At 42.3% G+C, this 138,035-nt stretch overlaps 2 protein-coding genes across 6 annotated transcripts; both read right to left on the bottom strand.

The window, feature by feature from the left end:
• Positions 1-17,572: 17,572 nt before the first annotated feature.
• fhdc1 (FH2 domain containing 1) lies at positions 17,573-80,067 on the bottom strand. Its single transcript, XM_042312092.1, has 12 exons — positions 79,912-80,067; positions 51,740-52,659; positions 48,026-48,087; positions 41,149-41,251; positions 40,053-40,138; positions 38,548-38,648; positions 33,931-34,001; positions 33,536-33,643; positions 29,815-29,885; positions 24,621-24,738; positions 24,004-24,168; positions 17,573-23,743 (listed from the first exon to the last, which is right to left on the bottom strand). The coding sequence occupies exons 2-12, from the start codon at positions 52,274-52,276 to the stop codon at positions 21,443-21,445; spliced, it is 3,723 nt and encodes a 1,240-aa protein (XP_042168026.1). The 5' UTR covers positions 52,277-52,659; positions 79,912-80,067; the 3' UTR covers positions 17,573-21,442.
• Positions 80,068-89,329: 9,262 nt separating this feature from the next.
• Positions 89,330-120,530, bottom strand: arfip1 (ADP-ribosylation factor interacting protein 1 (arfaptin 1)). Of its 5 annotated transcripts, none has more exons than XM_024398410.2 (10): positions 120,365-120,530; positions 117,552-117,973; positions 113,530-113,628; positions 104,982-105,081; positions 98,323-98,430; positions 97,374-97,486; positions 96,306-96,527; positions 93,371-93,528; positions 92,833-93,007; positions 89,330-91,465 (listed from the first exon to the last, which is right to left on the bottom strand). In XM_024398410.2, the coding sequence occupies exons 2-10, from the start codon at positions 117,969-117,971 to the stop codon at positions 91,310-91,312; spliced, it is 1,551 nt and encodes a 516-aa protein (XP_024254178.1). In that variant the 5' UTR covers positions 117,972-117,973; positions 120,365-120,530; the 3' UTR covers positions 89,330-91,309. The 5 variants fall into 5 exon arrangements, with proteins under 5 accessions (XP_024254178.1, XP_024254180.1, XP_024254179.1 ...); XM_024398412.2 differs by lacking the exon at positions 120,365-120,530 and adding an exon at positions 118,162-118,254; XM_024398411.2 differs by lacking the exon at positions 98,323-98,430 and having other exon boundaries at positions 120,365-120,529.
• Between the last annotated feature and the right edge of the window lie 17,505 nt (positions 120,531-138,035).

Here is a 138,035-nt window from a genome sequence, read left to right as displayed (position 1 = left end):
ATCTCCTCACACAGCTTTTCCAGTGTTGCATGGATTCCAGCCAGAGCACTAGCCTCTACTTCAATGGTAAGTAAATCGTCTGTGTCTGTAAATGAATCTGCTTTTCTTTTTTTGTCGGGTTAAAGTTCTTTTGCGAGGTAGTTGGATCTTTCCATGATGGAGGATGTCATTCCTCCATGGTGCAAAGCTGTTGGTACTCATCGATTTCCCTCAGGATCTCTTTAGTATCCAGGTTGGCTCTTTACTGCAACCAGTTGATTTATGAAAAGATAACAATGAGTCTTTCCCACGACGACAGGTGTCTGTAGTACAGCCAGCTAGCACTTGCGGAATCCACGTTAAAAAAAGGATCCCAAACTTTAGTTCTAATTAAAATCGATTTAATAAAAAATATTTAATATAAACAACAAACCATGTGTAGACAGTACAAAGATCGCGCGCTCTGATGATGTATGTTGCGTGATGACATCATCTCGTGTTTCTTTGCCCAAGCCTTACTTGTGTTTGTGTCTTAATTCAGAGTCAGGTTTTTGAGTCTAAGAACAATCACTGTTATTTCGTAAATGATGGATCTCTATGGCAAGACTTATCATTCACTCAAGTTTCATCAAAATCGGTCCAGTGGTGTCTGAGATATTGCGTATGTTGGCTAGATTCAAATCCCTGAGCATGTGTGCCAAATTTCAGTGAAACAGATCAAGAGATATAAACATGTGCCTGTTATAGCGCCACCATGAGGTTGATATGTTCTTGCATATGTTAAGTCTTGAAAGTATTTGCAACATGTGTACCAAATATTGTTACAATATATCCTCGACTGATTTATATGCATTTATGTTCCAGACCACGCCCACGTGAATGTTTATTGGTCAATAGCAGCCATGTAGTTTAGGTCCTATTCTGAAAAATATTGTGTTGAGACTACTTTGTCCATAGATGCCACATATCAAGTTTCATACAGATTTGTCTTTCGGTACCTGAAGACTAGCGTTTTAAGACTAGCGTAAAATTCCAAGTGGCAGAAAATCCATCATGACGGACCTTATGGGTTCCTGAGGCAAATGTGTTTATTTTGAGGAGCGGGACCTGTATACTTAATGCCATGACTTTAGGTTAAACGGGAAAATGGGCATGACTTTTCAAAGTTTGTATTTTCAATGGCTTGTTATATTTTGTAAATGTCATTATGTGTGACTAACGGACGGAGACAGATCCACAGACACCTCCCCGATTTCATCATGAGGGACAATAATAATAATGATGACAGAGGCAATACATATGTTTTTGTCTGTTTCATCACAGGATATCTTGGAATTACGCAATCTCACTTTGAGCGCTAATCACTAATTCATATCACAGTGCATCCTCACAGAGTGTCTTAAATGTCACTGCCATGGTAATGAAGACAATAACCTACCTAATATAACCAGACATCAGAGACTAGCGGGCACCCCACCAAGTAGGCTACACAGCTGCTGAGACACCCATTCTGAGAGGCCTTGATAGGATACCCAATGGAACTCACCTGCAGTTCGGCATTAGAGTTGGGTAAGTGCTCCGTCTGATAGGCATCCAGCTTTGCCGCCACCATTGTGTTATGGTGTCATCTCTCTTTCGGACTTGGTCAAGAAACAACGTGCTATTTATAGCCCACTCACCATTGAAACAGTCTGACTCTTAGTCCAACTGTTCCTTCATTGTCTCATTTCAAAAGAACTCACAGGAGAGAATTGGAAAGAATGAATAATTTCATGAACTATTCTTGGTATTCTTGGTATTTACAACCGCGTCCCCACTTCATTTGTGAGGAGATAGTCCCTCGGCAACACAGAGTGAAAGTAAAGACGTCACTCCGCAGGTGTGAGCCGGGGGATAAAGAGGGATTGGGACGGACTGGGAGGGAGGTAATCCTAAACGCATGGGTTGATCTACAGATAAACGTGCCATGTCAACGGCCACCGGTGTCTGTCAAACTGGGGGCCCATCACTAAGACAGTTGGTCTGTAACTGACTGGGATCGAATCTGGGCCTCTGAGCGCTGCAAGACTGCGTTAGCCTGCTGAGCTAAAGCCTTGGCATTAGCCGGTGGAGCTAATGTAACTCTTCAGATAATGTTACTGCCTTGCATGTCACCTCTCCCGCCAGTCCCTCAGATTTAAGACCGGAGGAAACATGGAGTAAACTTGAGGATCACAGGGTGTTTAAGTCACTTTGCAGGTTAAAAACACATTTAGTGGGCCTCATAGGTAGTATAGATTGAGCTAAACTGGATGTTTTTCTAGTTATGTATCACTGACAGTTGGTTTGAGTGCTGGGGTAGCCTTATTCAGTTAAGTTCAATCAGTAAGGCTGATCTGAATGCATCTCCTCACATTAAACTTTGATTCAGTATCCTCTATCATGGGCACAGCTGGAATGTCTATCTGTGGGCTATACAAATGTTCTCAAGAGCACAGTGTCATGTCACTACTATCAATTAGCCATGTGCAGAATGTCAGTCACCTATTATCCTCTAGCTAATGAGCACAGCAGAATAATGTAACGTCACCATGCTTGCTAAATAACCTACGGACATACCTGTGCAATAATCCCCTTGCTCTCTTCTCACCAATAGGGGCATATATCTTGTGATGTATTTCAATGATTGCCTACCCCTTGTCACTTGCTGGCTTGCAGGGGTTGAAGTGTATTAGGTCCAAATGACTGGTCCAGACAATCTGGACCTAATGGCACAGGAGGCTGAGCACTTGCCCTGAAACCCCAGAGTTGCTGGTTCAAGCACTGCTCCAGCTATTCCCTCCTCAATTGCTACAACAACATTTAACCCAGGCAGAATTCATACACTCTTTATTTGAACTGCTTACAGATTAGCTCATATACCTTATGAATGACATGGAGTCAAAGTCACAAGAAGGAAAAGCAGCTGACATTCAGCATCAAAACCCCATTGCCATCTGTTCTCAATAATGCGCTCACTTCACAGTAGGATAAGAGAGAGTGAGTGAAGACCCCTAACTGGATTTTCCAGGTTGAAGGACTTGAGGTCAACCTTACAGACAATGTATTAACCTTGTGTTAGTTATCCCGCTGTATGCATTAGGAGAAATCTGCAGGCATTCATCTCCAACGAGAACCTCAAAAGATATATAGAAGGCCACAGTGCAAAGAAGCAATGGGCTTAATTGTACAAGTATACTGCTATTGTTTGTTACTCGTAACCAGAGTTTTTTCAACGAGGACCCAGAGTTGTCACATGCGTGACATGATGAGGGGAAAAACTCAGGGCCTAAACAGATGGGACAGCCTATAGTGAGGAGGTCAGAGACCTGGCTGTGTGGTGCCAGAATAGCACCCTCTCCCTCAACGTGATCAAGACAAAGGAGTTGATTGTGGACTACAGGAAGAGGATGGCCGAGCACACCTCCATTCTCATCGACAGGGCTGTAGTGGAGCAGGTTGAGAGCTTCAAGTTCCTTGGTGTCCACCTCACCAACAAACTATCATGGTCCAAGACAGTCATGAAGAGGGCACGACAAAGCCTATTCCCCCTCGGGAGACTGAAAAGATTTGGCATGGGTCCTCAGATCCTCAAAAGGTTCTACAGCTGCACCATCGGAAGCATCCGGTGGTTGCATCACTGCCTGGTATGGCATCTGTTCAGCCTCTGACCGCAAGGCACTACAGAGGGTGGTACATCACTGGGGCCAAGATTCCCACTATCCAGGACCTCTATTCCAGGGAGTGTCAGAGGAAGGCACAAAAATCGTCAACGACTCCAGCCCCCCTAGTCATAGACTGTTCTCTCTTTTACCACACGGCAAGCGGTACCGGAGTGCCAAGTCTCGGTCCAAAAGGCTTCTTAACAGCTTCTACCCCCAAGCCAGCCCTGCCCCCCCACTCTTTTACGCTGCTGCTACTCTCTGGTTATTATCTATGCATAGTCCTTTTATCTCTACCTACATGTACATATTACCTCAATTACCTCGACTAACCGGTGCCCCCGCACATTGACTCTGTACCGGTACCCCCTGTATATAGCCTCGCTACTGTTATTTTACTGCTGCTCTTTAACTATTTGTTATTTATTTGTTTGTTTTTTTACTTATCTATTTTTTACTTAACAGTTTGGGCTGGAACATAATTACAAATAATTTGTAGACTGCAAATTGACCGCAAGAAGCCCAAACAGATATAATGTTTGACTAAAACATAATCATTTCAAACCTTTTTACATTTGTATAGAACCACTTGTCTCTCTATTATCCGCGGCAATACTTGGGAACAAATGTATTCAATTAAAATCACTTGGAGCTGATTCACTACAGTCACTACAGCCTGGGGTTTGATCCCAGGCTTTGTCATTACCGGCCGTGACCGGGAGTTCCATAAGGTGGCACACAATTGGCCCAAAGTCATCAGGGTTAAGGGAGGGTTTGGCTGGGGGGGCTTTACTTGGCCCATCACGCTCTAGTGACTCCTTGTGGTGTGCCGGGCACCTGCAGCCTGACCTTGTTGTCAGTTGACCTGTGTTTCCTCCATTGGTGCTCCTGGCTTCTGGGTTAAGTGGGAATGTGTTAAGGAGCGTGGTTTGGCATGTCATGTTTCGGAGGATGCATGACTCGACCTTCGCCTCTCCCAAGCCCGTTGAGGAGGTACAGTAATGAGAATCCCGAAATTGGGGAGAAAAAAAGGGGAGAGTCCAGATACAAACCAACTCTGTTGGAAACAGGACCAGGAATGGATGTGTCATTACAATTGTGAAAATAAAGACAAATATAATCTGTGCAGAACAAACCTGCTATTAAATCAAATTGTGGTGTCAGCATTCTGTAAGGACCGACGCTGGGAGACGAGAAGCAAGTACAGGGAGTGAACATTTAATAGATAACAGACAAGAAACAAACAAGGACAGTGTCTGGACAGGGGAAAACATAACGACGTCAATGCTGACACGGGGAACAAACTGAGGAACAGACAGATATAGAGGGGGCAATCAACAAAGTGAAGGAGTCCAGGCGCTGATGCGCGTAATGATGGTGACAGGTGTGCGTAATGACGGGCAGCCTGGCGCCCTCGAGCGCCAGAGAGGGGGAGTGGGAGCAGGCATGACAATATCCTTACAATTCTGGTTCATTTAGATCTGTGTTCTATGCTTGCAAGTGATTCTGACTACTTATTTTTACTTAATCTGTTTGAGTTCCAAAGATGCAGTGATAACACTTCCTATAAATACTTCTTCATAAAGCATTTATAAGGCCTTGTGATTTATGAAATATACACTATAAAGCATAACGTTGGTGCTAATACCCACTCGTACATTTTCTAAAACAAACCTCCAGAAACATTATGAGTAGGCAGCATAATGTTTTTTATGAGGCAAAGTATAATAACATATATAATAATAAATGCCACTTAGCAGAAGCTTTTATCCAAAGCGACTTACAGTCATGTTTGGTATGCAGTGTGTGTGTGTACTGTGTGTGTCTGTGTGTGTGCGCTCACTGTGCATGAGAGGGTCCACAGGGGATGGCAATATAACACTTGAGTACATATGTTCTATTTCCTAATGAGCTAATAAGGCATTATAACACTTTGCTTAATAATGCATTATGCTGCCTGCTCAGAATGCTTTACAAATGTGGATTTCTTTCTGAGCAGTTATAAGCACATATCATTATTATTAAGTCCCTCCAGGATTTTGCGAGTGCGATCGCAACATATTTAGCTAAACCAACAATTCACTGCATATGATGTGATTACCCACCAATAAAACAGTTAAATCACTGCAATATTACCGAAACTGTACGACCACCACACTACAAAAAGAGGGCTTGCAATTTTAAACTGGAACTGGCAGGGGGTCTGGGGAGGACTTTTTGGGGACATTTCAAGCCATTTCCTGTATTTCTACACAATCCTCCAATAATCTCTATTTAGAATAATTAAAAGTAAGCAAAGAATGCCAACAGTCATCAAGCTAGGTATTTAAAAAGCCCTTTTGTATTATTTATTATTGGGCCTATGCCCTCCCAGGCTGACCAATGGCTGTGTCTCTGCCCAGTCATGTAAAATCCATAGATTAGGGCCTAATGAATTTATTTCAATTGACTTATTTCTTTTCATGAGCTGTACCTCAGCAAAATCTTTGAAATTGTTGCATGTTGCGTTTATAATTCATATCATAGGCCTAATAGTACTGCAGAGCTCTATTTACTTGCACACAATATAGCTGGATTGCCTTGTCCTGCCACAAGGAATCCACCGCCCTGCAGCGCCCCAACCAACACACCACACTCTTCTTTAGGATCTTAGTGAAACATTTATTATTAGTTTTGGGTTGTGTTAGGCCAAGGCCAGAGTAACAACTCACAGAACGGCAGACCCCCAGAGCCAGGACTGAATAGCCCAGCAGTTAAGGACTGCCTAAATAGATATCTCCCCTGATGTGAGCATGTTTTCATTACAGACTCCTTTAGTCATTCTATATTCCATATAAGGCATCCAGACATTATGAAAGTTGCACAGTTTGCCTTTAATCTGGTAATAAATCAAATCTAGTGATATATAACTTGACATTTCTGTCATCCATTGTGACATTGTGGGAGGACAACCAACTTTCCAATTAATGGCAATGCATTTCTTAGCCGCTATAAATGCTAGGTTACACAGTTTCTTCTGATAAGTCTCCAGTATCAACATTTCCAAGCAAACAAAAACAAGGAGAAGGTAGAATCTGTAGACATGCTGAGATAAAAAAAAGAACACACTCTTTGCCAGAATTCAGCCAGCCTTCACAAGATCATAACATATTGAAATATGTCCCCTTTTGTGTTTTACACCTCCAGCAGAGGAATTACATTTCTGAGTGCATGATATTCAGTTTCACTGGCATATAGTACATTTCATGGTGGGTCTTAAACTGCAGTAATTTACGTCTGAGACTATATGAGCATGACTGGACATTCAAACGTATCTGCATCCTGTAACAATCTTAGGCGTAGTGGGTGCGGAGTCAGGTGCAGGAGGCAGAAACTTCTGAATAGCTCTTTATTCAGCCCCGGGCAAAATCGTATATACAACGAAACTGAGCGTCATAAAACAAGTGCCCAAAACAGGAACCAAACCGAGATCGCACTACCACACATACAAAGTGGGAATAAACAAGCCCGCACGAAGAGCAGGCGGGCCTACCGACTTAAATAGCCAAACTAAAAGTCTAATAAACAAGAAACAGGTGAAACAAATCAGACCAAACCAACAGAAAAGGGAAAAAGGGATCGGTGGCAGCTAGTAGGCCGGTGACGACGACCGCCGAGCACCACCCGAACAGGAAGGGGAGCCACCTTCGGTAGGAGTCGTGACACATCCATTCATCATTATCAATAGCTTCTACCAGGTCTTCCTCACATTTTTGTCTGTAACTCAACTTTGGAGATTTGTCCAACTGCCTTAAAATACTTTCAATCTTTGAAGCATCTGGCTTGTCCAGCTGCACAGAGATAATAAAGTGTTCTATCTACAAAAAGTCACCTCAGCTCCATCACAGACTGGTTTTCCCTGGATGCCTGACCCTGCTGAGACCCCTCTCACCATCGGACACTCCTAAGATGAGCCTGACAAAGAATTACCTTGGTATAATTTATACATTGTATTATCCAAGAATATAATTCATGGTTCAATAATTGATCTGATTCCCGAGATCCCAGACTGTAGCTTTAAGCTTAAGCTGTTGTCCTGTAGTTACTGTAGGTCTACTGTACCCATCAACTCAAGATGGAACTTTTGTATCATTCACTGATATTGATAATACACTGCAAAATGAAAGGTCTTCCCTGGCTATCTGACCCTGCTGGGACACCTGTCACCGTCTGACCCTGCTAAGACATGATGAGCATAGTGTTGTTGTACGGACTGTGCACCATGACAGTGAAGCCTGTAGAGCTGTTAATACCGTGTCAGTGTGAAAAGTAGGGAGTTAACTGGGGAAACTGATAGATCAATAACGTTACATTGCTATACCGACTAATAAAAGCTCACATTGCACGGAAGAAACGTCAGAATATTGGTCATCAAACATTTGGCCGCTGGTTTCATTGTTAGATTCAGGTCTAGTGTGATTGAGGCAAAATGAATAGCTAAGGTTTTTGGCCATACAGCGGTCTCTCTAATGGTACATTGCAAACTGGCAAAAGCTAGCCAAGTTCATTTACTTCTGTTGAAATGGGCAAGACAAAGGCTACAAAACATTTCCATACAAACAACAGCTGTTAGATAGTAGTAATAGCCACCTCATACCGCTATCTGACAGATAGCTAGAGGCTAGAGTTGAACTGACTGTGGTAAGACACATTTCTGTTAAAAATAAAAAAAACGATCTGATCCCTACACAGGCTCAAGGTGAACCTGGGAGGGCGAGTCTTCCGATTTAAAATACTGAAGTCCCAAAAACCTTTCTGCCGCAGCCACAATCATTTTGCCACCTCAATCTTCTTCACCCTTACAGGGCACTCCCGGAACTCAGGATCATGATCCCCATCACAATTACAATGCTGTCGTCCTTCTACACAGCATTCTTCGGTAAACTCTGTCCATCTGCACACACTTGAAACATGGCTAAATCCTTTACAATTCTTACTGTAGTGCTTTGGGGACGAAAGCTCTTACAGCGTATCGTACATAACTAAACTTCACATGCTAGGTATTTGCTCTTTATCAAAAAACAAATGCATCCCAACAAGAAGCGATTCATTATCATTCATACACGTATCCTCCACTCCAATTTTAGACAATTTCCTTTTTGTTCCAGTATTCGATACTACTGTTGTCCATTCAGAACATTCATCTTCACCAACTTTGCTCGATGCGCTGCTTGATTCAAACTCAGCATCCACTTACGTCATTTTCTCCACCTACCCGGTCCAGCCAGCCTTCCAGAAATTTTGCCTTTCACACAGCCTGTCTGCCCGCTCTGTGGTGTCCGCATGGTCCTAAATACAGCCAGTTGAACACTCCAAACAGCCTAACCAACCACTCTGAGGTATCCGCATGGTCCTAAAGCACACCCTTGCCGCTTATTTTATAACATTGCAATGATAAAACTGGGAGGGGGGGCAAAAGTGCATTTTCAGAATGTGGGCGGGACATGACCCCCCCCGTCCGTAGTGAAAGTTGCGCCCCTGCTTTTATGTCATAAAATGGTTCAATCAAGCCAGGCGCCATCAGCGAGTTACGTGACAAATTGGAGAGAAAAAAACGTATAAAAATGAATTATTACCTTGTGCAACTAACCCAGAAAGTACTGCAAAATATTGCGAAATACAGGAAGGACTGATAATTGCATTAGATATGCAATATGCATAGCTCATAAGGCACAATCATTTGAAGAACTTACATTTTCTCAGTCCTGATTTCAGCCTGCACTCTCCACAATGAAAAAAATCTACCTCGGCTACCCGGACGATTTGCATTGTGTCGTCCGTCCCCCCAACCCCTCTTTAACGCTGCTGCTACTCTCTGTTGATCATATATGTATAGTCACTTTAACTATACGTTTATAGGGCATTGAGCCAGAAACCGAAAGGTTGCTAGATCGAATCCCAGAGCTGACAAGGTAAAAATCTGTCCTTCTGCCCCTGAACAAGGCAGTTAAGCCACTGTTCCTAGGCCATCATTGTAAATAAGAATTTGTTTTTAACTTCCTGGCATAGTTAAATAAAGGTTAAAAAAATGTTTACATACTACCTCAATTAGCCAGACTAACTGGTGCCACCGCACATTGGTTACCTGGACTATCTGCATTGTGTCCCACCAACCCCTCTCTTTTTATCATATATACATGCATAGTCACTTTAACCATACCTACAAGTACATACTACCTCAATTAGCCCGGCTAACCGGTAAAAATTGAATGTTGGTTAGGCCCTGTAAGTAAGCATTTCACTGTCAGGTCTACACCTGTTGTATTCCGCGCGCGTGACAAATAAACTTTGATTTGATGATCCACTCTAAGAGAAACAACAGTTATTGAACACACAAAGTGTAAACACACTGTGCCAAACGTAATTCCACATACTATCAGGTCTAATATAATCTTTCAATTACTTCAGCAACTTAAGATAATATCTGAGAACCATTAGACTGGCTTAGAGCAGTCCCCCTGCAGAGACTCCTGGGTGATTCCACCTCGACTCCAACTCTCTCAGGTAGGAGGGATTTGACCTCAAAGCTTAAGCAGCACAGCCATCCTTTGTGACTCCATAGGCTGACAGCCTACAGAGAGAGACACACAAAACAGCTATTTATCTAGCCTAACTCACACATAGCACAAAGCTGTTCCTGACACAATTAGGTTTGGGGTTCATTTTCGGGTTAGGTTCAGGGAAAGCATGGCCGGCTCCTGGCATATGTGAAATGAATCTGAACAGTTATCTAAACTTGTAGTAATCATGGCTGAATACTGACCGGGCATGCAGGGCACATGCCGAAGGGCCCTGAACTCCACGGCCCTCCCATTGATTTTGTTCGTCATTCTCATTCAGATATCATTAACATGGAATAAGTCATTGCAAAATGTGTAGAATTGCAGGAAATCAGCTTTAAAACAGCAAAATAATCTCTCCTCCCCATGGAAAAATGTGTAGAATTGCAGGAAGTAGAAAAAAAATCTCTCCACGGGGCATTTTTATGTCTTTGCGCTTTGAAGGTAGTGGAAGGTCATTTCTAGAGCCAACACAGAAGTGTGGCCAGATCTGCACAATAACCCTTCATCAGACCACACTGATCTAGGCTGCCATAGGACGGCAGTTAAAAGAAGCACCTGATAACTCAAGATCATCAAGATAGTTCACACACACAATGGTAATAGCCTTTCCAATAACCCTTTTAATTTGATAACAGTGTTCTGGACATTTCATTTACTTTAAAGCCTATGTGAAATAGTAGATTATGCATCTTCTTTAGAACAACTTTGATTACCAAAGAGCGAGAACAAAAGCCTGCACACACACGCAGTAGCTCTCTGGGACAAGAGTTAGAGAACCATGCAGTAAACGGTTTTGAGAAAAATTATACACGGTACTCTTTTGCCCTCTATTGGTTTATCCTAAACTCCCTCTGAGAAAATAATTTCTTCAACAGAATTCTAAATGCTGTTTTTTTTATCGCCAGTGATAGTAGATAACAATATTTTGTAATATCATCAATCAATCCCACATACCATCAATCTCACGTATGAACCCTGGGTTGTTTTCAGTAGGGTAAACTATATCAAAATGACAAAAATAAAACGCTCAACAGTCATACACCTCTAGGTAGTAAAAGTGATCTATAGACAGAATCCCAAATCAAATCAAATGTTATTTGTCACATACACATGGTTAGCAGATGTTAATGCGAGTGTAGCGAAATGCTTGTGCTTCTAGTTCCGACAATGCAGTAATAACCAACAAGTAATCTAACTAACAATTCCAAAACTACTGTCTTATACACACAAGTGTAGGGGGATAAAGAATATGTACATAAAGATATATGAATGAGTGATGGTACAGAGCGGCATAGGCAAGATACAGTAGATGGTATCGAGTACAGTATATACATATGAGATGAGTATGTAAACAAAGTGGCATAGTTAAAGTGGCTAGTGATACATGTATTACATAAGGATGCAGTAGATGATATAGAGTACAGTATATACGTATACATATGAGATGAATAATGTAGGGTATGTAAACATTATATTAGGTAGCATTGTTTAAAGTGGCTAGTGATATATTTTACATAATTTCCCATCAATTCCCATTATTACAGTGGCTGGAGTTGAGTCAGTGTGTTGGCAGCAGCCACTCAATGTTAGTGGTGGCTGTTTAACAGTCTGATGGCCTTGAGATAGAAGCTGTTTTTCAGACTCTCGGTCCCAGCTTTGATGCACCTGTACTGACCTCGCCTTCTGGATGATAGCAGGCAGTGGCTCAGGTAGTTGTTGTCCTTGATGATCTTTATGGCCTTCCTGTAACATCGGGTGGTGTAGGTGTCCTGGAGGGCAGGTAGTTTTCCCCCCCGGTGATGCGTTGTGCAGACCTCTACCCACAGCCTTACAGTTGTGGGCGGAGCAGTTGCCGTACCAGGCGGTGATACAGCCCGCCAGGATGCTCTCGATTGTGCATCTGTAGAAGTTTGTGAGTGCTTTTGGTGACAAGCCGAATTTCTGCAGCCTCCTGAGGTTGAAGAGGCGCTGCTGCGCCTTCTTCACGATGCTGTCTGTGTGAGTGGACCAATTCAGTTTGTCTGTGATGTGTATGCCGAGGAACTTAAAACCTACTACCCTCTCCACTACTGTTCCATCGATGTGGATAGGGGGGTGTTCCCTCTGCTGTATCCTGAAATCCACAATCATCTCCTTAGTTCTGTTGACGTTGAGTGTGAGGTTATTTTCCTGACACCACACTCCGAGGGCCCTCACCTCCTCCCTGTAGGCCGTCTCGTCGTTGTTGGTAATCAGGCCTACCACTGTTGTGTCGTCCGCAAACTTGATGATTGAGTTGGAGGCGTGCGTGGCCACGCAGTCGTGGGTGAACAGGGAGTACAGGAGAGGGCTTAGAACGCACCCTTGTGGGGCCCCAGTGTTGAGGATCAGCGGGGTGGAGATGTTGTTGCCTACCCTCACCACCTGGGGGCGGCCCGTCAGGAAGTCCAGTACCCAGTTGCACAGGGCGGGGTCGAGACCCAGGGTCTCGAGCTTGATGACGAGCTTGGAGGGTACTATGGTGTTAAATGCCGAGCTGTAGTCGATGAACAGCATTCTCACATAGGTATTCCTCTTGTCCAGATGGGTTAGGGCAGTGTGCAGTGTGGTTGAGATTGCATCGTCTGTGGACCTATTTGGGCGGTAAGCAAATTGGAGTGGGTCTAGGGTGTCAGGTAGGGTGGAGGTGATATGGTCCTTGACTAGTCTCTCAAAGCACTTCATGATGACGGAAGTGAGTGCTACGGGGCGGTAGTCGTTTAGCTCAGTTACCTTAGCTTTCTTGGGAACAGGAACAATGGTGGCCGTCTTGAAGCATGTGGGAACAGCAGACTGGGATAGGGATTGATTGAATATGTCCGTAAACACACCAGCCAGCTGGTCTGCGCATGCTCTGAGGGCGCGGCTGGGGATGCCGTCTGGGCCTGCAGCCTTGAAAGGGTTAACACGTTTAAATGTTTTTACTCACCTCGGCTGCAGTGAAGGAGAGGCCGCATGTTTTGGTTGCAGGCCGTGTCAGTGGCACTGTATTGTCCTCAAAGCGGGCAAAAAAGTTATTTAGTCTGCCTGGGAGCAAGACATCCTGGTCCGTGACGGGGCTGGTTTTCTTTTTGTAATCCGTGATTGAAGAAATAACACGTAAAAAAAACAAAAAACTGCATAGTTTCCTAGGAACGCGAGCGAGGCGGCCATCTCTGTCGGCGCTGTCTGGAGTTGACTGATCTACACTCCTAGAAACAAAGCTCTAGATTTGTTCTTAAATTGGTATTTTGTACCTTTTTAGTTGTAGGTACATACTTGTACTCCAGTTCATACCTCAGATAGGAACTTTCTGACATACAATGCATTCGGAATGTCATGCCCTGACCTATCTCTGTTTTCTTTATATTTTGGTTAGGTCAGGGTGTGACTAGGGTGGGTACGCTAGTTTTGTATTGTCTAGGGGTTTTGTATTGTCTAGGGTTTTTGTATGTCTAGGGTTTTGTAGGTCTAGGGGTTTTTGTAATTCTATGTTGGCCTGATATGGTTCCCAATCAGAGACAGCTGTTTATCGTTGTCTCTGATTGGGGATCATATTTAGGTAGCCATTTCCCTTTGGTGTTTGTGGGATCTTGTCTATGTGTAGTTGCCTGTCAGCACTTGTTTGTATAGCGTCACAGTTCCTTTTGTTAGTTTGTTCAGTGTTCATTTTTTAAATAAATAAGAATGTACTCATACCACGCTGTGACTTGGTCCGATCCTTATAACGAACGTGACACGGAAAGTGTATAGAACGCATGTTTTTCCGCATTTTGTTATGTTGCAGCCTTATTCTTAAATGGATTCAATTGTTTTTTCCCCTCATCAATCTACATACAATACCCCATAATGACAAAGCAAAAAGAGGTTTTCAGAACAAATGAAAAAAGAGAAATATCACATTTACATAAGTATTCAGACACTTTACTCAGTACTTTTTTGAAGCACCTTCGGCAGCAATTACAGCCTCGAGTCTTCTTGGGTATGACACTTTAATCTCTTTGGACCACAGGAAGAGTAGCTGCTGCCTTAGCAGCAGCTAATGGGGATCCCTAATGAATTCAAATACAAGCTTGGCACAGCTGTATTTGGGGAGTTTCTCCCATTCTTCTCTGCAGATCCTCTCAAGCTCTGTCAGGTTGGATGGGAAGTGTCGTTGCACAACTATTTTCAGGTCTCTCCAGAGATGTTCAATCACATTCAAGTTCGGGCTCTGGCTGAGCCACTCAAGGACATGCAGAGACTTGATCCGAAGCCGCTCCCAGGTTGTCTTGGCTGTGTGCTTAGGGTCGTTGTTGGAAGGTGAACCTTCACCCCAGTTTGGAGGTCCTGAACGCTCTGGAGCAGGTTTTCATCAAAGATTTCTCTGTACTTTGCTCCGTTCTTTCCCTCAATCCTGACTAGTCTCCCCGTCCCTGCCGCTGAAAAACATCCCCACAGCATGATGCTTGTCAGCACCATGCTTCACCGTAGGGATGGTGCCAGGTTTCCTCCAGATGCGACGCTTGGCATTCAGGCTAAAGAGTTCAATCTTGTTTTCTTCAAACCAGAGAATCTTGTTTCTCATGGTCAGAGAGTCTTTAGGTGCCTTTTGGCAAACCCCAAGTGGGCTGTCATGTGCCTTTAACTGAGGAGTGGCTTCTGTCTGGCCACTCTACCATAAAGGCCTGATTGGTGGAGTGCTGCAGAGATGGTTGTCCTTCTGGAAGGTTATCCCATCTTCATAGAGGAACTCTGGAGCCCTATCAGAGTGACCATTGGGTTCTTGGTCACCTCCCTGACCAAAGCCCTTCGACCCCGATTGCGCAGTTGGGCTGGGCAACCAGCTCTAGGCAGAGTCTTGGTGGTTCCAAAGCTCTTCCATTTAAGAATGATGGAGGCCACTGTGTTATTGGGGACCTTCAATGCTGCAGAAATGTTTTTGTACCCTTCCCCAGATCTGTGCCTATACACAATCCTGTTTCAGAGCACTATGGGCAATTCCTTCGACCTCATGGCTTGGTTTTTTGCTCTGACATGCACTGTCAACTGTGGAACCTTATATAGACAGGTGTGTTCCTTTCCAAATCATGTCCAACCAATTGAATTTACCACAGGTGGACTCCAATCAAGTTGTAGAAACATCTCAATGATGATCAATGGAAACGGGATGCACCTGAGCTCAATTCTGAGCCTCATAGCAAAGGGTCTGAATACTTATGTAAATACAGTATTTTTTGTTTTTTATTTATAATACATTTGCAAACATTTCTAAAAATCTGTTTTCGCTAAGTCATTATGGGGTATTGTGTGTAGATTGATGATGACAAATATTTAATTTAATGTTTAATTCATAATCCATTTGAGAATAAGGCTGTAACGTAACAAAATGTGTAAAAAGTCAATGGATCTGAATACTTTCTGAATGCACTGTGTAGTCAATAGGTCCAAAGCTGACTTTAGATAAGGTACATGGCACAACACTTCCACTCACTGGTGGCCCAAAGAAATTAACTCAAAGCCACGCCCCCACTAAACCACGCTTCCAATATAATTTCACAGTGTGCCTTGCCTTCATATTCAGTCCTGCGGCCTTCACCAAGTGAGTTCCTAGGCGAATGTTATCATTAAAATGTTACTTTTTATGCCAAGGCCTTATTTTGCAGGCCTGAAAAATTCTGGTAACTACAGATTTCCTGCTTATTCCCTCCCAACCGGGATTCCTCGAAAACCTGGGCATTTTGGGAAAGTTACTTGAATTTTGCCAACCCTACCTGGAAATCACATTCTGCTGGCTTGGAAAGGGATGCATAATTACTATCAGATTCCAGCCAAATTAAGATATCCAGCATTTTCTATTCGCCCACAACCTGTATTCAGAATGAAAACATTATGAGGAGACTAACTAAACCATTGAAACTGGAACAACCATTTCAGTAACGGGTGCAAAAAATCTATCTGATTACATTAGTTTAGAAAAATATGTTATTTATCTTTGTGTAGCATAAGATTACTCAATCAATCTTCGTTAATGAAAAATCACAGATATTCAAAACATTTCGAAAAAATCAATCTGCATTAGAGCATGCTGGGAAATAATTGTATTATAATGATTATAGTACAAATGTGTATTTTAGGGTACTACCACATTGACAAAGTCATTAGTTCCTTTTGAGAATACATTATTGTACCCTGTGGTGGGTATTGAGGGTACACAAAATACAGTATGTTTGTATCTTTGAAAAAACAGAAAAGTAGCTTTACAGTAGAGTGGGATGATTGCATATTTTATATTCAAAATATCGGGTAGAAAAATGTACCATTATACTAGGTTATCTGCACATGTACCCTAAAAGGTACTGAACAGTACCATGTGAGTGTCACGCCCTGGCCATATATATGCTTTTATTCTCTATTTTGGTTAGGCCAGGGTGTGACTAGGGTGGGCATTCTATGTTCATTTTCTATGTTTTGTTTTTCTTTGTTGTTTGGCCGGGTGTGGTTCTCAATCTGAGGCAGCTGTCTATCGTTGTCTCTGATTGAGAACCATACTTAGGTAGCCTTTTCCCACCTGAGTTTTGTGGGTAATTGCTTTCTGTTTTTGTGTCTGCACCAGACAGAACTGTTTCGGTCGTCGTTGTTGTTGTTGTCATTGTTGTCATTGCTGTCGTTGTTGTCGTTGTTGTCGTTGTTGTTGTTGTTGTTTTTTTGTTAATCAGTGGTCAGTTCCATTAATAAAAGGATGAACAGGTACCACGCTGCACTTTGGTCCTCACCTTCTTCCACCAACAGCCGTTAGTGAGATTATTATGTGTACCTCTCTTATTATGTTTATCCCAGTGAACAATTTGTACCCTTATATATCATTGTTTTAGAAGCTAACCCAGACGACGCTGTGTGCGCCACCCCATGACCACCGTGCAACTCCGGAGGCACATCCATAATAATTTTTCCAGAAATGTAAAAGATTGGAACGTTCAGATAGAAATAGTAGAACAAACATGCATCTCTAACATGTAGAATATGGCATCACATCTCTATTCATGACATATCTATCTTCAACGTTCGAGAACGATTGGCAACTGAACATTGCCCAACTGGCCATATTCCACGTCACGATTGGTTACTCTCCCTTTAATTAATACAACAGATGAGAGAAAGGGTGTTAAATGTATAGCACGCTGTAGCGCAGCCCTCAGTGCTTCTGCTTTAGAACAGCCCCCTGTAGAATGCATACAAAAACCAATATGATCCACGCAGTTTCAGATTCACAGAAATGTCCATTGACGGGAAAAGGCTGAGAAGGATGGAGAAAAAAGCTTCACGGCTTCAAAGTGACACAGCATCGGATGATTTTATTGATTTTGTTTAACAATTTTTTAAATTATCAGTGCTGTAGAATAACATTCTAATATTCAGTCTTGTGTAGTTTAGTGATTACAGTAATTTCCTCCATGTAGAAGTTTGAGTTTATTAACATCAAAGACAGTGACTTGGAGAAAGAAGGCGGCAAAGCAGAACCAAGGCAATTAAGTGGAGCAGCTGTATAGAGCGGTGGGAATTCCAGCTAAGACATGCGTAGTCTGGTCCTCATAAAGAATCACATTAAAACAGTAAAAAACACCAAGCCTGGTCCTGGATCTGTTTGTGCCATCAGGCCATGACAACAACCATATTGTTGGCTATAGAGCACAAACAGATCTGGGATCAGGCAAGAAAACATTCCTCCTTGCTTTCAGTTCCACCATCACCTAGGTCCTAAGGAATCCATGCCAATAGCTCACGCTGTAATTTAAGGTTAACATTTGAAAGTGTACATGAACTGTAGCCTACTGTGGATGAAGTCACTATTGTGTGCGTGCAACTTCTCGAGTTGGCTTGAAGAACCACCAACATCAATCAATCAATGGGAAAATATTAATCGCCACCATTTGGTTTGGGCAACATTGGACAAATGTTTCAACATTGTTTTGGGTTGCCAGGCGCCTGCACTGTCATGATTAGGAGTCGGGCCTAAGTTTAGAAAGGCTAAGGCTATTAGTCAGACAGACCACTGCTAGTGTTCAGTCCCACAGCGTGCTGGACTGTGTTGTCATGGTTACCACCCCATAACAAGGAAGTGGCAGCAGAGTGGTGGGGGGATGCAAGGGGAGACATTCCATATTGAAGTCCCACCGTCTTTAGTGGCTCTGACGCAAGACCACCCATTGTCGACATGCCCCTATTAAATGAGCCCGGCAGCAGGAGGCATTGTGCGATAAGATGTGGGAGGCCGCTCTTGTAAAGGGCCATCCTTGTAAATGACTGGACATTGTGTTAAGTCTGGCGGAGAGGAGATCTGTCATACACTCTAACTGTGACTGTAGATGGGAAAAGAGAGGGAGTGAGAGGAGCATTGTGCCTCACTCTTTAGCCATAAGACATGTCGTAGGCCAGCGTCCCAAATATAACACACTACTTTTGATCAGAGCTCTATAGGGTGCCATTTGAGACACAGCCCGTCCGGGCTGACGTATGGCCTCTGGGTCTTTTGTGACATTCACTGCCTCCCTTCATTTGCATTGCAGAGAGCAGGGAGATAAAAATATCCTGGCCTAGTGCAGGGATGTGGCCTGTAGGATTGATTTAGGCTTGCTCTGAGAGTTGCAGACAGAAATGGTACAACAGCTGTATGGAGAGTACAGTAGATTGAACTTGTTGATTCAAGACCAGTTGAATTGAGCGCCTCAGTGTATGGTCTGTGAACAACGATGCTGTTCATTGTGACAATTTCAAGAGAGGAAAAAGTCTGGTTAAGCATTTCCTCTCACCTTCACCTTCACTACTTCCAAGCCTCCATATACAGTTTGCTACATGTAAACATATTACAAGCTCTACGTATAATAAAAAATAGTATGTCTTTACACTATGTACACAGAGTGGACGGCTAATCGGCTAAGCCCGTGATTTGTAGTATCCATTCTAATTCGTTCAGTGCAATGGAATGTAGGGAGGATTTCTACTCTTATTTACAATTCAGGAGACACTACTGATGATGGGGCGGCTACATCAAGCTTCAAGTTAATGCACTCTAGTTGTTGTTATTTAAGTCAATGGCACAATGCTGTTTCAAAGGCAAGTGGTGTGACAAGCTGGCCTAGTTCCAGATCTGTTTGTGCTGGCTTGCCAATGACCATAGGAGTGGACATAGGAGTGGACAGCACAAACGGGTCAGTCTAGTGAGGAGCAATTGCAGGGCTGAAGAATCTACGGTATTACTTGAATCACGACCATTGGCGGTCAAGGAACACAATTACGCAATGTCATGTAGTACAAAAATCAGATGACAACATTCACAGTAGAAAAGTCAAGGATTACAAAGACGATTATTGTGACAAAACACAGAGACAAACAACACCATGTTGGGTGTTACTTCAGTCTGAAGAGCTACATGTTCAATGCTGTTTTTCATAGCATTAGCGTTCGTCTAGGTATAGCATATAGCAGGAAAAACATTTCCTTTGTGTGCACGTCTACTCAATGCTAGAATGGAGGCGTTTTATCGAGAGCATTTAGAAACATTGCTTGTGATTGATACATAAATACAAATGTCAAAAGTACCACAAGTACATGAAAATACATTGCATGACCAAGTACATGTTGTACTGTATTCTAAGAGGTAAAGGTAAAACTTTACAGTGGAATCATACCAAAGGACTAAATGGAGTATCATAAACAGAGGATAATGGCTCAATAACTTTCTGTACTTGCTAATAGTAACAGTTAATGCACTTGATACAGTACACAATAGGATACCTGATTCAATCAAACCCTGACAACCAGGTTTCCAAAACAAGTGAAAAACAACATTCTTTATTGACAATTCAAATTTCGTTCAGTTTCCTAATATCTGACTGCACATATTATTTTGTCCAAGACAATGCAGCACATCAGCAATAATGTCTCTTTAACTTAACCTTGGAAACCTGGATACCCAGTTGGATTGAATAGGGCCTATGGGCATTTCTTTTGTGTCCTTTTTTTTTATACTATATACTATTTCTGCAATGTCAAGTATAACCAAGGTATAACTTCAGTGGAGCAGGAAAGGAACTCAGTGGCCAACTGCTGAGGAGTACAATGACACTGAGAGCAGGGTCTTATTCAGTAGTACAAACGGAAAACCAAAACGGTTGTTTCTTATTGGTTTCTCGTGAATAAGGCCCTGAATAGTTATTTTCACTATTGTCCCACCCATAGTATCTGAGAGAACACTGATTGGACCAGCTCTTTTTTGCCAATCCCAAGTGAACCCTAATGGATCAGATTCACACTAAATCAGTGAAGTGAAGCAATATAAAAACAGAGTGATATTCAGTGTGGACTCCAGGCTACTGTATAGTATAGCTGTGCAAAGGAAAGTAGTGAACCACAGAAATCAAAGAAACAATCACAACAGCAGCAAGGCAGCATCTCACAAAGCTCATACCCTGAATGAAGACACTAACATAGTCCCCAAATTGTCAAAGCTAATTAGCAGCATTCAAACATGTTCAGTAGTGGTTTTTCAGTAACACTTCATTTTACAGTCACTGTTTACCAGGTAGTTACCTAGAAAGTACTTGTTAAAATGGTAATTATCTAATAATTGCATAGTAATCACACTTCAGTTTCTACGAGATTCATTGACACACGTGTCTCTATGTACCATTTGGTAACAGTAAATTACCAATAGTGTTGAATTCTTTGAGGTGAGTACCAGAAAATATTACTACCACATAGTTTTTAAGTAAATACCATGTAAACACCATCTTAAAATGGTCTGTAAAAAAAAAAAGCATTCTAATTTTTCTTCTATTTTGACATGTCATTATACATACATAGAGTTTAAGACCACAAAGCAGGCAAAGAAGGCTCCTAGGAAAAAAGGGGGATTTTGCCATTTGTCAGTTCTGTCTCCCCGTGAAGAATGCTCAAAAACAAACGGGGGCTCACGAAAAAAATAATCTTATCTACAGAGAGGTTACATAGAGTGCATTATATATTTTGCAGTTCATATAATACGTTTTGACAGAGCCCTGTACATTGACTTGATATGGATGAGGTGGGATGTCATAGAGTAGCTAATGAAAGAGGACATAAAATGTCCATCTACAGTACGTGGGGGGAAAAGCATAGTACATTTCTTTTTCTCTGGCTCCAATCGAGCTCCACCATATTTGAGTACTACTTCCAGGTGGGCTTGATGGTCCTACATGACGTAATGGATTGTACAGATTTCTCGGAGAAGCTGCTGCTCTTGCGTGAGCGCTCGCGGGTGGGCGGCGGTGGGGGGGTGTCGCTACGCTGGGTGCTCGCCCGGCTTGACGCCTTAACACTCTGCACCCTCTGCAGACCACCCACTTGGGCCTTCTCCTTCTCCTCCCTCCGGGGTGAATGCTGCCCCCCTTTGGCAGGAGGTGTGGTTGTGGCGGCGGCTGGAGGCCGAGCGGGTGCTTGACTCTGGGAGCTGCTGCGGGACCGGAGAGAGGGGCTCCTGGAGGGGGTCGGAGGGTTGGAGAGGGCGAGAGCGAGTTCCTTCTTGGTGGTCCTAGAGGAGGAGGCCACAGTGTTGCGGGCCCAGCCAGGCAGGGTGGCTGATGGGGTTTTGGAGCTGTGGGTAGGTGTTTCGGGAGCACTAGCCTCAGAGGGTGCCCCAACCTGACCTTGGGCCTGGGCAGCCAGGGCTCTCATGGTGGCGCGGCACATCTTTGCCTCCGGTGGTGGCTTGGGCAGGTTCCTCAGCGGCTTGGCGCTGGGCTTGCGGAAGGAGGGCTTTCGTGGGTTGAGGTCACATGCCCAGCCTGAGAGGCCGGTGCTCCCCTGGGATTTGGTCTCCTCTGGGGGCAAGCTGGAGTGGCGGGGGGGCCTACCAATCTTCTCACCCCGCCCCCTGGCTGGGGTGCTCTTGTCACGGAGAGGCTGCCTGGGTACTGCACCCTCATGGCTCCCGGCTGGTCTCTCCACCCGCCTGGCGTTGCTGCCAGTCCGGCTGAGCTTGGTGATGGGCACCACCTTCCGCATGCCCTGGTTCTCAGTGGTTGTCAACATCCTGACGCTGCGACCCACTCCGCTGTTTTTGGAAACTTTTGACACATTCTTGTTCTTGGAGTGTGTTGGTTTAGGGCTATACGTCTCTACAGCTTTCTCGCCCACCTGCCTACCCTCTGCCGTGTCCCAGCTATCTGTGTCCCCCTCTTCCGTGGTAACGAAGGAGCCGACGGATGGGGCACGTTCGTCTCTGGACTTTGACGCCAACATCTCATTTGTGGAGGCGGAGATGGACTGATCGTTTGTGGATGTGGAATCAAAGTTGGAGTTGGAGGACAGTGAGCTGGGGTCTTGAAGGTTCCCCTGGACGTTGTTGCAGTCAGGGTTTTTTATGTCAGGGACCAATCCTTCCCTCATTAGAGGCGAGCTTTCGATCTCAGAGTAGTCAAGCGCTACGGAGCAGTCAGTTTCTGTGCAGTCTAAGATGTAGAAAACCGGTTTCTTATTGGATACGGAGGGGTCAAGAGGGAGGGTCGTGTCGCAGGTGGTTGAGGAGATGGTGCTGCTGTCTTCTTCTTCTTCCTTCTGAAGTGGGCCCACCACAAACTGAGAGGACGCCATATCACCTTCCCACACCGTGGGCTCTGGCCCTCTTTCCAAACTCTTTGGACAAGGAGGAGGAGTATCCAAAATGAGTGTCTTTGGAGATTCCCTCTCCCTTTCCAAGTCCGTCACCACCACGTTTTCGTGGTCAACAAAGTGCATGTGATTTGTGTTATTGTTCGGACTTGGGGTGTCAAACGGTTGAATTCCCGGAACTAGCGTGTGCCTCTCCACGCTGACGTTCATGTGTGCCGTGATGCTCGCTCCGGGGTTGGGAGTCTTCTGAAAGACGTTACGGTTGTGACATGAGCGAGGCAGATAGCTCCCCTCGGACACGGTCGTGTAGTTGTTATTATTGTTATATGGTTCCTCATTGACATTAAAGCATGTGGAAGAGTACATGGCCAAGGGGCTGATGGGCTCTGTCTCGGCCCGGTGTGACGTGGCCAGCACCTGCCGCCCATTCCCCAGCTCGCGGTTATCGTCCTGGGACACAAGCCAGGGGGCGGTTCTCCGTTGAAGGGTGCGGCCGGAGCGCGGCAGGCTGTTGAACTTGTTGGCATAGTCTGCTGGCAGCACCGCGCCACTGCCGAACAGCTCCAGATAGCCGTGAAGCTCGCGGTCGGCCATGGAGGCCACAGTGTGGCGGTGGCGACGGGCGCTGGCTGAACGACCCAGGGGGCTGTGGGGGCTGGCGGGACGCTGCTGGAGGAAGTCAAGTAGGCCCTCCTTGGTGAGCATGTCCACGTCGTTCTCGCTGCTGCTGCGGCCAAAACCTCCATTACCAGCGACAGCACCCTGCTGCTGGTCAGCATTCCAGGCAAAGCGCTTCTCCTCCAGCTCTCTGAGACGCCGCTGCCTGGCCATCTCCTTCAGCTCCCGCTCCAGGTTATCCTGACAGAGACAGCGAAAGGACGGGCTAATTAATAACATTTTGTGTACAGTGCCTTCAGGAAAGTATTCAGACCCTTTGACTTCTTCCACATTTTGTTCTATGTTTACATACACCTACATCACTATGTTCTTTTAAAGAGTTTATAATTTTTTGTTACTTCAGGAAATGCAATGCAGGATAACGTGAGTTACTTATCTGAAACTACATAGTAGAGTCTTAAAAGATTTGAATAGAAATGTTTAAAGAAATAACACCTCACCTTGACAGCCTTTTTGAACTTGAGACAGAAGTCCTGGAAGATGCGGAAGCACTCGTCCAGCATGAAGGTGTCCTTGTCTTCACAGAAGAAGTCAATAAGCGCATTTCCCTCCTTCCGCAGGTCCAGCCTGCGCCTCTTCAGATCTTGTAGGGTCCTTGTGGAGCTCTGTTGGGAATGACAGACAATGGATGACAGACACATAGATTAGATATATAAAGAACAAAACAAATTTGAACATATTATTACCATCAAAATATACCAAAAACAGGGGGCTTCGTGATACTGTATATCAGAGATGTAGGATAGTATGAATGGTAAGCACTTATCAACATGCAAAATACATATGGACTCATATTGACCCATATTTGTTATGCTTATGGGGTGTTCTTCCAATTGAGATCATGGTGGTAAGTTATCTGATATACATTTATTTGTCTACTATATGTACAGACACACCTCACATGACATTGAAGTTATGTTACAATGTTACAGTCACCCTAGGATCCGTTTTGATATCACAACTGGCTAAGGATGCCTTCACTGTGTGCCGCCCTCATGCGCCGTAATCAGCACAGAGTAGAATTCCCTAATTAGATTCTGACTGAATGTGCTCCCACCTGCAGGAAGGGGTCCAGCTGCTCCAGGAGCTCTGGGTCACTCTGGACCTTCTCCTCCAAGGATCTGGTCCTGACGTAGAGAGACGAGAACTCCAACTCGATGTTTTCCACTGATATTCTGCGGGGATATGCAAATCATCCAAAGCCTGTTAAAATACATTGTGTGGCTCAGTCGGTTGAGCGTGGCGCTCACAACGTCAGGGTTGTGTGTTTGGGACCACCCAAAAAATGGGCTCCCGAGTGGCACAGCGGTCTAAGGCACTGCATCTCAGTGCTAAAGGCGTCACTACAGACACCCTGGTTCAAATCCAGGCTATATCACAACCGCGTGTGATCTGGAGTCCCATAGGGCGGTGCACAATTGGCCCAGCATCGTCCGTGTTTGGCCGGTGTAGGCCATCATTGTAAATAATAACTTGTTCTTAACTGACTTGCCTGGTTAGAAAGAAGAAAAAAAATGTATGTGCTTTAGATAAAAGCATACTTTAAAAGGCGTATATTATATATATATATATATATACAGTGGGGCAAAAAAGTATTTAGTCAGCCACCAATTGTGCAAGTTCTCCCAATTAAAAAGATGAGAGAGGTCTGTAATTTTCATCATAGATACACTTCAACTATGACAGAAAAAATGAGAAAAAAAATCCAGAAAATCACATTGTAGGATTTTTTATGAATTTATTTGCAAATTATGGTGGAAAATAAGTATTTGGTCAATAACAAAAGTTTATCTCAATACTTTGTTATATACCCTTTGTTGGCAATGACAAAGGTCAAACGTTTTCTGTAAGTCTTCACAAGGTTTTCACACACTGTTGCTGGTATTTTGGCCCATTCCTCCATGCAGATCTCCTCTAGAGCAGTGATGTTTTGGGGCTGTTGATGGGCAACACGGACTTTCAACTCCCTCCAAAGATTTTCTATTGGGTTGAGATCTGGAGACTGACTAGGCCACTCCAGGACCTTGAAATGCTTCTTACGAAGCCACTCCTTCGTTGCCCGGGCGGTGTGTTTGGGATCATTGTCATGCTGAAAGACCCAGCCACGTTTCATCTTCAATGCCCTTGCTGATGGAAGGAGGTTTTCACTCAAAATCTCACGATACATGGCCCCATTCATTCTTTCATTTACACGGATCAGTCGTCCTGGTCCCTTTGCAGAAAAACAGCCCCAAAGCATGATGTTTCCACCCCCATGCTTCACAGTAGGTATGGTGTTCTTTGGATGCAACTCAGCATTCTTTGTCCTCCAAACAAGACGAGTTGAGTTTTTACCAAAAAGTTTTATTTTGGTTTCATCTGACCATATGACATTCTCCCAATCTTCTTCTGGATCATCCAAATGCTCTCTAACAAACTTCAGACGGGCCTGGACATGTTCTGGCTTAAGCAGGGGGACACGTCTGGCACTGCAGGATTTGAGTCCCTGGCGGAGTAGTTTGTTACTGATGGTAGGCTTTGTTACTTTGGTCCCAGCTCTCTGCAGGTCATTCACTAGGTCCCCCCGTGTGGTTCTGGGATTTTTGCTCACCGTTCTTGTGATCATTTTGACCCAACGAGGGGAGATCTTGCATGGAGCCCCAGATCGAGGAAGATTATCAGTGGTCTTGTATGTCTTCCATTTCCTAATAATTGCTCCCACAGTTGATTTCTTCAAACCAAGATGCTTACCTATTGCAGATTCAGTCTTCCCAGCCTGGTGCAGGTCTACCATTTTGTTTCTGGTGTCCTTTGACAGCTCTTTGGTCTTGGCCATAGTGGAGTTTGGAGTGTGACTGTTTGAGGTTGTGGACAGGTGTATTTTATACTGATAACAAGTTCAAACAGGTGCCATTAATACAGGTAACGAGTGGAGGACAGAGGAGCCTCTTAAAGAAGAAGTTACAGGTCTGTGAGAGCCAGAAATCTTGCTTGTTTGTAGGTGACCAAATTCTTATTTTCCACCATAATTTGCAAATAAATTCATAAAAAATCCTACAATGTGATTTTCTTGATTTTTTCTGTCATAGTTGAAGTGTACCTATGATGAAAATTACAGGCCTCTCTCATCTTTTTAAGTGGGAGAACTTGCACAATTGGTGGCTGACTAAATACTTTTTTGCCCCACTGTATATATTATAATAAATGTGAATAGTTTAAGATTCTGAAACTTTGTCTACTGCTGTAGCAGATGGCTATGTCAGCATCGTAAAATGTGACTTTGTATTCCTGAGACTTGAAATACTGCTGACCCTGAACCCAGAAATGCCTTGGCTTGTATTAGTCAGTGGTATTGGTGGTGCTTTAGAAATTGCTATGTTGTGGTTCACTGTGGCAGAAATGGACCATGTTACACTGTATGGCACTTGTCTATATCTACAGTGCATTCGATAATGGTGAAGGCACGACAGTTAGAGAGGCTGGAAGTAAGGATGATGTGTTAGCATATCCACAGCGGAGCATGAAGTGTTGGCACACCAAGAGAGAGGGAGAGCTGAACTGTAGCATGCAGAGGTGACCTTGTAAAAGAGCTTGACAGCCACAGGGAAGATAATGCATCCTAAACAGTGCAGTATACTGCCAGAGCCATTGGGAGCTTAAATTAATTTGAAATTCAACTCAAGGTGTTAGTAGGGATCTGTGATTTCATTCAGTGCTGCTGTTATTCTAGCCAATAATCAACCTCTTCATTTGATTGCATTTAAACTATGAACATGTATTGTACCATATATTTTTTCTATTGCGTTAAAGCTGCAGTCTGCGATACATAAAACAGCAAAGTGGTCACCTCGCCAATTGGTAAACAGCTGAGGTAGGCAGCTGGAGAAATGTAACCAGACTTAAAGATGCAGTCTTATTAAAGCCGCAGTCTGCAGTTCAGAAAACAACAAACAGGACACCCCACCACTTGTTTAGGTAAACGGCTAAGGGATTGGGGTGGGGCTGCAGAAATGTTACTAGACTGCAGCATTAAGCACAAATCATCATCCAGTAGTAGTCATATAAAGGCAACATATACAGATATGTCTAATGGAGGGAAATAATCATGCTAATGCTAAGAGCAGTGGCTGAAGCAAGATCCTAAAAGCTACAGTCGTGGCCAAAAGTTTTGAGAACGACACAAATATTAATTTTCCCAAAGTCTGCTGCCTCAGTTTGTATGATGGCAATTTGCATATACTCCAGAATGTTATGAAGAGTGATCAGATGAATTGCAAAGTCCCTCTTTGCAAAGTCCCTCTTTGCAATGAACTGAATCCCCCCAAAACATTTCCACTGCATTTCAGCCCTGCCACAAAAGGACCAGCTGACGTCATGTCAGTGATTCTCTCGTTAACACAGGTGTGAGTGTTGACGAGGACAAGGCTGGAGAATACTCTGTCATGCTGATTGAGTTTGGATAACAGATTGGAAGCTTCAAAAGGAGGGTGGTGCTTGGAATCATTGTTTTTCCTCATTCAACCATGGTTAACTGCAAGGGAACACGTGCCGTCATCATTGCTTTGCACAAAAAGGGATTCACAGACAAGGATATTGCTGCCAGTAAGATTGCCCCTAAATCAACCATTTATCGGATCATCAAAAACTTCAAGGAGAGTGGTTCAATTGTTGTGAAGAAGGCTTCAGGGCGCCCAAGAAAGTCCAGCAAGCGCCAGGACCGTCTCCTAATGTTGATTCAGCTGTGGGATCGGGGCACCACCAGTACAGGGCTTGCTCAGGAATGGCAGCAGGCAGGTGTGAGTGCATCTGCATGCACAGTGAGGGGAAGACTTTAGGAGGATGGCCTGGTGTCAAGAAGGGTAGCAAAGAAGCCACTTCTCTTCAGGAAAAACATCAGGGACAGACTGATATTCTGCAAAAGGTACAGGGATTGGACTGCTGAGGACTGGGGTAAAGTCATTTTCTCTGATGAATCCCCTTACCGATTGTTTGGGGCATCTGGAAAAAAGCTTGTCCGGAGAAGACAAGGTGAGCGCTACCATCAGTCCTGTGTCATGCAAACAGTAAAGCATCCTGAGAACATTCATGTGTGGGTGGGCTCACTCACAATTTTTCCTAAGAACACAGCCATGAATAAAGAATGGTACCAACACATCCTCCGAGAGCAACTTCTCCCAACCATACAGGAACAGTTTGGTGATGAACAATGCCTTTTCCAGCATGATGGAGCACCTTGCCATAAGGCAAAAGTGATAACTAAGTGGCTTGGGGAACAAAACATCGATATTTTGGGTCCATGGCCAGGAAACTCCCCAGACCTTAATCCCATTGAGAACTTGTGGTCAATCCTCAAGAGGCGGGTGGACAAACAAAACCCACAAATTCTGACAAACTCCAAGCATCGATTATGCAAGAATGGCCTGCCATCAGTCTGGATGTGGCCCAGAAGTTTATTGACAGCATGCCAGGGCGGATTGCAGAGATCTTGAAAAAGAAGGGTCAACACTGCAAATATTGACTCTCTGCATCAACTTCATGTAATTGTCAATAAAATCCTTTGACACTTATGAAATGCCTGTAATTATACTTCAGTATTCCATAGTAACATCTGACAAAAATATCTAAAGACACTGAAGCAGCAAACTTTGTGAAAATGTATATTTGTGTCATTCTCAAAACTTTTGGCCACTACTGTACACATACCATTCCAGGAACTGAGTTAGTGATCTTGATTGTGAAAAGAGACACATAAGTCCTTATACAGTATAGGGCATCCATAGATAATGGGTATGAAATTGACTGGGATTCTTCTAGGTGAACTAGTTGTAAGACTCTTGTCAAAGGATAGCAGTGCAAATGCTGCGTTCTTGACATATCAGAGTGTTCGGGAAATAAAACCTGCAAACTCTGAGCATTAAGTTGTATCTATTCACGTGCTTTGAAGTCGTTGAAAATGTCCATTGACTAACAGCTAACTAGGTACGTCAACCATGAACTGCAGTTATTATGCTCACAAACAAATTACAGTGTTCAAAAACAGTATAAATAGATTGATTTTGATAAATAATGTACTGTTGTTGCATTTAACTGCTGAGAATGCTGTAATTTCCTCAATTGTTGACGTCGTAGTTCAGCATGTCGAAGAAGTTGCGGCACATAGTTGACACCCGAGTGTCCTACTTTACAGAAATTATGAGTTGGAGGGCTGTTCAAATGGCTTTTTCCCAGTTTGCAAGTTTCCGACATCATGAAGACCGCAAGGAATTTTTTACCTGGAAGCGCTCTGGATGTCCTGCAGTTTCTCAGGGAACTTCAGCAGCTTCTCGTCCTTCTTCTGTGCCTCCTGAGAAGATAGGAAGGAATTACTATTACATGTTATGTACACCCATATCCCTCTTGTAATTTCCAATCTGTTTAATAAAGCTTGAAAATACATAAGGACTCCTTAAAAAAGAAAAACACACAAACATCTGCCATCCTTCTTGCAATATTCAACATTTCTCTAATTTGGCCTCTGTTTACTCCAACATCAATGTCATGGAATATTTACTAGTGACATCTTCTCTGCTGTTGAAAGGGCATCTGTGGAAAGCCTCTCCGTATTCTGTGTCAAAAAATACATATTTACACATCTCAAATTCTAACAAACGAATTCAAACAAACTACTGAATTCTGACCCACTGGGCACACCACGTCATTTAAACGTGGAAATGTTGGTAATATTTGGATGAGATGTTGATCAATAAGATTTCAACCTTTATTCACCCACTCAAAAAGACAGCCTTAAGTTTGTTTAATTCCTAATGTGTCACTACCTTCTAAAAGCACAACCAAATTCCAATGAAAAAACAATGTTGGATGTTTGGTTTAGTTGTCATCTAAATCAAATCAAATTTTATTTGTCACATACACATGGTTAGCAGATGTTAATGCGAGTGTAGCGAAATGCTTGTGCTTCTAGTTCCGACAATGCAGTAATAACCAACAAGTAATCTAGCTAACAATTCCAAACCTACTGCCTTATAGACACAAGTGTAAGGGGATAAAGAATATGTACATAAAGATATAAACGTGTTATCACTGCAATTTCCATCATAACAAACAAACAAAAAAATTAAACAAAATTAAAATGGGAATGCAATGTCAGACATTTTGTATCCATACACTGAGTATACCAAACCTTAGGAATATCTTCAACCAAGAATGTTTTATATACTCAGTGTTGTACATATACTATATACAACAACTTAATGTGTTCTCACTGTTTCATCTAATACCAAAACCAATATATATATAGCTGTGAGCAGCAATGAACGGTGTTCACAGGATGACAGAAAGGACACAAGATCAGTTGTTTAGCAAAGCAAGCACTCTATCATGTAACTATATTCCTTTATGTGCAATCAGTGAAAGCATTACTATGTTTATCTCTCAATACCACAAGGGTGACTCAAGTGAAGTAAAAACGAGTTGCAGCATTCAAATATGGCCACACTGTACCTATAGGTGTACTATAGCAAATAAGATAATGCTACAAACACTTTTGAAACTATAATTTTTCAAAAGTATTTGTAGCATTAGCATATGTGCTAACATGCATCTATAGGTACAGAACGGCCATATTTGAATGCAGCAACAAACTTTTATCAAAAACCATTAAAGACTGATGTAATGAGTCTAAATACAAAATCTGAAGTGAATCTGACGTATGGTTCATAAGAATAAGATGAAATGCAGATGATTTTGAGCATTAGCGTTACACATGCAAAGAATGAGTTGTTAATAGTTTCCTTGTTTTTTGAAATATAAATACCAAATTCAGTATGGTACATTTTAGGGACGGCCATGATAGCGATGATAAGTTTCAAGTTGACAGGCCACTGTGGTGTCAATTTACATTGGTTTAAATGGACAAGGAAAATCTGAGTTTCGGTTTGTCAATAACTTCGCCATCTTTTGGCCAATCCCTTAGCTTTTCAACTATGTACCATAGGCCTACATTCCACATTTTGTGTGTACTTTCAGAATATTTTAACATATTAGTGTATGTGCTATAGTGTGGCCATCTTTGAATGCATCAACTATTGTGACCAAAGATCAAATTTGGAGTGAATCTGACTTTTATTCCATGACAAGATTCTCAAAATCTTTCAAAACCTGGCTCTGGATGTGTTACTTGTTTTAAAGTTGAATAAATACTGTTACATTAGTTTGTAAAATAGCCTAACTTTAGGCTATTAACTGTATTACAAAAGTTATATTTGTAATACAAATATTAACATTTAAAGGGAATGAATCTAATGCTTGGATAGTTTAATCTGAGCCACTGGCTTAATCCTATTGAATTATATTTTTGGTTTAGTTGGAGACGTGAATACAACATATCATTTGTTAACTTGTGGACAAGTTAATAGGCAAAAGTGCATTGCAAAAGTGTTCTTGAATTGTGTTTACACAAACAAAAATCAACATTTGAAGGAATTGTATCTTTTGTACCACTGACTTAGTCTGACTTTAATTCCAGTTTGTCTACAAATTAATATGTTAAAATAACTCCATCTCCATCTCAACCAAAGATCGAAGTTAAAGAATAGGACTAAATCAAATCAAACTTTAAACACACTTTAAATAAAGGTTGATTTGATTTAGTCCTATTATTTTACTTAGAGATGGAGATGTGAGATGGAGATGTGAGTCCAACATATTAATTATTAACTTTAATATTACATTTAAAATCAAGCTTGAAATCCTAGGGCCATATCCATTGTCTATTTTTAGTTGAAACCTGGGTTGACTTGAGACAATATCTGTTGATGACTTTGCAAATTCTATAATAATAATAAAAGGCCTAATATAGGCCTAAATAGTATCATTGATGATATATGACTTAACATTTGTTCTGTTAAACTCACCCCTTGAAACTACTTCGATAACAATAGTGAATCTATTTAGTTATTAAGCGATCTCTCAAATATCATTCTCACTGTAACAAATTGGTAGTAGTCAGTGACAAATATTAAAGCTAAGCAGAGCTGGGCTTAGTTAAAATCCTGGAAGTACATAGTGCAAGTTATCAATGGTTGGTTCTCTTTGAATGCAGCAAATGGATGGCTGTAGATAGATCAACTCTCCAGTAGGAGCTGCTGCCCAGCTTATAGCTTTTTTCTGATAGTGGACATAACATTGAAGATCTGAAGTTGTTTCAAATGTACAAATTCAACAAGGTATGTCTATGTTGAAAATTGGTTACCATGATGACAGACACTCCCTACTGGTTGAAATTTTACCCTCAAAACAACAGTTGATGACTTTTTGCAAATCCAAATCCAATGTATTTTCCCCCTAGATTCCATGTCTCAATACATTGACAAATAACGTTAAAACAACGTTGATTCAACCAGTTTGTTCCCAGTGGGGAGTGTCTGTACTCAGTTCGAATGCCAAAAGGGTCCACAGGTCAGCACACTGACTCATACACCCAAAAATGGTGACATTTCATTTTAAAGTGAGCATGACCAGAAGAAACCTGAAGATATTCCTGCACACAGCTTGCTTACAAAGTGATTCTCCACTAATCTGTCTCTCTGTGTGTCTCCTCCAGTGTGTATGTGTGTCTTCTCCTGTGTGTGTTGTGCATGTCTTGTTTTTCTCCTCCAGTTTGTCTGTCTCCTCCAATGTGCCTTTCTCCTCCAGTGTGTCTGTCTCCTCCAGTGTGTCTGTCTCCTCCAGTGTGTCTGTCTCCTCTAGTGTGTCTGTCTCCTCTAGTGTGTCTGTCTCCTCTAGTGTGTCTGTCTCCTCTAGTGTGTCTGTCTCCTCCAGTGTCTGTCTCCTCCAGTGTGTCTATCTCCTCTAGTGTGTCTGTCTCCTCTAGTGTGTCAGTCTCCTCCAGTGTGTCTGTCTCCTCCAGTGTGTCTGTCTCCTCTAGTGTGTCTGTCTCCTCCAGTGTGTGTGTCTCCTTCAGTGTCTCCTCCCATTTCTCTCTGTCAGACTCACCAAAGCCACAAAATGCAGCAGGTTCATGCCCGGTTTGTTGGCCTTGGTGTCAGCCAGCGAGAGGAGCGATGACAGCTTGAAGCCCACGGCGTTGCCCGCGTAACCGCCCTGCGGGACGGGGAGGAGGATAAACGAGCAGTGTCATAGTGGTGCCATAAAAGCCATTATCCCACCTTAGCCATGGTCATATCAGACAGATAAGGAGAGAGACGAGATACGGGGGGAGAACTAGACAGATGTCACAGATTGATGGAGAGAGAGACCAAGTGAGTGAGTGAGTGAGTGAGAGAGCGAGAGGGTGAGTGAGTGATTGAGGAGAGAGAAAGAGAGGAAGAGAGAGTGAGGATAGATAAATAGAAAGAGGAAAGTGAGAGATAATGGCATCGTTGGCTTACAGCGTTCATGATGTTTCCAGCCTGCAGAACCAGGTGGAGGATGGCATGTAGTTCCTCACAGGTCATCAGCTCTACAGAGAGAGAGGAGTGAGGGGTCAATACAAACCCATAGCACGCAGAGCATTCAGCAGTAACCTCCATCAGATCTGGGCTTCAAAAAAATAGATTCAAATACTTTATCTGTGCCTAGTTGAGCTTGCCTGGCTTAATAAACTAATAGAAAAGTCCCAAAACTGCAAACCCCGCCCATCTGGCACTCCAGGCGGATTCAAGCAAATGCTCAAAGTATTTGAAAATACTTTTCAAGTATTTCAACCCATGTCTGCCCCCCATCAAACGCCATCACTGGTTGGAATTAACTTCCACCATACACTTCCACTATAACTCAAGCTGGCTTTCAACTGAGATATACAGCTGTATAGAGATGATGTCATAGTTTTAGCATGACTGTAGGCCTATTGATGTTTCAAATACTGTACAATACAGCTAGCTACTCATTAGGAGTAATGTCGGCCCCCACCAAGAGTCTGGTTTCACTAGTAATCACAATCAGGAAGTAGCTTGTCTGTGACTTGCACTTTGTTTAAATAGAAAATGGACAACAGTGTAACAAAATGCATCATATATGTACATGCACATCCTAGATCAAATGCAATTCATGATGAGATGGAGTAAACACAAAAACACACACAAAATAACGACGGCTCAAACCAACTTATCCAATGTTGCAGCAACGTGCAGAGCTGTGGATAACACTCCTGGCACATGCCACATAAGGCCCTGTACTGGAGGTCAGGGTTCAATGCCTTCTTTCTGTGTCTCACTGTCTTCCATCCATCTACACATTCCTAATAAAGCACGCCAAAAAACCTTGCAGCTATAACCTTTTTTATGTAACATAACGCCGCCCAGAGGCCTAATGTTGATGAAACTATTCTTAATTTTGGCCAAGTGCCCTGCCAAACTGACATCTCAATTCAGCATTGCCACAAAGAGGTTGCGGTGCATGGGCTTCCTGAGAGGGAAGCCAATAAAGTGTGGCTGAGGGGTGAGAAGCTGTGACTCAGCTAAAATTACATTGAGCCGCATTCAGCTTAGAGCAGGGGGGGTTGGTGTGTCAAATACAGTGGGGAGAACAAGTATTTGATACACTGCTGATTTTGCAGGTTTTCCTACTTCCAAAGCATGTAGAGGTCTGTAATTTTTATCATAGGTACACTTCAACTGTGAGAGATGGAATCTGAAACAAAAATCCAGAAAATCACATTGTATGATTTTTAAGTAATTCATTTGCATTTTATTGCATGACATAAGTATTTGATCACCTGCCAACCAGTAAGAATTCCGGCTCTCACAGACCTTTTCTTTTTCTTTAAGGATCCCTCCTGTTCTCCACTCATTACCTGTATTAACTGCACCTGTTTGAACTCGTTACCTGTATAAAAGACACCTGTCCACACACTCAATCAAATAGACTCCAACCTCTCCACAATGGCCAAGACCAGAGAGCTGCGTAAGGACATCAGGGATAAGATTGTAGGCCTGCACAAGGCTGCGATGGGCTACAGGACAATAGGCAAGCAGCTTGGTGAGAAGGCAACAACTGTTGGCGCAATTATTAGAAAATGGAAGAAGTTCAAGATGACAGTCAATCACCCTCGGTCTGGGGCTCCATGCAAGATCTCACCTCGTGGGGCATCAATGATCATGAGGAAGGTGAGGGATCAGCCCAGAACTACACGGCAGGACCTGGTCAATGACCTGAAGAGAGCTGGGACCACAGTCTCAAAGAAAACCATTAGTAACACACTACGCCGTCATGGATTAAAATCCTGCAGCACACGCAAGGTCCCCCTGCTCAAGCCAGCGCATGTCCAGGGCCCGTCTGAAGTTTGCCAATGACCATCTGGATGATCCAGAGGAGGAATGGGAGGAGGTCATGTGGTCTGATGAGACAAAAATATAGCTTTTTGGTCTAAACCACTCGCCGTGTTTGGAGGAAGAAGAAGGATGAGTACAACCCCAAGAACACTATCCCAACCGTGAAGCATGGAGGTAGAAACATCATTCTTTGGGGATGCTTTTCTGCAAAGGGGACATGATGACTGCACTGTATTGAGGGGAGGATGGATGGGGCCATGTATCGCGAGATCTTGGCCAACAACCTCCTTGCCTCAGTAAGAGCATTGAATATGGGTCGTGGCCTGGTCTTTCAGCATGACAACGACCCAAAACACACAGCCAGGGCAACTAAGGAGTGGCTCCCTAAGAAGCATCACAGCGTCCTGGAGTGGCCTAGCCAGTCTCCAGACCTGAACCCAATAGAAAATCTTTGGAGGGAGCTGAAAGTCCATATTGTCCAGCGACAGCCCCGAAACCTGAAGGATCTGGAGAAGGTCTGTATGGAGAAGTGGGCCAAAATCCCTGCTGCAGTGTGTGCAAACCTGGTCAAGAACTACAGTAATTGCAAACAAAAGTTTCTGTTCTGCTTTTCTGATGTATCAAATACTTATGTCATGAAATAAAATGCAAATGAATTACTTAAAAATCATACAATGTGATTTTCTGGATTTTTGTTTCAGATTCCGTCTCTCACAGTGGAAGTGTACCTATGATAATACTTACAGACCTCTACATGCTTTGTAAGTATGGAAAACCTGCAAAATAAGCAGTGTATCAAATACTTGTTCTCCCCACTGTATGTGCGACCATTTATTGGACGCTTTGTAAAGCCCCAAATTCGCTGAGAGGTGAAACTCCATGTAAGGACGTTTTACGAATCATTCAAAAACCCTGCGCTATGCCCCAAAAGGCCTCACAATGCAGATTTTACAGCAGTCTACACTCTCAAGACATGTTTAGCTTACTAAATGTATCAGGGCAAATCATTTGCTAAAGTGGTGCTGCTCTTTAGGCAAGCTCATTTGCCAAGCTCATTTGAATGTATTAGCTACAGTAGCTGCATACCAACAAATCATGCATAGGCCCACTGTACTACAATAAATGTCAATGTCAATGTCAATGTGTTGCATATTTCAGAGCCCAAATGACAAAAACAAGTCGACTGTGGATCATATGATTGGTTTCAGACGCTGTGCTTAATATAAGTATAATAACACTGACACACCGCGGCCATACGGCTGGTGTCAACTGTTTGTCATCAAGGCCTGTTTTGTCCTTTGCAATTATTAACCATTAAACAAATGGTGAACCAAATGAGGTCTACTGTCCCTACTCCCGAAAAAATCTCTAGGTGCACTCATCCACGTCTCTATTTATCTGTAAATACAGTTTGTATCTCAGTATCTTTCTATCTCTGTATTTAAATGTCTCTTCATTGCATGAACCTCAATTTCTGTCATTAACCTGAAAACCTCCTCTGCATGAACCCTGCATCCAGGGGTTGGAAACAAAATTATTTTTTAATCATTTAGTTCTGAACAGAAATATAATTTTTTTGGGTTCCATTCCACTTTTCTAAACAGGAAAATAAAGTTTTGAAACGGTTCGAACCCCAAAAAAGTACGGGTTTGTATCGTTCCTCTCTGTTCCTTTTTAAACCTCTAAAATATATATACATTTAGCTCAACATTAATTTACTTCACCAATCAGTGCAAAATAGAGCAACTTGCTGTGGAGCAGGTAAGCAATTTAATAAGTAAAGGAAAGTAGTTAAGAGCCAATTGTATTTTGCCGTAACAGCATAGTAATCATAATGAAAGACAAATACACACACTGTGCTGCCAGTCACAGTGTAGGGCACAAGATGCAACTGACATGTTGAGGGTGAGGAGAGAGCGAGAGAGGGTGGCAAGAAGCATGCTTTGAAGCGCTGGGCATCTTGTTCTGATATGCATTATCTGAATTAGGCCAACAGAATTATACCTACGGAGGAGCGGCTTCTATGGAGGAACTTTGAATATCTTTAGCTAGAATTAAAAACATGTATTGCCTTTTTGTAGCTAATCAATCCAACGTAAAACATGAACAATATAGTATCCTTAACTAGCATTGAAAAAGTCAATCCATTCTTCTCTAATTAAACATCTCTCCCTAATTTCTGAATTATGCTTGTAATGTTGTCAGTAGGCTACAGTAACCTATTCTTCAGAGGGGAGGGGCAGGTAGCCAACATACACACACACACACTGGCAAAGATTTCCAGCTGGCAGGCAGACGCTGGAATAAGTTTCTGAGTGACAGAATGAGGGCTTTGCATAGGCGCTTTGTTATGATTTTTGTCGGACAGGAAGAAAATGCCCAGAACGTAAAATAACGTTACTAACCGGTTCCCATGCTTTTAAAATAATGGTTTTGTTCCGGAACAATATAGATCACTTTTGTTTTCGGTTCGGGTTCTGTTCGTCAAATGATTCTGTTATTTTCCTGTTTTCTGTTCTGTTCTCTGAACCGGTTCCAACCCTTACCTGCATCTACTATATATAGGTCCGAATACAGCGCCAGCTCAGATGACACGCACGCACCCGCGCACACACTGGGTCCTTGTTACACCTCAGTGCTGCGACTCAGATATCTGGGTCTCCAGTCGATGGTGTGTGGCAGCACCAGCGGGCGGCGGTGGCCGCTAGTGGGGCAGTTTTGTCTCAACATCATTACCTTTGGTGGCCACGCGGATTACATCGATCTCACGGCTCATCACAGCGCAGGATGGAAAGAACTCATCACGCAGGACCATGGCCTCGATGCGCAACTCAAACCTGGCAGGGGCGACAGAGAACAGGGGGTGTCAAATTCACTGGCACAGGGAACAGAATAGTACAATTTACTATACAACTCCAGGCCCTCAGTTTCGGGGGCCAAAGCACTGCTGGTTTTCATTCTCTCCTAATCAGGTACTGCCTTGATCAGCCTGTTGCATGATGACGAGGAAACCCATGGCCCGGTCCTAAATGACTTTGTGTGACGAATCACACCTGGTCCTAAATATCAACAAGACCAAAGAGATTTGCTTAGACTTCAGGAAGCGTACAACATTTACCTCTGCAACATTTATCAGAGGTCAGAACATAGAGATTGTAGAAAAATACAAATATATGGGTGTATACTTTCTCAATTTTAATGTTGACTGTTTTATACTGACTCTGTTTTACAAATCTTTCATTGAGAATATTTAAACTTTTTGTATTGTTTGTTGGTTGGGCAATGCCACTGTCAGCCAGAGAACTATGCTGAGAAGGATTATCACCACAGCGCACGCAAGGTACTTGGAGTCAAACAGACAGGCCTGGATGAGATCTTTAACATCAGGGCCCTCCGCAAGGCTCACAAAATCATTTTAGACCCAAGCCACCCCCTGTACTCGGACTTTGAACTACTCCCCTCTGGGTGCAGGTATACGGCACCCCCCGGGATGAAAACCAGAACTAGACAATAATTTGCACTAGCTGTGATATCACTCCTAAATAGCTTGGGCTAATGTTCCTATCGACCCAGTAAGGCCAGCAGGCTAGTCTCTTTTTATTTGTATGTAACTGTTATGGAAGTTGTATTGTCAATTTGTTTTATATTTAAACACCACTTTAAACATGTACATGACCCTGCAACAAAATTTCCCCATGGGGTCAATAAAGTAAGTAAAGTAAAGTATGACTTACACTTGGCCTTGATCAATTAACTACCAGGGAGAAAAACAGTAGTAGCATAGCCCTCGAAGGGCAGTGGAATTGACCTGAGGTACAGCATCAGATACTACACACCCGTTTATTTAATTGAAATAAGTACTCGGTAAATTTCTCAAACCTGCACAGTTTATGCTTTAGTATATAACCATGCATTTTCCTTTGGAGCAAATTAAATTGCAGAATGAACAGTTGTGGGTACTGGAAAAACACTAGCAAGGTAGACTCATGAAGATATGCTTAAAATGGCTGATAAGTGAATCAAGATTTGATTGATTCATGCAGTAACAGGGACAGACTGGCTCCAGAAATCGTCTCAGGCATTTCAAACACACCATTTCAAACACAAACATTTCCTCGAGGCCTGAAAACCAGCCCATTTATTTTGTTGAGGCCCTCATTATTAGGCAAATAATGATCCTTCTGCACAAAGAAAAAAATGATTTAGACCGGTCGTCATTAGGCTAAATGAGTACAGCTTACCGAGGCACCTGGATCAACAGGTACATGAAGGAGTCTGCCAGGGTCAGTTTGCTGGAGTCCCCTTTGAACTCCCTCAGTTTCTTTACCTGTGGATGTGACAATAAACATATGAACACGTTCCTATGTGGCTCAGTTGGTAGAGCATTGTACTTGCAAAGTTGGGATCATGGTTTTGATTCCCAATGGGGCCACCCATATGAAAATGTATACACACATGACTGACTTTAAGTCGCTTTTGATGAAAGCGTCTGCTAAATGCCATTAATATTATATTATATATAGACTCTACTCCAGCCACTTTAATAATGGGAATTGATGGGAAATGATGTAAATATATCACTAGTCACTTTAAACAATGCTACCTTACATAATGTTACTTACCCTACATTATTCATCTCATATGCATACGTAGATACTGTACTCTATATCATCGACTGCATCCTTATGTAATACATGTATCACTAGCCACTTTAACTATGCCACTTGGTTTACATACTCATCTCATATGTATATACTGTACTCGATATCATCTACTGTATCTTGCCTATGCTGCTCTGTACCATCACTCATTCATATATCCTTATGTACATATTCTTTATCCCATTACACTGTGTATAAGACAGTAGTTTTTTGGAATTGTTAGTTAGATTACTTGTTCGTTATTACTGCATTGTCGGAACTAGAAGCACAAGCATTTCGCTACACTCGCATTAACATCTGCTAACCATGTGTATGTGACAAATAAAATTTGATTTGATTTGATTTGATTTGCTGCAATATGTGCAATCCATAAGAACCCAACCTCAACAACACAAATGTACCTTAAACATTGTTTATGTACACAGTAACTTAGACAATGTCTGTCATTAAATCATTTAATTATTGTGCTCCATCCATTTCAGAATGATTTACTGGTATTTATATCATAGATATGGGGGAAACCTATGCTAGCTGGGATGTGCTAGTATCCTATTCAAAAACTGTGGTGCATTGCTTGGCTGGTACATTGTGTTCTCTCTCTCTCTCTCTCTCTCTCTCTCTCTCTCTCTCTCTCTCTCTCTCTCTCTCTCTCTCACACACACACACACACACACACCTCTTCAGACTCGGGCAGGAGTTTGAGCAGGTCTTTGAGGAGATCAGCTCTGTACAGCTTGCCGTCTCCCTGGCGAATGTCCTCCACGATGGACAGATTGGACCTGGATAAGATGAACACAGTGATAACCCTTATAATGCATTATGATGCGGTTATAATGCATGGCAAGATGTTATAAGCATGTACAGTATGACCCCATTATAATATCTTATTATCATCTGAATAAAAACCATTTTGAGTCGGTTGATCATTTGCTGCAGAGAGACTTAACATACTATAAGCCTTGTTATAAGAGGCTCTTACATGCTCATAACAAGTTATAAGCATTATACCCGTACATTAAATAAACACAACATATTATACACCTTATAATAGAACATCTTAAAGGCTCATACAAAACAAGTTATAAAGCCTTATATCCATTGGCTGAAATGGTACTGAAATGAGACAGTCAGTTCAGTTAATTGGTAAACAACACAGGCTCTCACTCTATGTCTGCACAGAGCAGTAAATCCAGCCAATCCTCACACAGGCACCTTGATATGTGAGCCCAATGCCCAGGCCTGATGTGGATTTATGAGCCATGGGACTGGAGAATCCATGAATTGAAAGGGATTCTGGGAGACGCGGTGGGAGCCCGTGCAACTGCAACAACATGCTGCTAATTCAGTAAGAATGCATTCTCTGGAAATTGGGTTGTGTCATATCAAATCGGGAGGAATGACTTAACATATGATATTCTCATTGGTGGTCAACTGTAAGGGGGAGAATGTACAGTGGAAGTTGGGAAGTTTACATACACTTAGGTTGGAGTCATTGAAACTCGTTTTTCAACCACTCCACAAACTATAGTTTTGGCAAGTCGGATAGGACATCTACTTTGTGCATGACACAAGTAATTTTTCCAACAATTGTTTACAGACACATATTTCACTTATATTTCACTGTAGCACAATTCCAGTGGGTCAGAAGTTTACATACACTAAGTGCCTTTAAACAGCTCAAAAAATTCCAGAAAATTATGTAATGGCTTTAGAAGCATCTGATAGACTAATTGATATAATATGAGTCAATTGGAGGTGTACCTGGGGATGTATTTCAAGGCCTACCTTCAAACTCAGTGCCTCTTTGCTTGACATCATAGGAAAATCAAAAGAAATCAGCCAAGACCTCAGATTTGTCTTTTTGTAGACTACAAGTCTGGTTCATCCTTGGGAGCAATTTCCAAACGCCTGGAGGTACCACGTTCATCTGTACAAACAATAGTACGCAAGTATAAACACCATGGGACCACGCAGCCGTCATACCGCTCAGGAAGGAGACACGTTCTGTCTCCTAGAGATGAACGTACTTTGGTGCGAAAAGTGCAAATCAATCGCAGAACAACATCAAAGGACATTGTGAAGATACTGGAGGAAACAGGTACAAAAGTATCTATATGCACAGTAAAATGCGTCCTATATCGACATAACCTGAAAGGCCGCTCAGCAAGGAAGAAGCCACTGCTCCAAAACCGCAATAAAAAAGCCAGACTATGGTTTGCAACTGCACATGGAGACAAAGATCATCCTCTGGTCTGATGAAACAAAATTAGAACTGTTTGGCCATAATGACCATTGTTATGTTTGGAGGAAAAAGGGGGAGGATTGCTAGCCAAAGAACACCATCCAAACCGTGAAGCAAGGGGGTGGCAGCATCATGTTGTGGGGGTGCTTTCTGCATGAGGGACTGGTGCACTTCACAAAATAGATGGCATCATGAGCGAGGAAAATGGCTTAAGGACAACAAAGTCAAGGTATTGGAGTGGCCATCACAAAGCCCTGACCTCAACCCTATAGAAAACTTGTGGGCAGAACTGAAAAAGTGTGTGCGAGCAAGGAGGCCTACAAACCTGACTCAGTTACACCAGCTCTGTCAAGAGGAATGGGCCAAAACGTATTTGTGGGAAGCTTGTGGGAGGCTACCCGAAACATTTGACCCAAGTTAAACAATTTAAAGGCAATGCTACCAAATACTGATTGAGTGTATGTAAACTTCTGACCCACTGGGACTGAGATGAAAGAAATAAAAACGGAAATAAATAATTCTCTCTACTATTATTCTGACATTTCACATTTTTAAAATAAAGTGGTGATCCTAACTGACCTAAAACAGGGAATTTTTACTAGGATTAAATGTCAGGAATTGTGAAAAACTGAGTTTATTAAATGTATTTGGCTTAGGTGTATGTAAACTTCCTACTTCAACTGTATGTTTCAAATGTCTAATTAGCCTTGTTAGCATTATCCACCTGCCTCTTTTCTGCATTCAAGATTCCAATCGACATGAATAACAAATAACATACTGTAAGTAGTTCGAGTTACTGTTAGCAACAAATTTGTCTGTGAGTGACAATATACTATACTGCACTAGCGACTGTGTTACATAAACGAAAGTGTCCAAGTCCAGTGTGGACGAGGCAGTGTTGATAGGTGCTCTTGTGATAAGAGTCAAATGCTATGAAAATACCAGGGAGAGCCATGCAAAACGTCCTATGAGATCAGCCCTCTGGCCCTGTACACACTCAAGTTGTAGAACTGATGTAAAACGCATTTCAAATCAAATCATATCAAATTGTATTTGTCACATGCGACGAATAAAACAGGTACAGTGAAATGCTTACATACAAGTCATTAACCAACAATGTAAAAATAAATAAATAAGAGTAAAAAATCATTAAACAGCAGCAGTAAATTAACAATAGTGAGGCTATATACAGAGGGTACCGGTACAGAGTCAATGTGCAGGGGCACCGGTTTGTCGAGGTAATTGAGGTAATATGTACATGTAGGTAGAGTTAAAGTGACCATGCATAGATGACAAACAGAGTATCAGCAGCATAAAAGAGGGGTCTGGGTAGCCCTTTGATTAACTGTTTAGGAGTCTTATTCCTTGGGGGTAGAAGCTGTTAATAAGCCTTTTGGACCTAGACTTGGCGCTCTGGTACCGCTTGCCGTGCGGTGGCAGAGAGAACAGTCTATGACTAGGGTGGCTGGGGTCATTGACAATGTTTAGGGGCTTCCTCTGACACCGCCTGGTATAGAGGGAATCTTGGCCCCAGTGATGTACTGGGCCATATGCACTACCCTCTGTTGTGTATTGCGGTAGGAGGCCGAGCAGTTGCCATACCAGGCAGTGATGCAACCAGTCTGGATGCTCTCAATGGTGCAGCTGTAGAAACTTTTGAGGATCTGAGGACTTATGCCAAATCTTTTCAGTCTCCTGAGAGGGAATAGGCTTTGTCGTGCCCTCTTCACGACTGTCTTGGTGTGTTTGGACTATGATAGTTTGTTGGTGATGTGGACACCAAGGAACTTGACGTTCTCAACCTGCTCCACTGCAGCCCTGTCAATGAGAATGTGGGCATGCTCAGTCCTCCTTTTCCTATAGTCCACAATCATCTTCTTTGTCTTGATCACGTTGAGGGAGAGGTTGTTGTCCTGGTACCACATGGCCAGGTCTCTGACCTCCCTATAGGCTGTCTCATCGTTGTTGGTGATCAGGCCTACTACTGTTCGGCAAACTTGATGATGGTGTTGGAGTCGTGCCTGGCCATGCAGTCATGAGTGAACAGGGAGTACAGGAGGGTACTGAGCATGCACCCCTGATGGGCCCCTGTATCGAGGATCAGCGTGGTGGATGTGTTGTTACATACCCTTACCACCTGGGGGCGGCCTGTCTGGAAGTCCAGGATCCAGTTGCAGAGGGAGGTGTTTAGTCCCAGGGTCCTTAGCTTAGTGATTAGCTTTGAGGGCACTATGGTGTTGAACGCTGAGCTTTAGTTAATGAATAGCATTCTCACATAGGAGTTCCTTTTGTCAAGGTGGGAAAGGGCAGTGTTGAGTGCAATAGAGATTGCATCATCTGTGGATCTGTTGAGGCGGTATGCAAATTGGAGTGGGCCTAGGATTTTTGGGATAATGGTGTTGATGTGAGCCATGACCAGCCTTTCAAAGCACTTCATGGCTAAGGTAGTCATTTAGGCAGGTTACCTTAGGGACAGGGACTATGGTGGTCTGTTTGAAACATGTTAGTATTACAGACTCAGTCGGGGACAGGTTGAAAATGTCAGTGAAGACACTTGCCAGTTGCCAATCTTAGACCTGTATTGATGCTTTGCCTGTTTGATGGTTCGTCAGAGGGCATAGCAGGATTTCTTATAAGCTTCTGGGTGAGATTGCCGCTCCTTGAAAGCGGCAGCTCTAACCTTTAGCTCAGTACGGATGTTGCCTGTAATCCATGACTTCTGGTTGGTGTAAGTACGTATGGTCATAGTGGGGACGGCGTCATCGATGCACTTATTGATGAAAAACTGGGCACAACCATTGTGATACATGGGAGAGTTTTTCTGGACAAAAATAATTACACAAGCATTGTAACAATTAGTATCACAAAAATATCAGTTGAATCACACCCATTGTGTCAAATGTGTTGTACATCAGTTGTACAAGCTCAGTGTATACAGCACATGCTCTGTGCTGGCATGCAAATCCCGAGCTACAACTCTCTCCCAGTCTACCACACCACAGTGAGTTAGCATTAGCCACTCCAGACTGCTTATGTAATACATAGGACTTATTGCTAGCCAAAGCTATCGCCACCAATTAAACATGAATGAAACAATGTGGACCTTTTCTCCTGGATTATCAACCCAGATAATCTGAGGGTCCGTTTTGTGATATTACTAAAACCTTCTCAGTAACTGTATTTTGTGTGTGACTGTATTTTGTGTGTGCGTGTGTGTGTGAATGTGTATTGTATGTGGTGCCGGTTCCTGAGTAGATATCTTCAGGGTCAATACTGCTATATTCCTCAGTAAATGTAGGAAATGGTCCAAAGAAATGATCATATTTTTAAACATAAAACAACTTTGCGGGGACCTTTGAAGGACACACGCACAGACAGTGATGTGGTAAGGACAGACTATACTTCTTCTGCAGGCCATGTCCCCATGCCATACTTATTAACTGTGTGTGTGAGCTGAGGAGAGCACTGCCAGCAGTCACACACACACTGAATAATACAGTATGTGCCCAGTCAGGCTGGGTAAAGAAATACTTTGATTAAAAAAACAACTCCAGGGGTTTTTCATTAAAACTACTGCTGTATAAAACATGGAGATTTTAGGGTGAGGGACTTCAATATCCCTAGACAGAAACTTTAAAATATCTCAAATGAGTCTAAGCCTTATTTATAATTTACATATGTACGCAACGCAAGAACGCAATGAAATATGAAAAATGCCGATCCTGCGTAATTGCGTTAAGTTACAAAATGGCATTGCTGCACACGTTTGCATATTTTTGCTTTGCAAGAACGCAGGACCTCCAATTTGTGTAGCTAATTCTGTATTTTCGTTGTGTACACGTAAGATATAAATTAGATCTAAGACACTCAAATAGGACAGAAAGCATGGAGCTTGGGGGCTTTCAGACAAGGGACTCTGATCCTTATGTGAGTTTTCAAAAGTCTTAGACAAGAAACTTCATTACGATACCGCTATGTCCTTTGTGGTCAGCCCGGTGATGACGAAGTTTAATACAGAATCGGAAACCTTTATCATCTAGCTTTTCTTGGCATTTAGGGAAATTGTAGCCTGCAGACACGGTTTCTGCATCCAACTGTGCAGCAGTGTCGCCTTGCCAAATAAGACAATGACAAGCATAAAAAGATTGGCAAACAAGTTAGAATTTACCCAAAGGATTTCAGTAGCATTTTGATTTAAACACTATACTGTCATGGCAAGTTGTAGACAATAACGTGTCTTCCTATATAGAGTAGTAGGCATCAGAGAGCACTTCAGTCTGGGCGCATGGTAGATCACCTTGGGAGTTGGGACCATTTAGCATTTGAGCTACGTTGTTTCACGATGGAAAAGTCAGCCAGATAAAATAAGGCCTAAAGCTGTGTCTGATTACTCTAGGGACCAGTGGGAGGAGAGCTGGACTGTTCACTAAGCACCTGGCTGCTATGGAGACAGGTACAGAGAAACAGACAAATGGCGCATGTGGGAGCGTGTGGAAGCATGCATGCATGCACATGCAAGCACACACCTGCACAGAGATATACTCAAAAACACACACACACACAAACACCTGGACAAACACGCAATGCACATACAAACACAGGACACGAGTTCGGTAAACACAAATAAAGGTTATTCATAGGTCACGCTTTGAACAGCAAATGCAACAGGCACAGATAGTTCAAACTAGTTGTAATATAATTGGCCTCGCCCTTCTATGGAAATACCCTAACCCAGTGGTTCTCAAACCGGGTCCTGGAGACCCAAAGCGGTGAAAATGTAGTTTTTTTGCCCAAGCAAAATCAAATCACCATCAAGCTTTGATGATTTAAATCAGGTGTGTAGTGCGAAGAAAAAAACAAAAATGTGTATCCCTTTGTGTCCTCAGGACCAGGAATGAGAACTACTGCCCTAAACCCAATGACAACTATACAGGGGCAGCGGCAGCAGTTAGCCTAGAAGTTAGAGCATTGGGCTGGTAATCATAACGTCGGTGGTTTCAATCCCCAAGCCGACTAGGTGAAAGATGTGCCTTGAGCAAGGCACATAACCCTAATTACTCAGGTAAGTCGCTCTGGATAAGAACGTCTGTTAAATGACTCAAATGTAAATACAGAATTACAGACATCCATGCACACACACGTGACCTTATCCCCAAGTGGTCAACCTAGCGTGCCGGACTAAGGACGCCACCAGTTACACAACGGCGTTGTGTTTTGCACAAGGCGTCTCGTTTCTCTCTCTCAGGCCGATCGGTGGAATTTCATGCACACTTTATGTAAACTAATCTAACAGAACCGGAGGAAGACTTACTTCTTGAATTGCTTGAGGAAAATGCCCACGTTCATGCCACGCTTGGAGTCCAGAATGCTGATCTGAGAACAGTAGAAAGAGAGGAACATGATTCAGTACAGGAGGATATATGTGGGAATGATGGTGATGCTAGATTCGGGTTGCAAAGCTGCCGATAATTTACCAAAATTACAGGGATCTTCAATAATTTTGGGAAATAACAGGTAATCTATGGCAATCTACAATGACTATACAAAACATTAAGAACACATTCTCTTTCCATGACCAGGTGAATCCAGGTGAAAGTTATGATCCCTTATTGATGTCACTTGTTAGTGTTTTCTGTTTTTGAACGATTACAAACATACCCATTACATGATGTAACCACCACTATGCTTGAAAATAATGAAGAGCAGTACTCAGTAAAGTGCTAGATTTTCTCCAAACATAACACTTTATATTCAGGACAAAAAGTTTTTTATGCATGTTTTAGAATATTTTGTATGATGTAGAGGTTTCCTTCTTCGCTCTGTCAATTAGGTTAGTTTTTAAATCAATCCACGATTGTGCCCCCTCAATACATGTCAGACATGCTTTTAAGTTATGTACCCAGTAGGTTCCTCAGGTCCTCTGGCACTGACCTTTTAACTATCCCAAAGCCTAGGACCAAGAAGCATGGAGAGGCAGCCTTTAGTCATTATGCCCCCAGCCACTGGAATAGCCTGCCATAGAAACTGAGGGGGGCTGAAACTGTAGACATATTTAAAACAAAGATCTTAAAACACATATTTTGAGCTTTGCTTTTCCTTAGGGTGCTCTTTAGTTGTTCACTTGTTTTGTATCATATGTGCAGTAAATATTTCCTATTTTATTTTCATCGTTTTTTCTTTGTTTTTTTTCTTCCTGTAAAGCACATTGCGTTGCATTCCACGTCTGAAATGTGTTGTATAAATATGGCTTGATTTGTTTTGATTTAGTATTGTAAAGTAACTACAATGTTGTTGATCCATCCTCAGTTTTCTTCTATCACAGCAGCTCCACTGAAATACATATTGAAATGGTCACTGGAAAAGGGGACGTTGGCAAATGTATGGAAGCATGCTAAACTGTGTCCTATCCCGAAAGACAGCAAAGAACCCATTACCCCTGCCAATAGTCAACCAATTAGTTTACTCCCTTCACTCAGTAAGATATTGGGGGTTATTGTGAGTAGACAAATACAGGAGTACATGGAAAATAATGATCTGATTACAGCCAATCAGCATGCTTATCTCAAAAACCATTCCACTACCACTGCATTGGTTGACATGACTGACCAGTGGCTCAGTGCTATGGATAATGGCAGGTTTTTGGGTGTACTATTTTTAGATTTAAGTGAGCATTTGATTTAGCAGATGATGAAATTATTTTGACAATAGGGGGCGCTATTTTAATTTTGGGATGAAAAACGTTCCCGTTTTAAACAAGAAATTTTGTCACGAAAAGATGCTCGACTATGCATATAATTGACATCTTTGGAAAGTAAACACCTGTTGTTTCCAAAACTGCAAAGATATTGTCTGTGAGTGCTTCAGAACTGATGTTACAGGCGAAACCCAGATAAAAATCCAATCAGGAAGTGCCGAATTTTTTGAAACCGCGTCATGCCAATGACTCCTTATATGGCTGTGAATGAGCTACGAATGAGCTTACGTTTTCCACGCATTCCCCAAGGTGTCTACAGCATTGTGACGTCTTTTTAGGCATTTCCATTGGAGAATGGCTGTAAGGGACCATATATAGCGAGTGGTCACATGGTGTCTCCCGGAGAAAATCTTGCGTAAAATACTGAGGTAGCCATTTTTCCAATCGCTTCTTATGAGAAACCAATTGTCTCGACGGATATATTTTCGAATATATATGTTAAAAACTTAAACACCAAGAAAACCAACGTTATGTTTGTCTGTTCCACCAGGAAAAGGCCAACACAGCATGGGATACATTTAAGTATGGGGGGAGTACAAATTGAGGAAGTGGCAGAAACCAAACTACTAGGAGTGCATGTAAAAATATATATTTTAAAACTGCATGCATGATCAGAAGGATAGCTAAATATTTCCTAGGAAAGATTCTTAAATAACCCAAGCATTAATTGGGAATCAGGTGAACTAGTGTTCTGTGGTCTGGGAAAATGCATCATCAAGTTAAATTAGGAGGCTGAAGATTGCACAGAAGAAAGTAGCAAAGATGTATTTTATTTCATAATATACACCATTTAAATCGGCCAAACTCTATTCACAACAGTATGCAGTTGGTAAGAGACAGACATTCATTAAATACTTGGATTAGATTGTCCACCATCTATGTGTTATCCAGACAGAAAAAGAGTATTCATCTGGCCAATATGTCAGTGTATTATGTCTGTATGTATGTGAAAATGTGATCGTATTATAAATTGTATTTTAATGTTTAAGTACTCTTGGAAGATTTGTCCAAATGAGGACTAAAAGAGATCCTGATAAAATAAAATCAAACCATTGGCCTTGTGGTGAAATCCCTGAGAAGTTTGTGTCACACCCTGACCTTAGAGATCCTTTTTATGTCTCTATATTGGTTTGGTCAGGAAGTGAGTTGGGGTGGGTATTCTATATTCTATTATTTGTATTTCTATGTTTTGGCCAGGTAGGGTTCTCAATCAGGGACAGCTGTCTATCGTTGTCTCTGATTGAGAACCATACTTAAGTAGCCCTTTTTTTCAGCTTTTCATGTTTAATTCATTTGTAAACATTTGTAAAAAAGTAATTCCACTTGGATATTATGGGGTATTGTGTGTAGGCCAGTGACAACATCAATTTAAAATGCTGATCATAACAGACTGAAATGTTGAGAAGGTCAACTCATACTTTCTGAAGGCACTATATGTCCTTTGTACAATTTTTTATTTTACCCATATTTAACTAGGCAAGTTAAGAACAAATTCTTATTTTCAATGACAGCCTAGGAATAGTGGGTTAGCTGCCTGTTCAGGGCCAGAACAACAGATTTGTACCTTGTCAGCTCGGGGATTTGAACTTGCAACTTTCTGTTTACTAGTCCAACACGCTAACCACTAGGCTACCCTGCCACCCCAATCAAGGGGTTCTCTGGAGTAGTGGGCAGCATGTTGTTATATTTGGAGTCCCTTGAGGAATAGGGGTTGTGAAATAACAGCCTATATTCCCTCCAGGTTGCTCAGACTGTCAAACTGTGACATTAGCTAAGCCTCACGCGGGCATAGCTTTACAGTTCGTTCAAAGCCTTTTTCAGGGGTATACAATTATTTACACTACACTCGCCATTGACACGTTTCTTGTTTCGAGACACGCATGCCGTAAAATTGGCTTTTGTATCCGTTAGTATTACTTCCATCCCTCGAGACAAAGCTGATTGTGCTGTGCTGTTGTGTACGCTTGTGTTCTGTGATAAGTACAGTGAGTTCAGGTACAGTTTTCTGTCTGTCTATACTGCTCTTGTTGCTGTCAATTTATGTTTTGTTATATTGTTTTTACTACAGAGCAAACTGCCATACCAACCAGTCAATCTTAGTCATGTTAGCGCAAACCCAAAACTCATTGTTAAGCACATTATACTGCTAACATATTTTTCTAGTGAAGTGGACCTACCAGCACTCTTATGTCCTGTAATTCCACCAGTAACACATAAACAGGTCAGGATATATCCCCATCCACCATTCACAATCTACCCAGTCATACTCACCTCGTCCTTGTTCTCCTTAAAGGACCGGGACCGGGTGATGCGGGCTGAGGAGCATCCACCAGTGGCGGGCACACCCTCCCGGCCCTGCGCCTCCTCCTGCTGGCCGAACAGCTCCTCCACGGAGCGCACGTCGATCTGGTACTGCTGCTGGCAGCGCACCGCCATGGTCCAGATGTTGGGCTGGCCCCGCACCTTCTCCTCCGGGATGGGCTTCCAGAAAAAGCTCCGCACCCTCCGCTTCTTCCGCACACCATGGCTGGAGAGGGAGGTTGATGGTGGGGGAGGGGGAGGGGGAGGAGGGGCGTTTGGGGGCAGGGGTGGTGGTGACGGTGGGGCGTAGTGGTGGGGTAGTGTTGTAGGGTGCAGGGGGTTCGTTGGGGAAGGGAGAGGGGAGATTAGAAGATGGGGGGTGTGGCCCGACATTGGGGAGAGGTCGGAGGTGGTGCTGGTGGTGCTGGTGGTGGTGGCGGCGCTGCTGCACTCACTGCTGCAGCTCTCTGTCTCATTAGCCAGCGACGGGCTGCTCATAACATGCATCACACTAGCGCACCATTGGGGTGGGTCCTAATTCTGAGAGGCCACTACGTCAGATTCTCTCTGCCCTCAATTTCACTCTCGAGAGTTTGAAGTAGTCCAATCAACTAACAACCTTTCACGCAACTTAAACTCAAGTTATTCAGGTAGGTCGAAGAAATCATAAACTGTCTGTGGTTTTAAAAACTAATAAAATCACGGGTCAAGGGTTAAATGTCAAAATAGCTCGAGCACAATAGACGTTCTGTCTAGTCACGGCGAGGTTAACATGCTCTCTAATTCCGTCTGTCTCCATCTTGCTGCCGGTATACCATCACTTCAAACTGGGCCTTGTTAGGGTTCTGGAGCGTTCTGTGGAGGTCGTCGTTGGGGGAACCACCATGGACCTATAGGGATGTACAAAAACAACACAAGAGAGGATTATTTGGGGGCAGTCATGCATGTTGTCCCCAGGATAATCTAAATTAGGGGAAATTGAGGGGTGCGACACATCAAAAGAGAGAAGGGGGAACCACCCCGGTCGAGGGGAAACCACAATAGGAATATGACAGACTCCATTACTCTTTTGAAGTCCTTGAAGTCAACCTGCTGGGTGTAAAATGTCCGGTGACACTAGTCTACACATACTTACGCCCAGGGTTACTGGAAGGTATCCAAAGCACAACATGGATTTGCCAGGGGCGTATTTAGTTTTCCACAGGTTAGCGAACATGCCATTTCTTTACACTTTCCCTTTGTGGATTTGAATATAGTTTTAGAGTATTAAACCATTGAATTGTATTAATTTTCATTTGTACTGAAGTTCCCAGTCCACTTCTCTGTGGAAGTTTTCTCATGTAGGAGTTAAATATCATAGATTGGATGATAGGTTGTTCTACTGACCTCCCTTTATGACTGGGAGTGGACTGACCAATCTACTACATGAGTGACATCATCTTAGACCTTTGCATAAAAGGAGTAATACTCCATCGACGTTCGCACAACAACCCACATTTCAATATGCAAAGCACCTGATGTCACAAAGACAGCTGTTGCCACAGGAGCGGCACAAAACATAAAGGTCAACTTTGAGGAAAAGTACCTCAAACCAAAACGAACCACCTTAAACGAGTGGCGCAGCGGTCTGATGCACTGTGTCTCAGTGCAAGAGGTGTCACTCCAGTCTCTGGTTTGAATCCAGGCTGCATCACATACGGCCATGATTAGGAGTATTATAGGGCGGTGCACAATTGGCCCAGCTTTGCTGTTGTAGGCCATCATTGTAAGTAAGAATTTGTTCTTAATTGACTTGCCTAGTTAAATAAATAAAGGACCTTAGTTTCACCTGAATATGATAAATTATTCTTGTAAGGAAGCATTTGAACCAGTCCGAGAGCCAACTGACAATTACTGCCGAGGTGCTGACCTGTTGCACCCTCGACAAGCACTGTGATTATTATTATTTGACCCTGCTGGTCATCTATGAACATTTGAACATCTTGTCCATGTTCTGTTATAATCTCCACCCGGCACAGCCAGAAGAGGACTGGCCACCCCTCAGAGCCTGGTTCCTCTCTAGGTTTCTTCCTAGGTTCTGGCCTTCATAGGGAGTTTTTCCTAGCCACCTTGCTTCTACACCTGCATTGCTTGCTGTTTGGGGTTTTAGGCTGGGTTTCTGTACAGCACTTTGTGACATCAGCTGATGTGAAAAGGGCTTTATTAATAAATGTGATTGATTTTTCATGCAAAGCCTGATTGCTTAAATGTTGTTTTGTGTTACATGCCAAAATCATCTTAAAGTGACTTTATTGAGCTACACAGTCAATTTCAATTCAGGATGATTTGTACATGCATACAATGCAAAGCATGTTAATATCGGGGAGATTTTTTTTAAGTTTGGAGAAAGTGGCAAGGTAAAGTAAACCAAAGCATGGATTGCTATCTTTTCTGCTTACAGGGTAAGGAAACCAATATATAATTTTGTAATTTGAGTGAGCCATCTCTTTAAGTTCTGCTTTAACAATACCTTCTGTTGTACAGTACTTTCAGGTTTTGTCGAATAATAAGAATGAAAGGAGTAGCCTCCGGAAAACGGATAGGAAGACAGAAGACTCGATCACATTTCTCTCATCCTAATCCCTTTGTCTGTTTGATAAAAGACCACGACCATAAGCGAGGCAAATAGGGTCTTCCTCCCTTTTCAAATCAACCCCCATAGTTCTGTGATGGTGACTAACTCTCTTTCAGAACAACACATCACTCACAACCTAAGCTGACATGGCCTTGGTCATGTGATAGCCATTCATTTCCAAACAAGGAAAGGGATAGCTGACCTGACAAAACAAGGAACTGGATATGAGGCATAATAATGGTACAGTGGAAACATCAGTCAGGAAACATCAGTGCTCCAGTATGCCCCTAAGCACTGACTTAAAATCAGCCTTTCCTACTCCAACCCTATCATTAAACATTTGAGACAAAACAAAATCAAATTGACCCTGGGTCAGGGATTTAAGACTTTTATGCTAACAATTTAGTCTATTTTAACCAAAGGCCTGCTGTTTTCTGGATCTTTCCGTGTCATGTCAACAGCACTACATCAGTTAGCACCCTGTCCACCGGATCCCAGGGATCTTTTACTAATTCATATGGCTGACGTCACGGCCGGCCTCGTGTTGCCTGCTCGTAGTGCAACTTCAGCTGTCCTGTCCTCGCCCGTCGCTCATGCCTTATTCATGGAACCTGTGAGGAGCACTTGACCCCATGGTGAATCATCTTCTAAAAGGATGCTGCTAGATATGTGGTGATTAGGTAGGCTAGATTAGGCTATGCTAGGAGATGCAATTGGGAAAACAGGCCGTGGGAGGGAGGGGGTTAAAGCTGCTATAGCCGCCTTCTCTGGCTCACTCGCCTATCTGGTTTAGAGGTCGACCGATTAATCGGAATGGCCGATTAATTAGGGTCGATTTCAAGTTTTTCATAACAATCGGAAATCGGTGTTTTTGGGCGCCAATTTGCCGAATAAATGTTTTTTTTTTGAACACCTTTATTTAATCTTTATTTAACTAGGCAAGTCAGTTAAGAACACATTCTTATTTTCAATGATGGCCTAGGAACGGTGGGTTAACTGCCTTGTTCAGGGGCAGAAAGACAGATTTTCACCTTGTCAGCTCGGGGGACTCAATCTTGCAACCTTACAGTTAACTAGTCCAACGCAATAACGACCTACCTCTCTCTCGTTGCACTCCACAAGGAGACTGCCTGTTACGCAAATGCAGTAAGCCAAGGTAAGTTGCTAGCTAGCATTAAACATATCTTATAAAAAACAATCAATCATAATCACTAGTTAACTACACATGGTCAATGATATTACTAGATATTATCTAGCGTGTCCTGTGTTGCATATAATCTGACTGAGCATACAAGCATACAAATCAAATCAAATCAAATTTATTTATATAGCCCTTCGTACATCAGCTGATATCTCAAAGTGCTGTACAGAAACCCAGCCTAAAACCCCAAACAGCAAGCAATGCAGGTGTAGAAGCACGGAAGTACAAGTATCTAAGTATCTGACTGAGCGGTGGTAGGCAGAAGCAGGCGCGTAAACATTCATTCAAACAGCACTTTTGTGCGTTTTGCCAGCAGCTCTTTGTTGTGCGTCAAGCATTGCGCTGTTTATGACTTCAAACCTATCAACTCCCGAGATGAGGCTGGTGTAACCGAAGTGAAATGGCTGGCTAGTTAGCGCGCGCTAATAGCGTTTCAAACGCCACTCGCTCTGAGCCTTGGGGTGGTTGTTTCCCTTGCTCTGCATGGGTAACACTGCTTCGATGTGGTGGCTGTTGTCGTTGTGCTGCTGGATCGAGCCCACGGAGCGAGGAGAGGGACGGAAGCTATACTGTTACACTGGCAATACTAAAGTGTCTATAAGAACATCCAATAGTCAAAGGTTAATGAAATACAAATGGTAGAGAGGGAAATAGTCCTATAATAACTACAACCTAAAACTTCTTACCTGGGAATATTGAAGACTCATGTTAAAAGGAACCACCATATGTTCTCATGTTCTGAGCAAGGAACTGAAACGTTAGCTTTCTTACATAGCACATACCATACTTTTACGTTATTCTCCAACACTTTGTTTTTGCATTATTTAAACCAAATTGAACATGTTTCATTATCTACTTGAGGCTAAATTGATTTTATTGATGTATTATATTAAGTTAAAATAAGTGTTAATTCAGTATTGTTGTAATTGTCATTATTACAATTACATTTATTCTTATTTTACCGGTATCGGTATCGGCGTTGAAAAATCATAATCGGTCGACCTCTAATCTGGTTGTTGTCATAATGTATTTGCTATGAAGTCAGCTGCTCCGGAGTCGCATGGTGTGCACGCACGCACGAGCACGCGCACACGCACACACACACGATGGAGGGGATAGGGCTAGAGGGAATGGAGGCAGTTTTACGGGTTCCTGACCAATTGTGCTATTTTGTACAATTTATTTTTAGCTTTTTTTGTACATAATGTTTTCGTAATCGTTTGCTATGGCCGATAAGAGCTTCAGGGCATCAAAACAGCTATCACTAACCTCGATTTGGACAAGGACTTCTACTTCAACGAGTCAGAAGTGAAATATATATTGATATATTGATATATTGATCAGGCCCAGATCACGAACATTCGAAGAAGGAGGGGACGGCGCTGTAGAGGCCGGCGTGTGAGATACCGGATGAGACTACGACGGAGAGTGGACAAATCGCTTCTACCCTCCGTTCTATTGGCGAACATACAATCACTGGAGAATAAACGGGATGAGCTCTAGAGTTTTGGACGACTGTGTGATCACGCTATCCGTAGCTGATGTAAGACCTTTGAACAGGTCAACATTCACAAGGCCGCAGGGCCAGACGGATTACCAGGACGTGTACTCCGAGCATGCGCTGACTAACTGGCAAGTGTCTTCACTGACATTTTCAACCTGTCCATGACTGAGTCTGTAATACCAACATGTTTCAAGCAGACCACCATAGTCCCTGTGCTCAAGAACACTAAGGTAACCTAACTAAATGACTACCGACCCGTAGCACTCACGTCTGTAGCCATGAAGTGCTTTGAAAGGCTGGTCATGGCTCACATCAACACCATTATCCCAGAAACCCTAGGCCCACCCTAATTTGCATATCGCCCCAACAGATCCACAGATGATGCAATCTCTATTGCACTCCACACTGCCCTTTCAGACCTGGACAAAAGGAACACCTATGTGAGAATGCTATTCATTGACTACAGCTCAGCGTTCAACACCATAGTGCCCTCAATGCTCATCACGAAGCTAAGGACCCTGGGACTAAACACCTCCCTTTGCAACTGGAACCTGGTCTTCCTGACGGGCCGCTCCCAGGTGGTAAGGGTATGTAACAACACATCCGCCACGCTGATCGTCAACACAGGGGCCCCTCAGGGGTGCGTGCTCAGTACTCTCCTGTACTCCCTGTTCACTCATGACTGCATGGCCAGGCACGACTCCAACACCATCACAAACAAACTATCATTGTCCAACCAACCAAGACAGTTGTGAAGAGCGCACGACAAAGCCTATTCCCCCTTAGGAGACTAAAAAGATATGGCATGGATCCTCAGATCCTCAAAAAGTTCTACAGCTGCACCATCGAGAGCATCCAAGCTACCTGCCATCCAGGACCTCCATACCAGGTGTCAGAGGAAGGCCCTAAAAATGTTCAAAGACTCCAGCCACCCAAGTCATAGACTGTTCTCTCTGCTACCACATGTCAAGCGTTACCAGAGCGCTAAGTCTTGGTCCAAAAGGCTTCTTAACAGCGTCTACCCCCAAGCCATAAGACTCCTGAACAGTTAATCAAAGGGTGACCCAGACCCATCTTTTACGCTGCTGCTACTGTCTGTTTATTATCTCTGCATAGTCCCTTTAACTCCACCTACACGTACATTTTACCTCAATTACCTCGACTAACCGGTGCCCCAGCACATTGATTCTGTATCGATACCCCCTGTAAATAGCCTCGCTGTTGTTATTTTACTGCTGCTGTTGAATAATTTGTTACTTTTATTTGAATTTTTTAACTTATTTTTCTTCACTGCATTGTTGGTTAAGGGCTTGTAAGTAAGCATTTCACTGTAAGCATTGCACTGTTGTGTTCGGCGCATGTGACAAATAAAATTGGATTTGAAAACATTAAGGACACCTGCTCTTTTCATGACATATACTGACCAGGTGAATACAGATGATAGCTATGATCGCTCACTTGTTAAATCCACTTCAATCAGTGTATATGAAGGGGAAGAAACAGGTTAAAGAAGGATTTTTAAGCCTTGAGACAATTGAGACATGGATTGTGTATGTGTACCATTCAGGGGTGAATAGTAAAGACAAAAGATTTAAGTGCCTTTGAACGGGGTATGGTAGTATGTGCCAGGTGCACCGGTTTGTGTCAAGAACTGCAACTCTGGGTTTTTCACGCTCAACAGTTTCCCGTGTGTATCAAAAATGGTCAACCAACCAAAGGACATCCAGTCAACTTAACACAACTGCGATAAGCATTGGAGTCAACATGGGCCAGCATACCTGTGAAACGCTTTCGACACCTTGTAGAATCCTTTGAGGCTGTTTGAGGGCAAAAGGGAGGGGGTGGGGGGTGCAAATCAACATTAGGAAGTTGTACTTAATTTTTTGTACAGTCAGTGTATATAATTTTAAAGTCAGAGCATTCCCACAGATGTTCAAATAACGCTAACTGTCAATGACAACGACAGTAAAATTCCCTGAAGGCAACAGACAGAGTTGGAATGAGTGTCTAGCTACAATACATCCATCCACCTGCTGTACTGAGAGTGAGTGAGCCCAGACAAACTGTTGAGGATCTCATTGTGGTAGTCCACCTGTTGTCAGGCCTGCAGCGTTCCCACATCCCACACCCCCATCCGTCTTTATCAGTGACAGGGATACCCCACCCAGCCTCATTAACTACTGGGCATGATGTGCCCCCCCCGCCACAGAGAGAAAGGGTTAAGATGGACGCACAAAGGCTTCTTTAAAGTTTATCTTTAAAGGAGAGGTAGTGTGGATTGTTGAAGCTGGCTTTTAAGCCCTGAGGATAGTGTGGCCAGATTCTACACAATAGGGGGAAAGGGGGGTGGCAGAGACCTGATATTGGATGTGTGTCTGTGTGTGTGGTTCTCCAACTCTCGGGTGACATTCTTTACCTAGACCATGTGGCATATTACTTTCCCCCTAGCCCACCACCCACTTCGCATTCACTACTCCAATATTGGGGGCTGAGGAGACAAATCCTCCTCCAGATCAGAGGGAGAGTTGTAATCCGGCGTCCCCGAGAGAGGTCACTTCCTGTGGCTGTTTGAATGCTTGTTAACCCCAGCACAAACACACAGTCACAGACACACACACACAGACACACACACAGTCTGAGTGCTCGTTAACCACCGCAGCGCCGGGGCTTTTCACTCGCACAGTCGGGGCAGAGAGGGTCCGCCTCTCTGGGATTAAGCCAATCCTGCATCCGCCATCATCGCAGCAGAAACGCTTATTTAGAGGAGAGCAGCTTTGCGGAGAGCTCAGTGGGGGTATGGCTCCCGTGATTTTGAACTTCTCTGTTTTAGATCCCTCAAAAAGTTATTGATCTGGACTTGTCTACGTGTGTAAGGTAGTCAAATTGCCTATGGCATTCTTTCGTGTCTTCGTCATATCTCTTAGCCCTGTTTTACTTGTGTTTACCTCAGTAGGACTGCTTGTTGACCTTGTGACATTGAATCTTGTCCACATCTGTCTCTTTTCACTGTTCACCATCATGGAATGAATGTGTCATACCGGGATCAGTGTTTTCTGTCCAGGCTCCTTTTCAAGATACTATAGTAAAATCAGCACACTATGTCATAGAAACAGTCCTCTGCCTGGGCTGTCTAATCATATCTACACTGTATATTTATATTCTCTTTCAAACCAAACTTGCTAGGAAAATAAGGCAGCTTAGGCTTTGTTCAGTGTAGTACAGCATACCGGCTTCCTCACTTCCCCCTTCTCTGACACATCAGATGGGGAGGTGAGTGACACACTCAAGCACGCACACACACGCACATTGAAACAGTAAGGGGAGACGGAGTGTGAGTGAGGCAGAGCAAACGATGGGGCGAGCAGGTGGATATGTCAACTGTGTGAGATTAAACACACGCAGGCATTTACACAGACATACATAAACACAGTTACCCAGATACCCAGACAAAAGAGCCTCTCAGCCAAACAATCTCTTTTAATGAAAAGGATATGAAATGACGCCTTATGGGTGTGTGTGGCAAACAGGGACAAATGCTTCCAGTACACACTGTACAACAGTCACTGGCAAAAGCAGCAGAGGCACATAGGGCGGCAGGTAGCCTAGTGGTTAGAATGTTGGGCCAGTAAACTAAAGGTTGCAGGTTTGAATCCCAGAGCTGACAAAAAGCTGTCGTTCTGCCCCTGAGCAAGGCAGTTAACCCACTGTTCCCCAGGCCCTGAAGACGTGGATATCAATTATGGCAGCCCCCCACACCTCTCTGATTTAGTGGGTTAAATGTGAAACACACATTTCAGTTGTACAACTGACTGTCATTCAGATAAGGCAGGAGATGACAGATTGCAGCAATAATGTGCCCTAGGGGGATCACAATACTGCTTTCAGTCTTCTCTGCTCGTGGACTTGTCTACTCTGGTCTATCCACTTTCCTACATCACTGAATCTACCGCAACTCCTGTCGTGCAATATGTGTTATTCAGAGCAAAATGTGTCACTGTACCTGACGAGTCGAGGATTGAAATGTTTTGAGTGTAGACGAAAACCTCATCCATCTACTACTGTTATGAATATTGACAACAACTAGCACAAACAACAGATTAATACATCTACCATTCATGGTGGATGTTAGGCAACAATGTGAACAACGGGGGCTTTTATAAGACAAATCCTGATCGGATTCAAGAAAGAAAAGGGATTAATCAAATACTTTGAAAGATTGAGATTAAGATTGAGATTAGTGCTCGGATAGAGCCTGTATTTTCTGATTGAACATTATAGGCCAGTGTAAGTAGCTCTAGTAACTGAAAATGTACATGTCCCTTATGAAAATGAATCTCTCTTCCAGAATGAACGACAAAAAAAAATCCAAGTTGGAGTCCCTATTCTCTATAGTGCACCACTTTTGACCAGAGCTTTTAACCAGAGAACTATAGACCCTGGTCAAAAGTAGTGCACTATACAGGGAATATGGTGCCATTTGGGATACAACCAGACAGCCAGCTTACATAAGCTTCTGAGCCGATGCAATATTCAACACAGCAAATGCAACATGTACTTGCTCCTATGCAAATATATTATGAATTCATGATTCTCAAAGGACCTCTTCCTCTGAAAGTTTGAGCCATTTCTACCAAGATACTTCATAAGAAGTCACTGCGTATTTCATGGGGCATCTTCTATCATAACTCTTCTATTGTGAATCAAACAAATTAAAACAAATAAATAATTATAGAAATTCAGTTGGATTATGCTACACACAGATAGGCCTAGATGCACTGGGAATCAAACATGCAAACTTGACATGTTAATGGACCTTGAAGGAGGGGAAGTTGATTCCCTACTGTCTTTAGACTTTCTACTAATGTTAAAACATGAAAGAACTGTACACATCTAACCAAATCCTTTCCCTGGGTTAAATGCTCCCAGCTTTGAACATCATCCCTAGAGACAAATAACTCACCATTTAGACTCTTGCTGAGCAAACATTTTATCTAATGCGTCCCTACCATCTGTCAAATGAGCTCCTTATAAAGTGAAAGCCCTCTCCCTAAACACACACATACTTTCCCTCCCACTATCTCATCTCTTGACTGAGGTGTTCAAACGCCACATCGTTTTATGGCACGATTAAGTCCCTCGCTATTGGAATGGCTGTGATAACTTGGGGCCAATAAAAGATATCCAATGAAGGATACTAGCGTCTAAATTTTAAGATAAGGGAGAACTACTGCTTGACCTCTATTTCATAGCATCCCAAATAATCAAATGCAGCCAGTACATTATCAGACGATAGGATCTGCTGCTGGTTCAAGCTGGACTCAGGGGTAGACATAATATAGTAAATGTAAATCTGGGACACTCCAATTAGAATTATATGTTACGTTTCATATGGTATGTATCAATTTGTGGATGTCTATCATCGATTTCGTATGATATGTTACGAATTGAAATTCGCACATGTTACGAAATTTGCAAAACGTATGATATGTTACAAATGACAATTTTGTCTAGTAAGCTAACTCTAACGTTAGCTCGGTGGTTAACGTTAGCTATGCTAGGGGCTAGGGGCTATGGTTAGCAGTTAAGGTTAGGGTTAAGGTTAGGGCTAGGAGTTAGGTTAAAGGGTTAACGTTAGGGGAAGGATTAGCTAACATGCTACATTATTGCAAAGTAGCTAAAATGTAGTAATAGTTGCGGCAGGGTAGCCTAGTGGTTAGAGCGTTGGACTAGTAACCAGAAGGTTGCAAGTTCAAACCTCTGAGCTGACAAGGTACAAATCTGTCGTTCTGCCCCTGAACAGGCAGTTAATCCACTGTTCCTAGGCCGTCATTGAAAATAAGAATTTGTTCTTAACTGACTTGCCTGGTTAAATAAAGGTAAAATAAAAAAGTTGATAATTAGCAAAAACACTAAAGTTGTCCATGATGAGATTCAAACACGCAACCTTAGAGTTGCTAGACGTTTGTGTCATACACCCGACCAGCCACCCTACTTCTATTTTTGCCTAAAGTAACCTTCTATCTTATGTAACCATACCGAACGTAACATATCCTAGTAATTTGAGTATCCCGGATTTACGGTTATTATGTTACGTATGAGACAAAGCTGGCTGATTAAGCATATTCTGCAGGATCAAGGATACAAACAAACAACCAAAGCTGTGTATGGGACAGGTCATTATACTGGGTGTAAGGGTGTAACAGAACTCAATAGCTCATTACAAATCTCCCGGCTGTTAATGAGCTTTCAGCAGATTATCAGTTTGTTGTTGGTCTACTAGTAATTATGGACACTGAAATAATGGACACGGGTGATAAGGCCATGGTGAACTTTGCAATGAGTGAAGTAGTTATACAAATCAAATACATTATTTGTGAATAATATAGAGGTTCACCTCACAATATTCAGACAAAACATTTATCCAGACCAAACATTATGTTGTAATCACAATTTTATGGTTTGGAAAGCAGTCATAACAAATGACAATCAAATCTCCTTGGTTTTTAAGAGTCTATCTGGGATCACCAAAATGATCATCATTCTTCCTCCAAACTGTCCCCCTCTGCCTCCCTGCTCTGACTCAACAGTGGCCTACAGACTACATTTTTTTCAAAACATTGCTATTAATACACTTCTATTCATTTTCTCCGCATCATAAACCTGTTCCCGGTGCGAGAAGGGCCGGGTGAAGGTTACAGTAATTACAGTGGCAAGAAAAAGTATGTGAATCCTTTGGAATTACCTGGAATTCTGCCTAAATTGGTCATAAAATTCGATCTGATCTTCATCTGTCACAACAATAGACAAACATAGTCTTGCTTAAACTAATAACACACAAACAATTATATGTTTTCATGTCTTTATTGAACACACCGTGTAAACATTCACAGTGCAGGGTGGGAAAAGTATGTGAACCCTTGGATTTAATAACTGGTTAACCGTACTTTGGCAGTAATAACCTCAACCAAACTGTAGTTGCGGATCAGTTGCGGTTCTGTAGTTGCGGATCAGACCTGCACAACGGTCAGGAGGAATTTTGGACCATTCCCCTTTACAAAACTGTATCAGTTCAGCAATATTCTTGGGATGTCTGGTGTGAACCGCTCTCTTGAGGTCATGCCATAGCATCTCAATCGGGGTGAGGTCAGGACTCTGACTGGGCCACTCCATAAGGCATAATGTCTTCTGTTGAAGCCATTCTGTTGTTGATTTACTTCTGTGTTTTGGGTCGTTGTCCTGTTGCATCACCCAACTTCTGTTGAGCTTCAATTGGCGGACAGATAGCCTACATTCTCCTGCAAAATCTATTGATAAACTTGGGAATTCATTTTTCAATCGATGATAGCAAGCTGTCCAGACCCTGAGGCAGCAAAGCAGCTCCAAACCATGATGCTTCCTTCACCATACTTTAAAATTGGGATGAGGTTCACATACTTTTCCCAAACTACACTGTGAATGTCTATATGATGTATTCAATATAGACAAGAAAAATACAATAATGTGTATGTTATTAGTTTAAGCAGACTGTGTTTGTCTGTTGTTGTGACTTAGATGAAGATCAGATCTAATTGTATGACCAATTTATGGTGAAATCCGATTCCAAAGGGTTCAACATACTTCGTCTTGCCACTGTACACTTAATTCACATCTCTATTACATTTTCTCTGCGGCTCCAATTATTTCTTCCTCCCTCCAGTTGTTTTGTAATTGAGTAAAAGACATTGGGGGTACGGATGACACGGATGGCCGCATATTTGTCACACCGTGGAATTATCCAAATGAGTTGGTGTGATGGTGTCATACAGAAGTCAAACAGACAGACAGACAGATTCATCAATAAAAAGTAAACAATCTTACTGAACAATCCTACACAATCTTACTGAAAACATTAGTAAGATATATACAGTTGAAGTTGGAAGTTTACATACACCTCAGCCAAATACATTTAAACTCAGTTTTTCACAATACCTGACATTTAATCCTAGTAAACATTCCCTGTTTTAGGTCAGTTAGGAACACCACTTTATTTTAAGAATGTCAAATGTCAGATTAATAGTTGAGAGAATGATTTATTTCAGCTTTTATTTCTTTAATCACATTCCCAGTGGGTTAGAAGTTTACATATACTCAATTAGTATTTGGTAGCATTGCCTTTAAATTGTTTAACTTGGGTCAAACGTTTCAGATAGCCTTCCACAAGCTTCCCACAAAAAGTTGGGTGAATTTTGGCCCATTCCTCCTGACAGAGCTGGTGTAACTGAGTCAGGTTTGTAGGCCTCCTTGCTCGCACACGCTTTTCAGTTCTGCCCACAAATGTTCAATAGGATTGAGGTCAGGGCATTGTAATGGCCACTCCAATACCTTGACTTCGTTGTCCTTAAGCCATTTTGCCACAACTTCGGAAGTATGCTGGTGGTCATTGTCCATTTGGAAGACCCATTTGCGACCAAGCTTTAACTTCCTGACTGATGTCTTGAGATGTTGCTTCAATATATCTACATAATTTTCCGTCCTCATGATGCCATCTAGTTTGTGAAGTGCACCAGTCCCTCCTGCAGCAAAGCACCCCCACAACATGATGCTGACACCCCCATGCTTCACGGTTGGGATGGTGTTATTTGGCTTGCAAGCCTCCCCCTTTTTCCTCCAAACATAACGATGGTCATTATGGCCAAACAGTTCTATTTTTGTTTCATCAGACCAGAGGACACTTCTCCAAAAAGTACAGTCTGTGTCCCCATGTGCAGTTGCAAACTGTAGTCTGGCTTTTTAATTGCGGTTCTGGAGCAGTGGCTTCTTCCTTGCTGAGCGGCCTCTCAGGTTATGTCGATATAGGACTCGTTTTACTGTGGATATAGATACTTTTGTACCTGTTTCCTCCAGCATCTTCACAAGGTTCTTTGCTGTTGTTCTGGGATTGATTTGCCCTTTTCGCTCCAAAGTACGTTCATCTCTAGGAGACAGAATGAGTCTCCTTCCTGAGCGGCATGACGACTGCGTGGTCCCATGGTGTTAATACTTGCTTACTATTGTTTGTACAGATGAACTTGGTACCTTAAGTTGTTTGGAAATTGCTCCCAAGGATGAACCAGACTTCTGGAGGACAACAATTTTTTTCTGAGGTCTTGGCTAATTTCTTTTGATTTTCCCATGATGTCAAGCAAAGAGGCACTGAGTTTGAAGGTAGGCCTTGAAATACATCCACAGGTACACCTCCAATTGAGTCAAATTATGTCAATTAGCCTATCAGACGCGGCTAAACCCATGACACAATTTTCTGGAATTTTCCAAGCTGTTTAAAGGCACAGTCAACTTAGTGTATGTAAACTTCTGACCCATTGGAATTGTGATACAGTGAATTATAAGTTAAATAATCTGTCTGTAAACAATTGTTGGAAAAGTTACTTGTGTCAAACACAAAGTAGATGTCCTAAACAACTTTACAAAACTATAGTTTGTTTACAAGAAATTTGTGGAGTGGTTGAAAAACAAGTTTTAATGACTCCAACCTAAGTGTATGTAAAACTTCCGACTTCAGCTGTAAGGAGAGATAAGTAAGAGAAGGCCACTGGCCATTCAATTTAATGTTTCAACCATGCAAATGTCTCTCCAACTTTGACATGCCTTCAGAATTCAACATCCAGTCTTACAGTTTTTGTCAGTGTAGGAGCATCATGGCAAAAACTAAGACTGGCCAATAGGTTCTACCCCTTGACCCCGTCCACAATGAACATTTTAATTATATTTTCTGGGGAATGTTTAAGTCTTACAGAAATAAACAATTCCACAAATCTGCCCAAACCAGCTTCTATCCTTTCACTCTCTTTTTTAAATAGAGGCACACACACATACCCACACAAACACACATAATGGCATCACTACAACAATAAACCCGCCAAAACAAAAAGGGCCTCAATTTCTACTATAGCTTTTCTACATTTTGCTAACAATTTTGCTAGCTTCTTCTCATCCATCTGTTGCTTATATGATGTAGTGCAAAAACACCTCTAATACCAGACCCAGACCATTGGACTTCAGTGGAAACCAGCCAGTGAGTGTGTGGGAGCTAATCACTACCCCATATTTTCTGTCTGGTTTTCACCATTGATCCTCTGAGTCATTAGAGAAGGTACATCTGGGGAAACAAAGTGTGTGTTTGAGATTTATATTGCAGTCAGACTGCGCATGCAGTGCCCAGAATCACGGGATCTACAAATCACATTGCATCCCAAGGAACTACTCATTATGTGATCAAGATCAAACTGATCTCTTCAAACACGTTAAAGGGAGGCCTACAGTTGGCGATCCATTCCCAGGAGTGGCTGGACAGATGATTAAACCCATAAGGCACAGAAAGTGGGTTTCTGGGTTAGGTAGTCCACGTTGTAAAACCAATCCTCTGTCTATTTGGGGCGTTGTCTTAGACTACAATTCAGATGAAAAAGGATTACGTATGAAACTCTTCGAACTACAAAGTAGAAGTCTTTCTCTGTTGTCGGATAATTAACTTTAGGCAGCATCTTGTCACCTGTCTTGTCCAAAATCTTCGGCATCCACTTTGAACACGTTGCTATACTGCACTTTGTGTACTATAGTCACTGTTGAAAATGTTGATCTGAAAATGTAGCAATAAAGGCTGGTCTGGGGCTCAACAGTAATATCAAGTCATTTGTGTTTTTGCTCCGAGACCGAGGGAAGACCGAGTACAACGTTATCCAAGTCCAAGAACGAAAATATAAAAAAGCAGTCTCAAGACCGGATTTGTGACTGAGTCCAGTCTTGAGTACTACTGCTATAGTGCATATAATACAATAACTAGTGAGGTACATGAAAGCATCTCTCTGATCTCACAATCAGTAACAGTGTCACTTTTAAATCCACTTCATGAAAGTGTCATTAGTGTATTCTTCATGTTCATGTTCATGTTATGTCTATCAAAACATATATAAAACCCAGAAAATCTATTAACTATGGAGCACAAAGACATACTGTATCTTGCAAATGATCCTGAGGCAGACAGAATCTGAGTTCTCCTTTGTACAACTTGGTCATTCATGTACTTTCCTATAGAGTGGACAACCTGCCAGTATGAAGAAGTTATTAATGAAATAGGATCATTTATTGAGTGTCCCTAGAAAATACTGTAATTGTACACGAGGAAGGTTTGATTGCCTAACTCGTTCACAAATCATACACATGGACAGCCTACATAAATGCTGTCATGGAAATATTGATAGAAAGACACAAGGCGTTGCCAATGAAATAGAACTCCAGATCTCAGTGTGAATAGTTGAATCACATCTCTCTCTATGGAACCTGCAGTACTGTATCAATGTCCTCTAGCCCATAGCCCCAATAGCAGCACAAACACCTGCAATCTCATTTCTCTTCCAGCATTTTTGTGCAACAGACTTCCAACACGGCAGCACATAACAAATCCCAGAGCTTAGGATCAATCCCTTAATCACAGCCTGGGAGTGTGAGACAAAGGGTTTCAGAATGGAGAGGTTCAAGTCTGGAAGTTTTGCTCTGTCATTTAGCGTTCAAAAGGCCTAATATACAGCAGAAATCTATATAGAAGGCTAAAACTTATAAACTGCATCCCAAATGGCATCCTATTCCTTACTTTTAATCAGGGCCCAAAGGGGCTATAGGGAATTATTTAGGGACCTATATAGGGAATAGGGTGCCATTTGGGACATTCAGTACATTCAGAAAGTATTCACACCCCTCAACCTTTTCCACATTTTGTTGTGTTACAGCCTGAATTTCAAATGTATTACATTTAGATTGTTTTGTCACTGGCCTACACACAATACCCCATAATGCCAAAGACGCATCATGAATTTAAAAAATATGAAAATATGAAATGTCTTGAGTCAATAAGTATTTGTTAAGACAAACCTAAATCATTTCAGGCGTAAATATTTGCTTAACAAGTCATATAATAAGTTGCATGGACTTACTCTGTATGCAATAATAGTGTTTAACATGTTTTTTTAATAACTACTTCATCTCTGTACCCCACACATATAATTATCTTTAAGGTCTCTCAGTCGAGCAGGGAATTTTAAACATAGATTCAAGCACAAAGACCAGGGAGGTTTTCTAATGCCTCCAAAGAAGGGGACCTATTGGTCGATGTGTAAAAAAAAAGCAGATATTGAATATTCTTTTGCGTGTGGTAAAGTTCTTTATTACACTTTGGATGGTGTATCAATACACCTAGTCACTACAAAGATGCAGGCGTCCTTCCTAACTAAGTTGCCAGAGAGGAAGGAAATCACTAATGGAATTTCACCATGAGGCCAATGGTGACTTTTAAACAGTTATAGAGTTTAATGGCTGTGATAGGAGAAAACTGAGGATGGATCAATAACATTTTAGTTCCTCTACAATACTAACCTAAATGACAGAGTGAAAAGAAGAAAGCCTGTACAGAATACAAGTATTCCAAAACATGCATCCTGTTTGCAACAAGGCACTAAAGTAATACTGCAAAAAAATGCTGCAAAGCAATTCACTTTTTGTCCTGAATACAAAGTGTTATGTTTGGGGCAAGTCTAATACAACACATCACTGAGTGCCACTCTCCATATTTTCAAGGATAGTGGTGGCTGCATCATGTTATGGGTATGCTTGTAATCATTAAGGACTGGTGAGTTCTTCAGGATAAAAAAGAAATGGAATGGAGCTAACCACAAGCAAAAACCTAGTTTAGTCTGCTTTCCACCCGACACTGGGAGATGAATTCAACTTTCAGCAAGACAATAACCTAAAACATAAGACCAAATCTACATTGGAGTTGTTTACTAAGAAGACGGTGAATGTTCCTGAGTGGCAGAGTTACCGTTTTGACTTAAATCTACATGAAAATCTATGGAAAGACCTGAAAATGGTTGTCTATGTCACGCCCTGACCTTAGAGAGACTTTTTTTGTCTCTTTTTGGTTTGGTCAGGGTGTGATTTGGGTGGGCATTCTATGTCCTTTATTTCTATGATTTGTATTTCTATGTTTTGGCCGGGTATGGTTCTCAATCAGGGACAGCTGTCTATCGTTTAGGTAGCCCTTTTTCCCTTCTTTCAGTGTGGGTAGTTAACTTTGTTTGTGGCACTTATTCCTGTAAGCTTCACGGTTGTATCTTTCGTTTGTTGTTTTGTTGGCGACATCTTAAAATCAAATAAAATGTACGCTCACCACGCTGCACTTTGATCTACTTCCAACGACACTCGTGACAGTCTAGCAATGATCAAAAAACTATTTGACAGAGTTTGAATTATTTTTAAAGGAATAACGGGCAAATGTTTCACAATCTAGGTGTGGAAAGCTCTTAGAGACTTACCAAGAAAGACTGTAATCGCTGCCAAAGGTGCTTCTACAAATGATTGACTCCGGGGTGTGAATACTTTTGTAAATTAGATATTTCCGTATTTCATTTTCAATCAATTTGCAAAATATCTAAAAGCATGTTTTCACTTTGTCATTATGTGGTATTGTGTGTAAATGGGTGAGAAAAAACATATATTTAATCAATGTTGAATTCAGGCTGTAATGCAACAAAATGTGTAATAAGTCAAGGGGTATGAATACTTTCTGAAGGCACTGTAGTCATAAGATCTAGTCTAATGTAACTACAACATAGCTCTCAAGTCCCACATAGAATTCTATAGTAACTGTAGTATACTATACTAGACAATGTACAATCCCTTGATCATGTGTAGTACTTACTATAGAATGCTGTAGTATACTATAGTAAATACTACTGTATTATCTGCAAAAACACTACAGCATTTAATTAGCATATACACCTTCACATTCTCCTGAACCATATCACAATTGGCGCCACCCATAACTGAAAACCTACATGCCAAGTATAGACCCTACAGGTTATAGAAAAGAGCAGAAGCTCTGAACTATCCGTACTATCCTATCCGGTACCGTACTATCCTATCCGGTACTAACTATCCTATCCGGTACCGAGACAATATGCAGGGGTATGAGGTAGTTGAGGTAATTGAGGTACTCTACATGTAGGTAGGGGTAAAAGTGACTAGGCAATCAGGATAGACAATAAACAGAGTGGCATCAGCATATGTAAAGACTGTGAAAGTGTGTCTATGTGTGAGTGTGGCGTCAATATGATGTTTTGTGTGTGTGAGCGTATGTAGTGTGTCGGTGTGTGTGTGTGTGTGTGTGTGTGTGTGTGTGTGTGTGTGTGTGTGTGTGGGGGTAGTCCAGTGAGTATACAAGAATCTCAGTGGAGATTCTCAGAAAAAAAGACTGGTCAATGCAAATAGTCCTGTTAGCCATTTGATTAACTGTCCAGCAGTCTTATAGATTGGGAGTAGAAGTTGTTCAGGAGTCTTTTTGTCCCAAACTTGGCGCTCCGGTACCGCTTGCCTTGCTGTAGCAGACAGAACAGTCTATGAGGAGTACACCACATCAGTCACTAGCTTCTTCAATAAGTGCATCGATGACGTCATCCCCACAGTGACTGCACGTACATACCCCAACCAGAAGCCATGGATTACAGGCAACATCCGCACTGAGCTAAAGGGTAGAGCTGCCTTTTTCAAGGAGCGGTACTCTAACCCGGAAGCATATAAGAAATCCCACTATGCCCTCTGACGAGCCGTCAAACAGGCAAAGTGTCAGTACAGGACTAAGATTGAATCATACTACACCGGCTCCAATGCTAGTAGGATGTGGCAGGGCTTGCAAACTATTACAGACTACAAAGGGAAGCACAGCCAAGAGCTACCCAGTGACACGAGCCTACCAGACGAGCTAAATTACTTTTATGCTCGTTTCGAGGCAAGTAACACTGACACATGCATGAGAGCATCAGCTGTTCAATACGACTGTGTGATCACGCTCTCCTCAGCCGAATTGAGTAAGACATTTAAACAGGTCAACATTCACAAGGCCAAAGGGCCAGACTGATTACCAGGACGTGTACTCCGAGCATGCGCTGACCAACTGGCAAGTGTCTTCACTGAAATTTTCCTCCTATGTAATACCAACATGTTTCAAGCAGACCACCATAGTCCCTGTGCACAAGAACACTAAGGTAACCTGTCTAAATGACTACCGACCTGTAGCACTCACGTCTGTAGCCATGAAGTGCTTTGAAAGGCTGGTCATGGCTCACATCAACACCATTCTCCCAGAATACCGCCCAACAGATCCACAGATGATGCAATCTCTATTGCACTCCACACTGCCCTTTCCCACCTGGACAAAAGGAACACTTATGTGAGAATGCTATTCATTGACTACAGCACAGCGTTCATCACCATAGTGCCCTCAAAGCTCATCACTAAGCTAAGGACCCTGGTACTAAACACCTCCATCTGCAACTGGATCCTGGTCTTCCTGTCAGGCCGCCCCAAGGTGGTAAGGGTATGTAACAACACATCCACTACGCTGATCCTCACCACTGATCCGCTGATCCTCAACACGGGGTGAATGCTCACGACTCCAACACCATCATTAACTCTAACAGGAAGAACCAGTGACACTCTGAACATGTCACTGGTATGCACAACCCTCTGTCATGCCTTGCTTTCAGAGGCCAAGTAGTTGCCATACCAGGCAGTGATACAACCAGTCAGATGTGATGTGGACGCCAAGAAACATGAAGCTCTCAACCTGCTCCACTACAGCCCCGTCAATGAGAATGGAGGCATGCTCGGTCCTCCTTTTCCTGAAGTCCATAATCATCTCCTTAGTCTTGATCACGTTGAGGGAGAGGTTGTTGTCCTGGCACCACACTACCAGGTCTCTGACCTCCTCCCTATAGGCTGTCTCATCATCGTTGGTGATCAGGCCTACCACTGTGGTGTCGCCTGCAAACTTAATGAAGGGGAAGGCCCATCAAGAAGTCCAGGATCCAGTTGCAGAGGGAGTTATATAATCCCAGGGTCCATAGTTTAGTGATGAGCTTAGAGGGCACTATGGTGTTGAACACTGAGCTGTAGTCAATGAACAGCATTCTCAATTTTTCTCCCCAATTTCGTGATATCCAATTTCGATCTTGTCTCATCGCTGCAACTCCCAAACGGGCTCAAGAGAGGCGAAGGTCGAGTCATGCCTCCTCCGAAACATGACCCATTAAACCGCACCTGTTAACTTCTTATGGGCAGGTGGGACGGTAGTGTCCCACCTGGCCAACATCCGGTGAAACTGCAGAGCACGAAATTCAAACTACAGAATTATAAATATTTAACTTTCATAAAATCACAAGTGTAATACATCAAAAGCTTAACTTCAAAAAGGCTTTACGGCGAAAGCACACCATGCCATTATCTGACGACAGCGCCCCGCATACAAAAGCATGAAAAACATATTTTAACCAGGCAGGTGCGCCACGAAAGTCAGAAATAGCGATATAATAAATGCTTTACCTTTGATGATCTTCTTCTGTTGGCACTCCAAAAGGTCCCAGATACATCACAAATGGTCCTTTTGTTCGATAATGTCCTTCTTTATATCCATAAAAACTCAGTTTAGCTGGCACGCTTCAGTCAATAATCCACCCAGTTTCCCTCCATCAAAATGCATACAAAATGAATCCCAAACGTTACTAATAAACTTTTCCAAACAAGTCAAACAACGTTTATAATCAAACCGTAGGTACCCTAATACGTAAGTAAACTATAAAAAGTAAGACGGAGAATCATTATTGTCTTTATTGGAGAAAAATACCAAAGAACGCGCTCTCTTCCACACGCTTGGAAACACTACAGTCAAAATGGGAGCCACCTAGAAAAACTACAATTTCTGGCTCATTTTTCCAACAACCAGCATGAAACTCTTTCTAAAGACTGTTGACATCTAGTGGAAGCCCTAGGAACTGCAATCTGTGAGGATTTCGCCTTAAAATAAAAGTGACAGCCATTGAAAACAGTGGTAGGCTGAAAATGTGTTTTTTTGGGATGGTTTGTCCTCGGGGTTTCGCCTGCCATATTAGTTCTGTTATACTCACAGACATAATTTTAACAGTTTTAGAAACTTTAGAGTGTTTTCTATCCAAATCTACTTTACTTTGGACACGCTATTCATCCAGACGGGAAAATACTGCCCCCTACCCAAGAGAGGTTAACACCCACCTGCTGAACTCGGAAGCCAGCTGCACCAATGTGTCGGAGGAAACACTGTTCAACTGACGATGAAGTCCGCCTGCAAGCGCCTGGCACGCCACAAGGAGTCGCTAGAGCGTGATGAACCAAGTAAAATAAAGTAAAGCCCCCACGGCCAAACCCTCCCCTAACCAGGATGACGCTGTGCCAATTGTGCACCGCCCTATGAAACTCCCAGTCGGCCAGTTGTGACACAGCCTGGGATCAAACCCGGGTGTGTTGTGACTCCTCAAGCACTGCGATGCAGTGCCTAAGACTGCTGCGCCACTTGGGAGGCCATGAACAGCATTCTGATGTAAGTGTTCCTTTTGTCCAGGTGGGAAAGGGCAGTGTGGAGTGCACTAGAGATTGCGTCATCTCTGGATCTGGGACGGTACGCGAATTGGAGTGGGTCCAGGGTGTCTGGCTTGATGGTGTTGATGTGAGCCATGACCATACTTTCAAAGTGCTAAGGGGCGATAGCCATTTAGACAGGTTACCTTGGCATTCTTTGGCACAGAGACTAAGGTGGTCTGCTTGCAACATGTAGGTATTACAGACTGGCTCAAGGAGAGGTTGAACATGTCAGTGAAGACACTTGCCAGCTGGTCAGCGCATGCTCTGAGTACACGTCCTGGTAATCCGTCTGGCCCTGCAGCCTTGTGAATGTTAAACTGTTTAAAGGTCTTCTGGTTGGGATATGTATGTAAGGTCACTGTGGGGACGACGTCGTCGATCCATCGGAGGAATCCGGATCATATTCCAGTCTGTGCTAGCGAAACAGTCCTGTAGTTTAGCATCCGCTTCATCAGAACACTTTCATATTCAGCGTGTCACTGGTTCTTCCTGTTTGAGTTTTTGATATTAGAGGTCTTCATATCACGTTGATAGAATAGTCTTGATTGGAGCTCATCCAGTTTATTCTCCAGTGATTGCATGTTTGCCAGTAGAACAGAGGGCAGAGGCGGTTTATCCACTCTTTGACGTAGTCTTATCAGGTATCCCACACGCCGGCCTCTATAGCGCCACCTCCTCCTTCTCTGAGTATTGTTGACTTTGGCTTGTTCCGTAATAATCAATATGTCCTCATCCAAATTAAGGTTAGTGATAGCTGTTCTGATGTCCAGAAGCTCTTTTTGGTCATAGGGAATGATGGCAGAAACATGATGAACAAAAAAGTTACGATCAATGCGAAAAAATACACAAAATAGCATAATTGGTCAGGAACCCGTAAAACAGCTGCTTTTCCCTCCAGCGTCATTCTAGGTCATGATATTACAGTCCGCAAAAACAATACAGTGAATACTATAGTATTCATACCAACGTACACTATAGTATTTTTCATGTGGGGTGGAGGAAAGCCACATATTTCAGTCCACTTAATCCAGAAGGAGATAGACAGACAGACAGTTAAAATAACCTTGTCAAAATGTAACCAATTATAATGTGTATCACTTTACATGACACTGCAAGTCTTCAAGATTCGTATTACAGCAATAAAACAGAGAGCTGCTGGCCTTGGACAACTTTCTTTATCCCCCAAACAGTCTCCAAAGGGCACAGTTTCACAATTGCAGTGGGAGATATTGTGTCCCCAGGAAAGTAGTGGCCTACATAGCAGATCAAATCAACCAGATGACATTGTCCCCCAACAATACAAACAACTTTGTCATACTACACGGAACAAAAATATAAACGCAACATGCAACAATTTCTAAGGTATTACAGAGTTACAGTTTATATAAGGAAATGTGGTGAAATTAATTCATTAGATCCTAATCTATGGATTTCACATGACTAGGAATACAGATATGCATCTGTTGGTCACAGACACCAAAAAAAAGGTGCAGGCGTGGTCAGAAAACCAGTCAGCGTGACCACCATTTGCCTCATGCAGCGTGACATTTCTCCTTCGCATAGACTTGATGAGGCTGTTGATGGTGGCCTGTGGAATGTTGTCCCTCTCCTCTTCAATGGCTGTAAGAAGTTGCTGGATATTGGCGGGAACTGGAACACGCGGTCGTACACGTCGATCCAGAGCATACCATCCCATGCAAACCATGGAAGAACTGGGACATTTTCAGCTTCCAGGAATTGTGTACAGATCCTTGCAACATGTGGCTGTGCATTATCATGCTGAAACATGAGGTGATGGTGTTGGACGAATGGCACGACAATGGGCCTCAGGATCTCGTCATGGTATCTCTGTACATTAAAATGTTCATCTGCCCGGGACAGTTAAAACTGGGATTCATCTGTGAAGAGTGCAATTCTCCAGCGTGCCAGTGGCCATTGAAGGTGAGCATTTGCCCTCTGAAGTCGGTTACAATGCCGAACTGCAGTCAAGTCAAGACCCTGGTGAAGACGACGAGCACGCAGATGAGCTTCCCAGTGAAAGTTTCCAACAGTTTGTTCAGAAATTCTTTGGTTGTGCAAACCCACAGTTTCATCAGCTGTCCGGGTGGCTAGTCTCAGACGATCTCAGATGATTTTTAAAGAGCTTGGAGGCAGCTTATGGTAGAGAAATTCTCTGGCAACAGCTCTGGTGGACACTCCTGCAGTTAGCATGCCTGCACATTTTAGAGTGGCCTTTTATTGTCCCCAGCACAAGGTGCACATGTGTAATAATCATGCTGTTTAATCTGCTTCTTGATATGCCACACCTGTCAGGTGGATGGATTATCTTGGAAAAGGAGACAACATTTTAGAAAAATAAGCTTTTTGTGCGTAGGACAATTTCTGGGATCTTTTATTTCAGCTTGTGAAACATGGGACCAACACTTTACATGTTGCGTTTATATTTTTGTTCAGTATAGAATGAGAGCCCCGAGAGAGGTGGAGGCTAATTACTGCGTGTTGAAAGCCATTCTGAGAGCACAATTGAAAAACACCATATCACAAATAAACTGTCTCTAAATCACCAAGACTATCTAGAGTTAAGAAAAGTGGGGATATTCATTGGAAAAGACAAGTCAGATCCATTGACAGAGGGGAATGAGAGAAGGGAACACACAGAACAGGGAAACACAGTGAATTGAGATAAGCATCAAAACAAAGGTATGAATCCGTCCCCTTTGTTCCATTGTTAACAGGTGGTGAATGTCTAGCCCGGAGATGATGGAACACTGAGTTCTACTAACTGAGCCTCTAATATTGGTATTTAGAATTTTGGCTAGAATAACACCTTTTATGGTACCGTGCAACCAGGTTTTACTTTTAAATATATACTTTAATGCTCATCTAGGGACAAGCACAGGAAATTAGTGTGGGTTAAAGTGTGTGACTGTTGTGTATTCAATGTGTCAACGGTGTCATTGTATCTGTCTTTATTCAAAATGACATTTGAAATTAAATGACATTTCAAAATGGCTTCTTCAGTTTGATCAACATATTCAACCCTGACACAGAATGTGGTGATTGGCCTAGGCCCTAGGCAGATGAGGAAGGCATGCTGTTGATGTTACCATAGAGATAATAGGAGGGGGAAGCAGGGAGGAACTGAAAACACCTGATGTTTACTTCGAGAGGCGAACAACAAGGTGCCCAGGGCATTAGCTCAGAGCAAGACAAATACCCCAGACCCTTGTACCCTGAGAAAGCCTGATTATAGGTGACCCATATGTGTGCTTGAAATTACAAGAGTGCTTAATGATACTACTACTAATAATGATACTACCATTAATAATGAAGTAGTTTTCCAATACTAAACAGTTAAAACATATTAACGTTCATCTACCTCACAAAGTAAATATGTAATATGAATCCTGAAGATTTACTTGATTAAAACCTCAAACCTGATAAGGTTTGTGTTGGAAGTATATTGTCATAGTGAGTTATATAGACTTTTTAAAGTCTCATTGTTCTCTTTCCGATGCGTATTGTGGCTTCTAATCCATCATTGTTGTAGATGAAGACATTGCATTTTCCACTCCTGAACTTTACAGCGCTCTGACCTTTTCTATTTCCATGACAGTGCGGCACAGCAGCAGTTAAACACAATTTCCACCGTTAAAAGAAAGGGAGAGAAAAGCTAATCTAACTTCCTTTCAGAATAACATCAGAATCAGAATCACATTCCAATTCAAATCAGATGAAGTTGTTTTTTGTGTGTGCAATAAGCATGGGTAAACCCAACCTTTTACAACAATCTAAGCTGTAACACTTTTATAGACACGATTTAAGAAAACAGAATTGTAGAACTTGAAGTACACCCCAGCTTCCCACCTTTTTTTATTATACTGCTCCCACACAAATCAATCAAGCCTCCTCCAAGGCCCCATAAGATGGCCGATGGCGTCACAAAATGTAGTTTTCCCCCGTTGGTCCCGGTATCCACGGTAACGGGGGGGATACCAACCCACCCCCTTGACCAGACCCGGGGAGGGGAGCAACTTTTTTTTTCTTGGGCAATGTTCCCCTCACTTGAATGGATTGCCTCTCATTCATCTCAGCATGAGAAATGGCATACAAAGGCCAAGGAAGAGCGAGGGTTTTGGGATTAGACCAACGCAGGCAGAGTTGCAAAGCCTTACATGTAGCCTCGTGGGTTGAGGGGTCACAGAGCTACTAATTGACTTGAGAACATCCACAATAACATTGGAATTGCTTTTGAAGAAGTTGTCATTTTCACTCTTGTTTTGAGACGATTGGTGAACTGCAACATTCAACACTGTTGCCAAATGCAAACATACTGTACATGTATACAGCAATGAATTAATGCGTTTTCAGAGAGATGGAGCAGGTGTTTTGGTGGAAGAAATAGTTGTTTTTGTATGGTAATACTATTTTCACGCAAAACAATATCATCAATCTTAGATGCAGTTTAGTAGACTTTAGACAGTTTGCAATAAATTCAAAGCAAGCCAACAAAATCAATTGATGGCAATTGGCAAAGTTGCATTATCAATTGGTGGCAAAGCTGAATCAATTAGAATTGGGGTGGCAGGTAGCCTAGTGGTTAGAGCATCGAGCCAGTAACCAAAAGGTTGCTAGATCAAGTCCCTGAGCTGATGGTAAAAATCTGTTATTCTGCCCCTGAACAAGGCAGTTAACCCACTGTTCCTAGGCCATCATTGTAAATAAGAGTTTGTTCTTAACTGACTTGCCTAGTTAAATAAAACATTTACAATCACTGTTAATTGTATTAAATTAAAGACATGTGAATGAATTCTGTCATGTTAAAATGTTAAAGCCAAATACAAGCATATTGCTTATTTTAACAGATAGATATTTGGCAAAACTGTGACCACTTGTACATTTTCTGACTACAAATACATAACATATTTGTAAAGCCAGAATAGATTAACATACAATATGGTATACTCACACATGACATGACATGTGCATTGTTATCAAAGATACTAAGCTACAATATCTCTATCCTGTGACATTGTCCTATCAATAGAATTAGGAATTAATGTTGGATGTAATTGTCTATACTGTACCATTCCCATAGTAGGCTACAACATCTTGTAAAACAACCCTAAAAACGAAGGAAGGAATTCAGGCTGGAAAATACATGAAGGTTAAAACAACCTTATGCATAGACATCCACACAAAGAGCAAATAAACTTCATATAAGAATAACTGTGTAGAAGCACTGACTTGCATGATGTCATTTCACGCATCAGTTGCAGTGAGTTAGCTACTATACTTAATTGCAGACTCTAAATAAGCAAATAATAGACTGATGAATCACTTACCGAGAGAGCTAGGATGGTAAAATACATACTAGGTAATCCGCATGGATAATGTTTTAGTTAGCAGGTGTACTTTTCAGAGAAAGAAAAGGTGTAGGTTGTTTTTATTTTGGTTGTTAGAGCAGCGACGGTGTCCTCTGTTCGTTGCGGCTGCTTTGAGGGACGAGAATCGATTGAAGGGCGGCAGCGGCGACAGCAGCAGCGGCCAAGCAGCAAAGCGAACGCGTGCACAATCTCAAACGTGATTGGCTCAGGTGAACGCGGTGTGTCCACCCATATTTTGCGCTGGTGTCGCGCGCCTCAACGGGTCTTGTTGCGGTTATTGATGTCTTATTATGAATGTCAACGTTTTGACACCACGTTTGTTAGCTATACGCTTTCGTTTTGCAAACTACGTATATGCAGTTCGCAAATAGGCCTCTGCAATAGTATTAGTCAGCATTTCTTGTAGAAGTAGAAAATCACCACCTGTAGGGCAAACATATTATAGGCTAGCTACTGATGTCTTTGAAGGTGACTATTTTGGTGGAGGCCACGAAGATGAAGGGAGTGCATGGGATAGAGATAGGAAGAGAGAGGAACTGAAGAGAAAGATGATGGTGAGTAAAATGAGAATAATACAGAAAGGTGACAGATGCTTGGTAGCATTTAAGGTCAGGAGTACAACATTTATATAACTATTAATAGTTCAGTTCTGACCTTGACCCCTTGTAATGGGGAATATTTAACATGAATATTTATTTAGATGTTTTCCCTTTCTATAATACACGTAGGTTGATGGATTGTATGTTATGGATTAAACTGTATCTGTTGATAGTGATTGACGCCAGACTGGAGTTCCAAGGACCAAGGATACTGATTGTTGTTGTATTCTGTGAAACACTGTGTGATTCTGCAGAAGCTGACAAAGTTGTTTTGACTTCCTACAAGCCTCCCAGGCTGTTGTTTACAGAACATTTGGTGCTGTGTAATTAGGATAGAAGAGCCTTCTCTGCTAAGGTCAAGTTAGACATGTTCTCTGCTTCTGTGCTGGGGGTGTCTCCCTGTTGCAACTTGTAATTAAACCGAGATGATTCTGATTGATTTGACAGCTCTCCTTTTTGTTCACCTGGAAGTTCCCAGTAGATCCCCCACTGTTGACCTGAAGATTAACCCTATCTCCCCTACTGTATGTCCTGTTTTTATTCTTCTCAATAACAATGGGCTGTCACCGGACCTCTGTTTGGTCCCTAAATGTAACCCACCTTGAAGGCTGGACCCCCAATTTTAAATTCACAGGCAAAATCCAATTATAAAGAGAGAGAGTTTGTGTGTGTGTGTGCGTGTGCGTGTGCGTGTGTGTGTGTGCGTGTGCGTGTGCGTGTGAAGAAAAGAGATTCAAACTGATAGGAAGGTAGGTAATAGGTTGTTATACTGTATGGACCGGTTTCCCAGACACAAATTAAGCCTAGTCCAGGACTTGAGAGAGCTTTGAGAGAGTTTAATAGTCCAGGACTTCATCTGTGTCAGGGAAACCAGCCTTATATGTATTATGAAAGTGCCACAGCCTTTGCTGCAAACATTTACATTTATTTGCTACTTCAAGATGAATGCCATACAATGCTACAGATCCCATGTCTAACGACACTGACCAGCCCTTCGTTTTAAAAGCCCTAAATGCTGAATTAATGATGTGATAGTAAGCTGTCTGCTCATACTGTAACCATTTTAGATCAAATTAACTGCTACTACAGGATAAGGAGCTAAAATGTGATTTGATTTTCTCTAATGAAAAATGTATCAACACTTACCAAAATGTCCATGAATTATAATCAACATAATAATTCACATGTCCTGTTGCTGCAGGATTATTTTCCTGCTGTAGTAAACTGGCTCAAATCTTCATGTCTGCCATATTTGAAATCATATGGCTATTACATTTTTTTTCTCGCAGGGACAGACAATTATCAAAATCTCATAGCCTAGACTGAGGTTGATGAATAAATTAAAACATACAGTCAAGGGGATTAATTAATAAACACATTAATTAGTCCACAGTCCTTCCATGCAAGGACCCAATGAAATACTTCCACTCTCTTCTCCCTCTTTCCTCGAGCTAAATGTCTCTTGCTGAGGTGGCGGCTCAACTAGTTTGAGGTTGAGCGTATAATAATTTTACTCAACTAGAGATTTGGACCAATTATGCAAAGCGGAGCATAAACATGAATTGTCATGTGACAGAACTGGATGACATTGATACAGGCATTAGGTGATGAAAAGTGTACCTGTTGCGGATTTCTTAATTCAATTACCCTGAGAAATTGGGCACACGTGTTGAAGATGTAATTTGCAACAAGTATACACAGGGATCTACACTATACTTGGTACAAAAGTAATCGAAAACCTCACTGATTTATGTTTTTTTTTGTGGTTCAATTCTATTTGACATTGTCACTATGACAGGGACATGGTGTTATAAGACTTCTCATTGGTGGGCAGTGTGCTAAGTCACTACAGCTATCATAATACAAACTGCTACTACAATACAGTCATCATAATGCAAACTGCTACTACAATACAGTCATCATAATGCAAACTGCTACTACAATACAGTCATCATAATGCAAACTGCTACTACAATACAGTCATCATAATGCAAACTGCTACTACAATACAGTCATCATAATGCAAACTGCTACTACAATACAGTCATCATAATGCAAACTGCTACTACAATACAGTCATCATAATGCAAACTGCTACTACAATACAGTCATCATAATGCAAACTGCTATTACAATACAGTCATCATAATGCAAACTGCTACTACAATACAGTCATCATAATGCAAACTGCTACTACAATACAGTCATCATAATGCAAACTGCTACTACAATGCAGTCATCATCATGCAAACTACTACTACAATACAGACATCATAATGCAAACTGCTACTACAATACAGTCATCATAATGCAAACTGCTACTACAATACAGTCATCATAATGCAAACTGCTACTACAATACAGTCATCATAATGCAAACTGCTACTACAATACAGTCATCATAATGCAAACTGCTACTACAATACAGTCATCATAATGCAAACTGCTACTACAATACAGTCATCATAATGCAAACTGCTACTACAATACAGTCATCATAATGCAGTCATCATAATGCAGTCATCATAATGCAAACTGCTACTACAATACTACTACAATACAGTCATCATAATGCAAACTGCTACTACAATACAGTCATCATAATGCAAACTGATACTACAATACAGTCATCATAATGTCAAACTGCTACTACAATACAGTCATCATAATGCAAACTGCTACTACAATACAGTCATCATAATGCAAACTGCTACTACAATACAGTCATCATAATGCAAACTGCTACTACAATACAGTCATCATAATGCAAACTGCTACTACAATACAGTCATCATAATGCAAACTGCTACTACAATACAGTCATCATAATGCAAACTGCTACTACAATACAGTCATCATAATGCAAACTACTACTACAATACAGACATCATAATGCAAACTGCTACTACAATACAGTCATCATCAATAATGCAAACTGCTACTACAATACAGTCATCATAATGCAAACTGCTACTACAATACAGTCATCATAATGCAAACTGCTACTACAATACAGTCATCATAATGCAAACTGCTACTACAATACAATCATAAGTCATCATAATACAGTCATCATAATGCAAACTGCTACTACAATACAGTCATCATAATGCAAACTGCTACTACAATACAGTCATCATAATGCAAACTGCTACTACAATACAGTCATCATAATGCAAACTGCTACTACAATACAGTCATCATAATGCAAACTGCTACTACAATACAGTCATCATAATGCAAACTGCTACTACAATACAAAGTGCTATCATAATGCAAACTGCTACTACAATACAGTCATCATAATGCAAACTGCTACTACAATACACAATACAGTTACAATCATAATGCAAACTGCTACTACAATACAGTCATCATAATGCAAACTGCTACTACAATACAGTCATCATAATGCAAACTGCTACTACAATACAGTCATCATAATGCAAACTGCTACTACAATACAGTCATCATAATGCAAACTGCTACTACAATACAGTCATCATAATGCAAACTGCTACTACAATAGAGTCATCATAATGCAAACTGCTACTACAATACAGTTATCATAATGTCAACTGCTACTACAATACAGTCATCATAATGCAAACTGCTACTAAAATACAGTCATCATAATGCAAACTGCTACTACAATACAGTCATCCTAATGCAAACTGCTACTACAATACAGTCATCATAATGCAAACTGCTACTACAATACAGTTATCATAATGTCAACTGCTACTACAATACAGTCATCATAATGCAAACTGCTACTAAAATACAGTCATCATAATGCACACTGCAACTACAATACAGTCATCATAATGCAAACTGCTACTACAATACAGTCATCATAATGCAAACTGATACTACAATACAGTTATCATAATGTCAACTGCTACTACAATACAGTCATCATAATGCAAACTGCTACTACAATACAGTCATCATAATGCAAACTGCTATTACAATACAGTCATCATAATGCAAACTGCTACTACAATACAGTCATCATAATGCAAACTGCTATTACAATACAGTCATCATAATGCAAACTGCTACTACAATACAGTCATCATAATGCAAACTGCTATTACAATACAGTCATCATAATGCAAACTGCTATTACAATACAGTCATCATAATGCAAACTGCTATTACAATACAGTCATCCTAATGCAAACTGCTACTACAATACAGTCATCATTACGCAAACCGCTACTACAATACAGTCATCATCATGCAAACTGAAATTACAATACAGTCATCATAATGCAAACTGCTATTACAATACAGTCATCATAATGCCAACTGCTACTACAATACAATCATAATGCTAACTGCTACTACAATACAGTTATCATAATGTAAACTGCTACTATAATACAGTCATCGTAATGCCAACTGCTACTACAATACAGTCATCGTAATGCAAACTGCTACTACAATACAGTCATCATAATGCCAACTGCAACTACATCTGTCATGATAATTCCAATTGTCTTGACAGATGTAGTAGCAGTATGCATTATGATGACTGTACTGACATCGGGAGGTTGCTTTCCAGCTGTGCTATGTCAGGGGTGTCACAGCATGAAACTAAGGGCCGGTTTCCCATACACTGATTCAGCCCAGTCTTGGACTAGAAACCTTGGTCAGTGGAGAATCCCCATTGAAAGTGCATTTAGTTTCCGGTGTCCTTTGACAGCTCTTTGGTCTTGGCCATAGTGGAGTTTGGAGTGTGACTGTTTGAGGTTGTGGACAGGTGTCTTTTATACTGATAACAAGTTCAAACAGGTGCCATTAATACAGGTAACGAGTGGAGGACAGAGGAGCCTCTTAAAGAAGAAGTTACAGGTCTGTGAGAGCCAGAAATCCTGCTGGTTTGTAGGTGACCAAATACTTATTTTCCACCATAATTTGCAAATAAATTCATAAAAAATCCTACAATGTGATTTTCTGGATTTTTTTCTTCTCATTTTGTCTGTCATAGTTGAAGTGTACCTATGATGAAAATTACAGGCCTCTCTCATCTTTTTAAGTGGGAGAACTTGCACAATTGGTGGCTGACTAAATACTTTTTTGCCCCACTGTATCTGGGAAACCGGCCATAAATGTAATATAATAACAATGAAACTAAACTGTTATGCAGTAGGCTTATACATGTCATAGTGACACCATTTCACCATTACTCAGTGCTCAGTTTTTTAAAATCTAGACTTAGCAAACATAACATGGCTAAATTCCCAATCTGGCCCTCCATCCATCACGGTCACCTAAGAATCTCCAGTTTACAATTGGCTCATTCATCCCCCTCCTCTCCCCTGTAACTATTCCCCAGGTCGTTGCTGTAAATGAGAACGTGTTCTCAGTCAACTTACCTGGTAAAATAACAGATAAATAAAAGAAATCAAAGGTGACCAAAAACACCAGATACACATCAGCTGCTAGTTAGTCTTTATGACAAATATCAATCCATTTCTATGACACCCTCTGGGAGGCAGACGTACTGTGAGTGTGCTGTGTAATTGTTAAGTGAGCCCTTTGCTACATGGGCCTTGGACCCATGTGTTATAGCAGCACAAAATGTGAACACATACACACACACCTTTCCCTGAAGTCAATCAAATCAAATGTATTTATAAAGCCCTTCTTACATCAGCTGATGTCACAAAGTCCTGTACAGAAACCCAGTCTAAAACCCCAAACAGCAAGCAATGCAGGTGTAGAAGCACCTGAAGTGTGTGTGTGTGTGTGTGTGTGTGCTAAAACCTATGCTCAGTCAACCGCCTGTACATAAGTGACATTGACAGCCACATCCTCTCAAGCACAAGCAGGCATCTCTCTCAGGGCCTATACCTTCAGGTTCCTCTCCATACTGCCCACCTCAGACTCATGATTACATTCATGCAAAATCCTATTTTGAGCCTACCGTTCACGTAAGTCCCCCATATAGACTTGGGGATACTTAGCCTAGCCATCATGCCAATGCGGTACTGGACTCTATGCTAATTCATTAATGCGCCTGGCTAGGCTAGCTGATGATCAAATAAATAACATGTCATACACATGGTTAGCAGATGTTAATGCGAGTGTAGCCAAATGCTTGATCTTCTAGTTCTGACAGTGCAGTAATATCTAACAAGTAATCTAACAGTTCCACACAACTACCTAATACACACAAATGTAAAGGGATGGAATAGGAATATGTACATGTAAACATATGGATGAGTGACGGCCGAGCGGCATAGGCAAGATGCAATAGATGGTATAAAATACAGTATATACATATGAGATGAGTAATGTGAGATTTGTAAACATTATTAAAGTGGCATTATTTAAAGTGACTAGTGATCCATTTATTAAAGCAACCAATGATTTGAGTCTGTATATAGGCAGCAGCCTCACTGAGTTAGTGATGGCTGTTTAAACAGTCTGATGGGCTTGAGATAAAAGCTGTTTTTCAGTCTCTCGGTCCCTGCTTTGATGCACCTGTACTGACCTCGCCTTCTGGATGGTAGCGGGGTGAACAGGCAGTGGCTCGGCTGATTGTTGTCCTTGATGATCTTTTTGGCCTTCCTGTGACATCGGGTGCTGTAGGTGTCCTGGAGGGCAGGTAGTTTTCCCCTGGTGATGCGTTGTGTAGACCGCACTACCCTCTGGAGAGCCTTGCGGTTGATGGCGGTGCAGTTGCCGTACCAGGCTGAGATGTAAAGTGTTTTAGGTCACAACCAAATTTCTTCAGCCTCTTGAGGTTGAAGAGGCGTTGTTGCGCCTTCTTCACCACACTGTCTATATAGGTGGACCATTTCAGATTGACCGTGATGTGTATGCCGAGGAACTTAAAACTTGCCCCCTTCTCCACTACTGTCCCGTCAATGTGGATAGGGGGGTGCTCCCCTACTTGACACCACACTCCGAGTGCCCTTACCTCCTCCCTGTAGGCTGTCTCGTCGTTGTTGGTAATCAAGCCCACTACTGTTGTGTCGTCTGCAAACTTGATGATTGAGGTGGAGGCGTGCATGGCCACGTAGTCATGGGTGAACAGGAAGTACAGGAGGGGGCTGAGCATGCACCCTTGTGGGCCCCAGTGTTGAGGATCAGTGAATTGGAGATATTGCCCCCCACCTGGGGGCGGCCCGTCCAGGACTCAATTGCACAGGGCGGGGTTGAAAGCTTAATGATGAGCTTGGAGGGTACTATGGTGTTGAATGCTGAGCTGAAGTCAATGAACAGCACTCTTACATAGGTATTCCTCTTGTCCAGATGGGATAGGGCAAATTAGCCATTCATGATGGCGATGACATTGTCTGTGGGCCTGTTGGGGCGGTATGCAAACTGAAGTGGGTCTAGGGTGGAAGGTAATCCTTGACTAGTCTCTCTCTTCCCTTCATGACTACATGACAGAAATGAGTGCTACAGGGGCGATAGTCATTTAGTTCAGTTATCTTTGCCTTCTTGGGTACAGGAACAATGGTGGCCATCTTGAAGCATGTGTTGACAGCAGACTGGGATAGGTAGCAATTGAACATGTCTGTAAACACACCAGCTGGTCTGCGCATGCTCTGAGGACGGTGGCTGTTGTGTAAATGGCTAATCCAATCGGTTTCTACAAGCTTCTTTTACTTCCCAAGGGTGGTGGGAAGAGTGGGGCACATAAACAACTTAGAGCCCTTCCAGAATTCACCACTCGCTCAAGGGACTGCTACTACAATACAGCCACTTTGTCACCCTCACTATGGTGACAGATTTGTTGGTGTCAAGGTTTGTTTTATGCTGCCTAGATTTTATGGTTACTGTCGTTATTAGTGTGTTTAGGCCTGGGATGAGCTAGGATACACTTACATGTTTTATGTGTCACACTTAGAGGCACACATGACTTTATGCAGGTGTTTTACATGCCAAACATGTATACAAAACAGATCATTCTATATTACAGTAACAGTGATCCAGGCAAACATAAATAACATATACCATAGTCTATGTTTATGAATAATATATCCCGTGAGTGACCACTTACACTGTTAATGTCTGATGACCACAAATGGACTGTTAAAACTGATAGGCTTTGACGTTCTGAAATTGTACAGTCAGAAAAATGACAAACAATAGAATCTGAGGAATGAAATCATTGAAAACTGACCAGGAGCGAGGAAAGTTGAATTGTTGACAAATTTCAGAGCGACAACAATTTATTAAGCACTGACAAATCAGTTCCACAAGCACTTGCTTTTATGTTGTTATGGCTTTGAGAAGACCCGACGTTAAACTTCACATCCATTCTGGTTCTTAACTAATCAGCTAGATCCTGTGATGCTTAAGACTTTTGGATGTTGCAGGTAGGCGACTATAAAATACTTGGAAAAGCCTCAAATCAAAGGAGATGGATGATGCACTAGAATTGTTTTAAAATATATATATATATATATATATATATATATATATTCCACTCAGTTTTAGGATGTGCTTTAGTCATATAAAATATGCTTCCATAATGAATTCATCTCTTTATCAATAGAAAACAGGCCATATCGATGTGCATTTTAGGTTAAAAAAAAAAAAATTCAAAAGGGACACCAGAAAATATCTTTATTTATATACTGTAGCTAAGCCTTCGCACAGCAGGCCCTGGTGGCAGCACAAAATGAGGCTAAATCTTCCAAATGTACACACAAATCATATAACAAAGGCAAAAATGCAAAGAAGTTGTGAACATATAAAAACACCTTCACTCAATTATTGGAAACATACCAAAACACCAAATGAGACATTCATGAAGAAAACATTTTATTTCCCCCCAAAAGACTTTACACAACATTCAGAAACCTGTTTTTGAACTCAACATCTGTTAATCACCATGAGAAAAATGCCCCATCACTTCATTCATATACCCTATAAAATATCTAAGGTAAAATAGAGGAAATTACAAATATATATATTTATCTATGCTTACATCAATTCATTGAACAGATTGATGTACAATGCACACACGCTGTTGTACAGCAGGAATGGTACTGTAGGTACAAATACAGAGGAACCCGTGGGCAAAAGTGGTTGCAATAACATTATTTTGTGAATATTATGGTCAGGTTCTAAAGGGAAGGTGTTTAGATGTCATTTTACCAGAACCAAAATATGGCGTCATGAAAAAGATGTCTTCACCTGGTTGTCATCTGGCTAACATTTCAACCAGAATATAACGTCATTATGACCTCCCATATTTTGCCAGCGGGGATGAGACAGCTGGCTAGAATACCTGTGGTCCTTTCGAAGGAAATAACCATAGTATTCAGAAAATAACTATTCAAATGTTTAGAAGCTCAGGCAGAGGATGCTGGTCTTTCCTATGTACAAATGTTTTTCAGGTCCACTTTCATCTCATATACACAGTTCTTACAAGTGTTTTTTGTCTCATGTACATAAATGTGCAGTATTATATATATATATTTGAGAGGAAGATATCATTTTTTTTAAATGACTGCAATTGGAAAGTCAAGGGAATCAACATGCTTCTTGTGCCATTAACTAGCATAGAGATTGTCATTGTCCAATGCTAAGACTGAACTCTTGTTGCTCATTCTAAAATGCAAACATTTACGTTCACGTTTAGCATATAGGTTAGCTTTAAAGCAGATAACAGCTGCTAATTAGATATTTAACTCATATTTACCCCTCTTCTCAAATGCAGCAAAAAGGATTCTATTCACACGGCGGGGTAATCGTGAAATAGGATAATTGAGTGGTTTATGTTGGTATGGAGTGTATGTGATGTAGGTATGTTTGGTCCATTCTTTATCTATCCATCTACAGCTATGTGGTCCTGAAGCTGGCAGTGTGAGGGGTCTGTGTTTAGTTGAAACATCAGACAGAGCGAGAGATTTGTACAGACATAAAACAAGGCACATCAAGTTCACGTGGTAAGGCTGGTCTTTCAGTTTCTCTGGAATTACAAAATGTTCAATTCATTGCAACATAATAGCACCTTAAACATGACATTGACGCTTGTTATAAAATGGCCATTCATTACAGTACAATTCAATGACTCAAACAGTGAAAACCAACCATCTAATCTACTGTATTTAATTCCAAGAAGGTGGTAATCCATTTCCTACAGTCATACACTGGGTATAACAGGTGTCACATCTTGCTTATGATGCATCATGTACATTTAATGATGCCTATCATTAGTGTTACTCCATCAATAGGTGGCCAGAGTTTTACAAAAAGTGGAGATAAGTTAACCAACTGGATGCAGTCAAGAAGATGACGGCCATTTGTCCCAAAACGTCTCTACAGTGTCGAGATACAACATTCATAAGCTGGAGTAAAAAGTCCTTTTACACTTTCCAAAATGTATTTAGCATCTCTGTGCTTCTCACTAGATTTGTCAAATCAACCCCAAAAAGTGAATTTCCCATGATTCGAAAAGAACTGCAGCAGTTCCATGTAAAAAAGAAGAGAACGAGAGAAAAAGAGAGATGGCCACTTCACGATTAGAACGGTCAATGGATTTCCTTGTACAGGAAGAACAAGAGCATAGTAGAAAACAGGACGTACAGTTTATCAACCAAGAGATTGATAAATATTTCTTTGTTTTTTTTAATTATTTATTTGTCTTAGTGTTGCTTTGCCTAACAACTTTTACAATCCTGAAGAAAAGTGGGAGGAACAGAGGCAGACAGGGAGGGGAGAGCATTTCCTGATGCCTCTCCAGACCAAACCACTCGATTTTTTGGGAGGGGTGGATCAGTTGATTAGTGCTCCTCCAGCCAAGATGGCGTATCCCCGCCGGGCATTTTCAACTTGATGTGGAACTGCTTGAGCGTCTGATCCAGCTGCTGCTGGTTTCCTGCATAGTATGCTGCGATGGCATTGTGGAAGAGGATCAGCTGGTTGTGCAACACTTTCACCTGGGAGAGGAAGGAGGAGAAAGAACAGAAAGACATAAGCACTCAGAGTCAGACAACACAGTTGCATTTAATGCAGGTTGAACAACTGTGTAATGGACCAGTTTTTAAAATTTATTTAGCAAATATCCCACCAGACCTTTCAAACAGCAACACTGGTCAGTTTTAGATTTGGCCAACCTGGTCTCAGAGCATTTCAGTATACAGAAGATAGCCCTATTTGCGTAAAAGACCAAGTCCATATACAACCACACCAAGAAAGTCGTGAAAAGGGCACGTCATAAACCTATTCCCCCACAGGAGACTGAAAGGATTTGGCATGGGTAATCAGATCCTAAAAAAGTTCTACAGCTGCACCATCGAGAGCATCCTGACTGATTGCATCACTGCCTGGTATGGCAACTGCTCGGCTTCCGACCGCAAGGCACTACAAAGGGTAGTGCATACGGCCCAGTACATCACGGGGGCCAAGCTTCCTGCCATACCAGGCGGTGTCAAGCACTAAAAATGGTAAAATATTCCAGCCACACTTGTCAGACTGTTCTCTCTGCTACCATGGCAAGTGGTACCAGGGTGCCAAGTCTAGGTCCAAAAGGCTTCTCAACAGCTTCTAGCCCCAAGTCATACGACTCTTGAACAGTGAATTAGGTATGGGCCTATACAATTTGTGACTGTCTGAAGAGTCACAATGACAGCTCAAAGAAGCACACATTTTATAGGCTATAGTGTAGGGCAGGGGTGGGCAACTCCAGTCCTCGGGGGCCTGATTGGTGTCACACTTTCTCCGGTCCGTAGCAAACACACCTGATTAAGCAAATTGCATTCTAAACTGAAGATCATGATTAGGCGAATATTGGAGTCAGGTGTGTTAGCTGGGGCTGGGGCAAAACTGTGACACCAATCAGGCCCCCGAGGACTGGAATTAACCACCCCTGGTGTAGTGTTTAACTGCATTCGGGTTGCATGTGCAGTCCAGCAGTGTCAATTAGACATGTGCTTTGAATTTATGGTTACTTTGTGTGAAGTAAATACGCTAGGCTAAAGGCTTCCATGCGACAACCTGTTTGGACAATGTGCTATTTTATTTTTGGCTCATCTGCATGTTGAGTATTTTTGGAATTGCATTAGTGCGACATTGGGGAAAAATGTTGTAATTTCCCAGGTTATTATTTTGGGAAATGTGAAGTGTTCCCGGGACAGTCCCAGGATGCTGGCCCATGTTAATCCCTAGTTGACAGCAAAGGTTCCAAGACAATTACATCCTAGTAAGGACGTAAAATCTGGTCACATGTATTCTCTACTAGCCCTTGATGCTGAAAAAAGACTTTGCTGCCATATCAGGAGTTGCCTAAAACTAGCTTTGGAAGTACCTTGTTCTCTTCCAGGAATTTGAGCTTGATGGAGACGTCGTTGCGCATCTTCTCGTACTTCTCGCGGTGGATCTGGAACTGCTGCTGGGAGTATTCTATCTTGGGCAGAGTGGTGGCATCCCGCGGCCCCAGGTTCAATTCCTCCAGGTCTGTGCGGTACGCGTCAAACTCAATCCTACAGGGGATGTCAAAGAGCAGACGGAGGTCAACTACATACTATTTTTTTGGGGTACTATAGCCGTCTTGACAACTCCAGCGGTCATTGTCTTGCCAGACAACGACCAGAGGAGTTGATTATACAGCACAAACAGATCTGCGACCAGGCTAGGGATAATAACACGTCCAAGAGTCAAACAAAATCCTACAAAACATGATGAAACCTCCCCAAAACACTTAATTGGCCATGGCAATTTCCTAAACTGAGTCCATTTCAGAAAATGACTAGGAATAACATATGCCCTCAAAATGTTCAATAAGGAGGATGCAAGTCAGTCAATAAGTAACAGTGAACCAATTTAAACTGATATTCTCATATTACCTGGCAGTTTCATACTGTTTGATGTTAATCATAGTGTCCTCAATTGTTTTGTCCACCAGTGTGTTCACATTGGCAATGAAGAAGTTGATAGCTCCCAGTAGGGTCTCCCCATTTTTGGACAAAAGTTTTTGAGTGTCAGCATTGTAGCCAAACTCCTCCTGAAAGACAAGATTGCATCACACATTTTTTTTGACAATTCATTAAGATAACGACTACCATAAGAACAATTGTATTATCTGAGCAAGCATAGCATCGTTGAATATGATCAAAATACTACTTCCCTAAAATATGAGGCAAAAGGTCTTTATTTCCTAAAGAGATGAATGGATATTGAGTGACCCATCAATGTCATGGGAAAATTGCTTTTAGAGTGAGGACATAATTACATATATTGAATCATTATAGAATTCCCTTAAAGGGTTTCCAATTGAGAGCTCATAGATCATTTTGACATCCAATGACAATTCAGACAGTCACATTTAACTTCCAACCACGAGCTGTGCTTTCTTAAATCTCGATACATGTTTATATAAACCTTTTATACAAAATGGAAGTCTTAACTCTTCACAAACCATGAACGTCTAGGCCCAAATGTCACAGCAAATAAACCATTTTGGACAGGCTTATTCATCATACAACAGAAGTAAATCTAACACGAAACATGGCAGTGCTACCATCTCATAAACAGAACATTGAAACACAAACATGTACACACACACAACCCTTTCATTAGGCAGCAGGTGGGGGATGTGCATAAATCCCATTACAATAAAGATAGAACATGAAGTACAGGTCCCACCCAGTTTACTGTTCATAATTGCCTATAGATCTGACAAGGGTTTTAGGTGGCTATAAAAACTAGCTATCATTTACGCATAAGCAAATACTTACAAAACATGAATTTCAAATAAATGCGCAGAATAAAAACAGGTGGTCTTCACCGTAAAATGCTTACTAATGAGCCCCTTTCCCAACCATACAGAGTTATAAAGAAAAATGTGCACAAAAAAAATAAGGAAATAGTAACACAAAATAACGAGGTAGTTGAGGTAATACGTACATGTAGGTAGGGATAAAAGGGACCAGGCAATCAGGAGGTAGGAAACGGTTCAGCGAACATAACAAAACCGGAAAATAACATTTTTGGGAGGAACGGAACCAGAACGAAAGTTATCTATACTGTTCCGCAACAGAGCCATATTATTTTAAAAGCATATGAACCGGTTAATAACGTTATTTTATGTTCCGTGCATTTTGTTCCAGTCCCACAAAAAAACTCAAAGCGCCTATGCAAAGCCCTCACTGTCACTCAAACTTCCAGTGTCAGGCTGCCCACCAGCTGAAAATCTTTGCCAGTGTGTATGTAGGCTACCTTCCCCTCACTCCGAAGCATGCAGTCTACTGTAAGCTACTGATGTTACAAGCGTGATTTAAAAATTAGCAAGAGGCATTTTTTTAATTAGAGGACAATGGATGAACTTTATCAATTCTGGTTAAGGTTACTATCGATATCACGTTTCACATTGGATTTATTAACTACAAAAGTCTTTACTTTAACTCTGGTGCCGCTCTACACATACCAGCTAGCTGTGGTCTAGCTCTTAAAACGAACGGCCTCATTATGTGTAATGTAATGGAACTGAGAGTCATGATCAAGGGCTATCCCTGGTCCAATGTCAGTTAAGCAAACTCTGAAGTTCAAAGACATTCAAAAGTTTCCTCATCGAAGCCGCTCCTTCATAGATCTAATTCTGTGTGCCTAATTCAGATCATGCATGTCATAACATGCCCATGCCTTCATGCCCAGCGCTCTCCTCACCCGGAAAATTTCTGCCGCACCCTACACTTGTCTGTCCAATGCATGTACATATCTTGCCCACTCCATAGCAAGCTGCTCTATCCATTGGTGAAGTCATTTAAAGTAGAACTAAATGTAAAAATAAATAAAAAAATAAAAATATTTGAGGTTTAAAAAGGAACAGAAAGAAACTATATAAACCATTACTTGTTGGGGGTTCGAACCGGTTCAGAACTTCACTTTGCTGTTTGGAACAGTGGGTGGAGGGGAAATGACAGTTCTGTTCAGACTGAAACGATTGAGAAATCATTTGTTCCAACCCCTTGTCAGGAAACAGAGTGGAAGCAGCGTATGTGAAGAGGGTGTAAGTGTGTCTGTGTGTGAGTGTGTTTAGGGTCAATATGCATGTATGCGTGTTTTGTGTGTGTGAGCGTATGCAGTGTGTGTGTGTGTGTGTGTGTGTGTGTGTGTGTGTGTGTGTTGGAAAGCCAGTGTAGTATGTGTGAGTATGCATAGACCCAGTGCAAGAGTTAGTGCGAGGGACATTTGTGTATTATTTCAGGGTACATCAATAATACATTTACTACAAATAATAAATGATGCATCATGTATAAAACAGCTAAGTCACATAAAATAGGTCCGGCTTTGCATTAAGCGGTCTGTCTTTTAAATCCATTTTATATAGATACAAATTAAACCAATTTATCAAAGGCTTTTAGTGCATTTGAGAATTCAACACAAGTGAACCCACTCAGCATCATCCGCACTGAGGCAACCTGAAGCAGCTCGAGTAAAAAAGGGAGAAAATCACTGACTGATCTGACAGGTGAAAGCAGAATAGTGTTAACCTACCCAGTCCTTTCACCTAGCTATCAGTGGTTATGGAAAAAAAGTGATGAGGAATAGAAGTAATTTCAGAGTACTGATAACAAACCAGAGCCAGAAACGGCCATCCTTAAAAGGTATGACCCAAACCACAGATCTAGGAAGAGGTTACTTTACTCCCAATCCTAACCTTCCATTAACATTACAGGCATGAAGAAAAAAACGGATCTTGTATTCGTTTCAACTACTTCAACCTACTCCAGCTTCAGGTTGCTCGTTTAGGTCAAAGTTAAAAAATAGTGACTGACTCACATGGAGCTCTGGCGACTTGAGGCCGAGGTCAGCGAAGGCATCGCCAAGCTGCCGCTGAGTCTGCATCATCTGGGTGAGCTGGTTGGCCAGAGTCTGGGTCAGCTTGACCACGTGTTCGTACTTGCGCTTGTTGTCGCGCAGCACTTCGATCTGCCCCTCCAGCTCCAGGTCCACCGTCCGTGAGCCGCGGCCCAGCTTCTCCGACAAGATCTGCCTGGTGCACTGCGGGGAGAGAAGTGTTAGCATTCCTAGTGTAACTGACCAAATGGAATGATTTAGCATTAGCATTGTTAGCATTCGAGAATAACGGACCTTGCGTTTCAAACAAGTTAGCGTTACCATATATTATCCCAGTGTAACTGACCTGGGGTTTCAAACGAATGAGTGTTAGCATAGTTAGCATCCGAGAGTAGCTGACCATGGTTTCAAATGAGATAGCGCCAACATCGTTAGAATTCTAGTGAATCTGATGTTGGGTTGTGAACCCAACATCAGACACATAGTTAGGATCCTAGTGTAACCAACCCCAGGTATCAAACCCAGGTCATCGACATGTCTCATTACCATGTTAGCCCTCCAAGCTAAAGCCTGTACGTTGGCTCTGGGAATAGACAGATTTTATATAAATTTTTTATCTAAATCTCTGATCACATTCAAAGCAATATCTTTAATGGATATTAAAAGTATGTAGTGCTGTGTATTATCACTGAGAAACAGTTTGGCTAAATCAGATGTTCTACAGCAACCCTTTTGTCTTGTTCTTTTGTGAGTGTACAATAAAGCAGGGGAGCCAGAAGTAAACATTCACAGCACACTGGGGAATTATGGACAGATGAGATCATAGGTAGCTCACCAATCCAACCCTGGCTATGAAAAGCTGTGTGTGTGTGTGTGTGTGTGTGTGTTGCGATGCCAGGAAAAAAGGGGTAGTCTACCTGCAAAGTGGGAACCGGATTGTGAGAGGAGAGAGGTACTAAGGAGATAGAGGTGTGAAAAAGCAAGGTTGAGAATGAGTGAGTGGGAGTTAGAAAAGAAAGAGGGGCAGTAAGTGCTGGTGGCAAATATTACTTTGTACGTGTTGATACTCCACTTCCTCACTAGGTCCAGTTTTTCCATGGCCGGGTTCTTCAGGTCGTCTGCCAGGACCACCGGCCCGCTCTGTGGCTGCCCTTCCATAGTGCCTGAAGAGAAAGGCGACTGTCATGAATGGTCGAGAGAGGCTGTATCTGTTAGCTTGGGGCTCTGGTAAGATAAAGTGTTAGAGAATATAAAATGTAGATGTGAGACTATGGTGAATCAATCATAGGATTGATATACCATTTCCAGTTATGTCATCAGACTGGAACATGGAAACACTGAGTAAAAGTTAGATGCCGACTATGATACCTTGACGATTATCATCTACAGGTGAAATACTAAAGTATATACGTTTACCTGCAGGGAAAATAAGTTAGTAACAAGCAACAGCAAGGAGTTTCATTTAGAGTAGAAGGGAGGTTTTTCCGTTTGAGGGAGTCTGCAAGGAACTATGGGAGCCCAGTGATGCAAGGAGGACACAGGAGTTAAGCAGGGATGCTGATTAAAACTCAGGTGAAGCTGTGTAAGGCTTGGTTGGTCCTAGCAAGTGTGTTTGTGAAATGTTGAAACAAGATGAGGACCCCTATAACCAGCTATGGGAGAAATGCAGACAACCGACATAATTAGTTTTCAGTGGCCTGACCTCAGCTGTTACAAACCAGAAACCACCGTCAAGCTTTCAGGTAATTGCATCCTTCACAGCTAAAAGCCAAAGGTGAAATTGAACGAAGAGAGAGAGGGGAAGGACGCGAAGACAGAAGAGAAACGACAGTAGAAGTCGATGAAGAAGGACGTGGACGATGGATTTTGAAGGAATGACACAGAGCCTTGATACAAAGGAGGGAGCAAGGGAGAGAAGCCCAACCAGAAATAAGAGAGGGAGCAGAAAGCAAGTCCGTATATATATATATATATACACCGTCTCTGTTGCTGCGGGTACCTTTCTGTATCTCAGTCTGACTATCGCTGATGGGTCGCGCCAGACGGCTAGCCGCGGCTGAGCTGGGAGCTACAGGTGCCACGGGAGACGTGGGCTGGCTTGCTGACACTGGAAACAGCAGGCAACAGTGGCGATTGATTAGTAAGTCAATTCAACAACACCCCCCCCCCCTATCTAGAGCTGTCAAATGGAATCTCCCACCGGTCCTCCTTGGGTGTTCCTTTGGGTCTGAATGGCACTATGGATGGGGCGGCCCACCACTAAAGACCGAATAAGAGGTGTAATCTTGAGATGACAGGCACAGAACAGTCCTACTGGACTAAAAGGGGATCAGTGGCACAACTAGGTTCATATCGTACCAAGTAAAGACTCCTAAAGCAATTGGACTACCTGACACCACATTGGACACAATGTACTGTGCCTGCACCTTGCTTTGATGTTACTTCTCAGTGAAACCTCCACGGGACAAACGTTCTGTGCTTGCCATTTAAGCCTATGCTCGACCTTTAATGAAAAGCACAGATGTTGCTGTAAAATGACAGGGTTCTATCATTGCGGCCTTTCTGTCTTTGTAGACTTGCCTTTGGATGCTTTTATGGGTTAGCCAGTTGAGAAGTGACATATCAGGTCTGAGTCTATAATCATAAAGTGTCTCAGAGTAGGAGTGCTGATCTAAGATAAGTTTAGACTTTTAGATCATAATGAATTAAATATCACATGGACAGATCCCAGATCAGACGCTTTGTGAACACTGGCCCAGGTCAGGTCAGGAACCTTCTCAGTGTGTTGATGTGTCCTTATGAACACCACATACCCACAAACAGGAAGGTATACAACAAACAGAGTTCAAAGTTGTTGCCTGGGACACGGTTCGACCCACCGCCGCCTTGCTGTTGATGACTGGGCATTTCAGCACATCACGCAAAGCCTCTGATGCTAAGTATGTGACTACCATCAACCAACACTACTGTATGCTAGCTATGTCAGAAAGGACTACAACTTTCAAAGTGTACCCACTACATTATTATTATTGTCCATGTATTTTTTGTTCAAAAGTTTGGGGACACTAAGAAATGTCCTTGTTTTTGAAAAAGCACATTTTTTGTCCATTAAAATAACATCAAATTGATCAGAAAGATAGTGTAGACATTGTTAATGTTGGAAATGATGATTGTAGCTGGAAATGGCAGATTGTGAATGGAATATCTACATAGGCGTACAGAGGCCCATTATCAGCAACGATCACTTCTGTGTTCCAATGGCAGCGTAGCAAAGAAAAAGCCATATATCAGACTGGCCAATTTAAAAAAAAAGATTGAGCAAAAGAACACAGACACTGGACAAATGAACTCTGCATAGAAGGCCAGCATCCCAGAGTCGCCTATTCACTGTTGACGTTGAGACTGGTGTTTTGCGGACACTATTTAATGAAGCTGCCAGTTGAAGGCTTGTGAGGTGTCTGTTTCCCAAACTAAATCAATTAGCCTTTTAAAATGATCAACTTGGATTAGCTAACACAACGTGCCATTGGAACACAAGAGTGATGGTTGCTGATAATGGGCCTCTATACGCCTATGTAGATATTCTATTCAAAATCATCCGTTTCCAGCTACAAATCAAATCAAATGTTATTTGTCACATACACATGGTTAGCAGATGTTAATGCGAGTGTAGCGAAATGCTTGTGCTTCTAGTTCCGACAATGCAGTAATAACCAACAAGTAATCTAACTAACAATTCCAAAACTACTGTCTTATACACAGTGTAAGGGGATAAAGAATATGTACATAAGGATATATGAATGAGTGATGGTACAGAGCAGCATAGGCAAGATACAGTAGCTGATATCGAGTACAGTATATACATATGAGATGAGTATGTAAACAAAGTGGCATAGTTAAAGTGGCTAGTGATACATGTATTACATAAGGATGCAGTCGATGATATAGAGTACAGTATATACGTATGCATATGAGATGAATAATGTAGGGTAAGTAACATTATATAAGGTAGCATTGTTTATATATTTACATCATTTCCCATCAATTCCCATTATTAAAGTGGCTGGAGTTGAGTCAGTGTCATTGTCAGTGTGTTGGCAGCAGCCACTCAATGTTAGTGGTGGCTGTTTAACAGTCTGATGGCCTTGAGATAGAAGCTGTTTTTCAGTCTCTTGGTCCCAGCTTTGATGCACCTGTACTGACCTCGCCTTCTGGATGATAGCGGGGTGAACAGGCAGTGGCTCGGGTGGTTGATGTCCTTGATGATCTTTATGGCCTTCCTGTAACATCGGGTGGTGTAGGTGTCCTGGAGGGCAGGTAGTTTGCCCCGGTGATGCATTGTGCAGACCTCACTACCCTCTGGAGAGCCTTACGGTTGAGGGCGGAGCAGTTGCCGTACCAGGCGGTGATACAGCCCGCCAGGATGCTCTCGATTGTGCATCTGTAGAAGTTTGTGAGTGCTTTTGGTGACAAGCCGAATTTCTTCAGCCTCCTGAGGTTGAAGAGGCGCTGCTGCGCCTTCTTCACGATGCTGTCTGTGTGAGTGGACCAATTCAGTTTGTCTGTGATGTGTATGCCGAGGAACTTAAAACTTGCTACCCTCTCCACTACTGTTCCATCAATGTGGATAGGGGGGTGTTCCCTCTGCTGTTTCCTGAAGTCCACAATCATCTCCTTAGTTTTGTTGACGTTGAGTGTGAGGTTATTTTCCTGACACCACACTCCGAGGGCCCTCACCTCCTCCCTATAGGCCGTCTCGTCGTTGTTGGTAATCAAGCCTACCACTGTTGTGTCGTCCGCAAACTTGATGATTGAGTTGGAGGCGTGCGTGGCCACGCAGTTGTGGGTGAACAGGGAGTACAGGAGAGGGCTCAGAACGCACTCTTGTGGGGCCCCAGTGTTGAGGATCAGCGGGGAGGAGATGTTGTTGCCTACCCTCACCACCTGGGGGCGGCCCGTCAGGAAGTCCAGTACCCAGTTGCACAGGGCGGGGTCGAGACCCAGGGTCTCGAGCTTGATGACGAGCTTGGAGGGTACTATGGTGTTGAATGCCGAGCTGTAGTCGATGAACAGCATTCTCACATAGGTATTCCTCTTGTCCAGATGGGTTAGGGCAGTGTGGTTGAGATTGCATCGTCTGTGGACCTATTTGGGCGGTAAGCAAATTGGAGTGGGTCTAGGGTGTCAGGTAGGGTGGAGGTGATATGGTCCTTGACTAGTCTCTCAAAGCACTTCATGATGACGGATGTGAGTGCTACGGGGCGGTAGTCGTTTAGCTCAGTTACCTTAGCTTTCTTGGGAACAGGAACAATGGTGGCCCTCTTGAAGCATGTGGGAACAGCAGACTGGTATAGGGATTGATTGAGGGTCACTTAGAAATGTCCAACGTCTACACTGTATTTCTGATTTGATGTTTTATTTAAAATGGACAAAAAAAAAAAGTTGCTTTTCTTTCAAAAACAAGGACATTTCTAAGTGACCCCAAACTTTTGACCGGTAGTGTATATTTTCCTTCTTTATTATTTTTCCCCTAACCCGATCCTCCCTCCTCTAATTGGAGTAACCTAATGGACAACAATACTTAAGCTTCTACTTCCTGCTTATACATACTATATACACATTTTTACTGACACAGTATATTAGTCACCTTGTTTTTTTTTGTTCCTCCCTTCAGCTCCCCCCAACCCCAACCCTCAATTAACCATATTTTTCAACTGTACTGTGATGTCACAAAAGTCCTGAACCTTTCTCATAGTTTCTACAGATTATAAATTAAAGAAAATGTTTTGTTAAAATTATTATATTATTGATCGATTTACTATGACTTTTCTAATTCCCCAGCAGTGCTATTTGCAGAGTTAGCTCCAAGTAAATGTTGTAAATCTTCAGTCATTCCTGAACCTGCGACCAAAAACAAGCTACAGTACCAAAACAAGTGATCAAATGATTCTGACTCTTCACAGCAAAATCTGCAGAGCTAGGATGGTTGTATCACACACACACACAACAGGTTGTAAGAATGTTACATAATTTACACTGAAAAGAGAAAACAAATGTATTAAAGACATTATGTGGACCTGGACAAAAGGGCAGTCGTGTTGAATATTGTTGCATAAATACTGTATCATTGAAGTGAAACTTTGGTTCCGTTAATTACAGTCACAAGAGTCAATTGATACAAACGTCAAGTCTCCGTGTTCAGTGACTTCACCTCCCTCCCTTGAATGGGCATGCCAAGGTAAGTATATTCCAGTTCCCACCACAGCCTGAAATCTACACAGCTTGTGTTAATAACTTTCCAATAGGTCTTGATTAATTCCGAGTGATAAACGATATCTACATGACTTGAGAGGGGACGGCGGACACTCCGAGTCCGCAGCAACCTCCGGACGCCAGCGCCTCCAGTCCGTTGCCAAGGGGGAGAGAGTTCATTTATTTGCATGTGTAACGAGGATGCGATAATGAAAGAAAGGGGAGCCAGGAGGAAATCAAACGGAGATCAGAGGCAATTCATTAAAACTCAATTGGACTCCTCCTTTATAAATTCAAATGTCGTCCTCATCTATCCATATCTCTGGCGCTGGACAGAGGGGCAGCTTGTTAGGGCGACACAAACAAAGTACCTTGCATTTTGCAACCTGAACACTGGGGTTGAATGAGGAGGGCGAGTGTGGAGGGTCGAAACACGGGAATAACGCAAACTAGGCTTGGGTAGTATACCATACTGGGGTATTTTGAAATACCGACAGTATGATTTTCAATACAGTCCAAAAAATATAAATTTTTATTTAATTTAATCAATAATCACACAGTACCAGTCAAAAGTACCAGTCAAAAGTACCAGTCAAAAGTTTGGACACACCTACTCATTCCAGGGCTTTTATTTTTTTTAATACCATAGCATTTTTGTATGTTCTCTATACTTGAAAAAGTATAAATGGACCAATTTGGCACATTTGGGCAAACTCCTGGCAGACTTGATACAAAATATTGTGTTGTGATGTAATTTTTCACTGAATCAGTCTGAACCCTTGCACACACTACTGCCATCTTGTGGACAATATCTAAATTACACCTATAATTCTACATCACTGTCTGGCCTTTCGCTTGCATTTCAAAGACGCATCAACAATTAAAACGTGTTTTTTTGTTTGTACTCTTTTTCCAGATCTAATGTGTTATATTCTACATTACCACAAACTTCAAAGTGTTTCCTTTTAAATGGTATCAAGAATTTGCATATCCTTGCTTAATAATGTCCTGAGCTACAGGAAGTTCGATATGGGTGTGTCATTTTAGGTGGATTTTTTTTTTTAAAGGGTCCAATCCATAAGAGGTTTTAAGACAAGGTCAGTCAATACGTAACTTTTCAAGAACTTAGAAAGTTTCTTCATGCGCAGTCGCAAAAACCAAGGGCCATGATGAAACAGGAAAGGAAGACCCAGAGTTACCTCTGCTGCAGTGTTTAAGTTCATTGGAGTACCAGCCTCAGAAATTGCAGCACAAATAAATGCTTCAGAGTTCAAGTAACAGACACATCTCAAAATCAACTGTTCAGAGGAGACTGCTTGAAATCAGGCCTTTTTGGTCATATTGCTGCAAAGAAACCACTACTAAAGGACAGTGGGATTGATTTGCACTTCTCGCTCCAAAGTATGATCCAAAGTATGATCATATCTAGGAGACAGAACGTGTCTCATTCCTGGGCGGTATGATGGCTGCGTGGTACCATGGCGTTTATACTTGCGTACTATTGTTTGTAAAGATTAACGTGGTGCCTTCTGGCTTTTGGAAATTGCTCCCAAGGATGAACCAGACTTGTGGAGGACTACAATTTTTTTTCTGAGGTCTTGGCTGATTTCTTTTGATTTTCCCATGATGTCAAGCAAAGAGGCACTCAGTTTGAAGGTAGGCCTTGAAATACATCCACAGGTACACCTCCAATTGACTCAAATTATGTCAATTAGCCTATCAGAAGCTTCTAAAGCCATGACATTTTCTGGAATTTTCCAAGCTGTTTAAAAGGCACAGTCAATTTAGTGCATGTAAACTTCTGACTCACTAGAACTGTGATAGATTATTTCACTTATAATTGACTGTCTGTAAACAATTGTTGGAAAAATGACTTGTGTCATGCACAAAGTAGATGTCCTAACCGACTTGCCAAAACTATAGTTTGTTAACAAGACATTTGTGGAGTGTTTGAAAAACAAGTTAATGAATCCAACCTAAGTGAATGTAGACTTCCGACTTCAACTGTATGTAGGTTAAGAACTTACAGCACAGTTGAAAAATATATGGCAATTAGAAATCAAAACTAGATGGTCTTCAGAGATAGATGGAAGGGGTTGAGGGTAGCTGAAAGATGGAGTTAAAACCAAAAGATAACAATTGTAAGATGTACTGTGTCAGTATAATGTACAAAAAAATACATCTGGGGGATTGGAAATGATGCAGACAATTACACTGATGGAAGCCACAATCTGCAATATTAAAGCTGACCTACACTCTACCCCCCACCAAAAATGTTTTTTTTTTAAAGAAAATGTACTAGGTACTCTGGTTACAGTAGAAAAGGATAAACCTGCACTCACTGGAAACAGTCTTTACATTCAATTTGCTGCTGCACACCATTTCTTGATAGTCTGGTTACTGTACCTTTGTATGGTCCTGATGCAATGATGCCCTCTGTCATCGAGGCAAAGCTGCCAGAGTGGATGTGGCCTTCTGACAGGTTCAGGTCCCCGTAAGAAGGGTCCTAAAGTCAGGGAGGAAAAATTGCAATGGTCAGAGGAAAGGGGTTCACATTGAAGAATACGACACTGGTGTAAAGTACTTAAGTAAAAATACTTTAAAGTACTAAAGTCCTTTTTTGGGGGTATCTGTACTTTACCTTGCTATTTATATATTATAACTTTTAATTCAATATATTACTAAAGAAAATTCTTTACTTTTTACTCCATACATTTTCCCTGACACACAAAAGTATTCGTTACATTTTGAATGCTTTGCAGGAGAGAAAATGGTCCAATTCGCACACTTATCAAGAGAACATTCCTGGGCATCCCTACTGCCTCTGATCTGGCGGACTCACAAAACACAAATGTTTTGTTTTTAAAAATGATGTCTGAGTGACCCTGTGACCCTGTCTAGCCGTAAAAAACAAACAAAAAAACAAGACAATTGTGCCGTCTGGTTTGCTTAATAAGGAATGTAATTATTCATACGTTTACTTTGAAACTTAAGTATATTTTAGCAACTACGTTTACTTTTGATACTTAAGTATATTTAAAAACGAATACTTTCTCAAGTAGTATTTTACTGGGTAACTTGTACTTGAGTAATTTTCTATTAAGGTATCTTTACTTTTACTCAAGTATGAACGTCGAGTACTTTTTCCACCACCACCAATGAGTTTGACCTAAGTTGATGCATTCTCACCATTTACAGAAACTGAACAATCGCACAATTTCATTTTCAAAAATGTGCCCATACACAGACATCGAAAGCATCACAAGACTGTCACGAAATGGAACTACAATCGTCACTAAGATAAAAATACTCCTGACAACTGAAGGACTTCAAGAAACAAGTGTCCTGTACAGGTTTTATGAGAATAGATTTTCCCTTTAAGTACATTCTGCTTGCTTCCTCTCAAATCACCATGAATCACACCCGCGGCCTCAAAGCTATTGGCTGACGTCCAGTGTAAGAGATCAAGTTGCCACCATTGGGCAACACATTGGAATTCACTTTAAAAAGGGAGATGACAATCATGTATCCTACACATCATGACAATGTTCTGTAATTAACATGATTCGTATGACATTATTTTAAAGGACATTCATTTATTTTTATACTTAGCTCTAGTTTGTCACTTAAGGGTTGATTCGGATGTGTTTCAAAAGCCACTGCTGACTTAACTATAGCCAATGCTAACAGAAAAAAAACTGAGTGATAGGGGCAAGATCCACATGTTCAGAATGTGTGGCCCAAACACCTAAGTAACCTCAAACCAAGGAGGTGGTACAGAAAAGGAAGGGCACAAACAGTTAGGTGAGCAGGGACCCATCGCCGTGGGGGCATACGGTCCCAAGTCGGGAGCGTTACTGCTGCGCCAGACTCCGGAACTATGTATTACAATTTATTCCATCATAAAATAGGCACGCATGTCAGAGATTTGTAACTGTTCTTATGGGAAATATAGCATTATTGCTTGCCCCTTATTACACCATAGAGCCTAACAAAGCACGGCACGATCCCTAAACATAAATTAGACAGCAAGACCCCAATGCGGCGATGTTCTGTGTGCTTACAATGGTCACAAAAGCCTTACCGTCAGTGACATAAACAGAGGATCAACAGGATTTGAACTGCATGCGACCAATTTTCACAATGTCTGTCTTGACATTCATGTTAATACCATGTACCATCGGTCTGCATTTTCTAAACTGGATAAGTATGATATATTCATCAATCAATACATGATAAACATGGGCATAGATAGAGAGCAGCAACAATACCACATGGACAACAGACAAGAATAGGCCTATGGTTTGATCCATTACATATGTAGGATTACATGTATACCAGTTAGCCTTGGGTGGTATAACGTATACTGGGGTATTAGGAACAAGCCACGGGCTGCTTTTTCCATACCGTTGAATTTTAGTTTTAGTTTTACAATACGTTTTAATATTTGAAGCTACTTTAAGAAAATACCTGCAGTCAACGTGTGCAATACATTAGGAGATGAAGAATGCGATATGCTTCCTTTCACCTATCACATTATTATAAAATATTTCCCCAGAACAGTTGAGCCAGTCATGTGTTTGTAAAGAACCCAATGACCAGAACTACAGAGTTCCTCTGCTGAGATCAGAGAACCTGCCAGAAGGACAAGTCTCCACAGCACTTCACCAATCTGGGCTTTATGGGAGAGCGGCTAGACGGAAGCCACTCCTGCACATGACACATGACAGCACGCCTGGAGTTTGCAAAAAGGCATGTGAAAGTCTCAGATCATAAGGCAAAAGATTATGTGGTTTAATGAGACCTGAATGCAAAGTGCTATGTCTGGAGAAAACCAGGCACAGCTCATCACTCGTCCAACACCATCCCTACCGTGACGCATGGTGGTGGCAGCATCATGCTATGGGGATGTTTTTTGGCGGCAGGGACTGAGAGACTGGTAAGGATAGAGGGAACAATGAATGGAGCCAAATGCAGGCAAATCCTTGATGAGAACCTGCTTCAGAGCGCAAACGACCTTAGACTGGGGCAAAGATTTACATTCCAACTGGACAATGACCCCAAGCATACAGCCAAAGCCACGCTGGAATGGCTTCAGAACAAGAATATGAAAGTCCTTCAGCTGTCAAGCCAAAGCCCAGACTTGAATCCCATTGAATGTCTGTGGAAAGACGTGAAGATTGCTGTTCACCAAAGCTCCCAAACTAACTTAACAGAGCTTGAGAAAAATTGCAATGAAAAATGGGAGAAAAATCCCCAAATCCTGATGTGCAAAGCTGATACTGACATAGCCAAGATGACTCAAAGCTGTAACTGCCGCCAAAGGTGTTTCTACAAAGTATTGACTCATGGGTGTGAATAAGAGACATATGCATTTCATTTTCAATAAAATTAGCAAAAATGTCTAAAAACATGTTTTCACTTTGTCATTATGGGGAGTTAGTGTAGCTGCATAGCCTAAGTATTTTTTATTTTATTTTTATTTAACCTTTATTTTACTAGGCAAGTCAGTTAAGAACAAATTATTATTTTCAATGACGGCCTAGGAACAGTGGGTTAACTGCCTCTTCAGGGGCAGAACGACAGATTTTGTACCTTGTCAGCTCGGGGATTCGAACTTGCAACCTTTCAGTTACTAGTCCAACGCTCTAACAACTAGGCTACCCTAGTATAGGCTTGTCCATATGATGTGGAGCCACAAAAAGGCCCAGTTGCTCATTGACAATGCCCACATCCCCCGGGCACGAGTGGCCACCGAATGGTTTGACGAGCATGAAAACTATGTCCATATGCATGGCAGTCACCAGATCTTGACCCAATTGAACACTTATGGGAGATTCTGGAATGGTGACTGACAAAGCATTTTCCACCACCATCAACAAAACACCAAATAATTGAATTTCCTGTGGAAGAATGGTGTCACATCTATCCAATAAAGTTCCAGACACTTGTCGAATCTATGCCAAGGCGCATTAATGCTGTTCTGGCGGCTTGCCGTGGCCCAACACCCTATTATCCCCTAGAGTAATGTCTGCGAACCTGTGGAAATCTAATAAGCACAATTTTAAAAATCCCAATAAAAATCTGTAATTTTAACCTAGAGATATGCATTAGATGCTTCTCAATCCAAGCACTTCCGCATCTGCGGTGAAATATGAGAGTTATGGTCTGACAAACACAGATTTGAGACATCCCGGATATCGGTCTTCTCACAAAATTATCTGTAGAGTCCGAACATTTTTGCCTACAAATTATTATGACACCTCTATGGAAAGATGAGACTCTCATGAACAAAATGGTGATCTCCGTTTTGCTCTACCGCCTCCACAAGCTGTAGCGTCCGAACAGTTTGTGTTAAACACTAAACGGTGAAACTCACGAACACATACATGTAGGTTGTTTGCTCTAGGATGCCCAAACAGTCCACAAAGTTGAAAGAACAGAATATTCAAGAACATCATTGTATGCTGTAGCATTAAGATTTTCCTTCACTGGAACCAAGGGGCTTAGCCCAAACCATGAAAACAGCCCCAGACCATTATTCCTCCTCCACCAAACTGCACAGTTGGCACCATGCATTGCGGCAAGTAGCGTTCTCCTAGCTTCCGCCATACACAGATTTGTCCTTCGAACTGCCGGATGGTGAAATGTGATTCATCGCTCCAGAGAAAGCGTTTCCACTGCTCCATAGTCCAATGGCAGCAAGCTATAAAATCACTCCAGCTGATGCTGGGCATTGCACATGGTGATCTTGGGCTTGTGTGTGGCTGTTCGGCCATGGAAACCCATTTCATGAAGCTTCCGATGAACAGCTCGTGCTGACGTTGCTTTCAGAGGCAGTTTGGAATTCGGTACGGAGTGTAGCAACTAAGGACTGACTACTTTTTACACACTACGTGCTTCACCCCTGAGCTGTCCCTTTCTGTGAGCTTCTGTGCCCTACCATTTTGCGGCTGAGCTGTTGTTGCCACTAGACGTTTCCACTTCACAAACAGAGCAATTACAATTGACCGGGGCAGTTCAAGCAGGGAAGAAATTTGACAGACTTTTTGAAAAGGTGGCATCCTAAGACGGTGCCAAATTGAAAGTCACTGAGCTCTTCAGTAAGGCCATTCTACTGCCAATGTATGTCTAGTGAGATTGCATGGCTGTGTGCTCGATATTATACACCTATCATCAACAGGTGTGGCTGAAATAGCCAATCCACTAATTTGAAGAAGTGTCCACATACTTTTGTGTATATGTGGGGACTGTTTAGTGCCAAAAATAAGGAGTTAAATACATGTAAAACAGCTCTCAGAGATATAGGAGAGACAATATAGAACTAACTTCATTTTGATATTTGTTCCATCTAGTGAATCTGTTATTCAATTTGTTCATATGGACTAATACGTAGCAGTAAGGCCAAATACACATGTTTATCTAATTGTTATATATGTATATAAAAATCTATTTACTTCAAGGGGTCTCAAAATCAAATAGCAAAATTATCCTTGGTATGACCTTCTTAAAACAATTCCATATAGCTTAGTAGAACCCCCCTCTCCCTGCTTAGACAGGACATAGTGTCTTAACTCATTACAGTGGGTTGGCTTTTCCTTTATTTTGTCAGTTACCAGTATGTTGTCGAGCCTAGGTCCATCCAGAGTATGTCTTGCAGCGATGTAATCCTTAGAAATACATATCTTTCCAAACGTCATTGTATGTCTAGTAAATTGATGCGACAATAAAGCCAGACACAGCTTGTCTGTTAAAAGCCATGCCAAGGATCACAGTCTAGATGTCTTATCGCACTGCGACAAACTACGGCTGAAACGGAATTTCACTGACAACCAATTATCATCCTCAGAGAGTAGAGGAGAATACCTGCTGCCTGATCCTACTGATTACAACTACAACCATGTAGCTACAGTGGCAAGCTATATGACATGTAATCCTTTATTGAATAATTGTATAGCACTAGGAATAGGGTTAGACTATCATTGCTGGGGAGATAATTTGGTAACGCTTTACTTGACACCCAGTGTCAACAAGTTATGACATGATCATAACCATGTCATAACAGCAGACATAACATGGTTATATGACCCATATATTTACAAGTGTTGTGACAAATATTGCGTTATTGTACAGCTGGTTATGACACATACATAAATGTGACAAACCCCACATTTAAAAAACAATTCAGCCAAGAAGTTTCCTTTCGCTTGAATGTTTGTTTCTTAAAAACTTCTTAGGGCTGCAATCCCGTTAATGGGATCGATATGACAACAGCCAGTGAAAGTGCAGGACGCCAAATTCAAAACAGAAATCTCATAATTAAAATTCCTCAAACATACATGTAATTTATACCGTTTTAATCTTGTTGATAATCCCACCAGTGTCCGATTTAAAATAGGCTTTACAGCGAAAGCACCAAACGATTATGTTAGGTCACCACCAACTCAAAGAAAAACACAGCCATTTTTCCAGCCAAAGAGAGGAGTCACAAAAAGCACAAAGAAATAAAATTAATCACTAACTTCTCTATGATCTTCATCAGATGACACTCATAGGAATAAATTGTATTTTTCTTGATAAAGTGCATATTTATATATTTTTTAAATCTCTATATATTGGCACGTTACGTTCACTAGTTCCAAAAACATCCGGTGATATTGCAGAGAGCCACATCATTTTACAGATAAACTCATTATAAATGTCGATAAATACAGTTGTTAGACATGGAAATATAGATAGAGGTCGACCGATTAAATCGAAATGGCCGATTAATTAGGGCCGATTTCAAGTTTTCATAACAATCGGAAATCTGTATTTTTTGACACGGATTTGCCGATTTTTTAATCATTTTTTTACACCTTAATATAATATTTATTTAACTAGGCAAGTCAGTTAAGAACACATTTTTATTTTCAATGACGGCCTAGGAACGGTAGGTTAACTGCCTGGTTCAGGGGCAGAACGACAGATTTTCACCTTGTCAGCTCAGGGGATCAAATCTTGCAACCTTACAGTTTACTAGTCCAACGCAATAATGACCTGCCTCTTGTTGCACTCCACAAGGAGACTGCCTGTTACGCGAACGCAGTAAGCCAGGGTAAGTTGCTAGCTAGCATTAAACTTATCTTATAAAAAACAATCATAATCACTAGTTAACTACACATGGTTGATGAAATTACTAAATATTATCTAGCGTGTCATGCGTTGCGTATGATCTGACTAAGCATAGAAGCATACAAGTATCCAAGTATCTGACTTAGCGGTGGTAGGCAGAAGCAGGCGCGTAAACATTCATTCAAACAGCACTTTCGTGCGTTTTGCCAGCAGCTCTTCATTGTGCGTCAAGCTTTGCGCTGTTTATGACTTCAAAACATATCAACTCCCGAGATGAGGCTGGTGTATCCGAAGTGAAATGGCTGGCTAGTTAGCGCGCGTATATAGCATTTCAAATGTCACTCGCTCGCTCTGAGCCTTGGAGTGGTTGTTTCCCTTGCTCTGTTGTCGTTGTGTTCCTGGTTCGAGCCCAGGTAGGGGCAGGTAGGGGCGAGGAAAGGGACGGACAGCTGTACTGTTACACTGGCAATACTAAAGTGCCTATAAGAACATCCAATAGTCAAAGGTTAATGAAATACAAAATGGTATAGAGAGAAATAGTCCTATAATTCCTATAACAACGACAACCTAAAACTTCTTACCTGGGAATATTGAAGACTCATGTTAAAAGGAACCACCAGCTTTCATATGTTCTCATGTTATGAGCAAGGAACTGAAACGTTAGCTTTCTTACATAGCACATATTGTACTTTTACTTTCTTCTCCAACACTTTGTTTTTGCATTTTTTAAACCAAATTGAACATGTTTCATTATTTATTTGAGGCTAAAGTGATTTTATTGCTGTATTATATTAAGTTAAAATAAGTGGTCATTCAGCATTGTTGTAATTGTCATTATTACAAATAAATAAAAATCGTCAGATTAATCGTATTGGCTTTTTTGGTCCTCCAATAATCGGTATCGGCGTTGAAAAATCATAATCGGTCGACCTCTAATAGATATACCTCTCCTTAATGCAACAGCTGTGTCAGATTTTTTTTAAACTTTACGGAAAAAGCAAACCAGGCAATAATCTGAGATGTTCCCTCAGAAAAAGGAAAAAAGGTATCCGCCATGTTGGAGTGAACAGAAATCAGAAATAACATTATAAATATTCCCTTACCTTTGATGATCTTCAACAGAATGCACTCCCAGGAATCCCAGTTCCACATTAAATGTTTGATTTTGTTCGATAATGTCCATCATTTGTGTCCAAAGAGCTACTTTTGTTAGCACATTTGGTAAACAAATCCAAAGTAATGAAGCGCGTTCCCTAGTTGCAGACGAAATGTAAAAAAGTTCCGTTCCTGTCCGTAGAAACATGTCCAACGATGTATGGAATCAATCTTTAGGATGTTTTCAAACATAAAACGTCAATAATGTTCCAACCGGAGAATTCCATTGTCTTCAGAAGCGCGATGGAACAGAGCTCCCTCTCATGTGAACGCGCATGGTCAGCTCATGGCAGACCGGACTCATTCCTCTCTCATTTGGTCCCACTTCACAGTAGAATCTTCAAACAAGTTTCTAAAGACGGTTGACATCTAGTGGAAGCCTTAGGAAGTGTAACATAACCAATATCCCACTGTGTATTCAATAGGGGCTGGGTTGAAAATCAACCAACCTCAGATTTCCCACTTCCTGTTTGGATTTCTTCTACAATGTCAAGAAGCATTATGACCATCAATCATAAACGCCAGATAGGCCTATCACGTACATGCCCTTAAATCAATCATCAGTGGTTCCCTTTCAAGTAAAAAATTAAAGTGCAAACTCAGTTTTGTGAAGCAATGCGTGCATGTAATTATATGTAGTGAGTGAATGAGTGCAGTGCCAAAGGAGGCCCTGTCCAGCCCTTACCCTGAATACATCCTCGTGGCTCTCCTCCAGGTCTCCATTGCTGGTGACCGATATCTCTGCCGCAGGGCTCCTGTGGACCTCTTCATCCATAGTGCTGTCCTGCAATCACAAATGGCTACAGTAAGAGATTAACACAGTGTTTCATACATTACATGAGACTTACCTCAATTTCCTCTTCCAAGTGTGCTCTGTGCATGAGTGAAGATGTAGGCCTATGCTTTTAACCTAACGTTTGTCTGGAAGAGTAAGCAGAGGGGACTCAATCAACAGAATTTTATGACTATGGGCTGCCATCTTGTGGTCACTGCCACCAGAAGTGATGAACAATTCATTGAAATAACATCCTGCAGTATTAGGGTGGTTTTTAAAAACAGTGTATTAAGCTCAAGCTGAGTTATTGCATAAAAGGAGATCATTCTCTGAAGGTTGACTTACACAAGATACCTCACATGCAAGCTCACCTGACCTCTTCACACAGCAAGAATAATAGGACATCTTCAAATGGTTTTTAGAGCCTTGGAACTAGCCATCCCTGCCCTGATTGAGCAGTATCAAATATTTATTGCAACCAAATTAACAAGTTCTACTCTACATAAATAGAACTGGAACCAACACATGGTCCTTCGGTTGTTCCAAAAAAATCCAACCATCTCTTTAGTCCTTTAGGATTGAGGCGCTGTAACATAGATTTTCAAATTGCCTCATTACCTCAGACAAAGCAGAACTATCTGGGTCAAGCAGAGTTATTGTACCGTTTCATATTTATAAACTAGGACTCCTCCAAGGAATCTGGGCAAGAAAAACACAACAAAGACGAGGGTGAAGCCACTGTCAGTCAACATACAAAAAAATTGTCCACACACCAGACCAAATAAAAGTTCCAGTTGTCAAAACAGATAGGGCTAAATGTCTGGTATGATATTGTTAAGAGAAGAGTCAAAGGGCAACCCTTCAAGCCATTTACACACTTCAGTCTCATGTCGCCACCTATAGGGAGAATATGTAGGGCTGTGAGAAGTGTGACGAGCACATTCACACCTTCTCCCACAGAACCACACTGACTGTCTGAGTCACTGTCAGAAGAGGCTAAAAATACAAATGGGCGTACTTGCTAACGCTGAGCAAAACCAACCCTGTTCATGCAGCATGAATTGTGTTGGACAATTAAGCATGAATCTGTTTTTGTCTAAAGGCTTTGCTTAAACCATGGGTCAAGAAAAGCTATAATTTTAATTAAATAAGTATTAATTGAAACAATTCCAAATTCTCTATAGGAAATGAAAAGTTATTATTAGTCTATAGTCTGTAGGTAGAAAACCTCATGACATTGTCATCATTGACAAGATCCATGTGGAATTACTGTAACGGTGGTTAATAATTGGCCTTTTGATGCCTGCTATAAAATGTAATGGACATAGGAAGCTGTATTACATCATTAAGGCAGGCTTCGACACATTGGCTTACAACACCACCATAACTTCCTCTTGAAAGTTGAACACAGTAGAATGCTGTTCACACATCACACTTAAAACAAAAGCCTGAATGACAAAAGCTTTGCATTTTCTGGGCCAGGATACCCAACTTGGCGTAGCTATGGTGAAAGGCTAGCACTTTTATAGCACTCAGTCCGTATAAAGCTAAATGATAGCAGCTATATTATCGGTGTTTCAAAAACCACTATGGTCCCCTGCCATTGTCAAGGGTTTATTGCTATTTGGAAATACCAAAGTCGAGCATGAACTTGGACTGATGTCTAAATAATGCAGATAGCCGCCACTGGATAGCTAGCCAAGATAAGGCTAGCGCTAGCATAAATGCATGTGTGAAGTGCAGGTAAGCTTCAACTGCTCCATTCACAGACCATGCTAACGAGATCAAGCAGTGCTAATGCGAACATCAAAATGAGAGGATGAGCCAAGCCCTTAAGATTTAAAAATGGCATCACAGAGTGAGACAAATATCAACCAGAGAATGGGACAGGTCTGCTTCATGGGAACCAGGTGGGATCAAGTTCATGAACCAAGAGTAAGCTATCTGCTTGTTCAAACCTGGAGGCTACACATTCATTTGTTGACTGCCTAAATATTACTATTATTTCACACTCCAGCAAATGGGAAAATACACTATAAACAAGTACAAACACACAGCATCGCTTTGTTTGTGTGTGGGTGTCATTTGGTATGTGCATGAGTACATGAACCGCTCCAGACAACAAAACCTAATAAAAGACTTGTGTTGGAGTTTTGGCCTCAATATATTTTGGAGGCTCATCCAGGGAAGAAGTAGGCCAGTATACTTTCTCCTTATTCCGTTGCATTAGGACAAAGCATACATCCTAATGCATTTGCAATAGTTCAATAGGATTCAGTGTATGAAGGTATTCTCGGTATTTTCAACTTGTTTCAAACATTGCCCAGAAACCAGCTCCATAAGCAACAAGCTTCATAAAATGATTTGGACTGCTTTGGCAGCGGAGTGTGTCAACGGTGCAGAGAGCAACAGGTATCAGATAACACACAACATGAATATTTAAAAAGGCCACAAGATGCCCACATGCAGGCAGGCAACAGAGACATCCACAGGCAGGCTTGTCTAACTGTTGAGGTAGATTAGACAGACTCCCGTCTCTGTCCTCCCAGAGTATGAGTTGTAACAAGTCATCGGGAGTTGTTGGGTATACCAGTGTTCACAACTGTATTGATAGACACCTGACAACCTCAACCGGTATATCTAGGCCTAGATTAAATACATTCGTTGGCAAAAGCCAATAGCACTACCAATTCCTGAAGATCAAACAGACTGGTTACGAGACACAGAAATGGTTCTAAGGTACTGAAAGGGTGAACATGGGGGCAATGTTTGGCATAACAGAGACACAGAGCTCAGGCCCCTGGAGTTCAGTAGCCTGGAAACTAGCTAACAAGTGGGGGGAGGGAAGGATAACAACAGCAGCCTCCTGATCAGCTGAGCTGAGGGAAGAAACCAAGTCTCGCTTCTTAAATAGCAGGGCAGAATGTAAAGCAAACAGGGCTTACTAGCAAGACGGGTACAGTGATTGCATAGTATGTGACTACTTCATGCAGCCTTTCTATAAAAAAAGAGGCAGTTGGTATGAAGCCACAACACTCCAGGATAGCATCACCACCTGAAGCACAATCACTCATTCGACGTTGGGAACAACTTAAGGGAATCTGCATCGAACTAACAGCTTTGAGTGGTTGAACACAACAGCAGTGGATCTGACATTGACTGGGAACATTGAGGAAGCAGTCCAAATTCTTCCGCCTACAGCGATGACCCAGCCATGTGACAGGCCTATTCAATTCAGGGTGCTGTATCCACACACACAGGAAACACTGGGTTGGATTCTTATAATGGCAGGGAACAGTCACACATACAGGCCACACCATGGCTAGGATGGGGACAATAGTGTCACTACTGCATAAAGGTGGCTACAGGCTGGTATGCTGAGACTCAAAGGCAAACATAACATCATGGCATTTTCCTGTAAACACAACTCAATTAAAGTTAATCAATAAAAATAAAAATTAAACAATTGTATTGGCATTAGGCGGAGAATGCATGCAGGGGATTTCACAGGAAGCATAGGCAATCACCAGCATTTTCACTGGCGCTACCAGACGTCACAGTACAACTAATCAGGAAGTACACCCCATAAAAGAAAGATAGTTATGCAAATGTTACACCAACAACACAAATGCACTAGCCAGTACTCCTACTAGAGTTGCACCAAGCAGACAAATTTGAAACGTAAGGGGAAGGCACCAACGATTAAAGGAAATCAAAAATGGATAATTATTGATTCAGAGCTTTAACTCAAGTTCATGTTGTATTAAGAAATGGTTCATAAGCTGTATCACCCTTGGATATCATAATAATAGCGATATCCTGAACTATGGAGTAACGCTATCCATGTTTTTGTAAAATATAGCAACATGAACCAGAGTGCTGGAATGAATGATTCCCAGAGCTGTTGTCTGCATTGAAGATAAATATGTCACCTTTGTATGAGTGTGAGAATCTTCATTTTTCTTTGGTGTATCATTATCAGTAGTCACTGTATGGCAATTTTCCCTTTTAGCACCGGCATTGTCGGAATGTGCATTGTCACTAGTCCTTGGTACATCATCGTCATGCTCAGCATTCACACTGTTTTGCGTATTCTCATTATCGCTCTGAACATCATTTTGAGCACCATCGCTGTTCTCAGCATTATCGTTGTCATTTTGAACATCACTGTCGTTTTCAGCTCTGTCACCATGAGGCACTTCATCATTGTTTAGTACATATTCAGTACTATCAAAGCTGTGAGCATCCTCCTCGCTCTCTCTTTGAAAGTCCTCAGTATTCTGAGCCTCCTTAGATGAATCCATTTGCAGGTCCTGGGCTGGGGACTCAGCCTCAACACTAACTTCGGACATTCCTGAAAACAAACAGATAGGAGGGCATGAATAGGTCCCTACCAGCCACCACATTTAATAATGAAGAGGGCATCGATCCAGGCAGCTACATTGGTGGTCAACACCTCAAGGCGCAAGATAGCAGTCCTTTCAAGCTATTGATTTGCTGGGGGGGACAGAATGTAGCCTAAACTCATGCGTGTAAACTCACCCGTGTTCGTCTGGTGATTCTGTTTTACTAAGACTTGACAAGGAGTAAAACAGTGTAATGATATTACACAGGCTGAATATTGTTAAGAAGAAATACTAGGCCTATTTTAAATGCAACTCCATAGGGTGGGGTGGCATAAAGCACCTGGGCCACTATTCCAGAGACAAATGTCATTGCATACAATGGCAATTGACAAATTAGGTTGGACAGCTATGCTGCTGGATAGGCTAGTTCATCACCACAAAATCATTGTTTGTGCAGGGATCTTGACCCATGTCTGCAGGGGCGATTCCAGACATAAGCGACATAAGTGGTTGCTTAGGGCCCCCAACCGCCAGGGGGCCCCGATTGATTTTGTTAGTCATTCTCACTCAGATATCAAAACATGGCATAAGTCATTACAAAATGATTAGGTGACTGTGATGGTATGAGGGCCAGTTTGGGAATTTAGCCAGGACACCAGTGTTAACACCCCTACTCTTATGATAAGTGCCATGGGATCTTTAATGACCACAGAGAGTCAGGACACCCGTTTAACATCCCATCCGAAAGACAGCACCCTACACAGGGCAATGTCCCCAATCACTGCCCTGGGGAATTGGGATATTTTTTTAAGACCAGAGGAAAGGGTGCCTCCAACACCACTTCCAGCAGCATCTGGTCTCCCATCCAGGAACCAACCCTGCTTAGCTTCAGAAGCAAGCCAGCAGTAGGATGCAGGGTGGTATGCATGTTTATCTCCAGGTAATACCACAAGACTGTGGCTCCAACTGCAAAACAGTCCTTCCTGTAGATGATCAGATATTAGACTGTATACGTCATGGAAAAAGGAATTTAAAAAAAACAGATGTAAGGAGGCAAAAAATATTACCATTTAGACCTCTGAACAGAGAACATTATACTCTTCCTCAACATTTCACTCACTATAACATTAAAGTCATGTTTTACTTTAAAATGAAAGTGCTGATGCATCCTGTTCAGTGAAGGACACAATTGGCATGTCTTGAAAACAAATACAAAAAAAACAAATGAGAGGATGAAGGAAACGGTTGTAAACAGAAGGAGAGCTGATAATGTTGACTGTGGTTGTTATTATCAACCAATTCAAGTGTGATAGAATTTAAGCATGCAAATAAGATTTAGAAGTTTAACACTTGATTCCATTACAGAGGGCGTTGGAGACCTAAATGTCTGACTTATATGGTAGAGAATAAGAAACTGGGGGAGCTCGTTTTGCATGGCCCGGTGCCCCGGGTGGGTGGTATTATTTGCAATCGCCAAATGGAGTGTCTAAAAATATATATACAAACTGGGCCATGCAAACCGAACTCACCAACCGGACTAAATGTCATAATGGACACGTAAACGGTAGTGAGTTCACTAGTTTACCATCTTAAAAAAAGAGGACATTCTAATTTGTAGACATCTATAAAGTTCTCAATAATGTGGTTCTCTCACTTATTGAATGAAAATATAACTATTGGCTAACTTCTAATTGTTTGTAACGAAACCCTGAAAAGTTGCATGGCTTAGCTGCTACCCCTAGCACTCCACTCTAACAAAGCAACACTAACTTTTGATTTAAAAATAGTACCTAACCGCTACCTAGCTTAAGGTATGATATTTCTTAGTTAACTAGCTACCTAGCAACATTAACTTAGACAACATTGCAGCGTAGCTGGCTGGCTAACTAGCAGGTACAGTAACCGTTGCCTGCTAGCTGTAACGTTGATGTTAACTATGAATGACAATGTCGACAGTCAGACGAACGTAACATGTTGCTTAACGTTGACTGTGCCCCTTTCTGCATTTGTCCAGCTGAGTACAATCACCAAACCCGGAAACTAGCGGTGACACGAGAGCTAACTTTTTCTACATACAAAATGAGATCGTGAGTCCAATAGGGCGGCGTACAATTGGCCCAACGTCGTCCGGGTTAGGGGAGGGTTTGGTCGGGTAGGCCGTCATTGCAAATAATAATGTGCTCTTAAATTACTTGCCTAGTTAAATAAAGGTTATATAAGAACAAAAAAACAGCTAGCTAAGTCACATGGCACCACAGATTCATGAGACACGGTCTAAGACCGTGACTGACTGGCTAGCTAACTAAACTGAGCTATTTAGCTAAAGTTAGCTAGCTTGACTGCTTGTTGTTGTGCTGAAACACTTAGATATGCAACTGATAATGGTCCCGAAAAATTACCTGCAGCTTTTGTCCGGACCTTTATCTCTCTGTGTTTCTTGGTACAAAGGGTTCCACTACCGGGATTTGGGAAGAAAATACAGCCAGTTTGCAACTCACAGCATAAAATGTCATTCAACGCCCATTGGGTCTCTGGTGTCCCTGGCCTGTGTGAAGCTACCCACAATAAGAACGATGGAATTTGCGGTTCGCATTCAAAATAAAAGTTCCCCATTGAATCGGATCCAAACGGATACACATAGTGGAACATTACTAGATAAAAAGTTTGGAATGTTGTTATATAACTTAAAAATAAATACAATACATTATTCATTTGACAATAAACAGTAAAACAAACTATTAAAATAGCACTGTGTATGTACACTGCTCAAAAAAATAAAGGGAACACTTAAACAACACAATGTAACTCCAAGTCAATCACACTTCTGTGAAATCAAACTGTCCACTTAGGAAGCAACACTGATTGACAATAAATTTCACATGCTGTTGTGCAAATGGAATAGACAACAGGTGTATATTATAGGCAATTAGCAAGACACCCCCAATAAAGTAGTGGTTCTGCAGGTGGGGACCACAGACCACTTCTCAGTTCCTATGCTTCCTGGCTGATGTTTTGGTCACTTTTGAATGCTGGCGGTGCTTTCCCTCTAGTGGTAGCATGAGACGGGGTCTACAACTCACACAAGTGGCTCAGGTAGTGCAGCTCATCCAGGATGGCACATCAATGCGAGCTGTGGCAAGAAGGTTTGCTGTGTCTGTCAGCGTAGTGTCCAGAGCATGGAGGCGCTACCAGGAGACAGGCCAGTACATCAGGAGATGTGGAGGAGGCCGTAGGAGGGCAACAACCCAGCAGCAGGACCGCTACCTCTGCCTTTGTGCAAGGAGGAGCAGGAGGAGCACTGCCAGAGCCCTGCAAAATGACCTCCAGCAGGCCACAAATGTGCATGTGTCTGCTCAAACGGTCAGAAACAGACTCCATGAGGGTGGTATGAGGGCCCGACGTCCACAGGTGGGGGTTGTGCTTACAGCCCAACACCGTGCAGGACGTTTGACATTTGCCAGAGAACACCAAGATTGGCAAATTCGCCACTGGCGCCCTGTGTTCTTCACATATGAAAGCAGGTTCACACTGAGCACATGTGACAGACGTGACAGATGTGACAGAGTCTGGCGACGCCGTGGAGAACGTTCTGCTGCCTGCAACATCCTCCAGCATGACCGGTTTGGCGGTGGGTCAGTCATGGTGTGGGGTGGCATTTCTTTGGGGGGCCGTACAGCCCTCCATGTGCTCGCCAGAGGTAGCCTGACTGCCATTAAGTACCGAGATGAGATCCTCAGACCATATGCTGGTGCGGTTGGCCCTGGGTTCCTCCTAATGCAAGACAATGCTAGACCTCATGTGGCTGGAGTGTGTCAGCAGTTCCTGCAAGAGGAAGACATTGATGCTATGGACTGGCCCGCCCGTTCCCCAGACCTGAATCCAATTGAGCACATCTGGGACATGTCTCGCTCCATTCACCAACCACAGACTGTCCAGGAGTTGGCGGATGCTTTAGTCCAGGTCTGGGAGGAGATCCCTCAGGAGACCATCCGCCACCTCATCAGGAGCATGCCCAGGTGTTGTAGGGAGGTCATACAGGCACGTGGAGGCCACACACACTACTGAGCCTCATTTTGACTTGTTTTAAGGACATTACATCAAAGTTGGACAACCTGTAGTGTGGTTTTCCACTTTAATTTTGAGTGTAACTCCAAATCCAGACCTCCATGGGTTGATCCATTTTATTTCCATTGATAATTTTTGTGTGATTTTGTTGTCAGCACATTCAACTATGTAAAGAAAAAAGTATTTAATAAGAATATTTCATTCATTCAGATCTAGGATGTGTTATTTTAGTGTTCCCGTTATTTTTTTGAGCAGTGTATTAGACTGCATATAAGGGCATACAAACACTGAGTGTACAAAACATTAGGAACACCTTCCTAATATTGAGTTGCATCTCCTTTTGCTCCCAGAACAGCTTCAATTCGTCGAGGCATGGAATCTACAATGTGTCAAAAGTGTTCCATTGGGATGCTGGCCCATGTTGATCCCAATGCTTCCCACAGTTGTGTCAAGTTGTTGGTTGTCCTTTTGGTGGTAGACAATTCTTGATACACACGGGAAACTGTTGAGCGTGAAAAACCTAGCAGCATTGCAGATTTTGACACACTCAAGCCAATGCACTTGGCACCTACTGTCATACACCGTTCAAAGGCACTTAAATATTTTGTCTTTCCCATTCACCCCTCTGAATGGTACACATACACGATCCATGTCTCAATTGTTATCCAAAACACACAATAGAATGACTGGTGAGGTGATTTCCCACAGTCAAGGTCCTGCAATAACAGCTATGATGCTAATATTTGTGTAAATTCTTTGGAAATGTAATCTGTGGGTGTCACTGAGTAGGCTTATACCCCATACAGTGCATTCGGACAGTATTCAAACCCCTTGACTGGGCCGCCCCCTGGTGGTGAGGGTAGGCAACAACATCTCCTCCCCGCTGATCCTCAACACTGGGGCCCCACAAGGGTGCGTTCTGAGCCCTCTCCTGTACTCCCTGTTCACCCACGACTGCGTGGCCATGCACGCCTCCAACTCAATCATCAAGTTTGCGGACGACACAACAGTGGTAGGCTTGATCACCAACAACGACGAGACGGCCTACAGGGAGGAGGTGAGGGCCCTCGGAGTGTGGTGTCAGGAAAATAACCTCACACTCAACGTCAACAAAACTAAGGAGATGATTGTGGACTTCAGGAAACAGCAGAGGGAACACCCCCATCCACATCGATGGAACAGTAGTGGAGAGGGTAGCAAGTTTTAAGTTCCTCGGCATACACATCACAGACAAACTGAATTGGTCCACTCACACAGACAGCATCGTGAGGAAGGCGCAGCAGCGCCTCTTCAACCTCAGGAGGCTGAAGAAATTCGGCTTGTCACCAAAAGCACTCACAAACTTCTACAGATGCACAATCGAGAGCATCCTGGCGGGCTGTATCACCGCCTGGTATGGCAACTGCACCGCCCTCAACCGTAAGGCTCTCCAGAGGGTAGTGAGGTCTGCACAACGCATCACCGGGGGCAAACTACCTGCCCTCCAGGACACCTACACCACCCGATGCTACAGGAAGGCCATAAAGATCATCAAGGACATCAACCACCCGAGCCACTGCCTGTTCACCCCGCTGCCATCCAGAAGGCGAGGTCAGTACAGGTGCATCAAAGCTGGGACCGAGAGACTGAAAAACAGCTTCTATCTCAAGGCCATCAGACTGTTAAACAGCCACCACTAACATTGAGTGGCTACTGCCAACACACTGTCAATGACACTGACTCTACTCCAGCCACTTTAATCATGGGAATTGATGGGAAATGATGTAAATATATCACTAGCCACTTTAAACAATGCTACCTTATATAATGTTACTTACCCTACATTGTTCATCTCATATGCATACGTTGATACTGTACTCTATATCATCGACTGCATCCTTATGTAATACATGTATCACTTGCCACTTTAACTATGCCACTTGGTTTACATACTTATCTCATATGTACATACTGTACTCGATATCATCTACTGTATCTTGCCTATGCTGCTCTGTACCATCACTCATTCATATATCCTTATGTACATATTCTTTATCCCCTTACACTGTGTATGACAGTAGTTTTTTTGGGAATTGTTAGTTAGATTACTTGCTCGTTATTACTGCATTGTCGGAACTAGAAGCACAAGCATTTCGCTACACTCGCATTAACATCTGCTAACCATGTGTATGTGACAAATAAAATTTGATTTGATTTGATTTGATTTGATTTGACTTTTGACTTTTCCCCCCAAAAAATGTACATTAAAGCCTTACTCTAACATTGATTAAACATTTTTTTTCCCGAATCAACCTACAAACAAAGCTAAATCAGGTTTTTAGAATTTTTTTCAAATGTATTAAAAGTAGATAACATAAATTCCTTATTTACAGTACATACAGTTGAAGTCGGGAGTTTACATACGCTTAGGTTGGAGTCATTAAAACTCGTTTTTCAACCACTCCACAAATTCCTTGTTAACAAACTAGAGTTTTGGCAAGTTGGTTAGGACATCTACTTCGTGCATGACAAGTAATCTTTCCAACAATTGTTTACAGATTATTTCACTTATAATTCACTATATCACAATTCCAGTGGGTCAGAAGTTTGCATACACTGAGTTGACAGTGCCTTTAAACAGTTTGGAAAATTCCAGAAAATTATGTCATGGCTTTAGAATCTTCTGATAGACTAATTGACATAATTTGAGCCAATTGGAGGTGTACCTGTGAATGTATTTCAAGGCCTACCTTCAAACTCAGTGCCTCTTTGTTTGACATCATGGAAAAATCAAAAAATTGTAGACCCCCACAAGTCTTGTTCATCCTTGGGAGAAATTTCCAAACGCCTGAAGGTACCATGTTCATCTGTACAAACAATAGTACGTAAGTATAAACACCATGGGACCATGCAGCCATCATACCGCTCAGGAAGGAGACGCATTCTGTCTCTTAGAGATGAACATACTTTGATGCAAAAAGTGAATATCAATCACAGAACAACAGCAAAGGACCTTGTGAAGATGCTGGAGGAAACAGGTACAAAGTATCTATATCCACAGTAAAACGAGTCCTATATCGACATAACCTGAAAGGCTGCTCAGCAAGCAAGAAGCCACTGCTCCACAACCACCATAAAAAGCCAGACTACGGTTTGCAACTGCACATGGGGACAAAGATCGTACTTTTGGAGAAATGTCCTCTGGTCTGATGAAACAAAAATATAACTTTTTGGCCATAATGACCATTGTTATGTTTGGAGGAAAAAGGGGGAGGCTTGCCAGCCGAATAACACCATCCCAACCGTGAAGCACGGCGGTGGCAGCATCATGTTGTGGGGGTGCTTTGCTGAAGGAGGGACTGGTGCACTTCACAAAATAGATGGCATCATGAGGACAGAAAATTAGGTAGATATGTTGAAGCAGCATCTCAAGATATCAGTCAGTTAAAGCTTGGTTGCAAATGGATCTTCCAAATTCACAATGACCCCAAGCACACTTCCAAAGTTGTGGCAAAATGGCTTAAGGACAACAAAGTCAAGGTATTGGAGTGGCCATCACAAAGCCCTGACCTCAATCCTATAGAAAATTTGTGGGCAGAACTGAAAAAGTGTGTGCGAGCAAGGAGGCCTACAAACCTGACTCAGTTACACTAGCTCTGTCAGGAGGAATGGGCCAAAATTCCCCCAACTTATTGTGGGAAGCTTGTGGAAGGCTACCTGAAATGTTTGACCCAAGTGAAACAATTTAGGGGCAATGCTACCAAATACTAATTGAGTGTAAGTAAACTTCTGACCCACTGGGAATGTGATGAAAGAAATTCAATCTGAAAGAAATAATTCTCTACTATTATTCTGACATTTCACATTCTTAAAATAAAGTGGTGATCCTAACTGACGTAAGACACGGAATTTGTACTAGGATTAAATGTCAGGAATTGTGAAAAACTTGAGTTTACATGTATTTGGCTGAGGTGTATGTAAACTTCCGACTTCAACTGTAAGTATTCAAACCCTTTGCTACGAGACTCAAAATGGGGCTCTGGTGCATCCTGTTTCTATTCATCCTCCTTGAGATGTTTCAACAACTTGATTGGAGTCCACCTGTGGTAAATTCAATTGATTGTACATGATTTGGAAAGGCACACACCTGTTTATATAAGGTCCACAGTTGACAGTGCATGTCAGAGCAAAAATAAGCCATGAGGTTGAAGGTATTGTCCGTAGAGCTCCGAGACAGGATTTTATCGAGACACAGATCTGGGGAACGGTACCAAAACATATCTACAGCATTGAAGGATCCCAAAAACACAGTGGCCTCCATCATTCATAAATGGAAGAAGTTTGGAACCACTGAGACTCTTCCTAGAACTGGCCACCCGGCCAAACTGAACAATCGGGGGGAGAAGGGCATTGGTCAGAGAGATGACCAAGGACCCGATGGTCACTCTGAAAGAGCTCCGGAGTTCCTCTGTAGAAATGGGATAACCTTCCAGAAGGACAACCATCTCTGCGGCATTCCATCAATCAGGCCTTTATTGGTAGAGTGGACAAACGGAAGCCACTCCTCAGTAAAAGGCACATGACAGCGTTTGCCAAAAGGCACCTAAAGACTCAGACCATGAGAAACAAGATTCCCTGGTCTAGAGATTGAGCTCTTTGGCCTGAATGCCAAGCATCACGTCTGGAGGAAACCAGGCACCGCTCATCACCTGGCCAATACTATCCCTACGCTGAAGCATGGTGGTGGCAGCATTATGCTGTGGCGATGATTTTCAGCGTCAGGGACTGAGAGACTAATCAGGATCGATATGTGACATTTCATTTTATACATATTTGCAAAAATGTCTAAACCTGTTTTTGGAATAAATGAAGTGATTGGATTACTTTCCGAATGCGCTGGATATTTGTTCCCAATGCAATTATGCAGTCTAATACATCCACAGTGGAATTTGAACAGTTTTAGTGAATTAATTATTGTATTTGTTACATTTCAACATTGTTTGGCATTATCTAGTCCAAATATGGCATTATTCCACTCTTTGTATCTGTTTTGGATTAGTTGCAATGGGCAACCTTTACTGTGAAGTTGAACAGGAAATTCCACTATTGTGGCTCATTCTTGTTGTGGCTAGTTTCTAGTGATGGGAATTCCTGCTCTTTTCATTGAACCTGCTCATTCGGCTCAGCTCGACAAAAAGAGCCGGCTCTTTTGGTTCCTAAACGGCTCTTTAAAAAAATATGTTTTGTATTTTAAGTCAAACAGTTTGCGATAGTTGGACTATGATTGGTGTTAAAACAATTCTAAAATAAATCATACTCTACCTTAACCACAATGTATTTAAAAATGCATTGGTTTGATATGAAAAATTATGCTATTAAACATTTGCATTTAAAGTATAACTTTTTAATGTATATAAACAAAGTGCATACAAAAGTAACAACTCAAAACTAATACATTCTGAACAACAATAATAGAATAGTGCACCATATCAAAGAAAAATAAATATTGCAGCATCCCACAAATTGAAATAAATGTAAAAAAGGATGCCATTACACGTACACTGTAATGGATCTCGTCCTCCTCTTCTGAGGAGGAGTAGCGAGAAGGATCGGAGGACCAATGCGCAGAGTGGTAAGTGTCCATAATGTTTAATCAAAGCACAACAGAACAACAATAAACGTGAATAAACGAAACAGTCCCATGTGGCAACAAGCACTGACACGGAAGACAAACACCCACATCTCAAAAGTGAAACCAGGCTACCTAAGTATGATTCTCAGTCAGGGACAACGATTGACAGCTGCCTCTGATTGAGAACCATACTAGGCCGAACACAGAAATCCCAAATTATAGAAATACGAACATAGACAACCCACCCAACTCACGCCCTGACCATACTAAAACAAAGACATAACAAAGGAACTAAGGTCAGAACGTAACAGTACCCCCCTCCCCAAAGGTGCGGACTCCGGCCGCAAAACCAAAACCTATAATGGAGGGTCTGGGTGGGTGTTAGTCCGCGGTGGCGGCCCTGGCGCGGGACGTAAACCCCACTCCACCATAGTCTTTGTCCGCCTCAACCGCCTCCGTGGCCTCTTTTGAGCGGCGACCCTCGCCGCCGACCTCAGACTGGGGACCCTAGCACTGGGTCCCGAATGGATGGGAGATTCCGGCAGCGCCGGATGGACGGGAGACTCCGGCAGCGCCGGACGGGCAGGAGAACCTGTAGGGAGGAGACAGAGACAGCCTGGTGCGGGGGACTGCCAACAGAGGGCTGGTGCATGGAGGTGGCACCGGATAGACCGGACCGTGAAGGCGCACTGGAGCTCTTGAGCACCGAGCCTGCCCAACCTTACCTGGTTGAATGCTCCCCGTAGCCAGGCCAGTGCGGCGAGGTGGAATAGCCCGCACTGGGCAGTGCTGGCATACCGGGGACACCATGCGTAAGGCTGGTGACATGTACACCGGCCCGAGGAGACGCACTGGAGATCAGGTGCGCCGAGCTAGCTTCATGGCACCTGGCTCGATGCCCACTCTAGCCCGGCCGATACGAGGTGCTGCAATGTACCGCACCGGGCTATGCGTGCGCACCGGGGACACTGTGTGCTCCATGCATAACACGGTGCCTGCCCGGTCCCTCTCGCTCTCCGGTAATCACGGGAAGTTGGCGCAGGTCTCCTACCTGACTTCACCACACTCCTTGTGTGCCCCCCCCCCAATATATATTTGGGGCTGCCTCTCGGGCTTCCAGCCGCGCTGCCTCCTCATAACGCCGCCTCTCGACTGTCGCTGCCTCTAGCTCTGCCTTGGGGCGGCGATACTCTCCAGCTTGTGCCCAGGGTCCCTTGCCGTCCAGAATCTCCTCCCATGTCTAGGAGTCCTGCGATTCCGGCTGCTGCTGCTGCCCGTTACCACGCTGCTTGGTCCTTTGGTGGTGGGTGTTTCTGGAACGGATCTCGTCCTCTTCTGAGGAGTAGCGAGAAGGATCAGAGGACCAATGCGCAGCGTGGTAATTGTCCATAATGTTTAATCAAAACACAACAGAACAAAACAATAAACGTGAATAAACGAACCAGTCCCTTGTAGCAACAAGCACTGACACGGAAGACAAACACCCACAACTCAAAAGTGAAACCAGGCCACCTAAGTATGATTCTCAATAATGGACAACGATTGACAGCTGCCTCTGATTGAGAACCATACTAGGCCGAACACAGAAATCCCAAATTATAGAAAAACGACCATAGACAACCCACCCAACTCACGCCCTGACCATACTAAAACAAAGCCATAAAAGGAACTAAGGTCAGAACGTGACATGCACATTTAAAGTATACATTTTTAAATGTATAAACAAAGTGCATATAAATGTAACAACTAAAAACGAATACAATCTGAACATAATAGAATATTGCACTTGGGCTGCAGGTAGCCTAGTGGTTAGAGTTAGACTAGTAACCGAAAGGTTTTGTCTACCGATACTACATTCTCATCTACTGCTCAAATACATATATAATACTGGAATAAATAATGTAGTAATAACTGCTTACTGTACCTCTCTCCACTGATCTCCACAGTGACCTGCTCAAAGGGTTCCAGGACTCTGAACACCTCCTCCACCACCTTTCATTCCTCTTGTGTCAGAGCATCAACAATGGCCAGGGTAGAGATGGCATCCTTTGACTGAAGAAACCGCTTCAACATATAAAATGTTGAATTCCACTTTGTAGTGCAGTCTTGTTTAGGCCTCAGCTCAGGCATCCCCATCTGGGGTTGTGTAGACTTGAGTTTTTCAGCACCTACTGCTTTCACTTTGTCCACAGTGGGCTTCATCACCTTCAGAGCATCTCTTACAATCAGGTTGATTTTGTGGCAAGACATGGATGGGTCCATTGTCACGTCTGATGAAAGGAGAGGACCAAGGTGCAGCGTGGTGAGTGTACATGATCTTTTAATGATCAAAATGACACCGAACAAAAACAATAAACACTTCAAAACCAAACCATGAAGCTCAAAGGCTAAGTGCCCTAAACAAAGTCAACCTCCCACAAACACAGGTGGGGAAAAAAGGGCACCTAAGTATGATTCTCAGTCAGGGACAACGATTGACAGCTGCCTCTGATTGAGAACCATACTAGGCCGAACACAGAAATCCCAAATTATAGAAATACGAACATAGACAACCACCCCAACTCACGCCCTGACCAAACCAAAATAGAGACATAAAAAGGATCTCTAAGGTCAGGGCATGACATCCATTTAAACATTTTCATGGCTTTGGTAATGTTAGCTGCATTGTCGCTAACACAACAGACCACTTTTCCATCTACTTGCCATTCTCTGGCCAGTTCCTCTGCCAAGTTCTCTGAGGTATGTCTGTCGCTGAAGTCAAAGCAGTCCAGAAGACAGCTAGACATCGAAAAATCTTCAATGAAGTGACATGTAACCGACATGTAAGAAGTGGTTACCCCTGATGTTCAGCAGTCAGTGGTAAGGCAAACTGCTGTAGCTTTTTGGACTCTTTCCCGCACTGAAGCCTGTGTGCCCTCGTACAGTTGTGGAATAAGTGATTTTGAAAGGGTTCTCCTGCTTGGAATAGTGTACATTGGATTTAGACTATTGCTATAATTTCTAAAACCTCTGTCCTCCACGATCGAAAATGGCTGGAATTTGGTGGCAATCATTTTAGCCAATGCAATATCAATTTGGCCCTGTTTTGCTATATAGACTTTGGCATAAACTGGTCCATAGAAGACTGCGTTGCTGTGGGTCGCAGAGTAGGCCTACTTAAACTGTGTGGTTACATCTCCACGCAGGCCCACTAGTTTCTCGAAGCTCAGCTACAGCTAGCTTCACAGTTGGGTGCACAGTTCGCATATGCCGGTGTAGGTTGTTCATAGAACCGGCTTTATATGAGATTTTGTTTTGGCAAATTCTACACTGTGCTCTAACATAGTTTTTTAAAATTGATCCATTATTTTACCAGGTAAGTTGACTGAGAACACGGTCTCATTTGCAGCAACGACCTGGGGAATAGTTACAGGGATGAATGAGCCAATTGTAAACTGGGGATTATTAGGTGACCGTGATGGTTTGAGGGCCAGATTGGGAGTTTAACCAGGACACCGGGGTTAACACCCCTACTCTTACAATAAGTGCCATGGGATCTTTAATGACCTCAGAGAGTCAGGACACCCGTTTAATATCCCATCCAAAAGACAGCACATTTTTTTTAGACCAGAGGAAAGAGTGCCTCCTACTGGCCCTCCAACACCACTTCCAGCAGCATCTGGTCTCCCATCCAGGAACTGACCAAGACCAACCCTGCTTAGCTTCAGAAGCAAGCCAGCAGTGGTGTGCAGGGTGGTATTTATGTTAACATTATTAAAATGCATCCAAATGCTACTGTGCTTCCGACACATTTTCCAGCTGTTGTTTTCACAGCTGTCCTTCCTCTCTCTCCTCAGCCGCTAAGAGCCGACTCGGCTCTTAGAGCCGACTCATTCGCGAACGACCCATCACTACTAGTTTCACACAGGTGTCAACCCTGCTTCAGGGTTTCTACAGTAGCTTTTATATAACCACAAAGTCAGATTCCACAGTCACAATATCACAATTGGCTACAAAAAGGTGCTTTTTGGTCTTAATTTAAGGTTAAGGCTTAAGGTTAGCAGTGTGGTTAAGGTTGTGGTTATTATTAGGGTTAAAATCACATTTTAAGAAGATGGGTGGGTTTTTTGACTTTGTGGCTAAAGAAGCTAGTGGAAACCCTGTTTGAGCTCAAACCAGATCCAGAAAAGGACACTTTGTTACCACTGGATAGGGCCAACCAGGCAGGATATAACCCAAACCACTTCGCCAAAGCACAGCCAGCACACCACCAAAGGGATAACAACAGACTACTAACTTACCCCTAATTTACTACTTACTACCACTAACTTACTAACCAAACTTACTACCCTAGCTTCCTTTCCTTTCCTCCTTTACTAGCTAGAGAATGGGGCTAGGAGATACAGATCTTCATTTCCTTTCATGCCTCCCTTTCCTCTCCTCCTACCCTCACCTCTTTTCTGCCTTTCCCAGCTCACTTCCCTAGCTTCCTTACCTTCTTCCTTTCCTTTACACATTTTATTCCCTAGATTCCTTTCCTTGCTCCCTTTCCTTTCCTCCTTTCTTAGCTAATTTTCCTCCCTTTCCTCTCCACCTTCTCTATCTAGAAAGGAAGAAGAAAGAAAGAAAGGAAAGCAGAAAGGAAAGCAGCTAGGGAAGGAGGTGAGGAAAGGAAGTGAGGAAAGGAAGACAATAATAGAAAGGGAGTTAGGAAAGGAAGCAAGGAAAGGGAGGTGAAAGCTAGGAAAGAAAAGTTAGGGAAAGGGTGATAGGGATGGAAGAAAAGTAGGAAATGAAAGGAAGAAGGGAAGGAAGTTAGGAAAAGGTAGCTAGGAAAGTTAAGAAGATAAGGAAAGGTAGATAGTGAAATAGGATAAATTGAGGTAGGGAAGGAAAGGAAGCTAGAAAAGGAGGAAAATAAGCTAGAAAAGGAGGAAAAGAAAGGGAGAGAGGAAAGGAGAAAAATAATGTAGGAGACAAATGTATGTGGTAGGGAATAACCACAGCCAGTAGAGAGGAAAGGAAAGGAAGAAGAAAAGGAAGTTAGGAAAAGGTAGCTAGGAAAGTTAAGAAGATAAGGAAAGGTAGATAGTGAAATAGGATAAATTGAGGTAGGGAAGGAAAGGAAGCTAGAAAAGGAGGAAAATAAGCTAGAAAAGGAGGAAAAGAAAGGGAGAGAGGAAAGGAGAAAAATAATGTAGGAGAGAAATGTATGTGGTAGGGAATAACCACAGCCAGTAGAGAGGAAAGGAAAGGAAGAAGAAAAGGAAGTTAGGAAAGGAGCAAAGAAAATGAAGCTAGGGTAGGAGGAAAGGAAAGAGAGCGAGGAAAGGAATATAGGAAATAAAGGAAGAGTTCACATGTATGTGGTAGGGATTAACCACAGCCAGTAGATGGCGATAGTATTGGTTTTGGTGACAGGCTAGTTTTATTCACAGGCTGCATCTGGATACTACTGAGCATGCATGCATGCTCTACACTTGTGCAAGGCTCCTCCTACTGTTGGATTGCAGAACACACCCTGCTGATACAGTAAAATAATTTTGTTGCCAATATACAATTTTCTTAGCTAATTGATTATATTTTCCAAAGACCATATAGATAGGTTCAGGGGCCCTAAGTGAGATTTGGCTCTTATCCAGAGTAACTAGGGTACATAAATGGATTATCTAGGGCCCTTGGCCGGAGGACCCAACAGAGGGTTGTGAGGATGGCCCAGTGCATCACTGGGGGTAAGCTCCCAGACATCCAGGACTTACATGCCAGGCAGTGTCTGAGAAAGGCCTGAATAATTGCTGAAGACTCTATCCTCCTGAGCTACGACCCGTTCTGCAAGGTCCTGTGTGGCAGGCGGTACCAGTGCTTCAAGGCTCAGACCAACAGAATCCTAAACAGCTTCTATCCCCCCTGAAATGGCTAATAACTACTGCTCTCCCTCTCCCACAAACTATCCACACTGACTCTATGCCCATCCACAGGTCTCTACCCACTCAGTCACACACACCTTTACTGTCATTCTTACTCACACGCACACCCAGATACCCACAATCACACACTCCCTCACACCTACACTCGTGCTAAAATTATTATTGATTTGATTTATTACTACCACTATGCTGCTGTTCAAGGATTGCTGATTTCCATTACCATTACCATTAGTATTTATCTATTTATCCTGCTACTGGTCACCATTACTCCTGTTTACATGTATATCTGTATATCACGCCTACACTGACACTCTTGCACATACACAAACTTACAAACACACACTCACCACCACTTATGCTGCTGCCAAACTGTTTACTATTATTATTAATCCTGCTACCAGTAACTTTCTCCTAATCCCTGCCAACACATTCGGAAAGTATTCAGACCCCTTGACTTTTTCCACATTTTGTTAAGTTACAGCCTTATTTTAAAATGGATGACATAATATGGATTACATAAAGGCAAAGCAAAAACAGGTTTTTAGAAATGTTTCCTAATTTATAAAAATAAAACAGAAATCCTTATTTATTTCCAGCATTTCACTGGACATATGACAAATAAAACTTTAAACTGTATATAATTTCTGCTCTGTTTTTTTATTTTTATTTCACCTTTATTTAACAAGGTAGGCTAGTTGAGAAAAAGTTCTCATTTACAACTGCGACCTGGCCAAGATAAAGCAAAGCAGTGTGACACAAACAACAACACAGAGTTACACATGGAATAAACAAACATGCAGTCAATAATACAGGAGAAAAAGTCTATACAGTGTATGCAAACGAGGTAAGATAAGGGAGGTAAGGCAATAAATAGGCCATAGTGGCGAAATAATTACAATTTAGCAATTAAACCCTGGAGTGCTAAAGGTGCAGAAGATTAATGGGCACCCCCATAGAGACTGCCAGAGGTCCGGACAACAGGCCCTCCGATTTGACACACTGAACTCTGTCTGAGAAGTAGTTGGTGAACCAGACAAAGCAGTCATTTGAGAAACCAAGGCTGTTGAGTTTGCCGATAAGAATGTGGTGATTAACAGAGTCAAAAGCCTTGGCTAGGTCGATGAATACAGCTGCACAGTATTGTCTCTTATCGATGGAGGTTATGATATCGTTTAGGAACTTGAGCGTGGCTGAGGTGCACCCATGACCAGCTCGAAAACCAGATTGCATAGGGGAGAAGGTAATGGTGGGATTCGAAATGGTCGGTGATCTGTTTGTTAACTTGGCTTTCGAAGACTTTAGAAAGGCAGGTTAGGGATAGATATAGGTCTGTAGCAGTTTGGGTCTAGAGCGGCAGCTTTCCAATCTTTAGGGATCTCAGACGATATGAAAGAGTGTCACGGCCGATGCTGGAAGAAGACCAAGGTGCAGCGTAGTGAGCGTACATTTTCCCTTTATTTAAAATGACGCCAACAAAACAGTAAACCATACAAAAACGACTGTGAAGATTAAGGGCTATAGTGGCAAAAACAAAGACAACTACCCACAACGAAAGGAGGGGAAAAGGGCTACCTAAGTATGGTTCCCAATCAGAGACAACGATAGACAGCTGTCCCTGATTGAGAACCATACCTGGCCAAAACATAGAAACACAAAATCATAGAAAACAAAACATAGAATGCCCACCCCAAATCACACCCTGACCAAACCAAATAGAGACATAAAAGGCTCTCTAAGGTCAGGGTGTGACAGTACCCCCTCCCCCAAAGGTGCGGACTCCGGCCGCTAAACCTGAACCTATAGGGGAGGGTCTGGGTGGGCATCTATCCTCTGTAGCGGCTCAGGTGCGGGATGCAGAGACCTCTCCACCACTGGCTCACCCCACTTTGGTGGCACCTCTGGTGCGGGGACCCTCGTTCGCTGACCCCGGACTGGGGACCCTAGTTGCGAGCCCCGGACTGGGGACCCTCGTTGCGGGCTCCGGACTGGAGGCCGTTGTGGGAGGCTTCGGGCCATGACTCCTCACTGGAGGCTTCGTGCCATGGATCATCACTAGAGGCTTCGTGCCATGGATCATCACTGGAGGCTTCTTGCCATGGATCATCACTGGAGGCCTCGTGCCATGGATCATCACTGGAGGCTTCGTGCCATGGATCATCACTAGAGGCTTCTTGACATGGATCATCACTGGAGGCTGCGTGCCATGGATCATCACTGGAGGCTTCGTGCCATGGATCATCACCGGAGGCTTCGTGCCATGGATCATCACTGGAGGCTTCTTGCCATGGATCATCAATGGAGGCTTCTTGCCATGGATCATCACTGGAGTGAGGAGACGTATGGGCAGTCTGGTACGTGGAGCTGCCACAGGGCTCACCAGGCTGGGGAGACATATAGGAGGCCTGGTTCTGGCAGCAGGCACAGGACTCACCAGTCTGGGGAGACATACTAGAGGCTTGGTTCTTGGCGCTGGCACCGGATACACTGGGCCGTGGAGGCGCACTGGAGGCCTCGAGCGGAGAGCTGGCACTACCCGTTCTGGCTGGATGCCCACTTCCCCACGGCAAATGCAGGACGCTGGCACAGAGCACACCTAACAGTAATTGTATCTCTTTAAGCTGTTTGAATTGTTGTTTCCTGTAACACAGCACACCATTGAAAAAGAGACCCTGGTCTCATTTGGGAGTCTCTGTATAATAAAGGTTAAATAAATAAAAAATGTGATTGTGATGTGATGCAGTGCTAGGGGGCAAGGCGGGTCCTCTGCCCTAAATGATCAAACTCATTCAACATCAGCCTTGCATTACATGCCTAATCCTCCCACAAGTAGCCCAATAATAAGAGTCCATTCACCAGACCACCAAATTTTGGCCATCAGGACCATCTGGGACGAAATCTCATAGTGATTATTTTCAAGGTCTGTCCCTAGAGTTGGAAAATGTGTCCTAGTATTTCAGCAGTGGTAGCTCTCTGTGTGTTTTATCACTCTTCCTTTCATCCCTCCATCCCATTCATTTTTCACATAGGATATTACCCTAGGACAAATGATGGCAGTAGAGGACAAGTTATTACACATTTATTCATCATATAACATTGGAAAGCTTATATTAGTGTCAACTAACTTGTTGACATTTGACCTCTAGGCTACATATCAGAAATGACCTACACTACCGTTCAAAAGTTTGGGGTCATTAAGAAATGTCCTTGTTTTTGTAAGGAAAGCAAAAATGTTTACCATTAAAATAACATAAAATTGACCAGAAATACAGTGTAGACATTGTTAATGTTGTAAATGACCTTTGTAGCTGGAAATGGCTGATTTTGAATGGAATATCTACATAGGCGTACAGAGGCCCATTGTCAGCAATCATCACTCCTGTGTTCCAATGACACGTTGTGTTCGCTAATCCAAGTTCATCATTTTAAAAGGCTAATTGATCATTAGTTAACCCTTTTGCAATTATGTTAGCACAGCTGAAAACTGTTGTGCTAATTAAAGAAGCAATAAAACCTTCTTTAAACTAGTTGAGATCTGAAGCATCAGCATTTGTGGGTTCAATTACAGGCTCACAATGACCAGAAACAAAGGACTTTCTTCTGAAACTCGTCAGTCTATTCTTGTTCTGAGAAATGAAGGCTATTCCATGCGACAAATTGCCAAGAAACTGAAGATCTCGTACAGCGCTGTGTATTACTCCCTTCACAGAACAGCACAAACTGTCTCTAACCAGATTGGAAAGAGGAGTGGGAGGCCCTGATGCACAACTGAGCAAGAGGACAAGTACATTAGAGTGTCTAGTTTGAGAAACAGACGCCTCACAAGTCCTCAACTGGCAGCTTCATTAAATAGTACCCGTAAAACACCAGTCTCAACGTCAACAGTGAAGAGGCGACTCCGGGATGCTGGCCTTCTAGGCAGAGTTGCAAAGAAAAATCCATATCTCAGACTGGCCAATAAAAATAAAATATTAAGATGGGCAAAAGAATACAGACACTGGACATTAGGAACTCTGCCTTCAAGGCCAGCATCACGGAGTCACCTCTTCACTGTTGACGTTGAGACTGGTGTTTTGGGGATACTATTTAATGAAGCTGCCAGTTGAGGACTTGTGAGGCGTCTGTTTCTCAAACTAGACACTCTAATGTACTTGTCCTCCTGCTCAGTTGTGCATCGGGGCCAGTTGAGGACTGCCAGTTAAGGACTCATCTCAATGATGGATGCACCTGCATGCTCAATTTCAAGTCTCATACAAAGGGTCTGAATACTTATGTAAAAAAGGTATTTCTGTTTTTATTTAGTATAAATTATGGGGAAGTGTGTAGTTTGCTGAGGATTTGTTTTATTTAATCAATTGTAGATTAAGGCTGTAACGTACCAAAATGTGGACAAAGTAAAGGGGTCTAAATACTTTCCGAAGGCACTGCAATGGACGAGGAGAGGAGAGGAGAAAGGAGCATGAAGACCTAAGCACGAGGACCTAATAACCA

The sequence above is a fragment of the Oncorhynchus tshawytscha genome, linkage group LG34, assembly GCF_018296145.1.
Source record: "Oncorhynchus tshawytscha isolate Ot180627B linkage group LG34, Otsh_v2.0, whole genome shotgun sequence".
Classification (NCBI taxonomy): domain Eukaryota; kingdom Metazoa; phylum Chordata; class Actinopteri; order Salmoniformes; family Salmonidae; genus Oncorhynchus; species Oncorhynchus tshawytscha.
Note: the sequence above shows the minus strand (reverse complement) of the source record. Positions and strands in the feature narration are given on the sequence as shown.

Coding starts and splice junctions, on each gene's coding strand:
- fhdc1 (XM_042312092.1), bottom strand. CDS start 52,276: ATGCATGTTATGAGCAGCCCGTCGCTGGCTAATGAGACAGAGAGCTGC. Junction 33,644..33,930: donor CTGGAAACATCATGAACGCT/GTAAGCCAACGA, acceptor CCCGTCCCGCAG/GGCGGTTACGCGGGCAACGC. Junction 24,739..29,814: donor GACATCCAGAGCGCTTCCAG/GTAAAAAATTCC, acceptor ATATCCCCGCAG/AATATCAGTGGAAAACATCG.
- arfip1 (XM_024398410.2), bottom strand. CDS start 117,971: ATGTCCGAAGTTAGTGTTGAGGCTGAGTCCCCAGCCCAGGACCTGCAA. Junction 113,629..117,551: donor ATTCTCACACTCATACAAAG/GTGACATATTTA, acceptor TTGTGATTGCAG/GACAGCACTATGGATGAAGA. Junction 105,082..113,529: donor GCCACGAGGATGTATTCAGG/GTAAGGGCTGGA, acceptor CCCTGACTTTAG/GACCCTTCTTACGGGGACCT.